Source organism: Sesamum indicum, linkage group LG10, assembly GCF_026168435.1.
Source record: "Sesamum indicum cultivar Baizhima isolate 11 linkage group LG10, ASM2616843v1, whole genome shotgun sequence".
In the NCBI taxonomy this organism is placed as follows: domain Eukaryota; kingdom Viridiplantae; phylum Streptophyta; class Magnoliopsida; order Lamiales; family Pedaliaceae; genus Sesamum; species Sesamum indicum.
The window spans coordinates 17,375,578-17,517,867 of record NC_142666.1 but is presented as its reverse complement, the minus strand read 5'-3'; the positions used below and the strand labels follow the sequence as shown (position 1 = coordinate 17,517,867).

Below are 142,290 nucleotides of genomic sequence, written 5' to 3'. Positions count from 1 at the left end.
AGTTGAGAATTTTTAAAAGTTATACGATTATTTTCAGAATATGGTAACAATAACACTGAAATTGTACAGAGTCTATGCTACAAGAAACAATGTCATCAGCAACCACACAGACTCTTTGTAAAATAGTGGAATTCGTTGCTAATTTATGTTAAAAATAAATTTAGCAAGAAAAATATTTTATATTTTATATTTTAATTAGCTCGTACTGATTTTAGCATAAAATTTTTTTGTTGCTTATTTTGTTAGGAATTTTGTTAATGAATTTTTTGTTAGTAAAATTTTGGTGAGAACTCTTTAATTTTTTTGCTAAGGCTAGCTACGAAATTTTACAACATTAATTTTTTTTTTAATATTTTATAGCAAGGAAATATGTTGTTTTTAATATTAATTTTGAAATTACAAAAAGTTAAAATATTCTTATCCGTGACCAAATCCGTTACTAATTACTAATAAATTTATTCTCTTTTCTAATTTTTCTAGTTATTGGCATAAGTTTGTTCTAATTTGAAATACTACCTCATTGTTTGAAAAATTATAAATATTCTACTAAAATTAATGATTATCTGACAAATACCCCCTGCACTAGGCTATTAAGAGGGGGAATTTGTTAGAGGATAGTTAATTTCAGATTAATATTTGTAATTTTACCAATAATGAGAGATATTCGTATTTATAACAAATTTTAGCGAGACACATTATAATTTATTCTATATATGTATCATGATCATGTATATATATTAATATTATACCAGAATAATACGATTAATCAAGCATTCACAAGCCACACACTTTATACAAATAATCAATTATTAATTGCAACAACACATTCATTCGGCATTGCATGCTGAACCCTTGATAGCTATATTTGGCTTTCTAATGAAAACTTGGTCAGCCCTTCCTAGCTTTCCATGCCATGCCACCACCTTCTACTCCATCATAAGCGGGTGGAGCACCACCACCACCACTGCCACCGGCGCTGCCGCTGCCTCCAAAACCAAATCCCCCACTACTTCCACCACCTATTCCTCCCCATCCAAACTGCCCCCCTGTACCACCCCCAGGGTAACCACTTCCACCACCGCCACCCCCACCTCCACCTCCTCCACCACCACCGCCCCCACCTCCACCTCCTCCTCCCTGGCCACCTCCACCACCGCCTCCTCCTCCCCCACCAGGACCCGTGATCGGAGCAGGTGTCGGTGGAGGGCTCCCGTCCCGACCAAAGGAAGCGCCCATCATCATCATCACCACAAAAAGAACCAAGCAAACAAAAGGAATTAGACGAGCCATGGCCTAATTAACACTTCTCGGATATGAATATTATATGGAGAGTTCTTCATCGCATGTGTATATATACATGCACCTTAGGAAGCCAACTTGAAGGGGTTAATTGAAGACTTTGTCCTCATTCTTTCTCTTTAATACCAAAAGCAAAATGTTGGGGGCATCTATCATGTGTCCAAAATTTTTAAGTAAATTTGATTGGATCGAATTAAATCAATTGTATAATGAGTGTGATATATTTAGTTATATTTATTATATCTTTTAAATGGTATATTAATTATACGATAAATATATTAAATTTACTATATAATTAGTTCAAATTTAATCAAACTCCATCGAAATTAAAATTTTGTATGATGTAATATGTACATTTGCTGTGCATAAATCCCACCACAAGTGTTTTTATACGATAAAACCATGTAATACTCCAGAATTTCAGGCACTATCAGCTTACATATAACCAGGTTTTGTGGTGTTTGGTGCCAGAATTCACATGGGATTTGTTGATCTTTTCAGTTATATATGGAGCCAAAGCGACTCCATCCTGAAGGTATCCTTCTTTTCCCTAATTAGTTCAAAAGGTTTAAATACACTTGGAGTGGAAAGTGGTGAGATAAGTGCTAGAAAATAAAAATGTATAAATGTGTAAAAATGAGAATGTTACTGCTCGATTTTTATGTCTAAGATTGAGAAAATTTTAACTTGGGATGGAATGTGAATAAATCGTGACAAATGAATTTAAATTAAAAAATATTCTAACATATGAGACCAAAAATACAATTTTTCATATGTAGAGAGACATTAAAATGAAAAATTTTCAACGAATGATTTTATGATAAAAAAAAATATATATTATTGCACCACATCATTTGAAATATATGTAACTATCCAACCTTTTTTATTATACTATTTACAGCTCGGAAGTTCACTTCCTATATATAGTTTATTAATAAGTAATTTGATTGTACTTTCAGTATGACACTAAACGATCTACTGGCTATTCTAAAACATAAGTGAACAATATTAAAGGAACATAATAAATGTAAGATTGAAAATATAATAGTGATATTAAAATTAAAAAAGATGCAAACATGGTAGGTTTCTATAAAATACTAAAATGTTCATCTTTGTGTTTGATATGATTAAAATAGCTGGCTCAATTCATGACCAACATACTAGAGCCCAACATAAATCAAGAAAACCCAACAAACCGAAAAGGGCCCCAAGAGCTCCCGTTCAGCTTTAGCCCAAGAAGGGCAAGGATCGTGCACAAAATTCGGCAACCCCAAAATGGCAGGAGGCTCAATGTCATCCTGGCCATCATCAGGACACCCTCTTAGCTAGCAACAAATTGTTCGGGTCAGGATGATGTAGTTACACATGTAAAGTATGACAAGGCCCTGCCTATGACCAACCTCCTCCAAGAAGTTGGGATATGGATGAATCTCCATCCTACCGATCTCTCCTAGTCTGGTAGGACTCTCTCAGTATTTTCTAACCACTATCGAATTCTAAGGAACCATATCTCAACAATCGCCTTCTCGACTCCCTAGGGTACAAGACTCCTCTCTTGCTGGCTCAATTCATGACCAACATACTAGAGCCCAACATAAATCAAGAAAACCCAACAAACCGAAAAGGGCCCCAAGAGCTCCCGTTCAGCTTTAGCCCAAGAAGGGCAAGGATCGTGCACAAAATTCGGCAACCCCAAAATGGCAGGAGGCTCAATGTCATCCTGGCCATCATCAGGACACCCTCTTAGCTAGCAACAAATTGTTCGGGTCAGGATGATGTAGTTACACATGTAAAGTATGACAAGGCCCTGCCTATGACCAACCTCCTCCAAGAAGTTGGGATATGGATGAATCTCCATCCTACCGATCTCTCCTAGTCTGGTAGGACTCTCTCAGTATTTTCTAACCACTATCGAATTCTAAGGAACCATATCTCAACAATCGCCTTCTCGACTCCCTAGGGTACAAGACTCCTCTCTTGCTGGCTCAATTCATGACCAACATACTAGAGCCCAACATAAATCAAGAAAACCCAACAAACCGAAAAGGGCCCCAAGAGCTCCCGTTCAGCTTTAGCCCAAGAAGGGCAAGGATCGTGCACAAAATTCGGCAACCCCAAAATGGCAGGAGGCTCAATGTCATCCTGGCCATCATCAGGACACCCTCTTAGCTAGCAACAAATTGTTCGGGTCAGGATGATGTAGTTACACATGTAAAGTATGACAAGGCCCTGCCTATGACCAACCTCCTCCAAGAAGTTGGGATATGGATGAATCTCCATCCTACCGATCTCTCCTAGTCTGGTAGGACTCTCTCAGTATTTTCTAACCACTATCGAATTCTAAGGAACCATATCTCAACAATCGCCTTCTCGACTCCCTAGGGTACAAGACTCCTCTCTTGCTGGGGGACTTCTACTATAAAATGCAACCCCCCCCCCCTAATTTTCTTCACACATAGCTTGTTATCTCTTTACTATTCTTTTTTTTTTTTAATTTTTTATTATTCTATAACTATATACTGATTTGACCACTGAATTGTTAATATTTGTTTTGTAGGTTCCCACTTTAGATTTGTGAAAAAATTTAGCCCAAGAAATTTTGAGTGAATGAACCTCATTACACGTACAAAAGCTGCACGTATTAGCGTTATTATAATAGTAATAGAGTATTTTGGAATAGATAACGCTTCAACTTAAAATTAATTATAAACTAAAATAAAAATTATATATTTTGACTTATCTAATAAAAATAGAATAATTGGTTTTTGTCCTTGTGATATGGTAGCGTCAATTTTGGATACCTCCCTAAATGCATTTCCATATGAAATGAACCTCGGACGTACAAGAATATCCAGAATTTTTACTCCTTAAAGATAAAACACATAATAATATATAATAGCAGTCCTCCAAATTGAAATAACATAGCAAATATTAAATTCTAGCTACCTAAAACCCTTGAATCAACAATAACATAAACATACCCCTAAGACATCTGATAATTAATTTAAGGTATAGTGTGGCCGGGCGCTCCACCCCCAACACGGCCACTAGCACCTATACCACCAAGCCCGCCGCAGCCGCCTCCACCACCAGCACCACCTCCGCCACCAAGACCACCAGAGCCTCCTCCGCCACCAAGACCACCAGAGCCGCCTCCGCCACCAAGACCACCTAGTCCACCTAGTCCACCTAGTCCACCAAGCCCTCCAAGCCCACCAGTGCCGCCTCCCCCACCTAGTCCACCTAGTCCTCCAAGCCCACTGGCGCCGCCAATGCCACCAAGGACCGGAATCACCCCGGCAAAGCCACCAACGCCTCCCCAGCCACCTACACCGCCATAGGAGATGAAGTTTTTCTGATCATCGACGCCGCCGTTAGCGGCCGGCGCATTTGCTGTTCTGACCACATTGTTCTCAACAGGGGCTAATGCATTAGCGGTAGTACCCGGTTTGGTTTGGTCATTAGGAATGTTTCTAGCAGCACTGGCAATATTTCCTAGTACTGAAAATGCAACTATCAAGAAAATTACGTACAATTTCGCCATATCTCTCTCTTGTTTTTCCTCCCTCTCTCTCACACACACAAAACACACTAAAAACCACGCACAGAATTGAAGGCAGCTAGCTATAGTATATATATGTGTTTTTGAATGAGGGGATGAGGGCTGAGAAGGAGAGGTATTTATGGGCAAAAACTTTGAGGGAGAGGTTCCATTAAGGGTGGAGGACAGTTGTGAAGATTACACTAGTAAAATTAATATTAATGGCATTAAATATTCGCAATCTCGAGAGTAGCAATTTCAATTTTCATGGCGAGTAACAGAGTTAGGTGAATTAAAGATGAAATCGTGATGAATGTGCATTAATGTTTATGAAGATTGATGGACAGGGCAAGGCTGCCATGCAATCCATGCAACCTGTGTGGCAAACACTTGTTGCGATTGCAGAAAGGGACGGACGTATGATAATGTCTTGTAATCTTTGTTCTTTGACTTGGTGTGAAGGGTGGCAGCTTCTGGAGTTAGATTTTTGACATCTTGCTGGGGAAAATGCAGATTTGTTGGTGATATATACCCAATATTGCAAGAATTCATTCCAGGGTATTTGTTAATTTTGAAAAGATATTTATAATTTTTTAGATAATAAGGAGTATATGAAATATGATAGCTTCTGCAGGGGAAATATTTTACATCTTGCTCGCAAAATTGTGGATTTGTTCGAAATTTGAATTGGATTTTCTCTTCGAAATCAAGCTGTCTGAAATTTGATATGAGATGTTCATCTTAATTAGGGGAAATTGTAGCCCAAAAACAGTTCGGCAAAACTTAAATCAATTATATAGTTATTGTAATATACTTGTGATATAATTGGTGTATAGTTTAGGAAAAAGTGACCAATTATATGACACTTGCTCTGTGAATTGGTTTAGTTCGTCCAAATCTGATTCAAATAAATTTTTTTCTTAATTAGTCTAATAGCTAAAAGTTAGGAAAAATAGTATCTTTTGACCCATATTTCAGAGTTTTGTATGTTTTTTTTCCTATTGATTATGAATTTTTATTAATGGTCCCATAAATTACAAAAAGTTTCAGTTTTAGTCGTGTGATTAGATATAATTCATTAATATTTTGATGAAAAAAGAGATGTGTTACTTATCACGCAGCCTTAACTATTCGACCACTTTTGGCAATGTGTTTAGAATTTTTAGTCCCATTAATTACGTGATTCTCATCAATGATTTCGTATCCGTAAGTTAAAAAGAATTCCACTTTTAGTCATTTCATAAGATTCCATTAGTATTTAGGCGAGAAAAAGTATGTGCTTATGAACACGTTGCTATTAACTCTTTGATCAATTTTAGTCAAGTGCTTACGCTAGAGAAAAAAAATTACCATTGCCTACACTTTTATTGAAAATGAACTAAAAGTCGTGGTGAATAATAATTATTAACCATGATTAAATAAAATCGATGTAAAAATTTAGCTTATCCACCATGAATAATATTTTTAGCCATGGTTATGAGCCATGCAATATATTTTTGCCACACTCGCAAAAACCACGGCCAACAGTCATTGCATGACTGTGGTCATGAATGATGATTTACTACGGCTATTTATTTTTAATTATAATAATTAGTTTTGGCCAAATATTATATTTCTTCTAGTATTATCACTGTTAGTCCCATTAGTTACTCGATTCCCATCAATGATCCGTAAGTTACAAAATATCTCACTTTTAGTCCTCTGTCAGATTCTATTAGTGTTCTATATAATTAATAGCCTCATGCTCGGCACTTGTCTTTCTATCAAAATACTAATAAAAAGACTAAAAGTGATAACTTTTATAACTTGTGGAACCACTAATAATAATTCCGAGCTCAATGGGATTAAAAAAAAATGTGTTGACCCCAAGATATATATACAGGATGAAAAATGCAATTTTCTCGTGGAAGTTACATAAACAAGACGAGATTGTCTGTACAAATTTCATTTGTATATGGATATTTGTCTCAATCTATGTGAAATAATTTAATTAGAAGAACAAAAATGCAATGAAATCTCTCAAAGTCAATTGTGAACCATTAGATGGTATGACAATGGAAATGATGATGGGTGGATAGGAATCCAAATATTAATGAAGTGATGGTGTTTTAACCGTGAGATATAAATGAGAATGAGAGATATGCATTGGATGCACCGCCTTCACCGTCACTATACCACCGATGGAGTGATCCCAGACGCATGTCAATTCTCATGTCAACAGTATTATTGCACGACACATAACTTCCGCCGGAAATAACTCTCTCATTTATTAATTTCACCCAAAAACAAATATTTGCACAATTGGATTTTTTTAATCTCAAATTCTATTTTATTTTTTATTTCTTTTGATGAATACAAATTACGTATATAAAAATAATAATATTTATTTTATTTTATGTAACATTATATAGTAAATAAAATAGGACACACAATGGAATTTAAAATAAAAAATTCAAAAAAAAAAAAACTACTATACAAAATTTTAATATATTAATTTTATTATCAAATATTTTTTCAAATTTATTACTTTTCTCTTCCAAATAATCTCTGTCATTTTTTAACTACTAATATACTATCATGTTTATCCTCTACTTTCACTCATATTCATCACTTGTGGTACACATCATACTCGATTTGTGTAAAGAATATTTAAAAATTATAAAGTTTAAAGGGTATTTTAATAAATTTATTAAAAAAAAAAACATTGATGAGATAAAGGGTAAATCTGAATATTCAAAAGTTGGTATAACAACTGAGTTCTTTCAAATAATACCACAGATGTTGATTTTTATTTTTAAAACCTTTGTTGGGTTAATCAAATTGTTGGGTTAAAATCTACACTCAAATAAAAAAAATAAAAATATAAAAAGTTGTAGCTGTAAATTAGAGGTGATTGAGATGAGATGATTAGTTGATTAGAAGATGTGTATGATTGGGACTTAACCTCCAACATAATCATAACCCCTACCACATATCTAAATATTACATCTTGCCTCATCATTTCTATACAATCATTCATTCCCTGTTAATTACCTTCATTTTTATTTTTATAATATGCTATATATTAAATTATTATATATATTTAAATTTAAAAATTAATTTTATATATTTAATTTGAATCAACGAAAACTTTGAAATATACATTCGTATAGGACTCAAACTCACAACCTTTTAAACGTGAGGTTTGATATTAAATACGTGGATGAATCCCCTAATCAAGGGTTTTTCTTTCTTTCTTTCTTTTTTTTTTTTTAAATAGATTGTAATCAAAGGTTTGATTATTAAAATGTGACAGCTGATCTGTTTTTATGTTTTTACATATATATATATATAAACATATATATTGGTAAAATCATTGAGAGTGGGCCCCTAAAATGTGTGGGGAAAATGGGCCCAACATCACATGCAATTGTATGTGGTTTAACAATTTCTGCTCGTGAGTTTATATTTAATTTCATTTCGTTATTTATTTCGAAAAGAAAAAACAAATATTTTCTCGAAATGTTTGGGAAAATGTTCCTTGGGAATATTTTGATCTTACTTAAATATATGAATTTTAAAGTTTAATTGGATTAGAGGGTGTTTGGATAAACTTAATTTAAAATATTTGATAAGTTTATATATCTTATCAGATACTTTTAAAATTTATAAGACTTTTAATCTTACTTAAAAAAAATAAATTTTTTAAAGTGTTTGAATAAAATAAATTTATAATAAAATATTAACAACAACAATTTTATAATATAATGCGATCGTAATAGAAGAAGTTTGTTAAGATCGAAAAATTAAGTTAATAATTTCATATATATATATATATATTTAATTTAAAGGAGCTTATGAACAACTTATTTCTTGATGTTACAAACTATTTTTTGTAAAAAGAATTACCAAATAGTACTTTTTAATATCTTATAAAATTTAATTTTGGAACTACTAATTATTTATTTATCATTTACATCTCAGGAAAATAAATAGATATTAAAGCACATTTGATTGGATAGGATAGAAATCAATCATGTTATTACTATGCTCGTATGATATCGTGTTTGAAAAATAAAAAACTAATATGAGATCGAAAATAAATTAGGCTACGTAATTAGAATTAACATATCAAAGTCCAAATTAATCTACGATTTTCGAAATAGTTTATTGTAAAATGTAGAGAGAGATAGATTGGAGACTCAATTGTCTTCCAACCACTTCCAATTGAGGGGGAACTGACGTCATCTTCCCGACCCAACTTTTAATTTTACGATAAATTATAAAGGAGTATCTTGATTTCTGTTATAATTATATATATTCCTTTACTATTTGAAAAATTATAAATATTTCCTAAAGTTACGGTTGTTTAACAAACACCCCTATAATGGATCATCGCTAAAGAGTTATTTGTAGTTTTATAAAGAATGAATGAGAAAGTAATTTTAATTATGACAATTTTAACGGAGTTCAGTGTAATTTGTCCTTGAAGTTATATTGAAAATAAAAAAACAAAATCTAATTAGTTTAGATCATAAAAAAAAAAAAAAAAAAGAGAGAATTCAATGGAAAGATTGGAATGTGAAATCTTGGTTTATAGGATAGGGTTTAAATTAAAGTGATCCCTTTAGGGTGATGCTTTTCCAGGCAGAGTTGATGCCCTTCCTTCATCAGCTGAGCAGAGTGAAAGAAGAAAAGACAGACAGCAGAGCATCAGCATCCTATGTGAATCATTATTATGTAATTAGATGGAAAAAAGGGTTGAGAAGAGCACATTGAAAAGCTCCAACAACATAGCTGGTAAAGTGTGATTTGTAAAGACAGCCATGATTAAGGTAGGTTAATAAATATATGCACAATTACTAGCTAACATGCTGTAATAATCAATAATTCAAACACCAACATCAAGATTGCTTTCATTGACAAATTAAGGCAAACCCAAAAAGAGTAAACAATCAAAAGGCAAAATGAACCTTTGCTAATATGCATCATCATCATCATCCACTACAAAGGTCTGGTTGTTTTTTTTCTTTTTTCCATAACTCAAAGTTTTGACATTCACACTATATAGCTTGTATCACTCAAGAAAGCTAAAAGAGAAAGAAATTACAATATTGTTTAGTTCCTATGGAGACCGGAAGGAAGGAAGCCGACACAATTTCTGTAGACTGAGGGGAGACTGAGGAGAGGAGATCATATAAAGATGAGCACTGACAAAAGAAGAAAAATGGTTTGGACAACGCTTCTGCACCTGCCTCTGGGATAGTATTGTTTTTTGTTTCTGATTGAAGCAGACCGAGGTTGAGCAACAATGGGATGGTGTGGGGATGGATGGATGGTGAAGAGTGGATTAAGGTACTGGACATGTGTAAAAAATGTACACTTGCCAATGTGAATGGATGATGGACAAACAATCGTGGATATAATAAGGTAGTGCTTGGAAGGAGTGAATTGGAATCTAACAGGAAAAAAGGTGAATGGATGAAAAAGGGGGAAAGCTAAAGAAGATGAAGAAGAAAAGACGCTTTTTTTTTTTGTTTAGTGAGGGTAAGACTGTTAGCATTGGTGGCCGCGGCGGCAAGCAAGAACACCGGCACCAGAAGTGATAGATGCAACCATGGAGGAAGACTTAGCACCTAAGCTTGAAGCTCTGGCATAGCTGGCTGATGCTCCGGCTCCAGATGGAGTGAAGTAGGCACCGTTGAGCATTAGGTCGCCCTCGGACCTCCAGTTCCAACCCTTCCATTGACCTTCAGCCGTGTCGACCCTCTTTGTAACCTGTTCGGCTCAAATCCAACTAGTTAGATTACTTTGAAACACTGTCTTACCTATGCAGAATTTATTCACTGGGCGTACCTCTTTTGCGAAAGGATTGGTAGGTGCAAGATATCTGTTGCCTTGGCTGTTGATGGTGGGGCTTGCGCTTCCGCCTATAGCGTACATCTCCCAATGAGTGTAATCGTTGTTCACAACATGGAAGTATCCGTGTCTACATCTGCAATCATCATAAGACGTGTCTTTTGTATCAGGTAACATGTCAAAATTCAAGAAACAAGAAACTATATAACAAGAACATCAGACGAAACAACAGATTTACCTTGGCATTCTCTGAATAAGGCCCTCGCCAAAATGATTGTAAGCAATGGTCACCTGCATTTGCTTGTCTCTGACATAGGAATCACTATGACCCAACAACATAACCTATTCCATTTATAACATAATAATAAGATCAGTATTATTCACAGAGTTCCATTTTATGCAAACAGTAAGAACAGCCATTTCAAGGTAGACTGACTCACCTCATTGTGGTGGGTGAAGTAGTTATTAGAAATGGTAATGGCAGTGGATCCCATGACAGCATCCACAAGACCATCAGCACAGTTAGAGAGTGAATTATGATCAACCCAAATGTGGCTCGACCCAAAGATAGAAATGGCATCCCCATCAGCCATAGTCCTCCAACCATAGTGTGTAGGCGAGCTCCTCACCATGGCATTTCCAGTAGGTTTGCAGTCATGGATGTGGAGGCCGTGAATAATAATATTGGTAACGAATTGAATCGTAATGCACGCTCCATTCGCAATGTGCACGTTCACTCCACGGGCATCTATTGTCTTAAAGCTGTTCATGATGAGTTCCTGCTTCAATGTTATAACCATGTCGCGTTTGAACACAATCCAGAGAGGCCGGTCCTGGATGACAGCATGACGAAGAGTGCCAGGCTTGGGGTTAACAGGGTCATCATCACCAGAATCAGTGACGACATAGAATCGGCCATCACGACCACCAATTGCATTGCGCCCGAAACCAATACCACAGTCAGCAAGTCGTTTCCGGTTCTTGTGCCAGTTGGCGTCACAACGCCAGCAGTCATCAATAGGGTTGCCCGTCCCACACGAGAAAAATCCCAGTTTACGCCTCTCGGTGCTATTTCTAGTGGCCCTATAAGTTCACAAGTTATGTCAGCAATAGAATTACCATAATCATATACTGAACTATAACGGCTCTCTTTAATTTCTTTTCAGCAGGGCTGTTCATCTGATCTAGGAGTAATTAATTTTACTGACAGTGACTAAAAAACGTGAAGAAAAAGAAATATCATTCTGTGTCGGTAGCTATTCACTGATCCTCTTTTGTCATTTACAAAGACAAAATCCCTGTTTACATGGATCTGAAAATGCAATGTCAGCTATGACAGGCAACTTGGATCTTTCCTGTTTAACTGAACAAACTATTGATTGTTTTTATTATTAATATGTCAAGAGAGGAAACATTTGCACCTTTGTCCTTGTTTAGACACACATGGGTGATGCTGGCACGTGAAAAAGATAGGATAGCTATTCCATTTCTTGTGCTCACATTTCTAGCTACTTTTCTTGCATACACATGCACACATGACTAGAATGAAATGATAACTTTACAGAGTGGGATAGCATAGCTAACGTGATAAAGAACAGAGATTCAGATTATGCTTAAAAATGTCCAGAAAGTTATGAACTTGTAAAGTAATCTGAAGCAAGAAGCATCACTGAAACGACTAAAATTTCCAGCCACTGCACGTAAAGGATTAAGTAAGAGAACTAAATGAACTTAAACAAATATAAAATGATTTGAATGAACTAAAACGATTTGGTTGTGATCATAAACAGAGAAAGTATTATATGGCACCAAACACGGATCTAACAAAAGTAGAAAGAAAAAAACACGTCACCAAGAACAAGATTTGAACTTACTAATTCTACAAACTGAGTGCAAGAAAAAGGATTAGAAGAAAATCCCATCAATAAATTGTTAAAATGAAAAGGAGAAACATCAGGAAAAAAAATTTCAAAAAAGTAGTAACATATGCCATGTGGGTAGGGTAGGTATGGCTAAGACATAATGGCATTCAATCCAAAGGACCACAATTCTAACAGCAACCGCTACTAAACCTCATTGCATCAGTTAATGCTCATCAAACCATAAAAGCCACAATGCAACTGAACGCACAAAAAGGCAGTTTTCAACAATTCTTGATAGAGAATAAAAGCAGAAAAAAGGTAAAAAGTATGAAAGATCACCCACATTTCAACCATTCTTGCAACCTCTTCTGGGTCATCCACGGCGTGTTCATTCAAACCCTCCTCATCAATTCCTCCCAACCTGAACCCATCAAACATTTATTAGCCACCCACTGTTTGTCGCCTTTATGCAAAAACTTTCACATGATTTTCAAGAATTTATTTTGACTAGCAAATTTTTACCAGTTGGGCCAGACCAAAACCAATTTACCTCGTTCTGCAGTGAATCCATTTGAGGTAAAAATTAAAAGAAAAGGTTGTGGCAATAAAATGGAAGAAAACGTTGAGGTAATTGTCACATGGGGTGTCAGCAACCACCGACAATTCAGGCCATTATATTTAAATATGTTAGGGTGGAAAAAAGGTGGGGTGTTGAGACCAAGCGCAGAACACCATGCCGAAAATACATACACCACACACACTACTGGTACTACAGAGTGGTGTACACTGCTCAAGGTAGTGGAACAGTGCCTATGTATACGTATATTATACATACACAAATCCCCCCCCTACCGTTAAAACCGTCAAAAAGTGCTTTTTTTTTTAGAGAGAGAGAGGAGAGAGAGAATCAACTAATAACTGCTTTTTGAGTAAGGTGCATACGGTGCAGAGTGAAATTACCAGTATACCAAAAGCTGGGTGGTGGAGTGAAGTGGATTTGGTTAGGGGTAATATAGGGAAGACGGAAAAGAGGATGAATTTGTTAGAGAGACAGAGGAATCCGAGGAGAATTGTGTATTAACGGAATAAACGTTTGAGATCTATTCTCTAGTACGGGATCTTAACGGCTGGGATTGGGTGGAAACAGTGGGTTGGAGGAGGAGATCCAACGGGTGGAATTTGATGGGTACCAAAAGAGGGAAAGTTGACGGCTGAGATTAGGTAACACCGAGTTGACTCAGTAGAGAAAAGGAAAACTCAGTTGAAGTGCGGAGCTACTTACTTTGCCGCCATTGTTGAGTTTGGTGAGCTCTGCAACCGCTCTTTCTCCACCTCCTCACTGAACAAAAAACATGTAAGAATTTCACAAATCATGCAGAGAATGTGAGTAATAAGCTGCCAAAAACCTTCGGACCACAGAAAACAACCAAAATCAACTCGAAGCATAAGAAATCCACAAAAAACAAAGAAGAAGAACGCACAGATACACCCACATTGTTAAAACACGTCTCAAAAATTAGAATTCCAAAAAAAAATCTAAGAGAAAACCTGCAAAATAAGTAGTTTTTGCTTAATTTCAAAGAGATCAAATGCTTAGTCTTGAAAATGCTACAAGAAATAGCATTTCCGGAGTAATCAAAGACAGAAGAAAAGCAGAAAGAAACCTCAATTTTGGGGTTTCGTCTTTGTGAAGTCTAGCCATAGCTCCGACGAACAGCACAAACAGGAGAACCGAAAACAGAGAGACCACACATTTCTTCGAACCCGCCCCCATTGCCATTACGACGGCGCTTCCACTCTCCTCCTCTCCCTCCAAACAAAAATGTGTATCAGAAGAACCCCAAAATGCAAAGAGAGAAAACGAATAGTGCTACAGAGAGAAACAAACGATGGAAATGAGGAGGAGACAGAGGAGAGAGGGAAAGAGAAGAAGAAGAAAAGAGCACTACGCCCAACGTAACGGCCTCTGCTCATTATATAGACTGCCACGACCAGAAAACGTCAAGATTAACGTCCGTTAGCTAACTGCCAAGGCTCACCTGCTTAATTACCGCTAATTACAATTAAATTACGAGATTTTTGCTGCCCTTTTGACCGTGGTCAGTGATTTCTGAAATTTTAACTGACGGAGTTAATTTAATATTAGTAGCTACTTAACTAACTACTGCTAACTGCTTTTCTGCAACACTGCTGTGTTTTTATCCACTGTGTCTTCCGCTGTGTCACGTGCAACCGACGCTCACTCACGTGCCTAGCTGCCCCCCCCCCCTTTAGCTTTTGCTTTAGAATTGTATTTATTTTCCCATATAATTTAACCAGAATTACTAATATTTATGTATTTTTAAAAAATAAAATCTAGAATTCATATCGATGTAATTTGTAAATTTAATTATTAAATACTTGAATTTTCAAACAATTACTCTGCGAAACACCACAGACTGGAGGAGTTTAAGATGGATGATTATCAGTTGATTACTGAAAAAAAGTATTTTTATTTTATAAATTTTACTTTTGAACTACATAAATTAATTGATTTAGGTCAAAATCTATATATAATCTTCTTACCACATTCTGCAACTTATTAGTAACATTAAATTATTTTTTTTCAAACACTCTACATTTAATTTTTTTTATTTTAATATTTATTTACAAACACTACCAACTCTTATTATTTTCGAACTTACAATAATTTGTAAGTTATTCTAAAAATAAAAATAAAAGCTATTTTAAACACTTCTAATATCTGATACTCGACTTATTTATGAATTTGAGTTATATGAATTATAATTCGACGGAAAATAATTCATTTCTTCTTATATAAATTACCAACGAAGATGTTAACAATTTGAATTTATGTCAGGTCAGTATAATATAAATTTGAATATTGACACAGTATGTTGGGATGTTTAACAAATGTAAATTGTCTCCAAAAATGAAAAAGTTTAATGACATTATACAAAGAATCAGGCTTTCCATACACCAAACACACCCTAATAAATTGGGGTTGAATGTTGAATCTCCATTTTTCACTGTTTTACAACCCAACAACCTTTTCTGAGTAGAAGTTTCTTTACTGTGCTCCGTACTCTCACTGTATTTTACCCACAGCCAATAGCGTCGGTCCACGTGGACAAAAGGTGGAGTCCTCCGTCCGTTAGGTGGGGCCCCGTACCGTAAACGCCGTACGAACATTCCGAACAGGGGGAACTGAATTTACGGGGATTTGCTGATTCCGCGGAATTAGACTTACTCCGACCCAAAAGTCTTTTTTTCTCTTATTTTTCCATTGTGGAATAATTAATTAGATAATTATTTACACCAACTGATTTATAATTTATTTATATAAATTATTTTTTTTAAATAATTATATATATCTATAAAAAATATTTATATTATTTACATAATTGCTCTTATTTTTCAAAAAGTAATACATAAACACTTTAAAAGCGTCAATTAATTACACAAACAATTCTTACTTTTGGTTGTTAAGAGAGTTTTCGCAATTACACAGAAAGTATGGATGATTTATGTAAACAAATCATAAGTCAGGAGATGTAAAGATAATTGTTAGTAATTAATTGTAGGCCAGGAATGTCTAATTGATTGGTAAGGTCAAAGTCTCATAATAAAATTTGATAAACTCGATACTTTTAGTCCATAAATTCTATAGAGCGGACTATTAAATGCGATCAATTTTTTTTAATTTTGGAACCATTTCGAATTTTTCGTAAAATAGATGATTAGATAATGTGTTTAGTTTTCTTAATTTTAGGATCATTTCGAAAATTGCAAAGTAGAAGACTAAATGCGTTATTATCTGATTCTGTAGGACTGAAAGTATAATTTTACTTAATTTCTTATTTATTCATCTTGATTGAATATATTCATTGTTTTGAATTTCTAATGTATCAAAATAATTTTTAAATTTAAAGATATTGACTCACACAATGAATATTAAGAAAATAATAATTAATTTTAGGTGGTGTTTGGGTGGCAAATTTGTAAGTTTGCGTTGCGCCGGGAGTCTCGGCGCAGCTTATTGAAATATAGGTTGGGACCAGAGCGGATTTGTTTGGATACAGAATAAAGGAGAAACTGGAGTTGGACTGGCTTTTAATGTTCCGGCATTTGTAGGGCGTGTTTGGAGTGCGGTTTAAGATATTGTTTTCCTTTTTGCAATAATTTGGGATTCGTGTGTAGGTGTGTTATTTTTTCTTTATTTGTTTTTTTCTGGCATTGTTCGGATGATGGGTTATTAAATAGTCAATTAAAGAAAGAGATTTGTGTAGGGTAGTGACCAAATATTTAAATAGTAATATTTCAAGAATATATTTAAATGGTTATTGAAAAGAGGCTCACTACCTATATATATAGGATTTTAATGTTGAGACGGTGTTTTTTTGAGTAGTTAAGGTCTCGCAACCAGAATTCGTAAATATCAATATATGTCTATTTTTATAATAATTTATTATATTTTTTTATTTCGTTTGAATATATTTACTGATTTGAATTAATAATGTATTGAATCAGCTTTTAAAATAAGTGAAGTGATAAAATTGAAATTTCAATACAAATTTTACGAAAGTGAATACTTATATACTTTCATAATAATTTTTTATTTTTTTTCATTAAATTTAGTTTTGAAAAATGTAAGCTTATATATTTTATAAGATGCTTTTTTTTTTCCCTAGAAGAAATTATAAGCTACTAACATCTAATTTTTTAAGTTATTATAAGCATAGTTTTTTGTTTTTTCTAAATTACTGGATATTTTGTAACGTTTTATAAGCTCTCAAATATATTATAAAATATTTTAAAAACAACTTATAAATCTACCCAAACACCCTCTTAACTCATGCTGCTTAATCTTAATAATTTGGTGTTTTCACACTCGATGCATGAAATAATCTTTTACGAACCATCATTATGAAATTCAAATAATATTATTTTTGTATTAAACTTTTTAAGAAAGTATAATATTTTGATGTTTTAGCAAAAATGTAAAAAAATCACTTATTAAAAAAAATTAAAAATATTAAGAAAAAAACATTAAGATGGTTAATAATATCTCTAATAAAAGTACTTAGATTTTACGGCTGAAAATATTGTAATAAAAAAGAGTAATAATGTCTGCAAATTGATACTTTTTTCCATATTTTACATGCGGATCCATGATTCAATTATGCTTAGCTTTTAATCCAAATTTTGCAAAGAATTTAATTATTAGGAGTGATTATCCAGAGACATTTGTTTGAAAATCAAATACACCAACATTCATGTTTTAATTTAGTTAATTGAGATTTCGTCAACAAATTTAAGGTTATGAGACATGCGGGCGTTTGTCTTGTTACGAGAGTTTATCATAATTTATTTTATAGTTCTTATTACATTGATTTATCGATCAAAATTGATGAATTACTCAGTTCCACAATTTAGTCTTATAATTACCATTTCTATTAAAAAAAATTAAAATACATACGATGGGTCTTATTAATATTATAAGATAATTAATTTATTGAAAAAACGAATATGTGAACAAGATTTATATCATAATATAATCAAAAAATAATTTTTTCATTTAAAAAACGAGAACATAATAAGTTACTATATAAGGATATTATGGAAAATTAATTAAAATCAAGAATCAAATAATAATTCAGCACGCCGAGAACCATTAGCAACAAAAACTACTATATTAAAAGTAGCATACACATATTTTTCTGGTGAAATTTGAACTCAAAATTTTCGATATCTTATTTGTTTGTTTATTGCATTAGCAAAAACTATTAATAATAACCATGAAAAAATAGCCAAATTCATGTTGTACGATAATTAAACACCAATCTAACTAAAAGCTCTGTTCGGACCTCAATCTCGTCACTTGAATTACAAGTAGAACACGACAAGATTCTTCGACAACGAAAAAACAAAATGTATTTCTATATTTAAAATTTTTGATTTACAACAACAAAAAAAAAAGAAAGATAAATACAAAGCATTGATGAGGATGGACCATCAAAATATCTTTTCAATTAATTTATTATGTAAAATATAGAAAATAAAAAATAAATTACGATGAGCTCCCCTGATATTTGATACAATTATAAATTCCTTTTTCCCTCTCTAATATTTGATAAAATTATAATTCACAGTCCATGAGAGTATTTTTAGTCAGTTTACCACAAAAAAAATAGATGAAAACCTAATAGAGACTAACAGATATGACTAATTATTAAAGGATCGTTAAAATGAGGAGAATATTAATAATTTTTTAAATAATAAAGGGTAATTATAATTATAAAAAAATAAAAAAAAATCGTTGTAACTTATTTATAAATAAATAATTGAAATTTGTGCCTTTTTTGTGACAAGCAGTGCACTTTTAGGGGAGCAGTATTATGTTTTCCATGCAACAACCCAAGTGCTTCTCATCATAACTACATTTCACGCCCCTAACAATAAACAGTGATTTCCAAGTTTTACCCCAACTCTTCCCCCCCCCCCCCCCCCCACCCCAACCAAATGATACATAATTTAGTCACTAGTAGAAACATTAGGAATCAATGGATTGTACCAATTAATGATGGATTAGTTACCATTAATGATTCCTACCAATTTTACTTTCTTTTAAATTATTACCGGCTAACAACTCTTTTTCAGCGTTAATTACATGTTTCTGATGTTGATTTGGGTATCACATCGACTGCACATGAGGAGCTTGTGCGATTTATAAGATTCAATACCTCTTTTTTTAACAAGACCAGTTTCAGAATAAAAGTGTAAGGTCTTATACAAAGTTAGAGATTTCAATCGCGCTGCATCTAAATATATGTGTGTGAAAGTTTAGTATTTGAGTTTAACAATTTCGGGCTTTTCTTAATTACCATAAAAATTGTTATATTTACTAGAAACGAAGTGGAACACACGAAAACCATTTAATAATCATCAACGACGCCCAACCATAATTTTGATTATGATTTCATGTTAGTTAATTAGTGAACACCAAGTGGTTAGTAACAAGATCTCGTTTTAGGTAGTAAGTTAATTAATCATGATTTACTGTACTAATTACAATGAAGGAAAAATGACCCTTTTGCCCTTGACCTCAACTTTTCCAATTAGATTTTTTTTTTTTGAGAAAATCATAATTTTAGTCCTAGAATTATGGGATACAACGCATTTATTCATGCATATTTAGTAATTCTAAATTTAGTTCTATAATTTATATCTATCACACATTTTGTCTTAATTTTGACAGATCTGATTCGGATCAGGGCATCACACGTACTAATCCTGAGTTGACAAATTTGATATTGAATTGTCAAATTTGATCCTCCGTAAAATTATACGAAGGACAATAATTGTCAACCCAGGACCAAATGTGTGAGAGGTGTATAGATTGTAGGACTGAATTTATAATTACTAAAATTATTTGATCGAATACGACATAATTCTTATAGTTACAAGAGTAAAAGAATATATATATATATATTAAAAGAAAAGGGGATATATAGTAGGGCCGGAAATTAATTTAATGAAAGGGAGAGGGGTTAATTATTAATAAACCTTGACCTAGAAGCAATGGGACATGTTGGGGGATTGAAAGGGGTGCACTTTATTTCAACTTCCACTCAATTAACATCTTTTTACATAATGAAAAGTGAAAGGTAGATTGTGTAGGCCACGTTTGTTTTACCTGAAATTTGGCGGGTCTACCACTCCTACTTAACCCATCAACCCCACCTTTTTGCTATACTCAGGTTCAAGTTTTGGATTTGGGTTTGGGTTTTGCCCATATTCATCTTGATCGGACCTCAAATTTTGCTATAGAGTGCTGCCCTTTAACCCTTTTTTTCAAAAAAGAAATAAAAACATAAGTTGATTTCCATTTCATTTCATTTCCCTCCAAATTTTAAATGCATTAATGATGTGATTTTCAATTTGCGCGCTTAATCAACCATACATCACATATATATATATATATATATTTGAGTAATTAAGTATAATGAATTATTATCAACAACAATAACAACACCTACAAGTTTAAAGTGGAAATATACCAAAAGTTGGTAGGTTTCGACCCACGAATTTAAAGTCAAGGGACTTCAACTTCGCTAGTTGAACTAGGTGAAATTGTGGCTCATCAAGTCCTGATTCACATATCGAAATTGAGGATCTATAATTTACAAGAATATGATTATGTACCAACTTTTTTTGGTTAAGTCCATAATTATAACTCGGGAAAAGTATTATTTTAGTCCGCTAAGTATGCCTAATTTTAATTTTAGTTTGATAACTATGTCCATCTTTGTTTAGGTCCAGTAACTTACGAAATTGCTTACTTTTAGTCCTCTGACAGATTTTTGGACAATTTTACCCCTATAAGTATGACTACCTTCCAAAAGTTACATAGGGGTAAAATTGTCCGAAAATCTACCAGAGGACTAAAAGTAAGTAATTTCGTAAATTACTGAATCTAAACAAAAATGGACATAGTTATCAAATTAAAATTAAAATTAAGCATACTTAGCGGACTAAAATAATATTTTTCCCTTATAACTCTTCAAGAAGTGTTTTCTCATCTTCCCTCCCTCATTTTTTGAGAGGGTATTTTTACTCCACGTGGACTTTTTTTATGGTAACGACAGCAAGATTACTACTTAGTTCACCGTCCCGCACCCTTTATATGGTTATAATTTTCCTGGTAGGGGCAAATCGGTAACTAAAGGGGAAGAGGGTAAAAAACTCACTTCCATAAGAGCGAATATTTTAAAATAAATGAACAATACTCATTTTGATAAATTATTTATTAATAAAAAATATTCTTATTCTTATTTGATAATATTTTATTAAATAAGATTTTTAAATTTTTGATATATTAAATTATATTAATTAATATAATATTAATTTATTTATTTTTTTATATAAAGTGAATAAAAGGGTAATTCAATAAATTATAAGAGTTAGTCTTTTCTTCTCAATCTATTTTTCTCGTTCTAAACAAGGAAAAGTATTTGAGATTTACTCCCTTTTCAATTGTACAAATAATTTAAAGAAAAACTATTGTTCTTTTTCTCTCCCTCCCCCTCCCACTTCTGTTTTCTTTTCATTTGAACCAAAATAACCCTTAGTCAAATTGTGAACATTCACATGACAATATGAACACAGAAAAGACGGTTGCAAGATACAAAATTTATATGGTTTGAATCTCATGAATAATTTCGAGGTTGTAGGTTCCTGTCCTATTGAATGTATGGGCATTTGTCCACTTTATGTGAATATTTGTCTCACTTTATGCGAGTTATTTTAATTTGTTTGTCCTTAGTTATTTGTTGAGTCAATATAATTTGTTTGTTGGTCTTAAATTCTGACTCCAAATATAAAATTGGGTCAGGCATCATACAATAAGTATATTGCACTTATCATATAATTAGTTTGAATTAAATTATGCAACAAGAGAAAATTCTTGCCCAGTTCAGATTTGATCAAACCAAACTAATCACAAAATAAGTGTATCACATTTATTATGTAATTAATCAATTTTTTTAAATTATACATCAATCATACAATAAGTATATTACAATTATCATATAATTAGTCCAAATTAAATTAAGTCGTATCCTAACAAGAATTTGTGAAGCAACAAATTAGACGTAGCTTCACGAGCAGACGCCCCCCTTTGACGAATTGACAGTCTATTTGTGTTGGAATGAGGAACGTTACTTATATTCGTGGAGCCGTTAGCAAAGCGACAATTTTTATTTATTTATTTTTGTTATTATATATATATGTATATATAGCCATGTGGAGTGAGGCTGATTTCACGTAATGCCCTCCAAACGGAACAGTGAAAGGTCCTACTCAACAGGGAACAATTAATATATTAAAATGAATATTAAGAAAAATGGAGAAAAAAGACAAATTGATGAGTGGAAATCAACCAGAATTACATTTGGGCACGTGAGTTTGTGTTCATATTTTACTTTTTTTTATGGGTAAAAATTCATTTTTAGTCCTCGATTTTTTTAATTTTTAATTTTAAAATAATTTTTATTCTTTTCAGCGCACTATAAAATTAATCCTGACAGATGAGTGATTTTTTCATATTATCTTTCTAAGATGTTTTCTTTTTGTAAAGAAAATCGTTTTTAGTCCATCACTTTTATTTTCTATAGCAATTTGATGGGTCGTGCATAAATTTAGAAAAAAAACAAAAAAGAAAGTTGGTAAGGATAATATGGGAAGTCGTCCAATGGGGACACTAATTGGAAATGAGTTGAAAAGACATGAACTATTTTAAAATTAAAATTAAATATTAGGGGCTAAAATGAATTTTACCCTTTTATTTCATTTTTTGTTTGGCTTTAGTTATAAAAACATTAGAGGAGGAGGGTGTAATAATCTCTTATATTAATTACCGCAGGAGATGTAATAAAATGTGAAATAGAAAAATCCAATGTGATTTCTATATAAAAAGAATAATAATAAAAATGGGAATTGGTAATTTCATTTGGGGAAAGCCTTTTATTTTTTTTTTTTAGATAAACACCCGAAGGTGGGAGAGGCTTTTCGAGGTCCCCATCCCATCTTCATTGAAAATAAATTGCAGTCAGTATTACAGTATAAACTCAACAAAACAAAGAAGTAGGAGTATTACTCCTTTACATAATGATAAGACATCAACCATTTTGTTTCTTCCATTTTTTCTTGATTCGGTCTGTCTTTATCCTTGGACCGCATGATGTACTCATCTGTTTCATCACTCGAAATTTCAACTCTGTATTCTTGACCAAGTACTCCGGTACATTTGGGGAAAGCTTTGTTTTGCCAGACATCACCAAATGCATTTATTTTAAGGAAGAAAATATTTTCTAGTAGCAAACTCCTTAGCAATTTCTTGGTTGCTTCAGTGATGAGAAACCTATAAGCAGTAGTGTATCTTCTAGAGAAAGCTTATAGTTACAACTACCACTTAAATTTCCAAATTCCATGCTCATAATTCAACTATGAAGCAAAATATACTGGTAAATAAGACCTAATTCAATCGGTGAAATTGAGATTATATGAATTTGATATGAATTTGTGTTTCGCTAATATATGAATATTGATAATTAATGCGTATTGATTGTTCATAATTGATATTTATGATATAATTATAATTAATTTACTAAAAAAAACTATACAGTATTGACTTAGGTAACATTCTAATGAGTTTCGACAAATGAATATTTGTAAAGGATAATTACACTTTTTTTTCCTGAGATTTGATATAATTATACGTAGATTTTTTATGGTTTTGGAAATTACATCTAGCATTTTTAATGTTTGCTTTCATCTAACAAATAAGTCCCATAGTTAGTTAAAATTAACTAAATTTGTTGATATTAACAAAAAAAAAGAAAAATGAATGAAAATTTATATTACCCTTAATTGACTTATTACTGACTTACTGCAAGTCAAACAAATTTTTTTGGACTAAACTAATCTTATAACTGTAAAGATATATCTACTCGCATGCATTAACGCGTGAAGACGTATGAGGATAATTTGATCATAAATTTTTTTTATTTAACCTACTATAAGTCAGTAATAAGTCAATCGGGGGTAAATGTAGATTTTTCTTTCGATTTTTTTGTTAATATCAACAAATTCGGTGAACTTCAATTAATGGAGGGACTTATTTGTTAGACGAAAGCTCATCTCAAAGATGCTAAATATAATTTCTCAAACTATAAAAGTATACGTGTAATTATACCAAACTGCATAAAAGGAGAGTGTAATTATCCCTATTGATAATGATAGATTTTCTTGAGTGCAATAGTCATGAATTTGACTCAATTTGATTTTTAATTATATATAAAAAAAATGTAACACTAAGTCCTTTATTCATTATATTATATATTAATAAAAATTATAAACACGCATATTTAAAATAAAAAATGTGGGTAATATATTCTACTACTTCTACAACAAGTTCTTGTCATTTATTTTCTTTGAACATATAGGGTAATCTAAAAATATCGATTTAATAAATAAGTCATTAGAATTTAAAAATAATGAATAATATAATGAATCGAATATTATCAAGAAAAAAAAAAGACTTAATTTTTCTTTCGAAAATTTGAATTAATTTCCTAAAATTTGATTCTTGCAAAAACTTTTACGTGGAAATTGTATAACAATTCAAACGTCACGTTTTGACTGTGCGAACGTGTCGAGAGTAATTTCAATCATACGTATTAATGTTAATTTATGTTAAAAAAAATCATATATGTATGTATATATTATATAATAACATTAAAGAGTGAGCAACAACTTATATTTAATTTAAGAACCCACTTTTTGGATGCCCTTTTGTCATAGTTAGCTTTCCTAACCAACCACCATAAAGAAAAAGCTCTGCCCAAAAGCACCTTTGTCACATCATCCATCTAATTGGCTTATAAATACACATTATTATTCATTCATTAATTAATTAAATGTTATCTTAAAATCTAAAATAAAATAATATAAACCATCCCATGTCATCCCACCATGCATTTTATGGTTTTTGCTAGTTACAATTCTAATATGTATTTTTTATCTTTTTTTTTAATAATATGCACTTAATTTATAAAAATAATATTTATTTTACACGTACATCGAGTGTATTTTATTGCTAGTATTTATTAAAAGTCATTGGATGATCGTATGCATGACTTACTCTTACAACCTAGATTTGATTCTTCTGATGATGTATGATGGCATGACACATACACAGCAGAATCCACTTCATTACTTCATCCAAACTAGACCTTGCATGTGTGCACCATGTGCTCATGCCCATCAGCCATCACATCATTTACTTTCATTTCACTCCTTTTTTCTTTTTTTTTTTTTTTGTTTTTTTTGGTTGATAATCTCAAGATTTTGATGAATTTGACATTTAATTTTTGTCTTCTGTTTTATTAATAAAGTATTAAGAGAAAAAAGAAAAATGTTTGGGGATATAAAAAGGAAATTGGGGAAAAAAACAAGAATATTAAATGAATGTTCGATTGAAAATTCGTAAAAATACAAGAATATAAAAAAATAAATAAATCTTGGGAGAGAAATTCAACATACCATATTAATGACTACGACCAACGAATAAATAACGTATTTCTATTTTAGGCAATTCATAAATTGTGGGAAGCAATAATCAGCACAACCCTATTAATAATCGGGACCGATGAATAAATTTCAATTTTTCTATCATAGACAACAAAGCCCTAAATATATAGTACATATATACATATATATATATATATGTCCCACTCAAATACATTATTGTGTGGGAGTAGTTGTTTTCTCACCAATTCATTCTTTGAGTCAATTATAAATGTTTGAAAATAACAAGTATGTATCAAAGTTTTGTCCATGACAAGTATATATGAGTGGGCCATAATGTTACCTGTACATAATAATTTTACCAAATTTATGGCAAAAAAATTGAGGGATATTAAGTGTTATGTTGTTGACACACGAGGGAGCATTTATAAATATGAGAAAGTAAATGCTCCCATTTCATAACAAAAGTTCAAAAAATTTACATGCTATTGGTGGAAAACTTTAATTTTCTTGCCTAACCCTATTGAAAAATTTATTTTTCTCTTATAAATGTGAAAAGATTTCGAGTATAAATTTCGTAAGATGCTTAATGTTTTTATTCAAGATCGCAACCCTTTGATCATGATGTGTATAAACGCGTAATAGTAATAACTAGAGTCGGTCAAAATTATCCTACAAGTCAGGGATCTGTGCATTTTTTATGCGGATGGGGTGTACTTAATCTAGTCGACTAGATCATTTGTAAGTTGGGTCGTGGATTGGATGGCACGTGTCATGATCCCCTGTAATCCAGCTTGGCTGTATGAATAGTCGAAAAATTATAAATACTCGAGCCTACTATTCAGCATAGTACGCTATTATGTTATAATCCGACCAATCTTTTAATTATTCCACAACCTTAAAATTTATTAATTAACCTAAGCATTAGAGTGTTTGCGTTGGAGACAATCTCGCGACTTTGACCTTGTAATTTCGAGTCATATGTAGAGCAATCAAGAACATGGTCGGGGCCAGGAACAATCAAAGGACCCCCGAACATATTGACTCCAACTATGGGATTAATTTCGAAAATATTTGAAATTCAAATTTATAATTTCTTAAATTTTCTTTCGAAAATTCTTAAAATAAAACCCAAATTTTTTATTTTATATTTTCTAAAACCTTATGGCTAATGAAATGGGAACTATAAAATGAGGATAGATGGATTATGTGTACTTTCATAGTTCAATTATCTAATACATTTAATTAAATAATTGTTGACTAACATTTTATTGAACTGATCACATACCTAGTTGTTTTTATTTTTTCTTTAAAGAAAAAAATAAGAATATTTGTAGCTGAGGACAATATTTTAATTAAATGAGAATAATTAGTGTGTGTACTATGTGCACTTGTCACCTCATAAAAGAGATTCTTCCTGTTTTAAATATTAATTAGATAATTAGGAAGGACTGCAATTTCATGTGCAACATTTGTGTGCCTCTCTGTACACACTTTGTTCCATGGATGATCTTCATATCATTTCTAACTTTGATTTATTTTCTGAAAAAAAAAAAACAAAAGAGAGAGAACTAATAAGCTATTTATGTACTATAAAATATTTAAAAAAAAAAATCTGATCGTGCTGGATAATAAATTGAGTTGAATCGAGCAGCATTTTATTAAATTTTATACTTAATAGATTTTTCTGCTCAAAACTTAATATAAATTCACGTCAAATGTGTTATCAGGTAGAAGAGGAAATAATCGAGTATTGTCTTCGACACGCTGACGCGTGCCAAATGTTTTATTTTTAGGTATCAATAAGAGACTATTGAAATGTGAAGATGTATTTATGGTGAACTTACGCTGGAAAATTGAGCATCACATTGGAAAAATTGGGCAGCCTATTCTGCAGAAGGCGCGGCTGAGGCCTTGCCACAAGAATAGCACATGGGCCGGCCGGCCGCCGCTCAAGAGGAGACCCCAATCAATATTGTTTGACTTCCACCTTCATTCTCTCACTTCTCCATTGTCTCTTCTCTTTGTTTCTTTCTCCCTTTATTTGAATTATTAATAATTGTTATAAAAAGGGTATAACAATTAATTTAATAAAGATTTAATATCGTTAGAGTTTATCTAACGGAAGGAGAAACTATGCAATATTTTGGAAAATACAGGGAGGTTTTTGCCTGTTCTTTTAGTATATGGGATTTTTAGCTAAATTTTGAAAATACGAGGAATTATATACAATTTACCCATTCTTTAGGGAAAATTAAAGTTATTTTCTTTAAAATTTGATATAATTATGGATATCTTATCATTATTTATAAAATTATAAACATTCTTTTTAAATAAAAAATAATTATTTCTAAACGATGAAGTGGATATCGCTATTTTACTATTATTGAAATCTTTTAGGAAATTAAAAAGTATTTGAAAAAATATAAAAAAAAATTGAAGGTGGGTAAAATAGATAATCAATAAGGAATATTAATCCATAAATATATTTTAGGAAATTATAAAAAAATATATAACTTTAATTTATAATTTAAAATGACATTTTAATCCGTTCATCACAAAAATTAAGTGAAAATCTAGCGAAAGCTAATGAAATATGCTCGTTGCTAGACGAACATTAAAATTAAGAGAAATTTATAATTTCTCAAACAATATTTATTATTATGCCAAATTCACGAGAGATGACTGTAGTTTACTTTTTTTTTTTACTATGTAGAAACTTTATGTTATTAGATCACAAATTTCATCTAAAAATTTTAATTATTAGAAACATAATAATTTAATATTTAATATTTCAATCTTGCATTCTATATTCTCTTCTTCTTAAGTCTAGCACATTAATTTTCTTTTTTGTTATAAATGGATGATAACGAGATTTGCATATGGAATAATTTATTTGCTGATTTTGGTACTATGTTAAATAATTATTTTATTTAAAAGTATAAATTATTAAAGAATATAATTATTATTTAGTATGAAATCTGATTGACATAATCTTTATCCTTTCGGAAAAAATATTCGTTGAAGGTAAGAATTGGTTTATTCTTTCATGAACTGATGAATTAATATTATTTATTTTCTTTCTTTTAAAAACTAAAAAAGATGAGAATAAAAATTATTTTTCTTGCGGAGTGATTGACGGTCTTGTCCTCACACGTTATCAAATTGCGGGCCCCACCATATTCCATCAAATCGAAGGGAAAATGAGGGTCTATAGAAAGACCAATGTGGTCACAAACATTCAATTACCCCTAGAGGCTATACTAATTTATAACTAAAATATTTTTTAAAAGTAAATCACAACAAGCTTTTTAAAATTTGGCATAATTATAAATATTATTTTATCATTTAATAATTATAAATATTCTCAAATATTTAATAAAATTATGTAATATTTGGATGAGGATTTTGAATTATCAATTTTGCTCCTGTTGTATTATTTTTTTAACAAAAAAAAATAATTATAAAGAAATTGGACGAGGTGGATAGAAAGTTAAAAATTTATAAAAAATTCACTTAGTCCATAAAAAAAATTTAGCAAATTATTTAAATATATGTAAAATTATAATTCGAAGTCCATAATGGTATTTTAGTCAGCTCACTATAAAAAATTAAAAAAATATTAAATACTTTTTTAATAACAAAAGAATATTAATAATTGTATCAACAAAACAACTTGTTGTAATTTACGTTTTTATTTAAAAAAAAAAAAAAACAAACGTTCTTCACCAATTGGACCAATAATCATGGGCAAATGTAAAATGTTAAAAGTGTAATGGAGGAAATCACTTTAATTAAACTATAGCATTTTCTTTGTGTAGGGAATTGATTACTGTTATATTATTAAATAATTAATATACTGACTATTAATATCAAATGTCTATAACTAACTATCATTTTAATAGTTGACGAGGCGTAACTCAATTGGCGAAGTTGAAGCTACTAAAGTCGTAGGTTCCAACCCTATCAACGTGTTATGAGTTTCTACTTTAATCGTATATACAGTTCTACTTTAATTGTAGGTATTGTTGATAGTTGTTAGATATCTCTATTTGATATTGATGGTTGTAATCGATTTATTCAAAATAAAGAATAATAGTTAATCATTTTTATTTAAAAAAAATAAAAAAATAACTGTTATTTAAATAGATCATCAACTGCTAATCTAGACGTCTGATCTTGAGTGATGGATCCAGATCCTGGTGGATGAGATAATGGCCCTACAATGATCTTTATTGTCCGATGCCCCATTTGATTTTACTCATATAAATAACAAGATTTTATATATTTAAATAATACTTCGTTTTAGAGAGATTTTGTCATGTGAGTGTCACCACTGCGCCATGATTTCTTGTTAGGTAGGATTAGGAGTCACAGCCCATTAATCACTACTCTTTGAATAATAAAAAAAAATAAAAAAAATGGTAATAGTAAATATATATATATATATATGCAATATTATAAAATAAATTATTCTGTATATTATAATTATCTACGATATTTAAGAATCATGGTAAATAATATTATCAAATAAAGTCAATACGAAAATGAAAATTTTGATCATAGTTAATCAGCAATATAGTTTTCATTGTGGTCATGAAAATATTTGCAATAATTTTCGACTATGGCTAGTATATTAGTTTCATTGGCAGATACAATGGATAATTATTATTCTACAATTATAATGAATTAATATTTTTTATGAATTTTTTTAAATTGTGAGAATTAAAATTATTAGTTGGTTGACTTTTTATTGTTGTCTATAATAAGTTGTTAATATGATAATAAAAGAGTTGAAAACATTTCCATGATTTTACAGCTGCAATTGCATCTAAATCATTAATTTCAAGAAACTCATAAAAAATATAATTAAATTATTCCTATAAGAGATAAGTCAACTTAAAATTTATAGTTATAATTATTGTTTGGGGGTCAAATCCATTGAAATCATTGAAGATGATTTGTATTATCAATAGTGATGCTCTTCAAATTCAGGGGACAATATGATCTATAATCATAAAATTACTACTCATCACTTCTTGTTCTCATATTTATTTATTTTATAAGTTATTCATATGCCTAGAAAAAATGTGAGTTTTTGTAATAATTAATTGTGTTGGTTAAAAATTAAAAACTATAACGAATACTAATTAATCAATGCAACAAGATGATCGTTTTTACAAGTCGTACGTAAAAATTGCTGATTAACTGTGGTTCAAATTTAAGTTTTCATATCGATTTTATTTGATCATGATAGATAGTATTGATTTGTTGTAATTTTAAGCTATAATAAATTAATTTTATTTATTATGGCCAAGTAAAATCAGTGCAAAAACTTAGATTTTGATCAGAGTTAACCATTTTTTTTTCTTGATTTTGACTATAATCATATATATATATGGTTAATTAAATTAAACTCTATAATTGCTTTAATTCCATATGGGTTAGGCTAAGTACGTGTATTTATTTATTTTTCTCCATTATTAACCTAGTAATTGATTGTGTGCCGAACCAGTCTTCTACTAAAAAAAATAGCATTATCAAAATAGACAACTAATAATTAATAATTAATCCTCATGCAGCTAGTAATCAACTTATGGAATTTCATATTTATTCTGTATAGGGTTTAGCTCCCTCAATATTTATTTATGTACACTCAATATATGTGTATCATTGTCAATGAGACATAATTTAGTTAGTAAAACTGAGGCTCCATGACATTAGGCGTCAGGGGTTCGAACCCCACTTTATGTGTGGGATTTTATTTCTACTGAATAGTAGGTGGTGTTTCTATTATAATAATATGTATTGGTTTGATTTAGAGTATTTGATATTATTGATCATAGTTAGACTGTTGTAATAGTTTGTTAGATATTGATATCAGATATGAATGAATGTAATTAATTGATTTTAATCAATAATAATAATAAGTACACTCTATGAGTGCACGTACACTATGCTAAATTTGTATCTCACATATTCATTCAGTTTTCACGTTAATCATGGTCAACGGCCACTTAGCTGTATGATGGACCTTCTGCCCTTGATCACATACGACACCTACGAAACAAAGACCAAACCACTAAGGAGTCACCTAAAGACACTCTATTAATGTTTAAGCCTCGTCGTCTAATAGTAAAATGATAATAAATACTTAAAAATAAAATTAACAACTTATCAGATAAATAGTGAGTTCGGAGTATTTATAATAGCATTCACCTATTCTACGGCTCTTTCAAACATAGTCACATGCCAAGCAATTCGATCAGGTCAGGCAAATCAAATGTGACTGACGCATTGAAAAGTCAGTCAAATTCTAATATACTATTATTCAAAATGTTTATTTACCCTTTTACTATTTTTCCTATATCATCCCTAAAAATACAAATATAAATACGCTTTGGTGGAGGTACGGAATTAATAATATAGAATTAAATGCATGTAATATAATAATAATAATAATAAATAAGGAACTTATAAATGAGAGCAAAAGTCTAATCTCCCTAATCAAAGTGGTGGATTCAACCCTTATCCGCATCAATCTTGGGAATGAGGCGTTTGTGATTAAGGTGAAGAAACCCCCCACCCCTCCCACATGTGCCTACCCACAAACTTCGCTGTTATGCTATACCCTATCAATTACACTCTGCCAACTTTGTTAATTACATTCTGATCCTTGTTAAACTACAAAATTACATTTTTCCTAAAAAAGTTCTTTATCAATTTATAGGATTTTGATGAAAAATATTGATATTAGCAAATAAAAATTATATAAGTTTTCAATCTTACTCCTCATTGAACGTTTCTATATAATGATTTTATATTTATAAGGGAAAAAATATAATGTCGTTAACCTCACTCCATGTATATATACATTACTTTGTTCCCTTTATAAGTACAAAATTACATATTGGAGTGTTAAATGAGGAGAAAGATAAAAAATCTATGTAACTATATCTGCTTACCTCAGCATTTTTTGTTCAAATCCTAACGGAAAGGAGTCATGTGTAAACAGAAAACATTATAAGTCTAATTTTAAAATTCTTTTAGAGAAAAATATAATTCAAACCAACGCCTACTATTTTAGTAGAAACAACATCCTAAGCATAAAGTGGGGTTCAAATCTATGATCTTTAACATCATTGGGCCTCAACTTCACCAACTAAGCTACGTGGCATTGCCAATTAACTCTTATTATAATTATGGTTATTTTGCAATGCATTCCCCACCAAACCCCAACCCTTTTCTTTTTTTCTTGAATTCTACCTTTACCTAATTATATTTAATATATAAATATAATATTTTAGGGGTAGGTTGAGAGAGCAAGATGAGTAACAGCTTGCCGTGATCTGCGCCACGACACGACATTCACTCACCAAATGTAATTCTCATCATCATTACATTGCATGTTAGGATTGCATCAATAAATTAAGTCTAACTCATCTAAACCCTGAGTCCACGTATTTGGTGACCATCAGAAATATTACGTTATCGAGAGAGAGAGAGAGAGAGAGAGATATTACATTATATTTTTACTTTGACTTTAAGATTAATTAAATCCATTTTTTGTCCCGTAATATAAATCATTTGATATTTCTATACTTTAACTTTTTAGGATAAAATTTTGATCCTGATGTATATTTTTTTTAATTATTTCAATCATTTTTTTCGTCAGAGTTCATCCTTCTTGACGGTAAAGGTGAGCTCAGCAAGAAGAAGATTAGTTCAAACCTTAAAAATGAGTGAAAACTCCTATTTTTTTTCTTAAAGTAGCTCATAATAAATTCCTTATATTTTTATTTTTGGATGAAGCAGTCTTTTTCGATGTTTTATAAACGAGCAAACTTTGTTTTGGTACCCGACTTTTGTCATTAATATTATTTTGGTACATGAGTAATTACAAATGACTCAATTAGTACTCGAGTTTCTTCACTAATATCATTTTATTAATGAGTGATCATAAATGACTTGATTAGTGTCCAAGTTTTAACATTAATATTATGTTGGTACCTAATCCATATTTTTTATTTATATTTTCTATTATCTTTTTATATGATGATAATTTTACCCTTAGATACTAAACGATAAATAGAAAAGATAAATTAAAAAACATGAATTGGGTACCAAAATGGTATTAATGGTCATTATATAAACGATAAATAGAAAAAAACTTTAAACTTAGAATCAACATATACAACTTTTGGCTTTTGGCTTTTGGCTTTTGGGTTCTTGACAGCTTTAATTCTTGAATTAGTTCATAATTTCAAACAAAGAAACCACTTTTCAAGACTTTTGGGATGAATTGTGGTGGTCTAATAAATAATATATTGCACTCAATACAGCCAAAAAGCAACCACTAATAAATGTTTGAGTACTAATCTCTCCTCAAAACTACATCATACATTTTTTTACATGGTGGGAACCAATCAATAGGATTAAATGTATTTTTGGTTTCGTAATTTAGATTATTTGGTGTTTTTATTTTTTATTTTTTCAGAATAGTATTTTAATTCCGCATCTTTTTAGTTTTTATGATTCCATTTATTTCTTCCCCTGGAATTCACTCTTATTGTAGGAAAAATGCATCTGCATCTTACGTGACCTTTTACGATTGGGATTGTTGTTCATATTAGCTCAATTTTTCCAGCATAATTGTCCTTTAATTTAATAGGATATATAGCATATTTTGGTACTGCATCTTAATTTTTTCGATTATAGTCTTTTTTCTCTGGAGTTTGCTCGTCTAGTCAATGGAGATGAAGTTCGGGGGAAAAAAAGATTGAAATCGTAAAAATTTTAAAAAATAAAGGCCTAAAAAAACAAAAATATCAAATAATTTAAATTACAAAACAAAAAATACATTTAGTCCAGACTAATAATACTACTTTATGTTGTCCAAGAATTACGTACGTGCGGATTGTGACAGTTACAACTTACAACAGCTTGAGATTATGACATTTTTGTAAAGTTATAAGGAGTCGGGTCCTATATTTCTTTTTGACAAATTTTCAGTTCACGTCTCAAGTGTTATATATATATATATATATATTTGATTTTCCTTTTTTGGTAATGATGTGAACACACGGAAAAAGACTTGATTTGTTATATCCTCTTAATTATAAGCTCAATATTCTTGCTTAATATTACCATCTGTCTGGATTGTGATTTTTGCTTAGAGAAAAGGATATGGAAGAACTATTACTTTTCTTTTATCTTAATTAATTATCATAGTTTTTTTATGGTAATTTTTCATTCTTTTTACAGGACTAAAATTATAATTTAATTGAATATTGTATAATTCCCATGCAATTTTTTTGCCAAATTGGCAGAAAATAACTAAAATTGCCAAAAACTATAGAGTTACATAACTAAATCGCAAAAATCAGGACTAAAATTGCAATCCGTACATGCACTTAGCCTAATAAATAAGCTTCAACCGAAATGTGAAAACCCTAAATCTATACACGGACGACCTAATTAATAGTTTGGACTCGAAATTTCGTACGAAAAGTATTTAATTTGTACGAACCTAAACCCATACATTAAGAAAAAACAAAAACAGTTCAATGACATGTTACATGTTGCAAAACATATGTGTTGAGAAATAGAGATCATAAACATTAATCCTTCAATATTCTTGTCTTTTCATAGCATAACTCCGATGACATGTATGTTACATGGTACAAAACAAACTACTTTGGCCATCTATACTGTAAAACCAATTGACCATTAAGGAGCAAGAACAGCCCATCCTCCTTAACATGCCACAAACACGCTTTGTCTACACACCTATTCCGGTCCCTGTCCCAGTCCAACACATCGAATCGTCCATGTAAGTTTCCCAACGTCATGTCGCACGACGCCACGGTCCTTTGCTTAACAAGCACCGGACAGAGGAACGCTTGCTTGCCGGCGGGGCTCAGCGTTTTCGTTCCAATGTCCTTACCGTTCGTCTGGCAATGCGTCGTTAACATCTGGTTTTTCGAGTCGTTGGCGATGACAATCATCCAGTCGAACAAGGTGACGGAAAGAGCAAGAGGGATGAATGCATTTAGCAGGAACAGAATTTGCAGCAAGTTTTTGGAAGGCAAAAGATGAGTCATGTTTGTAGTATTGTTAGGGTTTTGAATTTTAATGGATATGATCAGTCAATAATATTTAACCCTTTTTATAATGGCAAATGTGTGGATTTTTATTAATATTCCACAAATGGGATTTTTGTGATCTTATTAAATAGTTGGTATGACTAATTACAAATTGTGGAAATACATACTTATATTTTTTCTTTTATTTATTTTTTGGATTATTTATATTTAATTTATGGGGTCAAATGCAATTTACCGTATGTGGTATGTAAAATGAGCAAAAAACTCCTGTGAAAAAAATTAGCAAATTTCCCCTTTGTGTTTTGTAAAATGACACAAATTACCTCCTATCAATAATTTAGATACGGGTATAATTTACTTTATTTTTCAGAACAAGGGGTAATTTGTTGTTTTTTTCTTGCAGAATTTTTTTTACTTATTTTTCATATTAAAGGGGATAAATTGTATTTTTTTTCATAATTTATGAAATGGGAAGTTTGACCAGTTGAAATCAAGCTCAATCCAATAAATTAAAGTCAAAATATTTTCACTAGGCGAATTACAAATTTTGGAACTAGAAAAAAAATACCATTTGCTACAGTTTTAATGGCTATGGACTAAAAACTATGATAAATAATTTTTATTGACCATAGTTAAATAAAATCGACGCAAAAACATAGATTTTCTATCAAGAAAAAAGTTATTTACCATGGCTAAGAGTTATGGTAAAAATATTTATCATGACTATAAATAGTTTAGCCACCCTCGTAGATCCACGGCCAACAATTGTTGTTGTAATCAATGATTATTTACTATGGCTATTTATTTAATTATTGCAATTAGCCATAGTCAAATGTTACATATTTTGTAGTATGAAAAAATATTTCAATTTTTATTTTGAACTATTTTTAATAGTATTTTGGTGAATTTGAAAGTCATTCAATATGCAGTCATTTGAAATTATTTCTCAAAATCGTAGATCAAATCCAAATATACATGTTCATCCAAACAGAGCCTACAAAAGAATTTAATTTAGTTAAAATTGAAGTTTTATTCAATGAATTTGTTAGACTTATTGAAACAGAATTGCAGAGCTGGCCCACTGGGCTTGAGTCTTGTGGACTCAAGTTTTTTCCCAGTACACATAAATCCAATAAATACGTTTTCTTTTTTTTTTTTTAATCCAAACCACCTTTTTTTCTTAAAAAGAAAATCGATAATATATAATTATTACAAAAATCATTACGTAATAAATTAATATTTTTAAATAAATCGATAAATGCCATGTAAACTAAGAAATTCAACATTTAATCATAATTAAAAATAAATAACCACAGTAAATAGTCATTGATCGAGCTAATGCAACAGTTGTTAGCCGTGATTTTTGTGAATGCGACTAAATTATTTAACATGGCTAAGAGCCATGACAAAAATACTTGCTATGCCAAACAACCATGACAAAAATAATTTTTATGATGGATAATTTATTTTTGCATCGACTTTGTTTAACCGTGACTAGTAATAATCATTTACTACGGTGTAGTCCATAATTAATAAAATTGTAGCCAATAGTAAATTTTTTTTAATGACATCTATACTATTGTAAAAGAAAATCATTTTGTCGTACTAACTTTTGAATATCCAGATTTACCCTTTAATTTATTTCTTCTATTCAAATTTTTTTTGTTAAAATAGTAATTTCAATATTTTTTTAATAACTAAATAATTTTTTTTTTCTATCAACCCACTACTTTATATTTTTTCTCACAAACTTTCATATTTTTAAAAAAAATATAATTATAATTTATTTTTTCTATCTCAACTTACTCATATTTTTTAATCTGCCACAATTTTAGTAATTTCTCTTCGTCTCATTCAACGATTTTTTTAAGACTTTGGATTTAATTATGTTGGTTTAATTAATGATTAATCGCAGTCAACACAGCCAAAAAGCAACCACTAATAAATGTTATCTCTCCTTAAAACTGCATCGTACACTTTTATACATCTTTTCTACTTTTTCATTTTTTGGATGTCTCAACCTTACCACTCCAACAAAAGTTTATTAGCTTTTCTACCTCTAGGATCGAAAAAATAATTAAATTATTCGATACTCGATTGAGATCGATCGATAAAAATTCGTTTGAACTTGATTTGTTAAATTTAACAAATAAAATCTGAACAAAAATTTTATTCGGTAAACTTTTGAGCTCGGCTCGATTCGATTAGTGCAAAAATAGTAAAATATATTTAAAAATATCAAATTGTTCGAGCTTAACTCAAGTGTGATCGAATTAAACTCGTTTGAGCTCGATTAGAATAATAATCAAATTAAATTCAAACGTAATTTTTGAAGCTCGATAATAGTTCAAATAAATTTAAAAAATAATGTGTTGGATTGGGTTAGAATCTTTTATAACCTTATCTACCTCTTTTCTTTACTTCCTTTTTCGCAAACAAATCTATTAATTTGGCAGCTTACATGGTGGAAACCAACTAAGATTGTTCTTACTTTTGTATTGTCCGAGAATTACGTGGGGATTGACAGTCACAACAGCTCAATCATAACTTGGGATTTTGACATTTTTGTAAAGTTATAACAACTTAGGTCTTATATTTCTTTAATTTTGACAAATTTTCAGTTCTACATCTCTATTTAGGTTATCATGCGTGTATGTATTTGGTTTTCCTTTTCTGGTAATGATGTGAGCACAAGGAAAAGTCTTGAGTAATAATATCCTATGTGAAATTACACTTTTAGTTTCATTAGTTGAAATTCAATAATTTTTAGTTTTCTGTTTTATGAAAATTTTAAAATAATCTTATTTTTTTTTAGAAAAAAATTCAACCAATTTAATTAGCTTGATTTTCAAAATTAAAAAAACTCAACACGTTTAGTCTCATAAATCCCATAAATAAGAAGATTAAATATTTCAATTTTTTTTAATTTTAGAATTATTTTAAAAATCACATAAGCCAGACAGCTAGGGAACAAACTAGTTCGGCCATGGATATTGTAACACCAACTGACAATTAATAACCAAGAACAGCCCATTCTCGTCAACATGCCAGAGACAGGCACCGTCCACACACCTGCGCTGGTCTCTGTCCCAGTCCAACACATCGAAACGTCCATGTAAGTTTCCCAACGTCATTTCGCACGACGCGACGGTCCTTTCCTTGACAAGCACTGGACATACAAATGCTTGCTTGGTAGAGGGGTTTAACGCTTTGATTCCAATGTCGTCACCATTGGTCTCACAATGTGTCGTTAACGTCTGATCTTTGGAGTCGTTGACGATGAGAATGGTCCAATCAAACAAGGTGATGGAAAAAGCAAGAGGGATTAATGCATTTAGCAGCAAGACAAGTCGCAGCATGTTTTTGGAAGGGAAGAGATGAGTCATGTTTTATTGTAGTATTAGGGTATTTTATTTTTCAAGAATATTATTTGGCCCTTTTTATAATGCCAAAAGCGTATGAAGAAGTTTCCATTTTCGATTCTATGGGAATTATTTAATTTCCTTTTTCAATTTTTTGAGTTTTTTAGGAAACTTTTATTTCTTTTAGCAAAACGTTTACAAATATAGGCATAAATATTTTATTTATATCTCCAAATATATAATTATATAAAAATAAATTATTTTGATTGGTATAAATAATAGAAAATTAATGTAGATATGGTTGTATTAAAAAGAGAAGGTAATATTTCAAAATTCTACTTTTATGACATTTATCTGTGATTCTTTAATTACACAACTTTTTTGTTTTCTGTAAAATACTTTTAATATTTATTCATCCCCAAATATGTGTTAGAAACAAATTCAATTAAAAGAAAAAAACCCTAAAGATGATTTTGGGCCTGCCCTTTACTTTGAGTCCTTTCCAAAGTCCATATTCTCTTTTCACTTCATAGCACACCACACCACAAATATAGATAAATAAGTAATTATTTCTTAAATTATAAATCACTATATTTTAAAAATTATAATAAATTAATATTATCAATAAAATAAATATAAAAATGTAAGTTTTATCATAATTAATCAACATTCGTTATCTATAATATATATTAATCTCACTTACAAAAGCAATAATTAAACATAATTAATTAATATTTGATATAATATTTTACCTTTAATCATAGTGAAAAGCTATATTTTTTTAATCACATCAAACAACATTTTACATGGTACAAACAAACTATTGTCGCCAAGGATCTTGAAATCATCAATGGACCATTAATAATAAAAATAGTCTATTTTAATTAGGAATAATTACTTTACACCCCTTATTTATTGGCTTTTTATACCAATTATTCTTATCTTTTGAAAAATTACAGAAATACCCCCAATAGTCTTTAAAATCAAAAAAATATCTTGTTGACTAGATCAACCTTTAAAATAATTTTTCAAAAATAGAAATACGTTTAGGGTGTTTCTGTAACGATTAAAAGGTAGAAAGAGTGTCAAAGAAATTTTTGTGAAAATGAGTAATATAACCCCATATATTTTTTATTATTTATATTATCTTTTAATTTAAATATAAATAATAAATGTGTTTATTAACTATTTTCTTATTGAATCTCTATATAAAATTGTACATTTTAATAATTAAAATATTAAATTATTCAATTAATATATAAATAAAATTTGTTAATAGATTATAAATTTAATTTAAAAAGTTATCACTCTTGTATAAATTATTTAAAATTATTAGAATTAAAATATTAGCTATCCTCTATTTTTATTTATAACTATGTTTTACTAAAATAAAAATTAAAAATAATTTATGTATTTTATGTAAACTAATTAGAATTAATAAAATAAGTTAATTAATTTATTAATAAAACGGGGATTAGAATGGGCATGGCAGTGTAGCTCGGAAGGAAGGGATAATTTTTCTAAAGTAAATAATTTAATAATTTAATAATTTAAAATATCTTTAATAAATAAATTATTTATTTATTAAATATTACATGATTTATATAACATACATAAATTATTTTTAATTCTAATTTTAGTAAAATTTAGTTATAAATAAAAATAGAGGATAAATAATCTTTTAATTTTAATAATTTTATTAAGAGACAATTTATATATTAATTGAATAATTTAATATTTTAACTATGAAAAGGTGCAATTTTACATAGATTTAATAAAAAAAAGTTAATATAATAATTTATATTTAAATTAAAAATTGGTATGAATAGTAAGAAAAATATATAGGGTCATATTACTCATCTTTTAAAAAATTATTTTGACACCCTTTCTACATTTCGATAATTACAAGAACACCTCTAAGATTTGTCCTTGAAAAATTATTTTGAAAATTGACCCAGCCACAATGGGTATTTATGATTTTAAATGCTATCAGGGATGATTTTTATAATTTTTTAAAAAATAAAAATAATTTATATAAAAAGACGATAGATGAAAAATTGTAAACGTAATTCTCCTTTTAGTTAACATGTCTATGTCCCAGCTGTGAAAGACGTCGAAACCTCCGCGCGATTTCCCCAACGTCATGTGCCGATTGTCCTTTCCCGAACAAGCACATCACATAGATACGCTTGCTTGTCGGAACCTCTTACCGTTCTTCTTCCAATGTCAGCACCATTCGTCTCGCAGTGGGTAGTTAGCGTTTCATCTTTTTAGCCGTATTGCAAGAAATATATATATATATATATATTTTTTTTTTTCATACGTTGATTTTTTTTATTTATTTAATCTTATTTATTATAATTTTATCCCATTATATATCATAAATATTAATTCTCATGTGTATTTTCATTCAATAACTAAAGAAAAATAGATGAAAAATACTAATAGCTCAGTTAATTATTGGACGAAAAATGTACGTGAGAATTAAAATTATTTTTTCTAATTTATGTAATGCAATGTGAAAAACACAACAGATAGGACTAATAATTTGATTCGATCAGTAATTTTAATATTTTTTAATAATCTTATGTTTTTTCTTAACTGCCCACTACACATTTATTACAACTACAATAATAATTATAATTTTAATATTCTACATAAGTGATTATCGTACTCAGGAAATAAAAAATGAAGAAATGAATTGGTACATAGTAGGCAAATTACAATTTTATGCAGCATATAATTTGAAATTATTTTACTTTAATTTTTAGTGTTATTGTGATAATTTTATTTAACATGCAGTGGTCTGAAATATATTGTAGCTAAAAATCATGATAAATAATTATTATTAATCATAATTAAATAAAAAATACAAAAAAAAAAACTAGATTTTGTTCAATATAAAAATTATTTGCTACAACTAAGAGTAATGGTAAAAATATTTGTTATGATTTTTAGTCATGGCAAATATTTTAATTACTCTTACAAAAATCACAGTTAATAATTGTTGCGTAACTATGATTTAATGATTATTTATTACTATTGCTTATTATTAACTATGATAATTAATCATAGTTCAATTTGAGTATGAATTTGCAAGAACACAAAGCCCAAAAGGAACACTCACGTGGGTGTGGACATCTCAGTGGCTTGTTGGGCTATTCAATTGGTAAAAAATAAATCAATTTTAAATAAATAATGGTGATTGCAATTAATTTAAATAGTAAAGTTTAGGCCTGATTGTAATAATAATCTAGTGGTAACTACAATCATATTATAAATTTTAATTAATAATAATATAATATATTATTAATATTAAATATTTATGACTAACCAACAACTATCAATAGGTCTAAAATAATGGACAAATAATTATTATTAAAATAGATCAACAATACTGTACCAAAAAAAAATAATCATGGTTCTGATGGAATCCGTGCTCATAACATCATGTTTATTGAATTTTAACTTTACTAATTAAATTAAAGAGGGGTTTGCAAAAACTCAATTAAGTGCTTTATAAATTATAATTTAAATTAAGCTAAATGGATGTGTTCGGAAATATGACTTCTTTTCTTAAAATTAAGTTAGAATAACATAAAAAATTATAAGTTTGTGAGAAAGTGTTTATTGCAATTTAAAACATTCTTGTAAATAAATTATCATGTCTATGGATAATAGAATCAGTGGACTATTCATGATTTCATAATCGAATCGATTTCATATCAGTTTCAAATTAAATCAGAGGAATGTTATGGTAAAATTTCATTGAAAAGATGTGGTAGAAAGTAGCGTGTGACTTGATGGACACTGTCCGTTGTGAATTTTTACATCCACTATTTTCAATTTATTTAGGCATGAAGGTGCTCTCGGCTCGATATTCTTTATTTTGTTACACTTGAACGCTTCGTTCTTTGTTAGGTTGTTTTCAATGTATCTTGTTCAATATGTTGTTGCTTAAGAAATTGGACTAATTGCTCCCCTGACCCAGAGTGGATTGTAGGGGAAGAGCAGAGCCTCATCTTGCAGTAGGAAAGTGTTGGTTCTTGGGATGGGTTCAAAGTTGAAGGGAGGAGGGAGTAAATGTCAACGTTCTTTCTTTTCTTTTTTAATAAACACTTACACAAAACTTTTTTCTACTTATCATTATTATTTTTAAACAATTCCAAATTTTATGTTTTAATTACTTACCTTTTTTTTTTTTTAAAACATAATTTTTGCAAACACCCTCTAAGCCTCATTAGTTATATATAAAGTAGGGTAAATTAGAACGAGTTCTCTTGAAATTTGATAATATTATTAATACCTCATTGTTGTTTGAAAAATTACCAATATCCCCTGATATTTGATGAAATTATGTAATTAATACCTCAATTTTGTCGTTACTGTACTTTTTAAATATATGTATATATAAATTATTAAAAAGATCGAGTAAGGTAATTGGAATATTTTTTAAAAAATATCAAAAATTATCTACTTAATTCATAATAAAATTTCAAAAAAATTTAACATTATAATTTATAGTTTTTTAATGATATTTTGGTTGATTTATCATAAAAAAATCTAAGGAACATTAATAACTTTAATTAGTTATTAGATGATGATTAAAATTAAAAATATTAATATTTTTAAAATAATAAAAAAATATTTATAATTATATTAAATTTCAGGTCTCCATTTTATTTTATTTCTTTTTGGGTGAAGACCTCGGAAAAGAAAGAAAAGATCTTAGTACATTGCCGAAGTAGTCATCCTAGTAGTAGCAAATCAGAAGTTGTCCGAAAGAGCCAGATAAAACTTGTTGTCGCTCTCACACCTCCGTCAGCATTTATCTCAGCACCGATACTCTTCACACCTTACTTTACCAATCCCATTTCATCTGTCGCTCGAAAGGGACAAACCAAAAAAACCCCAAGAACAATACACCAACTATTCGATGAAAATCCCAGAACAAACCATGCAGTACAAGAACCTTGGAAGATCTGGTCTCAAGGTCTCCCAGCTCTCCTATGGTGCCTGGGTCACTTTCGGCAACCAGCTCGATGTCAAGGAGGCGAAATCTATCCTCCAGTGCTGCCGTGACCACGGTGTGAACTTCTTCGACAATGCCGAGGTCTACGCCAACGGCCGTGCTGAGGAGATCATGGGCCAGGCTATCAAGGAGCTGGGGTGGAAGCGATCTGACATTGTTGTATCCACCAAGATCTTCTGGGGTGGGCCTGGCCCGAACGACAAGGGTCTGTCAAGAAAGCACATAATAGAAGGGACTAAGAATTCTTTGAAGAGGCTGGACATGGATTATGTTGATGTGATTTATTGCCATCGGCCCGATATCGGGACGCCGATCGAGGAGACTGTGAGGGCTATGAACCATGTCATTGATAAGGGATGGGCTTATTATTGGGGGACTAGTGAGTGGTCTGCTCAGCAGATTACTGAGGCTTGGGGTGTGGCTGAGAGGCTGGATCTCGTGGGGCCCATTGTTGAGCAGCCTGAGTATAATCTGTTCTCCAGGCATAAGGTAAAGTATAAATAAATATTGACAGTGGATTGATGGCATTAATTTTGCTGTTTAGTGTTTGTTTATGATTTTTTTCTGGGCTTGCTTTTTTAGATCAATTGAGTGAGATGTTTGAGTTTTGCTCTTCTAGTTTAAGTGTTTCCCTTATGTGAGGATTTTGTTATGGACATTTCGCGATTAGCAGTTTCAGGAATATTTTTTGTGGGTTTGTTGGTAGGGGTTGTTTGAGGAGCTTTGATCTTTCAAATACTGCTTCTTGAAATGTTTTTGAGTTTTTCATTGAAATTTACTGTTACACCGAAGATCTGCTGTAGTTATATGCGTGCTGTGACTTCGGAAGAATTTTGTTGATGTAGATGGAGATGGGGATGGCGGGGTTAAAGGGAAAGGCTGAACATCCTACTTTTTCTTTTTAGCTTTTCATTTAAGTTTTTGAAGATATGTTCTGATGGCATGGAGTTTCCAGTTTTGCTATAATTTTATCTTTTGCTTTGTGTTCTTGGTCAACCTAATTGGTTAAAGATCTGCAAACTTTGGACATTTTCTATTTGCTTAATATCCCCTGTAATATGTCAAAAGTTGCAGATTTGAAATGCTTGCATTTATTGCTATTGTCTCCTATGATATGTAAAATTTATCTGCATTGAGCTATTGCAGGTTGAGTCTGAGTATCTTCCTTTGTACACTAACTATGGTATCGGCCTCACCACATGGAGTCCACTTGCATCTGGAGTTCTGACCGGAAAGTATAACTCGGGAAATATTCCATCTGATAGTAGGTTTGCCTTGGAAAATTATAAGGTAAGGATAGAAATGGAGGTTAAAGTTTTTCATGATACTACTGATTGTTGTAAGATTTTGCAGTTTCCACTTCCATGAATGCCATGTTGATATGCTTGTTGCCCCGATCAAGCATAAGATAATCGCTAATGTATGAAAGTGTCACATGAGAGTTGACATTTATGTTTGAGAGGTGAACCGTGGAGATGTTAGACAGTCGTGGCTTGTTTTATGTTGGAATTGCCATTCTGCTTGTCCACTGACCTTAAATTTTTGCGAAGCATAATTAAGTTGATGTTGTTGGACAGACAATCGTATGAAAGAGTTGTGGTTGATCAGAACTTGAGACTTTTCTACATTTGGAACAACTTTCATTAGTAAACGATGTTGTTCATTAATCTTTCCCGTTGTTATAAGAAAAGTCAGTAATCGTTCTTCTCAAAACTGATACTCCGCCAATTCCATTTTTGATGGGTGTAGTTTGACTCCTCCAGGCGTATTTGATTATAATTAAAATAAGTTATTTTTCTTGTATCGGGGGAAAAGTAGTGGTCAAAAGTATGTTCTCAAACTGTTGCTTTAATGATAGTCTGTAAAATGGCTAATTTATTCTAAAACATGTAACACAATTTTACAAGAGGAGCTTAGGGACATCATGGTACTTGAGTTACATTTCCTCTTTACCCTTTGACACATTATTTGATTTCATATTTCAAGAGAAATTTTTCTACCAGATGTGTACTCAGTATCGAGTTATACAATAATCTATATTATGCTTACCAGTACTTAACATTGTCTTTTGCAAGTGCGTTACTGCCATGTTAAATTCTGCCTTTTCCTTTTTCCTCAGTTTTCGTCTCAACCTTATCTGTGGATCACTTTATGCAGAATCTTGCAAGTAGATCCTTGGTAGATGATGTGCTGAAGAAAGTGAATGGATTGAAACCAATTGCAGATGAGCTGGGGGTGCCTTTGTCTCAGCTTGCAATTGCTTGGTGTGCATCAAATCCTAATGTTTCATCTGTTATCACCGGTGCCACCAAAGAGGCCCAGGTCAGCATAATGCTTCCTTGCCTTCCTTGTGTTGTTCTGTCAGTTTTGCTTAATTTCCGTTATCCCTGCATTTCCGTAAAATTGCAATTTACATTTGAATGCCGGTGAGTCGATGCCGTTTCTCGAAGTTTGCGAGTCTCGAGGGCTGAAAAGTGCCTTTTTTTGTCATAGTGCAGTTCCCATACCTGCACTTAAGCTTACAGAAGTCGAATATTCTGGTTTTCCTCTTAACGGTTCTTTTATGGCCTTCTTTGTGTCAAGTCCTTTGTGCTTGCCAGCAACTTTATTCTGGCTCTGTCTGTTTGCTCTGAATTGGTACTTTACAATTGAGAAGGACCAATCCTTTGTTAAGCTTCAGTCATTTTTCTTGCCACTTGCCAATATCATAAACCTTTGGATTACTTTCCTATAGTATAATGAGTAACATAATAAGAGTCTGAGCTCTCATTAAGTTGTCAGCGACCAGTAGATACTTGTTTTCTATCCTACTGATACTGAGATGTATTAGTTGGATAATGTGAAGATCAACATTCAGTGCAATAATAGATTACACTGATGTGATGATTAACATTGATATTGAGCCAGATTTGATATTGGGATTGTAATAACAAGACTAAGCGATTAAGTTAAGCATATATATATAAGCTTTAAACTATAAGACTTGGTTTTGTTGTATTTTTGCCACACAAATAACGCTATATGTTGCATATCATAATTAGTGGAGAAAGAAGGAAACAGATAAAGATACTTCTCTACCTTGTCGAATATGAGGAAACATGGCACAACGTGTTCTTCCCTCTTGTTTAACAGTTCAAGTCAAACTTTTTATTGGCTATTTTGATATTTATTTTTCTCAAACTCTCCCCCCCCCCCCCCTCCCCCCTTCATGTTTAGGGGTTGGGTGTGCGATTAGATTATAAATATTTAACACCTATTACTGATACGTTTTTGCTATACAAAAGAGAATGGATATTGCTATACAAAGGGAATGGATATTTTTACTCAGTAAATAGTACTCAATGCATACATACATACACTTGCTGTGTGGATCTGTTATGGTTGCATATAATTCCTTGTTTTCCTCTTTGTATGATCGTACTTACCATGGCGTGTGCAAACATCTTTTTAGTTGTAGGGTCCAGGAAAGAATGGGAAGGGGATTTCACTTTTTCTCAGGCCAGGGATAGGCAGTATTCATGCCTCATTGGTCCTAGTTACACATCTATAAGCGCCATGGATATAAGGCAATGCTGTCTTTTGTGTTTTTAGGACTGTTATTCAGTGCAAGAGACTTAATTTACGACCCTGCATCTACTTATATGTTGTAGTGGAGTTACCTGCATTGATCAGATATCATTACTAGTTTTTGTATTTTGACCAACCTGCCCACAGAGTTCCATGGCCGCTCGTTTCATCTGTTCTTCTTAGAACAATTGCTTCAACGTAATCCTTACTTTTTCATTGATGCAGATTCAAGAGAACATGAAGGCCATCAATGTTATTCCTTTGCTAACACCTGCAGTGATGGAGAAGATCGAGGCTGTTGTTCAAAGCAAACCTAAGCGCCCAGATTCATATCGGTAGACACAATGATTCTCATCTATCTTTTATAGGTGTCTCTCCATGGTTGGCGGCTTCTGAGTCCTGTCTTTCCCGTGTGCAAAAACTACATATTTCGCCTGTCATTTCATCGATAGAACTGGTGTTTGCTATTTGGAGTTCTTTTATGAGCATGATCGTCGAGTTCTCTCATAGCCATTGCGTATTTTCTGTGACTGGCGATGTATTTTTAAACGGATTTGTTACTTAAAACATTTTTAAATGACATTGCGATTATATTGTCTGTCTTTCCAATATGCTTATTTTTTCAATTCTGGGATCACTTCTTGCTACAGATTGCAGTTGGCTGAGAATATTAAGGTAGTTTATGCTTGTGCAAAAATAAATAAATTAATCAATGGGAAGGAACTATATAGGCTTTGTCTTTATTTATTAATATTTTCTTATATATATAGACACCTTGTTTTTATAACCCAACGTTAATCAATTTTAATTGTATGGACTTATTAAAAAAAAAAGAAAAAAATTGAGTTTGAATGTAATGTATGATGTGGTCATAAATCGAATCTTATTGGAAAAAAAAAATTAGCAATATATTCCAAATTTTTAAGGAAGATGGCAACTTAATTAAGGTCTTCAAATCATTTTTCACAAACATCTTATGTTATTAATAAGAATTCGATCTTTGCTCTTAGTTTTGCTACTGATATCACAAACTTACTATACATTAAAATCGAGAAATAGATCAAATTATTTGATACTCGTTTTATAATTATAAAAATCTATTAGAGCTCAAGTCGAAATATATATATATATATATATATAACTTTTTTTTTTCTTTCAACAAAATTCGAAGTTCCAATCTAGCTGAATTCAATTAATAAAAATTTAGTAAATAAAACACTACAAAGAGATCACAATGTATTTAAGCTTTGGTTCAAAACCAATTCCGTCAAAGGGATAAAGGCATTTTTGGTTTACTCTATTTTGAAGTTCGAAAAAAATAAAAAAATTAAATGCATTGGATTATAATTTTAAAAACACTACAAATAAGAGGAAAATAGCAATTTTTACCACATTAAATGAATTTCCATTAAATTTAATAGAAAAGTTAACGAAAGGACCAAAAGTGTCAAAAAAAGTTAAAAGTTTGAGGACCAAAATTGTAATTTTAAATTATTTGAGAACCAAAATCGCATTAGTGACTATACTTGAGAACGAAAAATACATCTATCCCCATCAATAATAAAATCAAATTCAGATATATATAAAATTTGATAAACATTGAAATAAATTTGGACAGAAATACATTTGACTAGATTCAATTTATTTATGTATTTGAAAGAAAAAGGGCGTACAATTGTGACAACACTATGAGGAGCTAAACCCCATGAACAAGTTTTATAGGTTAAAAAGAAGAGCGTGGATGGCGCGCTTTTGTCTGACGATTCTATATCTATACATATTGTTATTGCATATATTGAAATGCTTTTGCCTGTCTTCCTTTGATGGTCCGAAACCCATGCAACGCCCCCTTTCTCTCCATCAATCTCTGCCTCACAACACAAAACCCATCATTCCAACAATTTCCAGTTTCTTTCTTTTGCAGCCCCACCCTGATTTTATCCAAAATTGCTCTGGAAAAGGGGCCAAGAATCCTGATTATTTTTTTTTTGTTTTTCTCCGCGGACAGGTATGGGTTGTGTTCAATCTCTTTTCCTGGAATTTTCTTCAGTTCTTGATCCGGGTTTTGGGATTTTGTCGTTGCGCGTGAATGAAATTTGACATGGAGAAAAAAGAAAAAGAAGAAGAAGAAATGTACAGAGTTTTAACCATTATATTATTAGATGCCCGCATGAATACATTTGGCGAGGATTCTTTGGTATTTGTTGTGCATTGTTTCATTTTATTGCTTTATCAGACAGTTTCTCATATGACTTTTTGATTTTCTTTTTATTTTTGTTTTCTTTAAACAGTTGATTAAGATAGTCTTTACTGCTTTTGGACGATCGGTATTATGTGCTAATGGAGATTTAGGATGTGACTTGAGTAATCATTGATGAGGGAAGGTTAGAAGTTGGTGTTTATGTTTGCGAACACATTGAAGAAGTTGTAACATTACGGTGAATGAAGAAAGTAATCTGATTTCATGTGCTGCATAAGAGCAAGAAGAAAAACTTTTTTATTTGTACAACGCCGCCTAGCTGTTTTGGATGCATTACTACTTAGTTACAATTTGGCGACAGAGGACCGAGGAGCCAAACGTTTTAGTGTTTGGGACAGTGAGTGGTTAAAAGGACTTAGATTAAGGGAGCTCTTGTCGACAGATGCATAACTTTGCTGGATATTTAAGGAACAAGTTTGAAGGACGGAGAATGCTCATGCCAAGTGAAATTCATCTTTGGTTGAGAATATGAAGAGTGAGCTCTATGGTTGCGCAGGCCAACAATGTGATGGTGATTCGACCCATATCAATCCGGATGATCAGAACTTCGATAAATCTCTGCATAATATCTCAGTACAGACAGGTGAAGAATTTTCGCCTGAGTTCTTGAGGGATCGTGTTATGTCTAGGAGAACGCATTTGGTGAAAGATGTTGATCCAATCCCTACAAAGTTGCCAGCTTATGATGTTGTCCAGAATCACCATCTTGTGCATGAGGATTTGACAGGTTTTCTTGGGATAAGGAGAAGAGATCCTGAGATGTGCTCGGAGTTCTCGGATTTTTCTCCTAGCAAAGGATATTTGGATGGACAAAGTAGATATTACAGGGAATTCCAGGTCAGTGCACGGCATCAGAGAAGGTTCTCTGACGACCTTGATAGGGGTAGTCCATATGGGCCACCAATTTATTCATTAGATTCCCCGAATACCTATCAGCCTTGTGGTATAGGATCAGGATTTCCAGATAGTTCATTCTATCCGAAAATGAAATTCCTTTGCAGTTTCGGGGGAAAGATATTACCAAGACCGAGCGACGGGAAACTTAGATATGTTGGTGGAGAGACGAGGATTATATCCATTAGAAAAAACTTAACGTATTTTGAGCTTGTGAAGAAGACCACTGCAATCTGGAATCATCCTCATACAATCAGGTACCAGCTTCCAGGTGAAGACCTTGATGCACTTATTTCTGTGTCTTCTAATGAGGATCTTCATCATATGATAGAAGAGTACCATGATCTTGAGAGAAGTTCTCAGAGACTTAGATTATTTCTCGTTTCTTCTGGTGATCCTGAGGGCTCATGTCCTATGGAAGCGAGGACCATACAGCAAACTCATGCTGATTATCAGTATGTTGTTGCAGTTAACGGCATGGTTGACCCGAGCCCTCAGAGGAGCTCTAGCAGGGAGAGTCTGGGAAGCCACGGGGGAAGTAACTTGGATGGCAGTTCAACCCCTCAACGGGACTCTCCTACCTCGTGTCATCAGTTAGAGAAGCGGAATGGAGGCAGTTCTGTAAGTCACAAAGTGGTACTTCCGAGTCCCACTGCTCAAGCGATTAATGTTCCTCAACTCCCTTCAAAGTCCTATATTCCATCTCTAGTCCATGTTAAAGATCTGAAAATTTCCTGTATGAAAGGATATGAAGATGTTACATGTCAAGATGGCTATGGATATGCTAGTCCATATGTTGTGGACTCCCCAGCTTATGAAAGTCCGTATTGTGTTGACGCCACAAGCTATTACAGAAATCATCCCATTGATACCTTGCTGTGGATAGATAGTCCAAATAAGAACAATCAAATTATAGACTCGCATGCAACTCCTATGTTGCGCTCTCACTCCCGTAAGCCCAGTGCAGATTTTGAGTCTCCTGCACGATATGGTCCCGGTGATTTTATTGAGAGCAGAGGCTTGCCAAATGCTGTGCCCCAACATTCTGAAAATTTACTCTTTCCTCTGTCCAATGTTCAAGTTGAATCTCACAAGAAAGCAAGTGGATCACAACAACAATATGAAGAGAAAGCGGTTGTCCCTTCAAAAGAAAGGACAGACAAATCTCCTATGATTTTTTCCACGTCCAGTTCTTCTCAAGAAAAACAGATAGAACATGAGGAATATAAAGTATATAGGAATAAGGATCAGCACTTTGAAGAGACTCTATATCTTAAAAAAGAGTGGATCAAGACAAAAGAAACCTCTACTAAGCAAGATGTGAAAAACCAAGCTGTTAAAAATGATTGTGCGTCAAATGCAGATCTTCCGGAGTGCAAACAGAATTTGGCAAAAATAATATGTCAACCAGATCTAAACCACGGTTTTCATACTGGACCATCAAAGCCACAGCTCAATGGAGACAAGAGTTCTGTTTTGTCATCTAATTGTTTGGATACAGCAGAAGCTTGGAAAGATTACCAAATAAGTCCGAGTGAGCCTGAATTCCTCATCAACAGCCAAAAAGCAGCGAATGATCAGAAGCATCACAATCCTCATGTGATTGACTCTAACAAAGTTCTCCATGGATGTCACAGGCTTCAATCCATAGCATCTGAGGTAAACAACATTTGATGAAAACTCACTAGTCCAGTTAAATTTCCAGATGATGAATTTAGTCTAGGTTGAGAGATTATGGGAAAGTTTGCAAAAAACTTAAATTAAGTGCTTTTCATATTATAGCTTAAATTAACCTAAATGAGGGTGTATGGAAATACTACTTTTGCTTATGCTTCTCGTAAATTAAGCTAAAAACTGTAAGCCGGTGTGAAGGTGCATATTGTAGCTTAAGGCATTTTTACAAATAAGTTGAACTTCTGTGTGATTTTTTACCCTGACTATTTTTGTATGTATCGAAGGGTTAAATGCAATTTACCCCCCTGTGTTATGTGAAACGAGCAAATACCCCCTGTGAAAAAATAATTAGCAAAGTACCCTCATATGTTTTGAAAAATGAAGCAAAATACCCCCCTTATCAATGGTTTAGATAGGGGGGGTAATTTGCTTCTTTTTCCAAAACACAAGGGGTAATTTGCTATTTAATTTTTTACAGGGTTTTTTTTTTGGCTTATTTCTCATATCACAGGGGGTAAATTGCATTTTTCCCATATATCGAAAATACTCCATTCCATTAATCGCTAAAATCTATCAGATAATTTCACAAATAGATGGCAATGCACCAACTATTTTACCAAACACTTCCACATGAACTTTTTTCTATTTATAACTATCACTTTCAAACACACCCAACTTTTACATTTTAATTACTTATCCACCTTTTCTAAAATTAAGCACTTCTGCACAAGTATAAGTTTTGGCAAACACCCCCTATATCTGATTACTATGAGCTTATGGCATTGTGCACCAGGAGAAACCTGGAATGAATTCTTGCAAGAAGTTGAATCCTAGTAAGAGCACCTTGGTCCAATCTCAATCCTCTTATAAGTGTCAGAAAACTGGTTTACTAGAAGTACCTGTTGTAGTTGAAGGCGTGACTGATTGCATGCCACATGAAGCTGCATCCTGCTCAACTACTATCCCATGCGTACAAGATGAACAGAGTGACGGGATTGAATCCCATAGAGAGGAAGAAGCTGAGAGTGGTATCCCTGAATCTGACTTTGAAGTATGACATTCTTATGCTTCTTTATTCGTTTTCTTGGATAATTTTGTTTGGTGGAAACTGATTGACTTGTGTCCAAAAAAGGATCTTAAAGTTGATGAAGATAAGGACGAGTCAATAAGTGAAGCTGCAATAATTGAAATGGAAGCAGGGATATATGGTTTGCAGGTCTCTACTAATTTAGACTTTTATCATTACTGCTAAGTTCTTTCCTGAATTGGCAAGTATTAATTGTGATTCATGCTTCTTACTTTACTTTTTACATTATGATCTTGTAATTTCTTTAAGATTCTGTTAGATTATGAACATTCTTTAACTGCTAACAGATTTTGTTTAAACTTCGTGTCACCTGGAATGAATCAAATACTTCTCGTTCTTTTCTTAAACTTCATGCAATTTTTTGTTCTAAACGTCAAAATTTGATTTTCTTTCTCCCCTAAAATTTGTACACGTCTTTCCTAATATTTGTTTTAGTTGTCAGCATCTTCAGTTCTGTCTGGCGTATATGTGTGTACAAATTTGCTACCAGACTGGTTTATATTTATTAATGAAGTCTTGTCATGAATGTTTTCGATGTAACTTGATGAAAAGATAATAGAGTAAGTACACAAATATATAGTGTTAATTTTCCCTCCAAGATCTCTGAGAATGTGGCTGAATTTTGGAACCATGATTCTACAAAACATGTTTGATAATTATTTGACAAGTATCTGAAAGATGACTAGGAAAATTAGTAGTTACTTATGATTGGGTACTCTTATCACATTGGTAGATCATTAGAAATGCTGATCTGGAAGACCTGCAAGAGTTAGGATCTGGAACATTTGGAACTGTATACCATGGGAAATGGAGGGGAACAGATGTTGCCATCAAGAGAATAAAAAAGAGTTGTTTTGCCGGGAGATCTTCCGAACAAGACAGACTGGTTTGTCCTGGCTCAAACACGAAAATCTATTATGTTTTCCTTCATATTCAGTGTGATGTTTAAAATCACTACCTCATCTACATACCAAAATCTTCACTAGGAAAGATCAGTGAATTAAACATATATAGTTCTATATCATTGCAGACGAAAGACTTCTGGAGGGAGGCTCAGATTCTTTCTAAACTTCACCATCCAAATGTTGTAGCATTCTACGGTGTTGTTCCTGATGGACCAGGTGGCACATTGGCCACTGTGACTGAATTCATGGCCAATGGGTCACTAAGGCATGTCCTCTTGAGGAAAGATCGGTACGATGTTTTGTTTCTCGTTCCGTTTGCTCGAACTCTTGGAAGATTGATCCATGATCTTGAACTTCTACTGCAGAGCACTTGATCGGCGTAAAAAGGTTATGCTTGCACTGGATGCTGCATTTGGCATGGAATACCTGCATTTGAAAAATATTGTTCATTTTGATTTAAAATGTGACAACTTGCTAGTCAACTTGGGAGACCCGCAACGCCCTGTATGCAAGGTAATTCCCCCACGATTTTACTATTCTTTGGCCGGTCCACTAAAATATTTAGTAAGATGAAGGAGACTTTAACAATTAATTGTGGCTGGTTTCTCAGGTTGGTGATTTTGGACTGTCGAGAATTAAGCAGAATACGCTTGTCTCAGGTGGTGTTCGGGGAACGCTTCCATGGATGGCTCCTGAGCTACTGAATGGAAGCAGTAGTCGTGTTTCTGAGAAAGTGAGTTTACTATTACTCCCTCCTTCCCAAAATTTAACACTATTATTTCTTTTTCAAATTGCCGCAAAAAAATATTTCATTTGCTAAAAGAAATTCTTTTCTAAAAATTGCCATCTAGCTTGAACTACTTATGTGGCACTACCATCTTTGAACAACTACTTATTTTTTACGACAATCATATGAACATATAATATCAAACATTAATTAATGATCCCGTAAAGATTTATATTCCGTAAAATTAGATATTTCGATCTTGTGATATAGGGATCTCATATTCTATTCATGACTTTAAAGAATGGTGGACCAAGGGAACAAATATCTTCATATCTGCAAACTGGATATTACAGTAATATCCATAACTTTTAGCATGCTTTATTCTAGCAGGTCGATGTTTTCTCGTTTGGCATAGCAATGTGGGAGATTATTGCCGGAGATGAACCATATGCAAACATGCACTGTGGAGCCATCATAGGTAAGTTTTGGGAGAAATTTGTGACATATCTAAACTAACATGAATACACCTTGACACCAACTCTGAGTCTCTGGTTTACCATGAAGGTGGAATTGTAAATAACACTCTCAGGCCACCAATCCCTGAACGGTGTGATTCCGAGTGGAGGAAGATGATGGAAGAGTGCTGGTCGCACGACCCAGATGCCAGGCCAACATTTACGGAGATTACAAACCGGCTGCAGGTTATGTCGAAGGCTCTCCAACCAAAGAGATTCAACAGAGTTAAAAGATGAGATCCATTTCCAGCCTAAGTAAAGGACTTATGTAAATTTGATTGAAAAGCTGAAAAAACATAGTAGGAATCATACAAGTCTCAAGCCTCTCTGTGTAAGTTTGGCTTTCTCACTTGTTGTAAAGTAATTTTTCTTTTTCTTATTTTGTGTATAAAGATTCTTTCTCCAGATTTCTGGTGGCATTTATGTAGGTTTTTTTTCCTGCGTATGGACAGGAAAAAATATAATATCATATCAGAAACAGACCAAACAGAGAGCTATAACGGCTTAATTCCCTCACTTGTTTATAGTTTCAAATTTTACACGTAGATTATAAAAATTTTATTCGCCTCCCTCATCTGTAAGTTTAAATTTTACACGTAGATTATAAAAGAATTACTCTTTTGAAAAATTTCAAGGTTGTGTGTGGATTGATAGTTTTAAATTGGGGTATTAAAAAAAAATCGTGGGGCCATTCTACTGATCGGTCCAATCCAAACCACAAAGTGTTTAGCGGTTAAGGGTGGATTGAGTTGGTCTTGGTCGAGTTTAGTTTTATATTTACATAGATTGAAAAGATCACATTCGATTGCTATGATGATGATGATGATGATGATAATAATAATAATACCAATGAAAATAATAATAATAATAAGAACGAGAATAAGAAGAAGAAGATACTAGAATCCTTCATATGTTTATACAAAAATTTTGATAATACGTAAATTAATATTCAAGACAATAATGACAATTATAATATTTTTTAATTGATATTGTATAATATATATGTGGATAAATATGTAAATAAGAGCAACTAGTTCATTATTTTTTTGCTTATTGACAATCTTCTATATATATATATATATTATGTCGTTAATATATGCAAGAATTTAAAATAGATGGTATCATGATTTTGTTACAATTTGTTTTCATAATCTTCTTATTTTATTTCAAATAATATTTATTTAATATTAACATATTATTATGATCATTTTCTTTTATTATTTAATTCAAAATAAGAACTTTTTTCACAATCTTATTCATAAAAAATGGGCAAAATTTTTATATTGATTTGTGTTATTATAAAATAAACGTATTACCATGTACAAGTATTTATTTTTTACACATTGAAATTGGTATATCATATTCTTATGTTTTTTATAATTAGCACTAGAAAATGCATTTATTATGAAAATAATGTAACAAAAGCATAAGTTGTCACAACATATTAGTATGATTATGCATGTAATTGACTTTATACTAAAGACTACAAAATCTATCCCAACTCAATTAGACAGCAAAGTGTGGTTTGATGATTGATGGATTCAGTTCTGATTGAGCTTTCTAAAAATCGCAAATATTGGATTGGGCGAAAAAAAATCTTAGTTAAACCCCAACCCGCACCGCATAACTCCTAATTTGGGAGCTGGACATTCAAACCCATAATGATAAAGTTAATTCGTATTAGGTAAAATGACATTTTTAGTCTTGTAACTATAGAAGTGTTTCACTTTTTAGTCATTTTTCTTTTGAAAAAGCACATTTAATCCATTAAATATATTAATGTTAACAAATTTGGTCCCTAACTACCTTGTAATTAAATATAGACAATATATTTAGTTCTGTAATTTTTTAGGGTGCCACATGAAGGCATAAGTTACTGACCACTGAATGGTTTCGTTGAAAAAATAACGCGTTATTCAACACGTGGTCGAGGGAGGTGAGATATGAATAAATCGCCCAAAAAATAATTTTTCGTTTTGAACTATTGGGGTGTTGCACTTTTAATCTTTTTTTTTTTATTAAAAAAAAGAACACGTTTAATCTTTTAAGTTTAATAACTTTGACGTATGTTGTCTTGTAATTACCTAATGAACAAATTTGATCCTATACTTTAGTTATGTAAACACATCTAAGAGGGTGTTTGGCCAAGTTTTTTAAAAATATTCTGTAATTTCCTACATCTTATAAGATGTTTTAGCAGCTTGTAAGATATTGGATCTTATTTTCAAAATAAGTTTCTAAAATGTTCGGATAAATAAGATGTTAAAGTTTATAATACATGTAAACATCTTATAAAATATTAGGGTATTTGGCATATAAAGTCTTTTATTGGTAAAATGACTAAAATGGACATGGTATCATTGTAATCAAATAAGTTGTTATTTCATGACATATTTTATTTTAAAAAATTTTAAAATGCTTTTATAAATTGGCACATATTAGTTTAATTCAAAATAAAAATTTAATAGATTGTCCTTTTAAAATAACAAAAAGAAAATGATGAATTATTACATAAATTTTTGAATAAAAATAATATATATATATATATTCATGCTAATTGAACATTAATATAGATAGTATAATTGATATTTTCATTGTCAATGTAATAATTATTTCTAGTCGTATAATTTATAATGTCTTGAATTTATATTTTTCAATAAATAAATATAATATCAATATCAGTCTTATTTTTATTTAATTATAATAATATATTATTAAATAATGAAGTTTTTTCTCTTTTTGGAATGTTAGACAAATTAAATAGCCAAAAAAATTTAAATCCTAAAGAGAGTGTGCGTGTGTGAGAGAGAGATATATAGTGTGTGTGCTTGTATGAATGGGGATATTTTTGTCTCATGACATATTAATTTTATATAACTTATAAGATTTTATAAAAAAAAGTTAACTTTTTTTTAAAGAATTTATGCTATTCAAAACATCTTATTTTGATATCTTAAGCTCTTTAAAGGAATTCGCCAAACAAATATTTAAAACTTGTAAGCATTCAAACATATGATAAGATGTTTTGAAAAACTTATAAGCTTAGCCGAACACCCTCTCAGACATGCATTAATTCATAATCCCTAGTTTCCCATATTCCCTTCTTTCTCTCAAGTCCTAATTTTTCTACCAAATCCATTGAAAAAGCTAACTCATCAAACGAGACTTTAATGCATTCCTAACCGGCCACTAACACATCGATAGGCTTATCGTCCTACCTTCCCCGGTAGGACCCCAAATATTACCAAGTGCAATATAAATATTGTAAAATTAATTGGCTTATGGACTATTACAGGTGTTACCGTTCTTTCAAATGGGTATTCTAATTTTAGTTCTTATAATATGTGAATACCTTTTATTACTTTTGTTACGATATTAAGATTCGAGTCGAGTCGAGTCAGATATACCAATTAAAATGGATAGATTAGGGCTTCACCTTGAACCCAATTTATTTTGGTTGGGTAGGTTTTGATATGCACTCCATTTTGAGTCTTTAATAATTAATAATGTTGTATTCAACGTAATAATGTTTCTTAAATTGTATCGATTAATGAAGAAAAATAATGAGTTTCATAAATTATATCTGTTGTGTCAGAATACGGGGAAGTGTAATAAAATTTGAATCGATTAAGAAAAATTTCAAATTCTATACAAAGGATGGGTTCTGAATCCAACCAAACCTACTCCAGATTTACTCTGTTACCAATGCGCATATTATGTAATTGTTTACTCATTTTACATTATATATCAATTATATAAAATATAATACATTCATCACATATTTAATTTTATTTTTATCGAATTCGATTTGAATGAGAATTTCCAAGACTCTAAAATATTGCATAGGTTATGTTGGGTAGGCCTAAATCCCAATAAAGTTTTCTACAAAACCAAATTTTCAGGGTTTATGGTAGAGATTCAATTGATGAACTTTCTTTCATTATGCTTCAAATTATGAATGCATTTAAGTGTATCTTTTTGAGTGGGAGGCATTTAAAGTTTGAGTTCCCTATTTTTTCTAAAATTCAACAACATTTACTATTGATACCATTATTTGGTTCTAAATAAAATTTGAAATATAACCCTATAGTTGATTATTATCACTTTATCTCATTTTTTGTGGATTTAGAACTAACACAAAACTTACCAATGATGTTTTATTTTAGTGGTTAAGGTTGATAGATATATGTCCCATGAACTAACTAGTTTGCAGTCATGTGTTCGAGTATCATTGGATGTGTGGGTGTATGTCTTATTTTACGTGAATTTTGTTGTAATTTATTTCATAATTTTTAATTATATTTATCTATTGATCGAACTGATGCATCGCTCAATTATTTAATTTGTTGAAATATTGATGTTATTATTAATTATATAATTATCGCTTTAAAAAACTAATATGAAAATCTTCAATAATGTTGAGTTCAAAAGATAAAATTGAGATACCAAAAACATGAGATTTTTCCATGTGATAATTAGGGTTAAATGCAATTTATCCCTATAATATATAAAATGAGCAAAAAAAAAAAATTACTTGTGAAGAAATAATTAGCAACTTATCTTCAAATGTCTTGAAAAATGAAACAAATTGTCCCTATCAATGATTCAAATATGAGAATAATTGGCTTTATTTTTCAAAATATAAGAAATAATTTATTATTTTTTTTATAAGAGACTTTTTGCTCATTTCTCGTATCATAAACGTAATTACATGTTTTTAGATAATTAAATTGGTTAAAGAATACAAAAAGGGTTGAAATTGATGTTATAATGGAGTGGCTAAATTGGCGAAACAAGGGGTTAGGGTATATTGGTCCATGACATCGCTGATGGCTGTCGGCTGTCCTTATCTCCACGTAGTTGTTCATTCTTCCACGCAAGACTTGGCACCAACAGGCGTACACGTAATTCAATGTATGGTTATGGAGTGACTTTTTATCATTTTCTCTTTTTATTTTGAAAATATGAATAGTATTTGGATTTGTTTTTTTAAGTGTTTTTTTTTTTATGTTTTGAAGATAAAATGAGAAAAATAGAGATAAATAAATATGTGTTGAGATAAATGGTATGTCCAGATTTGTGTTTTGAGATAATTTAAAATATTTTAAAATAAGTGGTATATGTTTGATGTTAGAATTTGAAAGATAAAAATCACCGTTCATAGTCAAATCATATATCTTTTATATATTTTTATATATGAATATTTATATATATAAATACTGTATGTTTAATTTGTATTTTTTGAAGACAAAAAGCACTGTTTATTGTGAAATCATGTCTCTTTTATATATTATGTATATGTGTGTATATAAATATTATATATAAACAAAATTAAAAAATAAAAAACATATAAATAAGATGTAAAAAACACAGAAACAAACATTGAGTGTGTTTTATTTTATCTCTGAAAATACCAAAACATGAAACCAAACATAGTGATGGATTTTTCACTTACAAAACTCAACACATTTATGTTATAAAATATCTTAATTATTTAAATAAAACAAATATCTTAATTATTTTGACTGGTAAACGAAGTTGAGATTATGGGTGTTAATTTCAACCCAAAATTTGATAAGCCGAAATGGTGTATAAAATATTGAACCTATCCATTCGATTTTGTATTGAATTATCTGAAAATTAATTTGTTAACTATGAATTATTTGTTAATTAATATTATAATCAATTAAGTATTTATTAACTATGAAGTTATTATTTTCTGTTACAAATATATATATTAAGATTTTAATATTTATGTATTATATTTATATATTTTTTTTGAAGTTTGATATTCAATTCGACCAACAGATACAAAAAAAAAAAATCAAAGAATTTGAGAATGGATAAGATAAAGCATTAATATGGCTTATTACTCTATAATAATATTTTATAAAATTATAATTCTTATTTCAAAAAGGTATGATTGTCAGTTCATTATAAAAATTAGATGAAAATCAAAATAAAAGATAATAGAATGGCAAACAAGCTTTAAAATTAGGGGTGTTTGTAATTTCTAAAACAGTGATAATGTATTTGTAATAATTTCAATTATCAAGAATGTGTATTATGTTAATCTCTGCGAGATGACAATAAGTTACCCAAAAAATATTTGTTTCATTATACATCAAAAGATTAATTACATTTTTTCATATGAACTATGATCGTTTTTACACTTTGGTACTTAACTTTTTTTTTATTGTCAACTTACCATCTCAAAAATGTTGTACTTTGCAATTTATATTTTTTTTAACTAAGTTTTTTTATTAAAAAAACATCACATACAGTGTACATGTGATATTAAGGGTTATGTAATATGGTATTTTTCACATATGCACAACATGCGATGTTTTTTCTAGTAGAAAAATTAATAAAAGAAGGATCGTATATGACAAAATACAAATTTTATAAAATTGAGATTGTAAGTTGACAAAAAAAAATTGATGACAAGGTGTAAAAATGACTATAATTCGAATAACAAACTGTAATTTACTCTGCATCAAAATCATCCAATCTTGTCCTGAATAAACTACAATTTTAACTAAACAAAATAATTAAAAATTTGTTGGGGTTGTGGCAATTTTAATTCTGTAAAATTATAAATGTTCTAAAAACGCTCTGTGAATTTTTTCTTTTTTCAAGAAAGACCCTCCTAAAAAAAAAAAGAAAGAAAGAAAAAAAATACCTCCACGAGGGACCTTTTACACTTTTATTTTCTCTCACGAGGGTTTTCTTTTGACAATTTTAAATTACAAAACCTTTCATACATATTAGAGAATAAATAAAAATAATTATAACAAATAAAACAAAAAACGTAATTAAGAATAAATAAGGACAGATGTGGTACATATAATTAAATATAAATAAGAATAATTATAACAAAAATACAAAACTTTATTTACTTATTTATTTATTCAGAGTATCCTTTAGAGATATTCTTTCTCATTGTTCCATGAGAGGCACGCACTTTAAGATATATATATATATATATAAATATAAATATCACAATATTAAAAAAAGAAATACTAATCGTAGCAGTTTTACAGTTTTGTCCAATAAAATAAGTTTTGCTAAAAAGAAAAAAAAAAGTTTTGACGTTTTCAAATCACTTAAATTCTTCTCTGCAATTGATGTTGGACGTTTATTTGTCCAAAGATTAAAAGTAAAAACTAATATTTTATTGAATCTTATGGACTCAGTTAATATACTCATTGATTGGTAGTATAGTTATAATTGAGTGGTAGTATTCAATTTTAATTGATTTTTTACTGACGATTGTTGACAATGACGGGAAAATAAATTATATTTAATTTTATTTAAAATAATAAATAAAAATATTAGATAAAGTACTATACATGATGACTTTGTGAATGATGTTGATACTCAAAATTAACATAGTATTAAATGAGTCTAGCAAAGGTTAGGTTGAACTGCCCACAAACACGGCTTTATAGACCGAATTAGAAGTTGTTTGGCTAAATTTATTTAAATTTTTTTATAAATTAATACGTTATATTTTTAGAGCTTATAAGATATCAGATTTTATTTTAAGAATAAATTTATAAAATATTTTAATAAAATTAGATTATGAAACTTATAAGATGTTAGTAATAATAATTTTGTAATTTATTTAAATGAATTTTTTAAGATTTTTAAAACAAGTTAATAACTCATTAGTCCTTACTTTCTTCTAAGTAGCGACGCTCCTGATATCTTATTTTTAGAATTAGCTGTTTTCAGAAAAAAAAATAATAAAATATTTTATAGCATCTTATAAGATATTTTAAAAACTTTACAAATTCACCTAAACACCCCGGTAATTATGCAACTCATACCTTAGTAGGTAAAAATGAGGACCTGAAATATATTTGAGGTCATGAGTTCAAGTTTAATTGAAAATGTGAGTATTCGATCAATTATAAATTTTATTAAAAAAATTAATTGAAACTCATACCTTAGTAGGTAAAAATGAGGACCTGAAATCTGTTTGAGGTCATGAGTTCAAGTTTAATTGGAAATGTGAGTATTCGATTAATTATAAATTTTATTAAAAAAATTAATTAAATAATAAGAGGGCTGAATACAATTTACCCCATGTGATATGTGAAATGAATAAATAAACCCCTATAAAAAAATCAGCAAAATTATCCCCCTTATATTTTGAAAAGTAAAATAGATTATCCTATATCAATAATTTAAATAAAAAATAATTTACCTTATTTTCTAAAATATAGAAAATAATTTATTATTTTATTTTTTACGAGACAATTGTTTTCACTTCTCTTATAACACGGGTAATTTGTATTCAATAATAATAATAATAATAACAACGTCACGGGATAAAGATAGAGATATTATTATTTTTATGTACATTTGGCAATTGCATGTTCTTGAAGATAAAGAAACAGTTTCACATTTCCCAATGTGTGCCGTAGTGTATATATAGAGAGGCCACACCGAACCGATTCATTTTTACATTGTAGAGAGAGAGAGAAAGACAGAGATGGAGAAAGCAGTTGAGAGGCAGAGGGTTTTGCTTCAGCACCTACGTCCATCCTTCACTTCGTCTTCTCTGGAAGATATTGATTCTTCAATTTCTGTGAGTTTCTTCATTTTTTCTGAATATGTCGTCTGTCGATTGTTTACGGTTTGATTTCATGTTTTGTTGGAGATGTTATTTAATTGAGAAGCTGGATTTCGTTTTAAGGTTTTGAAAATCTCAGGTTTATGATATGTGCGGGGGATTAGCTGTTGGTGAGATTGGATATTTGTGGTGATTTATTGGATGAGTTTTGATCTTGTGATGACTTGTTTAGTGTTTGTTGTGGAGTAATTGAAGTGTTAAAATTCGAAAAGGAGATTTTCTGTTCGTGTTCGAATTCGAGTGGGTGTTTTTAGATCATTAGCTGTGGTTTGTTAGAGAATCATTCATATATAGTAATAGTAGGACGATTTAAATATTCAGTAAAGGTTAAGAACTTTTGAGATTTTATAGATAAGAGATGTGTTAACTTTAGGCACTTGATCATGCGGTTGGTTAGAAAGCAGAGTTTTCAGCTGTACGTGGTTGGTGATTAAATTAATCCAGTTCTCTTATAGTCGTCAGATGTCAATTTGGTTCTTCAATGGTAGAAAGTACAGCAATTACGTAAATTTGTGCCTCTGGTCTGCTTGGAAACCTTAATTTATCTGATAAGGTTGATTTTAAATCTTTTTTGAAATGAAATCTATTCTGTATCTAAGATTGTTGCTCCCACTTTGCGAAAACATGGGTTTATTGTGGAAGTCACTATAAGAGATGGTATTTCTTGTTACCTCTTAGACCTCACTTTCTTAAGGTTTTGGAATGCTATCTGTATCGTGTGTTTTGTGTTCTGAGGTTTTGCATGCCAGTTCCACGTGTGCCGAGTGAAAGATGTATGACGCAGCAAGTAGCATATACAGATGTACCGGTTAAGTTTTTGTTTTCTTTGATCTAATTCTTTGTTATTTCTCTCAGGCATCTATTTGTTCAGCTGGGGACAGTTCAGCATATCACAGGTCCACTGTCTTTGGTGATGATGTGGTTATAGTGGCGTAAGTAATCTAGCCTTTAATAACGTATTCTGACTTTGGGATAAGGTGTCCAGGTGAAAATTTATTGTTTCTCAATGGATGTGCCATAAACTAAAGATTTTATGTTTCTGACTTGGTGTAGTGCCTACCGAACTCCTCTGTGCAAGTCGAAAAGGGGTGGCTTCAAAGATACATATCCTGATGATTTACTTGCTCCTGTTCTGAGGGTTTATTTTTGCCTCTGTATCTTTGTTATCCTTTGTTCTATTGAACTTAAAAGTCCCAAATAGTTTATTTGTGTTGATGCTGTCTGTCACAGGCATTGATCGAAAAAACAAATGTCAATCCAAGTGAAGTTGGGGATATTGTTGTAGGCACGGTGTTGGCACCGGGCTCCCAGAGAGCAAGTGAATGCAGGATGGCTGCTTTTTATGCTGGTTTCCCTGGTATACATTTGTAGTCTGCGTCCACCTACACCTTTTCATTGGCTGTATTCTATGGCTCTGTTCATTATATCAGCCACAGTGTAATTTGTGATAACTATGGTTTTTATGGGACTGTTTTAATTGCAGAAACTGTACCTGTTAGAACAGTGAATAGGCAATGTTCATCTGGCCTTCAAGCTGTAGCTGATGTAGCTGCAGCTATCAAAGCTGGATTCTATGATATTGGTATGTATGTTTCGTTTTGTTTGCTTTTAAAGAAATAAAAGTAAAACTGTTCTTATTGAACTTTGTTGTTTAGCTGACTTCTGCTGCTCCTTTAATTAGGGATTGGTGCTGGGTTAGAATCAATGACTGTTAATCCTATGGCCTGGGAAGGATCAGTGAATCCAAAGGTAAACCTATCATTATGTTTGGTTTCATGTTTTGGCATTTTCCGAAATAAGATAAAATACACCCAATGTTTGTTTTTGTGTTTTTTATACCTTATCTGCGTATTTTTTTGTTTTTCGACTTTCTATACATAATATATATACACTTATATATATATAATATAAAAGAGACATGATTTGATAATGAACAATGCTTTTTGCCTAAAAAAAATACAACATTAGGCACAATATTTATATATAAAAATATATATAAAATAGATATGATTTGATAATGAACAGTGATTTTTGTCACCTAAATCCCAATATCAAACCTACACCACTTATTTTAAAATATTTTAAGTTACTTCAAAACACAAATCCAAACATACAATCTATCTCCAATGCACACTTATTTATCTTTATTTTTTTCTCTCTATCTCCAAAACATCAAAACAAAACACTCAAAACACAAATAGAAACACTATGTATGTTCACTTATGCATTTCTTGTTTTAAGTTTTCTTAGTAAACGTTCCAACTGGTAGCTTGTGATCAATGTCCAGGTGAAAACAATGGCCCAAGCACAAGATTGTCTTCTTCCAATGGGTATTACTTCAGAAAATGTTGCACATCGATTTGGCGTGACAAGGCAGGAGCAAGATCAGGCTGCAGTAAGTTGAATATATTTGTTTATCGGGTGTGAACTCAAGCTGACTAAGTAATTGATGTCACTGAAACTTTCTTGTCAGGTTGAGTCACATAAGAAGGCTGCTGCTGCAACTGCTTCAGGGAAGTTTAAGGATGAGATAATACCTGTGAAAACTAAGGTATTAAAGATATGCTGAGAATTTTGATATATTGTTCAATGTTCCTATGATACTATTGTCCTTCCACCGATGTTGATAAATATTTTCTTGAAAAAGATTGTGGACCCAAAATCTGGAGATGAGAAAGAAGTAACAATATCTGTTGATGATGGTATAAGGCCAAACACCTCAGTGGCAGAATTGGGCAAGCTGAAACCTGTTTTCAAGAAGGATGGCTCAACCACTGCTGGTAATTAGTAATGCTTCCTGCAACTCCTACTTTTGGAAGCACGAATTCCCGAATGCTAATGTTCATGTCCTATACTGCAGGGAACTCTAGTCAAGTAAGTGATGGTGCTGGAGCTGTGCTTCTCATGAAGAGAAGTGTGGCAATGCAGAAAGGACTTCCCATCCTTGGAGTTTTCAGGTTTGTGATTTTGCAAACTGTAATATGACAAGAATAGTGTGAAAGAAACCATGCTTAGTTAAAAGCTTTGAGAAATCTGGACCAGACATTCTTCAGATCCTAATTTTTCTTGAATAATAATTTTGGTTATGGTTTGTGAGTCTTCTACCTCTTATGCATTCACACTTTCTACATGCTAGTGGGGCTATCATTTGTGTAGTAAATACCTGGAGATCATGAACTAATTTTTTTTTTTGGTTTAAATGAATTTCATGTTCTTGTGAGTTCTAGACTTCTTCCTTTTCTTCTCTCTCTCTCTCTCTCTCTCTCTCCCTCCTTTATTTCCATGTGACTTTGTTGGTTAAGTTTATTGTTTCTAGTGTCCTTCGTAGTAAACGGGCTGATTTTGATCTGGGAATGAACAAGCTCAAATAGTTCGACCCTTTTGATCCCTCCATTTTCGTTGATCTCAGGTTTTCAACATAATTAATATATAAATTTCTCTGCTGAGTAACTTATTGCATCTCTTCATGAACTAAACTCTAAGCTGAGCTCATAGATGCATAAGGTCTCCCATATAGTTTTTTCACTTACAAGTGATACTACACAGAGCTTTGTTTAACATAAATAGAAAGGTAGTGTATTGCCACAGTATGAGTAATCTCCTTTGTGCTGCTCCTGCAGGAGCTTTGCTGCTGTTGGTGTAGATCCTGCCATCATGGGTGTTGGTCCAGCAGTTGCGATTCCTGCGGCAGTCAAATCTGCTGGTCTTGAACTTGGGGACATAGATCTTTTTGAGATAAATGAGGTATTCTTTGCAAACCTAAAGTCAGTCATGCTCATGGTGCTGCAAACATTTTGATTCTGGATGATATTGCTGAGCAGGCGTTTGCATCACAATTTGTATACTGTCGTAAGAAGCTTGAACTTGACGCCGAGAAGATTAATGTGAATGGCGGTGCAATGGCTATTGGCCATCCTCTGGGTGCAACAGGTACATCTTATGCTTACGCAATCCTAAATATCAATCCCAAGTATCAACATTTGTTATGAGTGTTAATATACCGATGTTCCTTCCTTACTTGAAAATCAAATGTGTCTATTTGTCATCTTTAATTTTGGGATAATTGCACACCCCTCCCTAAAGTTTGGTTTAATTACATGTAGACTCTCTATAGTTTTGAAAATTACATTTAGCATCCATAAAATTTGCTTTCATCTAATAAATAAGTCCCTTTGTTAGACAAAATTCACTAAATTTTACTGATATTAACAAAAAAGTTTGAATGAAAATTGATATTTACCTTCGATTGAGCTATTACTGATTTATTGTAGGTCAAACAATTTTTTTCCAACTAAATTACACTTGTATCATTGAAAATATACCTCCTCACATGCATTCACGCGTGAAGACGTATTAGGGTAATTTGGTTATAAAGAGATTTATTTGACATGCAAAAAATCAGTAATAAGTCAATTAAGAATAAATATAAATTTTTGTCAATTTCTTTTTGCTAATATCAGCAAATTCAAGCTCAGGGGTACTAGATATAATTTCCCAAACCATAGGGGGTTACACGAAACCTTAGGGGAGGGGAGTGTAATTGTCCTTATATTTACACGCTAGAACCCTTGCGGCATTGAAGTGTTTAGCATGGCTAGCACTACAATGACAGCCATGTAATTAGTGGAGGGATTCTTTAACTCGACCTTTATTTTGAGTTATTAATTGAGATACCCCACTTAATCATCTTTAATTTTTTGTTTGTTTTGTTTTGAATCGGCCAGGTATTAGTAGCTACAGCTCGCTCTATACCACTTAAATCCCATCACGTCAAGTAAAGGAGACCTAAGTAATATCTATTTGTCTAAAGTAGTGACACAATTTTAAGTTTAACCACCACATCACTTGTTGAATGATGATTATTTTAGCTTCTGTTGTACGGTATAAAGATGATGGTACAGCATATAGTAATCATAGCATAAATGCTTAATTGGCTTTGTACACAGGAGCTCGTTGTGTTGCTACCCTGTTGCATGAAATGAAGCGTCGGGGCAAAGATTGTCGCTTCGGGGTCGTGTCAATGTGCATAGGTCTCTCTTGGTTCCTCTCTCTTTCTTTCTTTCTGTATGCACCCCAGCATTTTAAGTCAAGATTTCTCAATTTATTGCTCTGTGGATCTCAATTGCAGGCACCGGAATGGGGGCTGCTGGCGTTTTCGAAAGGGGCGACTCGTGTGATGAGCTATGCAATGTACGTAAGGTCGAAACACAAAACTTCCTTTCCAAGGATGCTCAATAATCTCGGCCATTATCCACGAGTTGCAATAATAATGTTATAATTTTAGTCGAGGATGGCATGTAATATCTTCAGACTGAATCTCAGGGCTATCGATTTGTCGCATCAAAAACCCTAGCTTTTATATTCTCACCTTTTTAATCAGGGTTTCTACAGGGTATAGATGATGATGTTTGTTAAACAAATATTTCTGCTCTTGCTGAAAAATATAGTACGCTTTTGCATTGCACCATGTTCTTGGATCGATTGATTACGGACAGCATACTGTTTCTCAGGATGCTTTAGGCTTTAGCTAAACTGCTGTTGTCATATCTTTGTTGAATGGTGTTAATTTATTAATATATTTTCAGATTTACTCATGAATTATTTTAGTTAATCTTTCAGTGAAGTTTATTGTAAAATCATGCTATTTGTATTATATAATTATTTGATATCAACTAAATTATTATATAATTTTATTTTTCTAATATTAATTTTGAGGGTTACTCTATATGAGTATGCAACATGATTGTCGACTGAATTATTGGTATAGAAGAAAAGAAATGATGCTTCTAATCTCTTATTTCTTTATTCTTTTTTTTATTTGGGGGGGGGGGGGGGGAGGGTGGGAATTTTTGCAAATTAAGTACCATATTCATTTGTTTGATTTCGGAAAAAAGTCACAATATCATGTATGTAGTAGACCACTACATTTATTATACTTGATTTCATGGTCGGAAGCAATCCTACAAATTTATACTATTATAATTTTTTTTTATCGTTTCAATTTTTGAATATTTAAATATATTTTTTGATTTATTTTTTTCCTTTTAAAAACAAATTTGGTCCAAATAGTACTTTCAAAATTTTTAATGATCTCACAATTTTAATAAAAAATTTCTCTCACTCATTATTCTTTTCTCTTTGTAAACTTCTCCATGTTTGTTTCTTTAGTAAATTTTTATATTTTTAATAAATTTATAATTAGAATATTTGTTTTCTCTACCACTTTACTCTTTATTTCGATTTTGTTTTTTCTTATCATAAATTCTCATCTCACATCACAATTTTTTTTTATATACTAGCTGAGACTGCATGCAACAACAATTAGCTTACAAAATGAAACATCATTTCTGCCATAAGCCATTGTCTAGATATGCAATTTTCAAAAAATAATGACAATTTGAATACGGTAAGACGTTGGTCTTAAGATTAGACGCAAAACTACAAGCTTAAAGGAGAAATAACATGAATATTGTAAATTTCAATATGAATATGAGTATGAATATGAATATCAATATTGTAACTTTAAAGGGGAGACTTGTAATCATTGGACCTCCTCTCGTATCAGAGTTCCTCCCCTTTTATGAGTGGTCTTTTTTCTCTTTTTTAGGGTTTGGTGGAGCCCATGCTCCTTCAAGGCGGTTGGACGACGTTATCATCAGTTTTGCTGTTGTTAGCTGAAGATTTTAGTGTGCTTTCCCCTCTACTTGTTTCTATTTTTTTATTAAATTGTCCTTTTTGTCAGCTTTTCCTGCTTTATGTCTTGTCTTTCCCCTTTTGTTTTTTAGCAATCCTTATTGTTCTCTTTCTTATTATAGTAGCTGCTGCTGTTTACAACTTGCTAAATTCTGCCTAAGCTATTTTGGTCCTTACGTAGGGTTCCTTTTAGGTTTTCTGTGCTCTTTGTTGCCACGGTTGGGGGTGCTCTCAACCTGCTCTGTTTATTTTCTGATGGAGGTGGAATTGACTCGTTTGGGGTGTTCTTTGGTTTTAACGGGTGTAGTTATGCTGGGGAATTTGGCATTCTGACCCAAAAGGTGTTGGTTTCCACACTGGTGGCTGCGTTTTGTCACATAAACCATACTATGTTGAGGCCTTGAAAACTATTCTCTAATCATCTTTGAATCCAACTAAAGGTGTGGAGATTACTTTCATTGATAATGGTCACTTTCTGCTGAAGTTCTTTCATCCCCTTGATCGGGACTGGGTGCTCGAGAGTGGTCCCTAGATTTTCGAGAAGAACCTTATGTGTTGGCTAAGGTGTTGGAAGATGAGAACTCGGTTGATGTGGACCTTAGTTGGTGTAATTTCACGTTCAAATTCGAGGTTTGTCGCTAGGAAAGATAATCTCTGATATTGCTAGCTTCATTCGTGAGAAAATTGGTCACCTGAAGTACTGTGATCATCCTAAGGACTCAGTTTTAGGGGTTCTTTCATGCGTCTTGGCGTTGCTATTGATGTCACGAAGCCTCTATCAAGGGCTTTAAAGATCCAAATCATTTTGGGAGACGAACATACAGTGACATTCACCTATGAACGACTTCCTAATTTTTGCTACTTTTGTGGGAAAAATGGACATATCTCGAAGTGGCGTGAATCACATTTTCAGGCCGTTTTTTGTTAACCTTAGCAACAATGGATTGTATGGTCCTTGGCTCCGAGCCGTAACTCGTGCTGATTCTAGAACTCGGTTCGTGCAGAATAGGAATTTCCAAACTCAGTTACAGTTGTTTCGCCCCAGGTTCAGCTCTCGCCAGAATTCTGTATCAGCCTCTTCCTCTGAGTCTAAGAGGGGTAGTGCCACATTTTGGGAGTTCTTCAATTTTGATACTCAAACAGAAGTGCAACCAATGATTAATGGTGGTCTGTCTCCCCATGTTCCCATTCCTCCAGCTGAAATCCCATCACATACCCAGGTAACCTCTCCCACATCTCTTCCTCATACTTCAATTCCCTCTGATTGCTCCTGTACAAACCCCCCAGTTCCCAACTACATATCTCTGCCCCAATCACATATCCCCTATGGTCCGCTGTCTCAACTCCTTTCACGCGCCCTCTTATCTCTCTGCTCATTTTAGATATCCCCCTGACCATGTAACCTTGCCTTTACCCAACAACGTGCCTCTTCCTTTCTCAACCATCTCTCTCGTTGACAGCCAATCCCAATCTCAAAAATGAAAATACACCTAGAAAGCTCGCCCCACTACTGTACCAACTCCTACCCTCACTCTAAGCCTTCTCTCCAAGAGGAAATTAGTAGATGAGGATACTCTTATCTCCAAAAAACTGAGCAGGACTGATGAACCTCTTGTTGACATTTCCAACTTAATGGTGGAGGTTGTTTCGCAGCCCCACCGAGCGTCACGGGTCTTCTAGTGCAGAACTATCAAGGACTGGGGAACCCTTGGACAGTTAAATGACTTTGGGATCTTATCCGAGTTAATAACTCCTACTTGGTCTTTTTGGCAGAGACTAAGTTTTCCTCTAAGCAGATTGAAATGTTAAAAAAAAGGTTGAATCTGTTTGGGTGTTGTGTTGAGCCGAGGGGAAGAAGTGGTGGTTTGGCACTGTTATGGCAGAAATCAGTAGAGCTGCAGCTTCAATCTTTTTCGAGTTACCATATTGATGCATCTATTCGACTGGAGGAGGCGGGTGACTGGTGGCGCTTTATCAGGGTTTATGGTGAGGTTGTTTCGAGTAGACGAGCTGACTTTTGGAAGCTCCTCTGTCGGCTACATCATCAGTCGGTACGACCTTAGTTATGTGCAGGGGATTTCAATAAAATCCTTGACTATTATGAAAAAGAAGGTGGTCTTATGCAAGCAGAGTGGCAAATATGGAATTCTCGTAATTGTTTAACTGAATGTGGTCTTCATGACTTGGGCTTTTGGGTCCTACAACAGGAGTCACATATAGTTCGTGAGAGGTTTGATCGTGCTTGCTCCAGTGCCAAGTGGTCCATAGCTTTCCCTGAGGCGCGCGTCAATCACATTGAGTCCCCATATTCTGATCATATCCCGCTGTTAGTGGAGCTTCGGCCATCGGCGTAATGGGACTTATTGGGCTGTTTGAAATGCTTTTGATTTGAGGCGGTTTGGCTTCAAAAATAGGCCTTTGAAGATAGTGTTACTAGAGCATGGTCGTTTGGAGCCGAGTCCAAACTGGGGAAAAAGATTGCCACGGTTAGTGCACAATTATATGTTAGAATAGGTGACTAGAAAGCTAATTAAATTGACTATATTGTAACCTATTTAAGCAATTTCTTTTCATTTTGTAATATTGAATTAAATGAATGAGAGTAAGCATTCATTTTGCCTTACTTTGTTGTTCTTACTCATGTAATTTTCATACATTGCAACAAAGCCCATAGATTACTAATCAACCAATAAAGTTGGGTTGCGCATTTGATAACAACTACGAAACCAACTTTCGATGGTTGGATCTGAAATGTTTCAAGTCAAGAGCCTTGAGAATGGGTATCGAGGATTCTATTGAGACTTGCACTAAATATTGAGTCCATAAGATGGGTGTCATGTTTCATAGGCGATAAGCATACGACGTTTATGCAATTTCAGTGGTGGTTGACAAAGGTTGTCAAGCCGATTAAACTAACTCGCGGAGCATCGTCATATGAGAATCCCTGAGGCTTGATCGGTATGAGTTGAACTCCTCGGCTCCAATAGTATGGGATTTAGTTGACTTAAGAATCCACAGAGTCTCATACATGGGACGACTGTATCTAGAGCATGGTAAGAGATGACCATGTTCTGATATGATTATCAAAAGCCTTGTTCCAGATCAGTCAGAGCGTGTATGAAGATTGGTGAGTTCTAAGAGATGATAGCTATCTCCTATGCGTTCTGATGTGTGTTGTGCTTCTGGGAGTCTGTGGTCGCAACAGGTGATCAAATAGGAAATTATTTTTGTATGTTGATCAAGTGGAGAAACATAATCAGAATAACATAGATTTCTAGTCTAGGATGAGTACCGGTGGCCAATTTCATGCCCTAGACTAAATTCGGGAGATGGTCGATGGAAGGATTTTACCCGTATGACACTCGGTAGCCTTAAGGTTCACGCCATTTTTACCTGTTCTCTAGTGTCATGAACCGTTGCAAGACGACCACCTACGGTGACGGGTGCTTTCGGATTAAGTGTTAATCGCGAGCAATTAATTAAATATGATTTAATTAATCTAGCGCAAAAATATTTTCTAATTAATTGTATATTGACACAAGCCCAAGTTTAGTTGAGGGTGAACCTACAAAGTCACACAAAACACCACTAAAGGAAGTAGTAAAATTAATTATGAATTAATTCTAGAAGGAATGAATTAATTTAAAGTGTTTTAATTATTTGAAAGATTAAATAATATGATCATTTAAATGAAAAAACCCATGTGATGGGAAACCCAAGATTTCATTGATGAGATTAATTAAATTTGGGTTAGGTTTAATTTATTTGCTAAGATCAAGTTTCATTGAACCGGATGAATTAATTAATAGGATCAATTAAGTAGAGTTTTGACTTTGTATTTTAATAAGATCAAATAAATAGGGTTAGGCTCAATTAATTGATCAATTAATTAATTAGGCTATGGGCTAAAATTTATTTGATAAGATCAAATAAATTCCATTTGTTCTTTTAAGAATTAATTGGACTTATTCTACGGAGGCCCAAGCCGATGGGTTTAATTTATTTTTTGAATTAAACCCAATAGGATATATGTAGTCCTAGCTTGAATATATATATATACATATATATATATATATGTGTGTGTGTGTGTGTGTGTGTGTGTATGAGGTTATAAGGATGAAGTTATTACTTGAGTACTTATGGTACTAGTAGGTAGTGTACTATGGGGGAAAAACATTGTACTTATTTTTTACTTCACATGCAATGTATATATGTATATATACAACAAGTACATGAGATGTCTCTTGTGTGTTTATAGTGTATAAGCTTGTGTAGATGTTATTTGTATATGATACAAAAGACAACACTACTATTCCTCTCACACTAATCATCCTTACCTCTCATTCTCCCTCTCTTTTCTCGCTATTCTTGTTCTTCTTGAACTAGTTTCAAGTTAGAACAACTTTCTCTTGAGTTTAATAACCTAAAGTTAATAGTATAATCAAATCTCTTATACTATATACACTTTACCTTTAGCAAGGTTTTGTATAGACCACCTTGTGGTGTATTGCGTGTTCGACGTAGAGGAGATCTCGTTGGTTTTTGTGTGAGCACAAGGTTAGAGGAGAAAAACTTGAAGAATGTCTTCAAATTGGAAAGGTAACTTTCGTAATTATATTTCCGTCACTCTTTATCACAATAGCCACTTATTTTATTTCAAGCTTGTTTTACGCAATATCTGGAATTAAGGGACTAGTTCCCTTTCGATTTAGAATTTAAATATGCTTATTTTCATACTTCCATTGCATTATTGTCAAGTCACGAGCTATACTATCTAGTTCGGGGCGCCCTTTGGTAGGAAAGCGAGGGACAGAATCAAGGTGTTGGAAAGACTATTAGTAGATAGGAAAAACGGCGTTGTGATGAATGATTCCAAGACCTGCGATTTGAGGGACAAAGGCAGAACTAACCAAGGTTGGTCTGACATTGATACTCCAGCTCTGTCTATGGACTATTTGAATTAGGAATATGAAACTTGCACGTAAGGATTTCCTTCTCCCTCTTGAAGTCGTTGGCTTTGCTCAAAGCTATCTCCTTGGCTTCATGTCGCAAAATCCAAAGGGCGTGTCTGCTGCAGTGAAGCATCAAACTTCATGGCATCATCCTCCCATTAATAGCATAAAAATCAACTTTGACGGAGGACTACTCGATGGAGGACGGGCAGTAGGTTTGGGAGTTATTGCTCGATGCTGCTGGTTTGTGCTTGGCTTGGTTATCTCTTCGATTGAACAGGGGTGGATCGACGGAGTTGGCTGAGGATTTGGCGGCAAGGGAGGCCATCCGCCTTGCTCGTAGATACTGGTGGTTGCGCGTCATTCTTGAAGGAGACTGCAGCACACTCTTGCACAAGCTTTCTTCTCCTGAACTAGACTTTTCTGTAACTCAGATGTTAGGTTCTTTTCTTCGCTTTTAGACTCTGTTTCTTTTCCTTTTGTTAAACGGTGTGGCAACTGACTTCTTAGCTAGGTGTGCTTCGAACAAGGAGGGGGACGCTTCCTGTCTTCCTCCGGGACTGGAGTGTGTAATCCTTGGTGATTTAGCCTATTAACCTGAGTACATATTCATCTAAAAAAAAGGGAGACTTGTAGTAATTTTAAGATGGGGCAAGAATTTATAACAAATCAAGAATTATTATAATTTGTTGTTTGTAGTAAATTAATATATTAATTAAATCGATATATTGCTCAAAGGAAAAAAATTTGTAATTGAACGCTTTTAGTGTACATACAATTTTTACTTTTTTAATTTTGAAGTGGTGTACTTAATTTTCACATCTATTTTCCGGGTTTGCCGTTGACTGTTTTTGGATTTTTTAATAGCAGAAATTTGAAAAAAAAACGTAAAAAGTAGTCATCCCAATGAAAGTCGTCGTAGTGAATAAAAAATTATAACTACAATTCTCACCAAAAGTTAGGGTATGTTGACACTGGGAGCAGCAGAATACTCACAAACACCGGAAGACAGAAGTACAAAGGTCCCCTTCATCCCAGCCAAGTCAATAGTTGTCATATATAATCAAGAAACGTCAAGAATCAACACGCATGGAACCTTAATCGCTAGCAGAAGATTTCCACACTAACCAAAAAATATACATCTTCTGCAATATGTAAGTTCAGCAACCGTTCCCATTGCATTTCAGAAAAGCTACAGTGCAGTAAAATAAGATCCAAAACCAAAACTTACGTCTCTGCATACTATTGCCTGGACGCTCACAAGAAGTCAGCAGGTGAGAAGACTATATCAGGTAGTTGATGACTTGCAAACTGGGCAAGATGGTTTCCGCCTTAACCACAGATCAATGCACTGCGGCAAGTGAAGAGGACGTCATGCGTTAGTGATTCCAACATATACTTCATGGAAGTAAAAGTGTCCTCACACGAGCACACAAGGTGTGTACATAAACACATTGGTGAAGCAAGTGCACAAGGATATGTATGCACACATAGGAATTACCTACATACTCCCGCCTGTCCCATAACTTGATATTTCACCAGAATAAGAGTTTTGGGTGAAGATTGAAAAAGTAAAGTTTAGTTAATTAGATCAAGAGGATAATACTTTTTTTTTTTTTTTTTTTGGGGGGGGGGGGGTTCATTTCGAGAAAAATGGTGCCTTATTTTGGGGAAATTCAAAAAAGAAAATGGAAGGGGGAGTATATTTGTATAAATTATTCATATATATATATATATATATACACTTGCATGCGCACAGTGGAATTAGGAGAATGATGGGTGCAAAAAGATGCTAAAAATCATACATCTTTGTGAAATTTGTGTAAACAAGGGAGATGGCGAATAATGTCTCCAATAGTTGGAGTTTCAAGACAAATTGCGCAGGCTTCTTCAAAATTATCAGTCTGCAGAAAAAGATCCAGAAAATCAACATTAGCCATGATGTTCTTGGAGATGCTTAAACGCAGCTGACCTCATCATGGGTGATTACATCATTTGGAGGTAAACATTAAGATGATTACCTGAACTGTCGATTGTGGAAGGCCATTAATATGATGAACAGATGCACCACCATGCTGATTGTTATTTTCATCAAGAGACAATAACATTTCGTAATCATTCCTAAGCAAAAATCGGGAAGAGAAGTTAAAATCTTGCTGAGCTTCTCTTCAAATAGTAACGAAAAATTTCATACTTTGGTAGATATAATGAAATAAACCATCTCATGATTCTCATCTTCGAACATTTGAATAAATATCCATCATATTCAGAAACAAACTACTAGTTACGTATGTCAACAATTTTTTCTATTTTCGAGGAAGCTAGGGGCTTGAAACTTACACGGATTTAGGTGGAAAAGGGCAGAACATAAAAAATCAGAAAATGGGATTGGCTTTAATCTTATAGTCCCTTACAACATAACAAAAATTAGTTCCACGGACAAAATTGTTCTAGATAAGGAAGAGGAATGAACATTCTTAGCTTGAGAGCAGACTTGAATGATTATCAGGCCACAAAGGAAAGGCAATGCAAGTCTGTTCTTTTTGTAGTTATCAATGGAATGCCGTTTAAAGTATTTCACTAAAACGCAAATATGATCACATGCTTATTCACTACTCAGATTGGTGAAAAGATATTTCTTACTCATTAAAATTACGCCGAGTTTGAAGGATGCGACTGCTCACTCCCAAGTCACTTAAGGTCTCCAGTGCTCCCAGTAAATGTCTCTGAAAAGAGTAAAATCACATTCAGCAACTACTACATTTTATGCTGGATCTAGAGCATACAACAGAGAATATTAAAAACAAAAACAAAAATAATAAGTAACCTATCATTCTGCATGTAAAAGTTGGTTGAATATTATTCATTCGTTCAACTAGAAGTTGCATACTTTATGTGGCTGTCCACAACAAGCAGCTTCAAAATATATAGTTCACCGCAGATAATGCATTAATCAGCATTGTTTGGTGCATCAAAGGAAAATCCCAAAGCAACTAGCTATTGCAGGTCAATCCTAATATATAAGCTACAGCCAATAATTTCTTCCATATAGATAATCCAGCCTTAAACTTTGTATGCAAAAGAAAATCTCCCTCAAAGACTTTGTTCAGATAGCCCATCTATACTCGCAAATTTCTTACATATTTCTGGAATAATTTTAGGGTTAATTACACTTAGAATACCTCTGAAAATACAAAATTACACTTTTCCTCCAAAAATTCACTGCGCCCTCCCCCTCTTTCATTAGAGTTTGGACGAAAAAATACTAATGTTAGCAAAATAATTATATCAATTTTCAATTTTATCCCTCATTTATTATTTCCATTTAATAAATGTAATGATGTTAACCTCACTCTATATATATATTACATTTATCCTCTTATAAGTACAAAAATATACATGAAAATGCTAAATGAGAGGCAACATTGAAAATTTATGTGAGTTTTCTTGCTAACTTCAATATTTTTTGTCCAAATCTTAACGAAAGGGAGTAAACTGTAAACATAAAATTTTCCAAAGGGGTGTAAGTGTGGTTTTGGGGGTAAGTGTAATTTTCTCATGTTCAGAGGAGCTGTAAGTGTACTTAACCCTAATTTTTAATTGCCATGCAGTTTTTTCTCAAAATTGTAGTTTCAGTTTCACAGTAAGTAGGTTGCATCCCATTGGAAGAGAACAAATAAATTTATCACACCAACTTAGTCAGCGCTGAAAAATAGCATGAGATGTTTTGATAAAAAAGGTTACATAAACACAAGGAAAGAAAGGAAAAGGCAGAATAATAAACGATATTCGCTGGTTTTGAACCTATTACATACCAAACAACGGCGAGTAAAACCTAAGTTACTTCCCTGAGTTATTGAATCCCAACTCCTCTCCAAGTGTTGATTAAATGTCAAAGACATCCTCATGTTTACGCATGGAATGAATAATATTCAAATACAAATTTATCATCATATTAAATGAAAATCTCTCATCCTTTAAGCGCTGAAATAAAACTTCAATAAATTAATTTGTTTTCCAAAGGTTACATTTCTTCATTCTTATACAATAAGATACATCTTGACTAGGAAAATATAATATAATGGAATAACATTATTAAAGAGAAAATTACATATTTTGCATTATAAATATTTATGTTGTGAGAATAATCTTTAGAAAAAACACTATTAATTTGTGTAACAGATAAATACCAACAGAATCAAGTTATTCTTATCCATATTATTTCAGTTTGATTCACCATAAATGAAGAAAGCCTCCACAAAGCAATGTAATATTACATGGTGTCTTATTCACGAGTGCTTGCACATAAAGCAAAAAAAAAAAAAGGAAGAAAGAAAGAAATTCACCCAATGGAGAAAAAATGATTAGTACGATAAGTGCTGTTAAAATAAAGTGAATTAGTATATTTTACCAATTATATCCACAAGTTATTTCTCAATATTGCTTTAATTTACAAGGTCATTCAGGTTTGTCCAAAACATGGAGAGGGAGCTGAAGGCTTATCAATAACTTAGGGGGTAAATGAGATTCTTGCTAAGGTAATATCCTAAAACAAACATATCAAACTACAGACATATTTTTAATTTCATATCGAACAACTTATACGCTCCTAACCTTACTTTTGAACTTATAAGATACTACATCTTATTAAAAATAACTTCCAGATGTGTTTTGAGAAATAAACTCATGGAGCTTATAGGACACACATAATAATGACTTTGTAATTTATATAGTCAAAAAATTCCAAGAGTTCGCTAAAATGTTAAAATGGTAGAGTTCATTTTATAAGGAGATTAAAAGATCTGATCCTAAAATTTTTGGTCAAACATTAGTCGTTATACCTTAATCATACACCTCCAAAACATCAATTCAACAAAGTCTCGCCAAAATCAAATATAAAACAAATTATAGAATAAAAGCACAATTACCATGTCAGCATCCATGTTGGCGGGAAACAAGGAATTCCCTCCTCTAGTTGGCAATAGACTACGGGGTTGTCCAGGAAAACGACCCCTCAGCCTTGTCATTCTTCTTGATGTAGAAGCTCGAGCCTGAGACCTTCGACGAGGACGGTTTGAAGGAGGCCGAGATTGTCTTTGTCTCCGTGAGTTAGATCTCAATGAACCTCTCTGCAAAGAGCATGCATAAGCACAATTTAGAAAGCAAATCACTTAAATTTCAATATTTTGGGAATGGTTCAGAAATTTCGAGTAGGAAAACAACTAATCAAGCTTTGTGCATGTTTATGCGAGTAACTTTACCATGAACTGCACAAGATCTGAAATACGGAAACAACCTTCTGATAAGACCTATAAGGACTCCCAATATCCTTTACCCAATGCAGAAGATTAAAAAATATAATACAGACTTCGGCAAGCATGTCATTAGAGAATCTCACCTCATCAATCAATTATTTTCATCTCATATTTACAAAACAACACAATCATCTTTGTACTTCTTTTTTTCACAAGACTTTCTATGCTACAAAAATCTCACAGAGGTTAAAGGCTGCTGGGAGAGGGAGAGGATACTCATTCATATATACAGAAATAGATTGACGGATAGATAGAACCAAGCAATCTGATTCCATGCTGCCGGATTTGTTTGCGTTTTTATGCTATCATACACAAATTAATCCTCTGAAGACCGGAGAAACAAAACCAATCAGAAAGAAGACAAGCCTCTCATTCTTTTCCATAAATGAAAAGAACCACCACTTATGGCAGAACCTAAAATGGATTACCTATAAAGGAGATATCCAACCGACAAATGCAAAGAGATCCAGAATTCAAACAAAATTAACAACAATCAAACAACATGCATTACTTTGTCTCCAGATGAGTTCAGGCCAAATAAAGACAATTCAAGTCGAGATAAAGAGTCAACTTAAAATTCAGAATTTTCCACCACAATTGCTTGCAAGGGAAAGATAACAATGTACCATTAAGTTCGCCCCAACAGATACATTAAACAACTTTATTCTTGTTTAGCAATCAAATTAAAAGAGACTCAAGAAACCAGGATCCAGATACCAATATATTCTTCATCTTCTTTATTTACCTTCAACACATTAGAAAAGCACATGCTTATAGTTGCAGAGAAGAGATTTGAGTATGCGCATGTGTACAGACAGAAATAGCTAATACATTATCCCATAGAAGCAGAACCAAAAAAGTATAGTTTTTGGAACCAAAAGAGACATCTATCCTTCACATGACCATAACAATTTAGAAATCGTAATCTATTCATCTAACAATAAAAGAAAGTTTAGAAATATCAATTGTATCCTCCCAAAAAAAAAAAAATGATTGCAAAATATTACAGTTACATGCAATGAAATGGAAGCCAAACCATTAGATAATTTGCTGTAATAATCATATAAGGATACCCATCAAGAGTACATAAAAGGATAATTTTGAAATGCTTGTAGTAACAAAGTATTGATATGAATCACACACACACACAAAAACAAAAAATACTATATCCAGTATACGGTAACTTGCCCTAGAAAATGCATAATCAGAATCATCCTGGTGCTCCAAGGCCAGCGCGATCTGCGTATCAACCTGTTGTCAAGTTGGAAAGCATGACTATATAGACAAAATTAAGTGCCTAATTATTCATGAAAAATAATTTCAATGTTTAGACATATAAAACAGAATAATGTACCTGTCCAACTCCAAGAATAGGCACTTCATTGTAAAACTGCTCTTGAAGTTCACGAGCCAGAACTTCATCCGCTTCAACCTGTCTCAATCTAGCATCTTCATCATGGGAATTACGTCCTAATTCAGGAGAAAATTCACCAACCTCGATAATTGTCTGTGAATTCTCCATACTACTAGAAGTTGATCTTGAATTTGATGGTCCTGCCGATGAACTAAGAAAGACAACTTCTGGATCACCAGAGACTGAAGTGGAACACCTTGAGGTGGATCCTTGCTTCTGTTTTGTGGTGAATGTGGTCACAACAGAACAATGCCCATCCAATTGTCCTGGCTGAGCCCTAGGCTTGGATGTTGATTGTCTTAATGGTTGAACATAAACATTCTTATCCTTAGGGTAGTTATCAGTAGTTTCCATGCCACCTTTTTCTCTTCTTGCCCTCATGTTCTCATGGTGTTCACTGGCATGTCTTGGGACATCTACTTCCCTAACAAGTTTTTCCACAACAAATGATGATAAGTTCATTTTCTTAGTCGCATTGCGTTTGCTTCTCCAGTCACCTGTTTCTTCAATGCTTTTACCTGCACTCCTGGTGCAATAACTGGTTTCCACAACCTTCTCATTGGAACTTCTAAAGCTCCTGCAAGAACATAAATTTTTCTTAATTATCTTTGTTAGAATGAAATAATGTAGTCAAATAAACTTGAAGAAGGCCACTTTCAGAAAACAAAAAGTCAATTGTATTTGTAAATTAAGAAAATGTAATTAATGACAATTGAAACTGCATTTCAGGTTTACGAAGTAAGTTTTTCATGTCAATCAACTACATTGCTACAGTTGTAAAGATAGATGACGACAATTCTTTTGATGCAGATTGAGCTCATAGGACAGGATTCTCCTTATTACATGCATAGTTGGATGCAAAAAAGAAAATAAAACTTTTGTGTGAACTAAATGATATACAAAACATATACCTGCTATGTAAATCTTTGTTTCCTGGATCAGTCTCCTTTGGTGGGGGCTGAGTTACCACTCCTTTCCCCTTTACTGTGTGAGAATTGTTATCTTCAGCAATGAATTCCCTGATGTCAATTGAAACAGGCGTTGGAATAGATGTCATAGAACCATTGTTGTTATGCCTCATATCTACAGAACCATTAGTGGTTTCCCTAACCTGTTTTGCCTTGGCTATATTATTTGGAGATATACATCCATTTCGTACCAATCTCTTCTGTCTATTTACTCTAGGTGTTGCAGTGGGATCAAAAGATGGAAAACCATTATTGCCAGGTCTGTTTTGTGTATTGCCATTACGCGCAATCCTATCTCCATAACCAACATTTAAATCAAATCTACTCATAGCATTTTTTGCTTGGCTGGCAATGCCAAAACCAGTTGGATTATTTGCCAGACCATGAGAAGAAGAAGGCCCATTCGCTAATTTAGATCTCGTTCTAAACTCAGCTGGATAATTTCCAGTCACTTCACCAGGGGAAGCATTTCCAGATACAGGCCTTCGCAGATTACTTACTTTCCGATCCATGAAATTGTCAGAAGATGATCTAGAACTACAGGGTTTTTCAATCTTTAGGTGTTGATGATAAGTAGTGTCATGGCTTTTGGAGCTAGGACTCTTCTCAGTCATCCCTTTTCGAAATAGAGCAGCATTCTTAGAGGAGAGAGATTTTTCCACGTCAACAGCCGCATAACTAATGGGGTTCAGAGAATTGCTGGAACTGCTGCGATATTTTGGAGGATGCTGGGGTGGCCTTCTGCTTCCACTGCCGACTACAAATGTATCATGGTATTCCTCTTCTACACCATTCCTAACACCAATCATCCGCGTACCTAATCCATCAGGAGTGACAGGAATGTCCATCACACGATCAATGTCCATCTGATCCATAATCTGTAGGTTAAAACAAAGCAAGATTGAATGAATGTGATAGTTACCAGTTAATAAGAAACGGTATTAAACTGAGAAGTATAACTTTCCGCCATAATCTCAACAATTTCGCCTCAAGGAGAAGAGGCAAGCAAGCACAATTTATCAGGAATTTCTCATTAAAAAGGGCCTTAATGCCACTAACAAGAATTGGTGATAAATGTTTAATGCAATAGCGCTACATATAACCCTGGTTATTTGCTACAGTAGTGGCATAGACGGTGGTTGAATCATGAGCATAATTCAGAAACAAATTTCTTTTTCGAAGATGAGCAAGATACAACATAAGCACAAATATGCAACCAACAACATAAATAAGCCAACAAGAATGACATGATTAACGGCAGACTCGCTTAGAATCCTGTGCTTTGACCACCAAATCTGAAAAAGTCGTAATATAAAAATTCTAATAACTTATGCTGTAGAAGACTCAAAAGTATGAAAAGAAGGCAGAAAGACTATTATTTAGACAATAAAAAAAAAAGAGAGAGAATAGAAAGAAACCAACCAAGTCAAACCCTTTAAAGGGATTCCAACAATGAAAAATGATAAAGTTATAAACTATTACTGTGTAGCAGATTCAAGATTCTAAATTACCAGCATAAACCATTCAAACATTCCAAAACAACTGAAAAACATGACATATCAAATTCAACGTTCTTATTTCCATTCCCCAGAAATATGAATGAGTAAGAAGAATCTGGGAAATAAAACAAAAAAAGAAAAAAGGACAATTTCACACCTATCTGACCTGGGAAACAACAATACCAATTAAATAGATCGATTGAAACACTGCATTCACAATTTCGAATATTATAATTACCATTATTTAGGAAAAGATGATCAAACCTAAACGGTAGCAGAGGGGGGCAAAAAACACGAGATATCACATACTCTCACTCAATTCTAAAATTACAACTCATCCTTAAAAGATAACAAATGAAGAAGATATATATGAGGAAAAGCTCAAAACTTTCCGGAAGACTTTACAAGAAATGAACAACAATTGGCCGAAAAGACGATAAAAAATTGTAAGTCGTACCTTTCAGATCCCTTAAAATCTCAACAACAAGAGCATGATGAAATCAAAGTAAAACTGTGAGCGTTTGATAATTACATCATACCAAAGCCATTTTTTCACCTATCAAATCAATTTTTCATTTCCTTTTTTGTTTCTGGATGGTTAAAATTGTATATTTTCAATGCATGGAAAGATTGATTGCAAAAAATGGTGGGTTAATCACAATTTTCGTCCCCTAACTATAGGTTATTTTCTTTTTTAATTCTGTACGTTTCTAGAGTTTTAATTTGGTCCCGTAAAACTGAAAAATTCTTAATTTCAGTCCAAATTTGGTCAGAAAAATGCGTGGGTTGCCGAAAAAAGTCACATGCAATACATGTGACTTTTTAAATTGGGGGCTCGATCGTGATTGGCTGGAGAAGTTGATGTGGCGCCCAAATGGAAATTAAAAAAAAAAAAAAACTGACCGAAATCCACGTCAGCTGCCGACATGGATTTAAAGGGAAAAGAAGCACAGACAGACAGGAAATCCAAGTCGCGAAATCGCCCGCTAGTCGCCGCCACCTTCTCTCTTCAATTCCACCGCCGTTTTTCTAGCCACCACATATACCATTCGATTTCCCATAGCAAGGAGAACAAAACCCGTCAACTAATGCAAATTAACCTCAAGTATATATGTTGAAGCTATTTTACCTTGTCCCTGCGGTCTACCTTTAAGGTTGCATGACTTTAATGATTCATTTGGTTTAAATGACAATTTTTCTTTAAGTTTTTTGATATGATTCGTAAGGGGATAACTTTTACTTGTTTGGTATAAGAAAAATAAATTGAAAAGAAAATACCATTTTTTGTAATAGTGAATAACCATTCTCTTCATAATTAAAAAAAATAAATTAAAATTATACTAATATGATTTTAGTATATCAAAAATTTAAAAATCTTATTAATAAAAATAATTATCAACAAGAACAAGAATATTCTTTGTTGACTTCGATATAATAGTTTTTTTGTGATTTTGTTATCTTTTATCTAGCAATTATGTATGGTATTATTAGTGGGAAGGAAAAAAGAACTGTAGGAAAATTATATATATGAGCAAGAGAGTAAATAAAAATAAAATATGTATGTTTTATCATTTTGATCTTATACGTTTACTTTTCCACCCAATTTTGACGGAAATAAAATTAAATTTTGGAAAGGTTTTATATACATTAATTTTTACTTCCCCTCTATCTCTTCCTCCTAACCAAATACCAAACTATCTCTTATATATTTCTTTTTACTTCCACTTTTCGACCCAACCAGACATCCTCTAAGAAAGTATTGATGTATAATTAATATATGGTAAAATTATATTTTTGTCCTCTAACTATATATCTTTAGTATTTTTGGTCCTATATCTTATTGTATTTACATATTCAATTTTTCTTTTTTATGAACTTAGTCCTAAATATCCCACATTTGGTCATTTTTTTTGTCAAATTTAAATTTATATTGACAATTTTGGATATTTTTCACACCGGAGCAGATATAATTTTTTGTCACGTAACTACAGATCGTTAGTAGTAAAATTATCAACACATGACTAAATCTGTCAAAAAATAACTAAATATGAGATATTCAGACCACATTTGTAAAAAAAAAACGGACTAAATGTATAAATTGAGTAAATTACAGATGAAAAATATAATTTTTCCTCAATATATATGACTCTAACTTTCACATTAAAAACTTATTCAAGTCAAATTTTATTGATTCTTCCTTAATGTTATAATTTTTAAAAATTCATTTATATTAAAAAATTATAATTAATATTTCACAAATAAATCTTGAATCATGATTAATACACACATACCAGGTACCCTCATAACCTACGTACTCTCTACGGTTAAGAATTCAAGGGCAAATGATAACTTTTTATTTTTATACAGTCTTTATATATTCATTTTTTATCCGTAATTAATATTCACCTGTCATGATTTTAATTCCTAATTTTTATAATTATTTACAAAATAAGTGATAAAACTACGGAAGTTTAAAACACAACAGTGAAATGCATGAAAAAAGTGAAAAATTTACAGGGCAATGGATATGAAGAATACTGGCAGGGCTGACCGTGTTAAAGAACAAGTCGTATTATCCATGAACACGGTTCTGTTGCACAATGCTCCAACCTGTGTATAGAGAAAAACTCTAAGAAAGAGTAAAAGAGAAAGTCAGATGGGAAATTTTCCCATTTTCTGAATTTTTCTGAAAAGTCGTAAATAGGAGGGGGGACATTTCATACTTGAGAGTTGACTCCACGCCTTATAAAATTTTAAAATTAATCCCATATTGCAAAAAAGACCCCATACATTGTTAAAAAAACAGTTTTTTTTTTAATAATTTTGGAATTTTTTTAAATAATTTTTAACAAAATATGAAGTTAATTTTAATATTTCATAAGATGTGAGGTCAAATATAAAATAACCATAAATTATGGGATTAATTTTACCCGCACGAGGAATACGTCATTCAATTGGAAAAATGGTTCCTTGCAGACATTATCGGATTTCTTGATCACGTGAAATTCCTTATGCTTTTTATATGAAGTAAATATATAAATATTTAAGCATATTTACATGTGTGATTTTAAAAAAATTATAATTTTAGTACCATAAATTTAAAATCTCTTGCAATTTTCCATGGCAAAAAAAAAAAGTTTTTGGTAGTGATCAATTAACTATTTATATCTAACTTTTTCAAGAGATTTTTGTCAAAAGTCAACCCAGAACAGCTCCGATTTGTCTCCAAATACTACCTTTATACCCACCCTATTGCCATCCCTAGTTATTACGATCAACTTAACATTTAATGTGTTATCACGTTATACCCGATTATACCTATATAACTACCCCTCCTACGTACATCCAACTTGTTTGACACAGTACAAGGTCCAGTAGTATACACAGTAGCAACCCACGTTCTTTCGACAGAAGATGGCGAGAACTGTTGAGGAGATCCGCAGGGCTCAACGTGCGGAGGGGCCAGCCACCGTCTTGGCCATCGGGACTGCCAATCCTCCGATTTGCATCGAGCAATCCTCTTTTCCTGATTACTATTTTCGAATCACTAATAGCGAACACAAAACTCAGCTCAAACAAAAATTTAAGCGCATATGTAAGATGTTATCATTTGCTTATTTCTCTTTCTAGTTATTGTTTTAATTTAATCTTTTGCTATATATTCCTGGAATTAAATTTTGAAAATTATTGACAGTTGTTAGATATGTACGATAATCTTTCAAAATGAATACCTCTTTTTGTAAGAACTATCTCTCGAGATGTCGTACACCCGATACGTGCGTATAGTTTGAAATTTTAGCTATTTATATGAAAGAGAAAAATAAAATAAATGGCTGATCAGATTGATATTTAATTTCTGAAACAAATTTTTACAGATATAATTATTTCATTTAAGAATAATTATTAAAAATGTTTGAGGGTTTTTTACTTAATTTATGTACAATTTGTCAACTAAACGTAGTTACTCCACCCCTAACTCAGGCTTGGTCAATAGCATAGAAATGGATAATGTTTTTAAGATATAGTATATATACATTTGGACTTTGCACTGATGAAGAAACGTCACATGGTGGTTGGTAGTATCATATATATGGGACTTTCCTTACAACATATCAGACATGAAATGTGTTGAATAATTGGATGGATCAATAATGAAATGTGTAAATTTGTAGTGTGATATGAATTTCAATTAGGTTTAGATAATATTTTTTATTATGTAATTTTGATGTTTTGGTATTTTTATTTTTTATTTTTTTAGGGTTGTAAAATAGTTCTGTAAATTTTTGACACTTTGGTGTTTTTATCTTTTATATTTTTAGGATTGTAAAATAGTCCTATAATTTGTTGAGATTTTGATCTTTTTGGTGCTCAATTTTGCAAAAAATTACCGGAATAAATCATGTGATACGTTATTTTATTTTATTTTTTAGTTTTTCAGCCATGTTGGCAAAAATGAACCAATTAAAACAAAAGTCTCAATTTCAAGTAACCATATGAGGCACATATATATGGTTTATTTCGGAGATTTTTACAGAATTCGACAGCGAAAGGACAAACACTGCAAAATGTCAAAAAATTCTGTTGGACTCTACCAATTTTAGAAAGATAAAAAAATAAAAATGGCAGAGTGATAAAATTATTGGACCAAAAATATGTTTAGACCCTTTAATTTGGAGAAACTAAGATAGAAACCTAGACATCCGTTGTGATTAAGATCTTTGTAATTAAGCATGCATGTATATTAAAGTAAGATCTCTTAAGTTTGTTTTGTTTAATTATTCAGTCTCTAATGATCATTTTAATATTGATGTCCTGCTTCTTTAAATTGTCCTGACTTTATAAAGTTTTCGTTGTTTTTAACATAAACAGGCGAGAAATCGAAGATCAAGAAACGTTACACACACTTATCTGAAGAAATGCTAAAAGAGAATCCAAACATATGTGCTTTCATGGCGCCGTCACTGGACGCCAGGCAAGACATCATTGTGACTGAGGTGCCCAAACTTGGCAAAGAAGCTGCGAAGAAGGCGATTGCTGAATGGGGGCAACCAAAATCAAAGATCACCCACCTAATATTCTGCACTACTAGCGGTATTGACATGCCCGGCGCTGACTACCAACTCACAAAGCTCCTCGGCCTCCGCCCCTCCGTCAAGCGTTTCATGATTTACATGCAGGGTTGCTTTGCAGGTGGCGCCGTCCTCCGCATGGCCAAAGATTTGGCGGAGAACAATGCGGGTGCTAGGGTTCTAGTTATTTGCTCTGAAACTACAACCATGGGTTTTCGTGGCCCAAGTGAAGGTCACTTGGATAATCTTGTGGGGAATGTGTTGTTTAGTGATGGCGCGGCCGCAGTTATCGTGGGTTCTGACCCGATTGTGGGGGTAGAGCGGCCGCTTTTCCAACTTGTCTCCGCAGCTCAAACTATTGTGCCCGACAGTGGTGGTGATCTTTCTGGAGTTGTACGTGAAGCCGGGCTGATTGTCAACCTTTCACCAGATGTTCCCTGCAAGATATCTGAAAATGCTGAGAAGAGTCTGGAGGAAGCGTTTGAACCTTTGGGTATTTCTGATTGGAACTCAATATTCTGGATTGCACACCCCGGTGGACCAGCAATTCTGGATCAAATTGAGGCCAAGTTAGGCTTAAAGCCCGAAAAACTCTGGTCAAGTAGGCATGTGTTAAGTGAGTATGGGAACATGGCGAGCGCGTCCGTGTTCTTTGCACTTGATGAAATGCGGAAGATCTCGGCCAAGCAAGGGTTGAAGTCCACCGGGGAAGGGTTGGATTGGGGAGTGTTGCTTGCGTTTGGGGCGGGCATCACCATTGAGACCCTAGTGCTGCACAGTGTACCAATCAATTGAGGGTTCCTCATGTTAATGTGGGATGAGACAAAATTTTTGATCGAATCAAATCTTTTTTGAATTGTACATCAATTACACGACAAGTATATTACACTTGTCATATGATTGGTTCAGGTCTTGCCGATGTGAGTTCGGGCTAAAGTTTCTCATGGGATGAGTTACTATTGATGTTATGTTGTGTTGTGTTTGGAGCTTAGTTTGTTTTCGGTTGTTGTCAGTTTAGTCCTATAACTTACTTGAATAGCAACTTAGTCCTATGCATTTTGATTTTTTTTTAAGGCAAAATAAGCTTTAATTTTTAAAAGTTAATTGGCTGGAAAGTGACATCATTTTCGGCCAAAAATAATCCATCCAATTTTGTCCTGAAATAGCAATGTAAGGTAATGGACTATTTTATAACCCGAGTTATTTATCAAAATAATATTTAAAAATATTTGCAATTGTACCCCAAAATAGGGTATTTTGTTTATTGTGTCGTTCAACTTGCGTTTTTTTTTGGTCTTTTTCGTCTTTTTAATTTTTGTTAATTTGAATTCATTAAATAATTAAGAATATAATGCAATAATTAATTAGTAGTCATTGTTTTTAATATAATAATATTTTGAATCTTTACTTTAATATTTTATGATTAAAAAATATTAATAAAAAAATATATTAATGTTTAACTAATTTTTAACAATTAATAATATTGAAAATTACATACAAATAAAAAAAATATATTATAAAATAATATAAAATTAAAATTAATTGTATATTTAAATAATGTTCGCTAGCTAGCCCCACGAGTGTGTCGTTGTCGTTGTCGTCGAGGTATCTTTTTTTCTTGAGTCACTGATTCTATTGTTTCGTTTTGCTCTTGATTATTATATTAAATTTATTATTAAATTAAAATTACTTTATTTTTACAAAAATACATTCTAATAATAATTATTTTTAAAAAATATTGCTTGGTATTGTTACTTCAGGAATAAACATACAATATTACTTTTGTTAATTTTTCATAGATAATATTAATTAAAATATTAAAGTTATTATTAAATTTAAAAATTAATTTTTATTAAAATACATTCTAATAATATTATTTTTAGAAAAATATTGCTTGGAATCGTGACTTCAAGTAAAGGTCGGACAATTGTTTTCAGTTTTTGCACAAAGTATTAATTAACATGCAATATTAATTTTGTTAACTTTTTGCACATATTATTAATAAAAATATTAAATTTATTATTACATCTAAATTAATTCTTTTGATACAAATACAATCTAACAATAATTATTTTTAAAACAATTTCCTTGGTATCGTTACTTTAAATAACTTTTTTCTCCCAAGACAAATGACGACGAATTGCAATATTAGTACACAGAATCGTGACAAAATTTAATAAATGTTACATACAATTGTCTGTGTGGCTGTCTAGGAGGACATCGATTCTCGAGAGCACCAGAGAAAAGGACGAAGTGCAATATTAATACACAGAACCTCGATAAAATTTAATAAATGTTACAAGCATGCAAATTGTCCGCGTGGTTGCCTAACAGGACATCGATTCTCGAGAGCACCAAAGAAAAGGACGAAGTGCAATATTAATACACAGAACTGCGACAAAATTTAAAAATATTACATGCATACAAAATTGGCTGCATGGTTGCCTAGGAGGACAGCGATTCTCGAGAGTACCAAAGAAAAGGACGAAGTGTAATATAAATGCACAGAACCGCGTAAAAATTTAATAAATATTACATGCATGCAAGATTGTCTCTGTGGTTGCCTAAGACGACATCGGTTCTCGAAAGCACCAGAAAAAAGAACGAAGTGCAATATTAATACTCAGAACCGCGATAAAATTTAATAAATGTTACACGCATGCAAACTTGTCGGTGTGGTTGCCTAGGAGGATATCTCCTCGAAAGCACCACAGAAAAGGACGAAGTTACACGCATGCAAAATTGTCTGCGTGGTTGCTTAGGAAGACGTCGATTCTCGAAAGCACTAGAACTGCACAGGATAAAGCGCAATATTAATACACAGAACTGCAATAAAATTTTAATAAATGTTACATGCATGCAAAATTGCCTAGATTTGTAAAAAATTTAAATGCACTCCATTTTTGTAACTTTATATTTTTCTTATATTATTAAAATAATTTTTTCAGAATAATTCCGATCAGCCAGTTGATACCTTCTGGCTCGGAAAAATTATTTAAATAATATAAAAGAAAAATAAAATTACAAAAAAGGGATATTTTAAAAATTATTATAGAAATAGGCAGAACAATTACTTTAATTGCGATTCTGCAATTGTTTTTAAGATTTGTTTTTGGGTCAACAGCTTTGCAGGGAGCTGACCCTGCAACCGCAGATTAGTACCGCGGTTCTGCAAATTTTTTTTTTTAAAAAAAAGAAAATTCACGAACAGCACCAGCAGCCTGCTGTCCCTGCTTCGGACGGATATGGTATTACAAATACGGATCTAATCCAAAATTTAAAAAAAAAAAAACATTTAATATACTAATAAATTTAATATTTTTATTAATATTACGTACAACCAAATGACAAAATAATATTGTTTTTATTAATATCGTCTACACAAACTTGACAACAATCGTATTATATTTAGTTAAATTAATGATACTAAGCATTTTTTTAAATAATTATTATTAGAATGTATTTTTATCTAAAAAATATTTTAATTTAATAATAAAATCTTAATATTTTTATTAATACTGTATAAAAAAAATTAACAAAAGTAATATCGCGTCTTTATCAATATCGTGTACAAAAACTGACAACAATCATATCACATGACTTAATTGAAGTAACAATATCAAGTAAAAAATTATTATCATTAGAATGTACTTTTATAGGAAAAAAAATAATTTTAATTTAATAATTACATTAATAATGCTTACAAAAAAAAAGTTTAAATTGTTAGAGAATTATTTAATAATATGGGTAAAATAAAATGTATTTTGAATTTTATATGCTCTTTAAAAAAAGTTAATTTTCTTAACTTTTTTTTTATAAGATCTTATAAGCTATATAAAATTAATACGTTATAAGATAAAAATATCCACATTCATATATTTATACACACTCTCTCTCTCTCTCTCTCTCACACACACTCTTTCTGTCTCTCCCTCTCTCTCTAGGATTTAAAAACATTTTTTTACTATTTATTTTTTTGATATTCTAAAAAAAGAAAATACTTCATTATTTAATAATAAGTTATTATAGTTAAATAAAAATAATATTGATAATGATATTATATTTACTGTAAAATATAAATCCAAAATATTATAAATTATACGACTGGAAATAATCATTGCACCAATAAAGAAAATATCAATTATATATCTATATTAATATTCGACTATATGAATGTATATATATTATTTTTACTCAAAAATTTAGGTAATAATCATGATTTTTTTTTGTTATTGTAAAAAAGTTATCTATTAAATTTTTATTTAAAATTAAACTAATGTTCCGTTTTAATCATTTGACCAATAAAAGACCGTATTACGTCAAATACTATAATATCTTATAAGATGTTCTCATATTTTATAGACTTTAATCTTAACATTTATTATATCCAAATATTTTAGTATTTTATTTTGTAAATAAGATCTAACATCGATCTTATAAGCTCCTAAAATATGTTATAAGATATAATAATTTATAAAATATTTTAAAATACCTTAACCAAACACCCTCTTAGTTTGCTCAGGCAGCAGCCATCTTTTTTGAGAATAGGAGCTTCTCCAACCACTATAGATATAAGCCTTCTGAAGAAGAAGGTATAGGAAGGGGGCCACTTTGGGACGAAAGGAGAAAGAGGAGAGGAAAAATGAACATTGTTCGTATATCTACCACTATTCTGGATTTTATCATCTACCTTAGAAAAAATATAAAATATAATTTTTCGCATCGATTAATTATTATAGCAAAAAAAAAAAAGACACCCGTGATAAATACAAATCAAGAACGGCCACACAACAACTATTAGTCGTTGTTTCTGTAAGTGTGGCCAAAATATTACTCATAGCTAAAATCATATCAAATATTTCAGCTATGGCTAAAGATCATGACGAATATTGATTAATCGTGATAAAAATTTAAATTTTTACTTTGATTTTGTTTAACCGTGGATTAATATTATTGATTCATCATGATTTTTTTAAACTGTGGTGGTTTATAATATAATGAAAATTCAATTTTTTTTAGTGTCTAGTTATAAGGATCAGTCTGACCCATTTCACATCATTTTTATATCTTGTTTATAATCCCTAATTTTTTGTTGTAGTATCAAATATATTCATAAATTCATGAAATAAAATAGCAAATAATACCTTGCGTGCATTATGATAGTTTCTTCTTGTTCATATTTTACCTATTTGTTTATATAAGATAATTTTTGGCATAATTCGCACCCACTCGGCAAGGAGGGAAATAAAATAATTTATATATATAAGTCACAAACCTAACATAATGAAAAGGAATTAATTTCATCGAGACTTTTCAAATTTAGAATTTGAAAAATAAGAAAAGATTAAGATATGTTGGGGTTTTTCAAATAATACAAAATTTTCATATATTAAGCAATGTTGTTTATCATAAATATTTGTGATAATTATACTCCCCATTCTAAAACTTTGGTGTAATTACATGTAGATCTCATGTGGTTTGAAAAATTACAAGTTTGCTTCCATCTAACAAATAAGTCCCCCTGTTAGTCAAAATGTATCGAATTTGCTAATATTAACAAAAATTAACCATCGATTGACTTATTACTGATTTATTACATGTCAAATAAATCTTTTTACAACCAAATTACCATCATACATCTTCACATGTTAATGCATGTGATCAGGTATATATTCACCGTTGTGAAGGTAGTTTAGCAAAAAAAAAATTATTTGACCTGCAATAAGTTAATATCAGTCAATCGAGGGTAAATATCAACTTTCATTTAGTTATATATATATATATTTATTAGTATTAGCAAATTCAGTAAATTTTGACTAACCAATGGACCTACTCATTAGACAAAAATAAACTTCAGGGGTACTATTTTTCAAATCATACGGGTTCTACGTGTAATTACACCAAACTTTATAAGAGGGGAGTGTAATCCCTTAACAAAAAAAAAAAAAAAATCAAATTGAAAGTCATATTTACCCCCAATTGACTAATTATTGATTTTTTGTAGGTTAAATAAATCTTTCATGACAAAATTACCTTAATATACCATGACATGTTCCTGCATGTGATGAGGTACATTTCACTGTTATAAGAATAGTTTAATCACAAAAGATTGTTTGATCTATAATAAATCAATAATAAGTCAATCATATCTAGACTTTTTTTTAAAATTAATATCAATAAACTTAGTAAATTTTGATTGACAAGAGACTTATTTGTGTGACAAAAGCAAACCTTAGAGTAACTAGATGTAATTTTCCAAATCGCAGGAGGTTTATATGTAATTACACCAAACTACAGGGGATGAGAGTGTAATTATCCCTTTTGTTAATATTATAAAATTCTATGAATTTTGACTAACTACGGATTAATTTATTTATTAGACGAAATAATTTTTATAAATACATATTACATATAATTTTTCAAATTATATAATATTTATATATAAATACGCCAATAGTAGAGGGGGTGTTTGATACCACCCTAATAGTAGAGGGGGCAAAGTGAATTTAACCCTTTCACTTTGTCAATGTAAAGGTACATAGTGGGACATTAATGTAGTTAAGGATTGAGCTGTTAATCAATAAATGCTACCTGTAGAAGCTATTAATTAAGCTGTCTTAAGGTTGTATATATGACTTGAAGAAACGGATGTATACAGTAAAATTTTTATAAATTAATCTTTTATAAATTAATAAATTTTTTAAAATAATAAAATCTTCCGATTCCGACTTGGACCTTTGTAGAAAATCATCAGATTCGATAAGATAATAAGATAATAATTTTTCGGAAAATTTCTTTATAAATATTAGGTCCTATTAAAACTCTAAATTAATAATTCATGAATATTACAATTATAAATATTATGGTAATTTGCTAAAATATGAAGTATGTAATGATTTACGCATTTGATCATTCATGGATGATTTTGCGATGCCTTTTAGATGAGAAGTCATGGTCGGGTGTTATGAATTATTTTATTTTCATATTGAGATTTATATATTATATATTTCATTCATCATGCATGCATACATTTAATTGGCTATAATAGTTATTTAAGTGCAACGAATTAATGTAAACATGTATATTTAAGTAATTCCAATGAATTGAACATGCGTCTATGAATATAATAGTTAATTGTATACAATGAATTGATATTATACATGAATATATTTAATTAGTTACAAAGAATTGATTGATGCATGAATACAATCAATGAAACATATATGAATTCATTATTTTCAATACATATGTACTAAATTTGCTGAATTTAAAAAGTCTATTTTTTAATTGATAAAATATTAATTTATCGATAAATTAATATCTCTCTAAATTAATAAAATTTTATGGTCCCAATGTTATTAATTTATAGAGGTTTTACTATAATTGTATATATATGACCTTAACATTCACATTAAAATTTAACCAAATCAAAGTTTAATGTTTCTTCCTTAATGTTATAATTTTTAGAAAAAAATAATGATTAATATTTTTACAAATAAATCTCCCCCGGTAAATATTCTACTATATATATATATGTGTGTGGATATAGATATATAAGCACACCTTTAATTTATTTCTGCTGTTAAAACTTGAACTGCATTTTTCTTTATTTATTGTGGTTTATTATCTGTTATTTTGGTCCTGTCTTAACGTGTCTTCCCCTTTTACCAAGATTCTAGTACAGATCCCCCACCCTGCTAATAAGTAATATCATGTTAGATGTAGATTTAACATATTTTTCTCTCTAAAATAAATTGTACAATACAAACAATATATTTAATTAATTTTAATAAATAATTTCATTTTAGTTGAAAATACTTTAATATAGTTTTCGAGTTAAAATAAATTGTATAATACATATATTCAACTAATTTTTTTTTCAATAACTAATCTCATTTTAGATATTGGTAATTTAAGGTAATTTGCGATCTAAAATGAATTGTATAATACAAACAATAGATTCAACTTGTTTTATTTTTTCCGATAAATAATATCATTTTAGATGTAGGTAATTTTGACATAATCTTTATCTAGATTGAATTATATAATGCAAATAATACCTTCATTTATTTTCTTTAATTTTTTCAAAAGGTAGTATCATTTTAAATTTAGGTACGTACTTCAACATAATTATTTTTTAAATCTAAAATAAATTATACAATACAAAAAATACATTCAATTAATTTTCTTTTATTTTTTGCATTTTTATATGTAGTTGGATATATCAGAAATTGTTTGAGAATTTACATTAGTATCATAATTTTCTAATGACTTATAATATTATATAGATATATAAATATAAAAGTTTGTTAAAAAGATCTAGCGGGGCAGGGGGATAAAACTAGAGACCCGCCCCAAATTTGGTGGGGTTCCGGACCCGCCAATAGGTGTATCAAATTTGCCTCAATCGGATGGGGCTGCGGCTGCCCCGACTCCATTGGCATCTCTAGATTCTAGTCCGATGAGGTGTTAATTCTAAAAAGTACAACACATTCTCTGTATATGCATAAGTTTTTAAAAACTATTTAAAATAAATTATTTATATAAATTTTCGTATTTAATATTTTTAGAATAAAAAAGTACCAAAATATATATGTATAAGATAATAAGTTAATATAAATATTTTAATTAATAAAAAACTATTGTTAATAAATGATATTGGAAAAAGATACATGAGAAAAAAAAAAGGATAACTACCAAAAGAGAGTTATGGTCTTTATGGAAGACCATGACAAATGAGAAAGATAAAATAATTAATTAATTTAAAATTTTTAAAAATAAATAATAGACCATAATTAAGAAGACAATAAAAGAGTGCTCTCCTTTAATAATAAATATAGACAAAAAATTCTTACACAAATTAGGTACGATCGAACCAAGTCAATCAAAATAGCAAGTGTGATATAGTCGTAATGTAATTATTTATTTTTCTTGAACTATATACTAATTACAATAAGAGTGTATTGGTGTTGCTATGTCATTAATTTAAATTTGATTAAATCCGATTTGAATTAGAATTTCTCCATATATATTTTGCCCCTGCCTATATTACAACCATCTAGCATTAATAGCCTAATTAATAGTAAAAAATTACAATAACACCCACTAGGAAATAGTTACAATACATGAACTACCCTCTACAATTGAGAATTATATTAACACCCCTGCCATTTTGATAACAACCAAAAAGCAAAAAAACAAAATTGTTCAAATTAAAATCCTGTAATTATCAATAGTAGAGGGGTGGTTTTAGGATATCAACATCAGGTGTGGGAAAGCCACAAAGGGTGCATGGTGTTAAACATATTTTAGGATAGTTTATGGACAGCTTGCATATTTTGACTAATCTATGAGGAGTGCCTGTGTAATTATCCATATATTTTATATGCCTTGTGTTATATCTTGTGGTCCATGACCTCTTGATGATAGGCGCAAAACCCATCAACCCAACTTCTTCATTGGATGGCTCGACCCACTTTCAGTCATTGCCCATTGGTTTGCTTGCCACACTTTGAACCCGACCAGAACCCGAAAACCTAATACTTAATCTCAAATACTAACCCTATCCCCCATTTTCCCTCTTGTGCCGCTTCCGTAGTTCCTTCTCCTTCTCTCTGATTCTTCGCCACCTTGTTCCGATGATATCAAAAACCTGCCACCGCCTATTGGTTCTCACTGTATCTTCCATCTTTCTTCTCTATAAAGCCATCCATGGCTTTTGAGTTTGGTTCAACCAACTGACATATCTCTCTCTCCTTGCGTGGACCTCTGTTCTTTCTAAACCTTTTATGAGAAATAAACCTAAGTGGTTTCTTGTATGGGTCTGGGTAACCAAGGTCTAAGTGATTGATTATTGAATTTTTTAGCAACCGTGAGAGTTGTCTGCCTTAAGTGGCCGAGGACTTGCTCTCTGAATTTTTTGGCTCCCTGAGCCGTGATTGTGATTTATTCTTATGATTAGTTGTGTAGATCTTTTATTCGTTTATATCCAGTAAATTTGGGTTGTAATATTATAAAAGGGTTTGTGTAACCCTTGATCTGTTGTATAGTTGATAGGAAAATTTATTTCGATTCTTTGGGCTCATTTCTATAGGATAAAATCCCAATAGTGGTATCAGTGCCATAATATTTTGATTTTTTTCTCGGTGGTGGTAGCCTCTAAACCCCTCATTTTACTTTTGGCAAAATATTTTAAACTGTTATTTTTTGTGCTTTGAATAATTTGTTGCTATTTTTTCTGTCGATATATTGTCGAAAATATTTTGTTGATACTGTCATATTTCTACTGAGAATTATTTTTGTTGATATTTTTGCTTTGTGGAAAATATTCTGATATCATTTTGCTTAGTGCAAAATATGTCGTTAATTCTACTCGGTGAAATATTTCTGCTGTGTTCGAATAGTTCTTTAGAAATTAATATTTCTATTGCTTGGAGAAATTCTTTTTGTCGATTAATATTGCCATATTTCTGCTGTGAAAATTTTCTGTCATAAAACAGTGTTGTTTTATAGTCATTATATTCTACTGTTTAATATGTTTTACTGTTAAACCGAGGCTTAATTCCCCGGTAATCCCTAACCTGGCCGGGCCCTTGAGGTTGTCGAGTTCTAGTCGAGATGTGGCCTGAGAATCCTTGGTTATTCACTGTGAAATTGTAATTTGTGATTTGTTGATTTTTTCTATCAATTGTTGATTTTATGTTGATATAATATTTCTGCTATATATCACTTGTCTCTGTTAAATGGCCGGTTATAATTTGCAACCATTTGATGGTAAAATTGAATTTTTAATGTGGCTACTAAAAATGAAAGACATTTTAATACAATGAAAGATTTTTAAAGCATTCGATGATAGATATTATGAAAATGTTTATGAAGAAAAGAACATTAAGAATGATGAGTATGCCTATTCCTCAGTAATTTTAAATCTTTCAGATATTGTTTTGAGAAAAGTTGGAAAAACAAGTTTCAGCAAAAGATTTGTGGAAAAAGTTAGAAGAATTGTATAGAGAAACATCATTACCAAGTAAATTGATTTTGCTCGAAAAGTTTTTTAGTTATAAATTGAATTCGTCTAAAAATATTGATGAAAATTTAGATGATTTTACAAAATTGATTCAAGATATAAAATTGACTGGTGATAAGAATATAGATGATTATTTTGCCATTGTTTTGTTGAATGTCATTCTTGATGATTATGGTGATGTTAAAGCTGCCATTAAATACGGTAGGGATATTATTAGTCTTGATACTGTTGTTAATGGTTTAAAGAGTAAAGAAATTGACCTAAAGACTAATAAACCGAATAAGGAACAAAATGAGATAAATTTTGTTAGAGGAAGAACAAGATATAAAAATTCTAAACATAAAAGACAGAATAAAGAAAGGAATAGAAGCCATAGCAGTTCTAAATCTAGTGATAATGAGGAAAGAACAAGGGATGAAAAACATAAAGTTAGGAGATGCTATAATTGTGGTAAAAATGATCATTTTATAAAAGATTGTAAAAAGTCAAAAGTGTATGATAAGAATAAGGAAGAAGCAAATGTAACCTTTGAGGAAAATTATGAAAAAGTATTTACGGTTTATTGCTTTTGCATCAAACCTATAATTTTATTTCTTTGTGTATACTGTGTGCAAGTTTACACTTAGTGCATAATAAAGTGCTCCTTAGTATCTTTGTGATTTGTGCCTAGGTAGCTGGATGAGCCTTCGTGATTAGATAAGCCTAGGTGGTTGTTGGACTTTGCCTCGGTGGCTATGAGTTATAACATTGTTATTATTTGGAAAAAGGAATGCTTAGTGACAATTGCTGTGTGCTATGTTTTATGTGCTACTTAGTGTTTGCAATATTATCCTTTGAATATTGTTGCTAACATCTCTTTTTGCAGGCAAAAACAACAATGATGAAATGCCAAAATTCGGACTTGGGCCTGGCTCTTTTCGTAGGTCCTGGTCCAAGGGGAGATTGTTATATCTTGTGACCCATGATCTCTTGATGGTAGGCCTAAAGCCCATCAGCCCAACTCTTTCACTAGATGGCTCGGCCCACTTTCAGTCACAGCACACTGGTTTGCTTGGTCCACTCTGAGCCCAACCTGATTACCCGACCCTGACCCGAAAACCTAACATTATGTTTGGATTTGTGTTTTAGTTGTTTTGTTTTGTGTTTTGAAAATAGAGAGAGAAAAATAGAGATAAGTGAGTGTGTGTTGAAAATAGATTATATGTTTGGATTTGTGTCTTGAAAAAAATTAAAATATTTTAAAATAAGTGGTGTAGGTTTGATATTGGGATTTGGAAGCCAAAAATTACTGTTCATAGTCAAATCATATATTTTTATATATAAATATGTATATATATAAGTATTTTATGTTTAATGTTGTACTTTTGGGAGACAAAAATTACTGTTTATTGTCAAATTATGTCTGTTTTATATTATGTATATATAAATATGTACATATATATTATATATAGAAAGTTGAAAAATAGAAAAACACGCAGATAAGGTGTAAAAATACAAAAACAAATATTGAGTGTATTTTATCTTGTTTCGAGAAATGCAAAAACACAAAACCAAACAAAGCCTAATACTTAATCTCAAACCCTAACCCTATTCCCCAATTTCCCTCTTACGCCGCTTCTGACGTTCCTTCTCCTCTCTTTGGTTTTTCGACACCTTATTCCGATAACATCGAAAACCTGCCACCGCCTCTTGGTTCTCACTGCCTCTTTCATCTCTCTTCTCCATAAATCCATCCATGGATTTTGAGGTCGGTTTAACCGACTGACATACCTCTCTCTACTCACTTTGACCTCTATTCTTTTTTAACCTTTTTTGAGAAATAAACCTAAGTGGTTTCTTGTATGGGTCTTGGTGACTGAGGTTCTAAGTGACTAATTATTGGATTTTTCAAGCAATCGTGAGAGTTGCCGGCCTTAAGTGGTTGAAGACTTGCTCTCTAGATTTTTTGACTCCCTGAGCCGTGATTGTGATTTATTCTTATGATTAGTTGTCTGGATCTTTTATTCGTTTATATTCTGTAAATTTGGGTTGTAATATTGTAAAGGGGTTTGTGTAACCCTTTATAATTGTTGATAGAAAATTTTATTTTGATTTTTTGGGCTCATCATTGTGGGACAAAATCCCAACACCTTGTTCTCATATCATAAAGGAAAATTCAATTTTAGTCTATAAGTATAGGGGGTGATATTTTTGATAATACACGAATATATTTTTACAATTTTGTCTTGTAATTTTTAAAATTCATGAATTGAGGACAACTCCAATTTCACCAGAGAATCACATGTGTTGTGCACATGACGCGTTATCTTGGATATTTCTGAACAATTTATTTATTTCTGGCAAAAATTGTGCTCAAATTGCCATTTTGTTTACTTGCAGGACCAAATTGCCATCGCATATTGCTATTTTTAGAATTTTTGAGATAAATTATCAATTAGGAATCCAAATAAATTGGCTGATAATTGAATCTGAAATTAAAGTTCATATATATCAAAATTGAGCTTTATAAAATTTTAAGATGAATAAATCCTGATTGTTGTATGAAATTTCGAAAATTATGTAACCAAATAAAATTAGACTCATACAGGACTAAAACTGCCAACCTCAATCTTACATGATCAAAATTACAATTTTTCCCATACCATATTAACTGCATTTTCTAAGGATTTTAATCTGCCTCGTTTTTCTAGTAAATTACGTCCTAAGGTTTGTTCTAACTATAAATACATCAAATTTAGACCGAGAATTGCAATTGCCTCCCGTAAAGTTTGTAATATAATACACTACTAACTCAATCAGAAAAGTATTAAAAATATTTAAAACAACCAGAAAGAACACGAAATAAAATTTGGAGAAATAACCAAAATCCCCAAAATAGATAATATTTCGGAAATCATTTATTTCTTTTCTCCGGCTCTCTCACGTTGTCGGCATATGTAGCGGTTTTTCATCCTCTTCTTCCCTGGCAATTTTCATTTAAAAAAATAGTGTGCCACCGGCGAAGTGACCATGGCCGCCTTAACTCAAGTTTGATCGAAAGGATATTTTAGTTCAAAAAAATAATTCAATTACAACAAAAAACCTTTAACGAGCTTCGTATATCACATGCAAAATTTTGTCAAAACCCTATAAATTAAAATTACATGTATGAGGTCCCATGATCTTAAAAATCATGAGTTCGAACCCTGCCTTATATGCGGAATATTGTATCCACTGAATAAAGGTGTATTGTTTATACTGAATAGTAGATGTTGATTAGATATCGTTTATTTAATATTATTAATCAGAATATGATTGTTATATAATTAATATTTGATAGAAATAATAATTAATTTATTTTAATTTATAATAATTCGTCACTCTTACTTTAAAAAAAACATTTAAACCTCACAACAAGTTGATGTAAATTAACCCCCCTCCCCCCTCTTTTTTTTCTTTGCTCTACTTTGCTCATCTTTTCCGTACGGAAGTTAGATACAAGTTTGCTGATCACGTTATGTTAGCTACCTCACGTATAATTGTATAAATACTCCCCTCCTACACCTCATCCTGTGATATATACTATATACGAAGTCAATTGTGACGATCACCATCAGCTATAATAGCCAGCCTACGTACATTCTTTAGACAGAAGATGTCGAGAACTGTTGAGGAGATCCGCAGGGCTCAACGAGCGGAAGGGCCGGCCACCGTCTTGGCCATCGGGACTGCCAATCCTCCAAATTGCGTCGAGCAATCCACTTTTCCTGACTACTATTTTCGCATCACTAACAGCGAACACAATCCTCAGCTCAAACAAAAATTTGAGCGCATATGTAAGATGTTATTATTTGCTAATTTCATGCCACCCCATTATTTCTGTGCTGCTTTTAATCTTTTTCTGTGAAGATTATTGATAATTATTTGGAGATTATCCTTCCTATATTAAGGACTAGTTGCATGTCCAAGTTGTATTATGTGTTATAGTTTTTTACTCCATATTAGTTATTTAATTTAAAAATTGATTTGAAAGATTAAAATGAAATAAAGCTTAAATATTCATTAGGGCATCATGAATTAAATAATATATATACAGGACCAAATTAATTAAGTGATACAAGCTTTTTCCACTAGATGCATGAGAATGGTAGGATCTAATCAATTATTACAACCATTAATTTATACAGTTATTACTTGATATCAAATCCAAAGTTATAAATATTTTTTAAATAAGTAATTATTAAATATAAATTAGATGGTTAAAATGGTCATTTGACACATAAATAAATTGAAAAATTAACCTACATTCCGTTGCAATTTCGATTTTATCCTTGTGTAAATTTTGCACTCTATCTAATTAATTGTGTAGGTAAGAAATCCATGATCGAGAGACGTTACATGTACTTGACAGAAGAAATCTTGAAAGAGAATTCAGAGATCTGCAGCTTTATGGGGCCGTCGCTCAACGCCAGGCAGGACATCGTCGTGACTGAGGTGCCCAAACTCGGCATGGAAGCTGCACAAAAGGCAATCACTGAATGGGGGCAGCCAAAATCCAAGATCACCCACCTCGTATTCTGCACCACCAGTGGTGTTGATATGCCCGGCGCTGACTACCAACTGACCAAGCTCCTCGGCCTCTCCTCATCTGTGAAGCGCTACATGATGTACGAGCAAGGTTGCTTTGCAGGTGGCACTGTTCTTCGCGTGGCCAAAGATTTGGCGGAGAACAACGCAGGTGCCAGGGTTCTAGTCGTTTGCGCTGAAATTACGGCCATAACTTTCCGTGGCCCGAGTGGAAGTCACTTGGATAATCTCGTGGGGCATGCGTTGTTCGGAGATGGTGCCGGCGCCGTTATTTTGGGTTCTGACCCGAAGGTGGGGGTAGAGCGGCCACTTTTCCAGCTTCTCTCAGCGTCACAGACTATTCTGCCCGACAGCACTGGTGCTCTTGTTGGGCATTTACGCGAAGCTGGACTGTTTGTCAACCTTTCGCCAGATATTCCATACCATATATCCGAAAATATTGAAAATAGTTTGATTGAAGCGTTTGAGCCTCTGGGTATTTCTGATTGGAACTCTATTTTCTGGGTTGCACATCCCGGTGGACGTGCGATTTTGGACCAGATAGAGATAAAGTTAGCCCTAAAGCCTGAAAAACTCCGGTCGAGTCGGCATGTGTTGAGTGAGTATGGGAACATGTCGAGTGCATGCGTGCTCTTTGTACTTGATGAGATGAGGAAGACTTCAATCAAGCAGGGGCTAAGCTCCACCGGGGAAGGGTTGGAGTGGGGCGTGCTGTTCGGATTTGGGCCAGGCATCACCGTCGAGACCGTGGTGCTGCATAGCATGCCAATCAATTAAGGGTTTCTCAAATCAAAGTGGCATGAATTGCTGTTGATATTATGCTATGTTTGGAGCTTTTCTTGTTCGTCTTGATCATGCTTTGTTATTGAAAAAATCACATATAGGATTGTTGAACAACTGTACGTACCATGTCATTGCAATACGTACAAACACAAATAAAAGATGTATATGTATTTATATATATATATATATATATATATATGAAACATGTACATTTGATGCATGTGTGTGTATGATTTATTCTTTTTTATGTTTATTTAATTATATGAAGAGAAGAAAATAAAATAAATAATTGATCAAATTGATATTTCTTAAATACTTTTTTTTTTAATTTTAAATGTACATTAATAGAATATTATCGCTAAAAAATTTGAAGGAAAATCATATTGTCTAGGAATAAATATGATCGAGGGTATTTTAGTTTCAAAACTAAAGTTGGTTATTTTGACCCTTTATATCACTACAAAAAATACATTTTATTGAAACGATCAACTTTTAATTTGTAACAGATTTTATTAATTCGGAACGACTTTTGGAACGAAAGCCCGTCTATTCTTATAACAGGTGTTACAAAAAAATTGTAACTGATCTTGACGAAGCGATTTCTAATGGTACCGGATTTTGAACCAGCCAATTTTACCATTACGTACAATAATTGACCGAACATAGAAATTGATATTGGAACTCCCTTTAGAACGATCATTATTAGACCTATTTTTGGAACAATCATTAATATAATACATATTATTATAAATGTATATGCCAATGAGAAAGGTCACTTGAACTCTATTTATAACTATCGTGCATTTTTTAATGACGACGTTTCTATGTCATTTTGTAATCCCTAATTTAACACATACTATAATGGCTTTTGTGACTCCTCTTATGAACTTTTGTGACTCCTCTTATGGAGTGTTTTTGAAATTACTTTCAGGTTGTGTACTAATGAAGTGTATTTCCAAAATCATTACAAAAATCGTAACAAATGAAGTACAATTTTTTATATAATTTATTTATATCTAAATTATTATAATATTTATTTTAATTCATAATATTTCGTTGAATTTGTTAAATATGAAATATTATATAAATTATCTTGCAAGAAAGTAGTAATAATATAATTAATAAAATTAAAATACAAATCTTAAAAAAAATAAAAAAAGATCCTAATCTAGATCGAGCTCCATGTTGGCAGCGTCCCTACTGTCTTCTGCCTCGTTGTCGCAGTCTCACTAATAAGTAAGCTGGCAAAATATTCTTTTAGTTTCATAAAATAAAGATAGAATTTTTTTTGGCACTATGTGCAAGGTTGGCAGGTGACGCTTTGAGTCCCATAAAACTCAAATTCACGTCTTTTTAGTCGAAAAAAATATAATTTTGGGATTATTTACTCCCAAAATTACAATACATTTTTAGTTCTAAACAACACCCTTTTAGTCCTGAAACCACAATCCCCACGATTTTTAGGGTCTAAAATGATTGATTATGAGTTTTATGGAACTAAAAGTAACACTTATCATAGTTGTGGTACCAAAACAAATCCTGCTCTTATTTTATGAGACTAAAAAAATATTTTGCCAAAGTAAGCTGCAAATTCACATTAAAAGAAAAATTTAAGTAATTGATAAAAGTTAATTTTCACATTTGAAAACGTAATTAAAAATTTAGACAAATTTTAGTTACAGAATTATATATTATCTTCAAGAAATTCAGAAATATAAATTTTCAAAATTATAGAAATTAAAAAAAAATTGTCAATTTTTTAAATAGTTATTTTCAGAAATTTAAAATTTATTATTTTAAAAAAAATTCAAAGGTTATACATATTTTCCTAAATATTCTAAAATTACACAAATTACACATTCATAAATTAACACTGATTACATAAAATTACAAAAATTACGCATTTTAAAAAATTACATAAAATTAAATATCAACTTTTTTTTTCTAATATTCATAAGATTACAGAAAAATTAAAAGAAATTTCAGAATATACATAAATATATATTTTCAAAAATTGTAAAAAAAATTCAGAAAAATAAATTTAATAAATTTCAGAAATTACACATTTTTTCTTAAATTAACACAAATTACATAAAAATAACACAAATTACACATATTTAAAAAATTAACACAAATTACATAAAATTACACACTACGAAAAAAAAGGCGAAATTTGGCACGGTCAAGAAAACCGTTCCAAATCCTATTATATTTTGTAACGGTCTTTGAAACACATAAGGAACGAATATTAAAACATGACGTTAATTATGTTCAACATTTGTTTTGGGTTTTAAATTTGAAATGGTCAAACCATTCCAAAATGAGTTTCAAAAAATCAGTTACTAAATTCTTTCCAATCCCGTTCGAAAATAGTAATGGTAAATGGTTGGAATTTTATTTGGAACACTATATTAGAATTAGGAGCGGTCCTTACCCAATGTGTTGCAATGGATGTCCCAAAAATGACAATTCGAAAATGCATTCCAAAATGAGGTACAATTTGAAACTATTTTGGTACACTTCTAATCAAATATGCGGAAAACCTTTCCAAATTATGAGTTTTATTTAAGAATCTGTATGTTTCTAACAATGTTCCAACACCCGGTGCAAATTGGGACGATTTTTTTGAATTAATTTTTTTGTGTTATTGTGACCGTTCCAAATGAAATACAACGTCTATATTTCAATGGTCAGATTGACCATTTCTAAGACCGTGTCAAGTGTCGTCCCAGAGTCTAAAGTAACGGCTAGATATATGTTCCTATACCCGTTTCAAAGACCGTTCTAAATTTTTCTATATAAATATGTTCCTCTCTTGCCATTTAATTTCACCATATTCTTCCATTGTTCTTATTTCTTTCTATTTCCTCAACTTCTCTTGAATTTTTTTAATTTCTCACTATCCTACTAATACTTTTGTACTTTTGTTTGTGAATTCTGTCGCGAACTTTTCTTGATATTTAGAGTTATTTTGATCATGAACAACTTTAACTATTTATTTATCAATTGATTATATTTGTTGTAATTTTTATAATTAAATTTAATGTTACAATAATATATATATATATGTGTATGTGTTTGTGTGTATAGGACTAATCATCATGTTTAGACAATTGAAAAGATGGATGTATGAGAAGAACCTTTCGAATAGAGTGGGTCCTCCGGAGTTTGAAGATGGTATTGCTACATTTATAGAATGGTCAAGTCTCAACATACATATATGGATGGTTAGAAAATTAAGTGTCTTTATCGGAAGTGCAAAATTGAAGTTTTCAAAACCACAAACGAGGTAAATTTCAACCTATTTGTGAAAGGTTTATGCCGAAATATTATAATTTTACTTCTCATCGTGAGGAGAGGGTGCAAGAGTATTTTAAGGCCGTCACAACGGCCCCATCTTGGGAGGAGCAAACCCCCATTTCTCATGTTATGCAGGGTAGAGTACGTCGTGAGGTGATGCGGAGCAGATGGATTGGGCGCAAAGGATAGTTTTTTATGCCGCCAACTGACTGTCTAGTCTTCTAATTATAACCAAAGCAGTCATCTGAAGTTTTCTGATGGCTACCCATCTAATTTGGCCCGTTGTGTCGACATGAAGGAGATGAGACTTCACAGCATGAAGAGTCATGATTGTCAGGTATTCATGCAGAAGTTGATCTCGATTGACTTCCGTGAAATGCTTCCTCAGCAGGTGTGGAGTGCATTGATCTAGGTCAACCTTCTATTCCAGATACTATATACGGCGACGCTCGATGTGAACAAGGTACAAGAATTGGAGGCTAGTCTTGCAACCATCTTGTGCAACTTCGAAAAAATATTTTCGCCAACTTTCTTCAACTTAATGGAGCATCTAATTGTTCATCTGCCATATGAAGCGTGCGTGGGAGGGCTTGTGCAATACAAGTGGATGTATCCATTTGAGAGGTAATTATTACACGAATTATTCTAGTTTTTTGAAACAGTTCTAGTGTCATTATGTTTTTAATAAATATTCGGTTATTAGATTATTTCGAGGCTTGAAATGAAGGTGAAAAATAAAGCACACGTCTAGGCGTCAATTGTAGAGGTTCACCTTGTAGAAGAAATCAGTGTCTTTACTTCTCACTACTTTGAGCCTCAGATTTCTTGCAAATGGAACAGGCCATGCAGAAATCACGACCTCTTTATGAACGACACTCGTATCCAATGGTCTGTTTTCAACTATCCTGGTCGAGGTAATGGTGCATCAAAGAAGAGATATCTTAGTGGATCATAACGCCACATAATTGAGACATTTATATGGACCAACTATAAAGTAGTCACGCCATAGTATGAGTAAGTGTAAATTTTATCGTTGTAGTGTATTCACATTCTTATTTTGGACTTGTAACCTATGTATTGATATGTATGTGAACAGATCCTTTTTTAATGAACTTTACATGCACCATTATACGGAGGACCCTATTATTGATAAGCTAGTAGCTGCTCAATTCAAAGATTAGTTCAAACGTCGTCTAAGTTGTGTGTTTTTAATTGTGTCAACTATAATTTGTCAATATATGATTTCTTTAATATTATCAATACAGGTTAAATTCGAATTGACTTATAGAGACAACGAGCTTTTGAAGTTGCACTATTGGGGTTCTATAGCTAAGATCACAACATTCCCATGCTACTTTGTAAATGGCTACAATTTTCACACTGAGATATACAGCGTAGGCAAGTCAACTATGAACGATAGGATGTGTGTCAAAAGCTCATCATGTACCAACAGGGACTGCGACTTCTATGAGATTCTCGAAGAGATAATTCAGTTGAATTACCCATTTATTACAAACATGCAAATCGTTCTGTTTAAATGCTTGGATCAATCCCGTGAGAGGTACGAAGGTACAACCTCGTCATCACCTCACTGATGTAAATTTCAAGAAAGTTTATCAAAAGAACGAACCATTCATCCTAACAAAACAAGCAGTACAAGTCTACTACACAGAGTACTTTAACATGAAGAGAGACAAAGTGGAACGGATTGTTGTATGCAAAACAAGAGCCAGAAAAGTGATCGATAACTTGCGGTGGACCAAAGTTGTGTTATAAGAGGATGAGGCAGTACCTACCCCACAAATTGCAATGGGTAACCATAGTTATGACCTGTATGACCCAAATGGTATTTAATTAGTCGTTGATCTTTCTGTTGCTAATCAATAAAGAGCAGGTACATCCTGATCGGTGGACTGCGAATCTGATGACGACACTAACGAAGATAGCTTTGACGAGGAATAAGAGATTGAAGAAGACAGTAATTATGATTGATATTAATTAGCGTTTCTATATCAAGTCTTTGTATACGTATTTATAAAAATAGTAAAAATATAATTTTCAAATTTATAGAAGTATAATTTTTAAATTAATTTATTTGTTTAAATAAAACACAATATTTTTCTATTTAGGAACGATAAAAAATCCTAAAATTGTTGTTAAGTGTGACTGATATTTAAAACAAAATACAATATTTTGGAACACTGTCATTTTACGATCATTTAACTTATAATTTATTTTTACATCTGATACCCACCATAAAATAAAAGCTATGGCAAACACCTTTTTAATAAAATGGCAAAAGGTTTCCTAGAACATTTTACTTGTGTCAATACTTAATGCTATGTAACGTGCCAAGTAAGTTGCCGGCATAGCATATGGACACTGCGCTACGATGTGGCAGAATGTCTGTCTTCCACCCCAACTACCATTCTCTTGTGGTAGCAAGCCTTTTTGCCAAGCCCAAACATGCCCTTACTAATATTTAGTATAGATGGGTTTGCATTAATTAATTATTTGAGCTTCATTAATAAATTAACTTATTAATGTGCTTACGTATTTTAATAGAATTAAAGTATATATATGGACTTTTGTTTAATTAAATTAAATAAAAGACAAATGGATCTTGATTGAAATTGATTTAATTTATTTTTACTGGAGGGACTTTCTGCCTAGATAAATTACAGCTAAAATATCAAAGACGAAATATAAAATTGTTGGCTGAAAGATTACTTTTGTAAACAAAAAAAAGAAGCTTCCCAGGCCCTTTCTCTATCAACCAATACTTTTATCAGAATGCTGATTCAAATAAAAAGACTTGTACCTCTAGTTTCTTAACAGGCTGTCCGGCGATAGATATTGTTCCTAAATGGGTTCTAACATACACAGAGGCCCAGATCCAGCTCAATAACAGGATCCTGGGAATGGTCGACACATGGCGAAATTCCCAGGCAGATAACACACGCCGTCGTACATTGGGGTAAAGTATACAAACACTTCAATTATGAAGAGTTCAGGTATCTAACCACCATATTTATTGTCTTTTAAATTTGTGTTAATTGAACAGTTGTGTGTCTTGTGCAGATCTTTAGTACATTCAACTGCTTGTAGGATGACCATACAACCTATGCATCTCAAATATTATGTGTTGTCAGAATTGCATTGAAATGGAGGCCCCTCAATTTAGGAATTTTCTTTTTCAGTGTTTTGAATAATTTACCAAATTCAACTAAACTTTTTCGATAATTTATCCAATTGAACAGAAAATTGTGTTTCGATATTTAGCATATACTAAATATTCGATCCGACGCGATAATACCACGCCCAAGCTCGACTGCGATGGTGGAAAGAAATTACTATTCTTTTGCCTGACATCGTTAATTTGGAAGTAGGTAGGACCAATCACCTATCCCATCATTATTATTAGGTGGTAATAATTTTTTTGGTCCCGTCCATCTTCCTGATCGAACTCACTTGTTAAAATGGAGAAAATTATAATTTTAATTCTATAAATATGAGTATTAGCAATTTTATAGTTTTATATAATTTTCTTTTGAGAAATTTTATTCTGTAATTTTAAGAATTTTACATATTAAGAACAAAAACGACCAAAAAAATAGCACCCAATTAAGTTTATAATGTCACATGCACTCTTTCAGTCATTTCATCAAATTCAGACCATTTTTATTTTCATTATATGAAAATTTTTCAACTTTAAAGTAATTATCAAAGTAGATTTATATAGGGTTAAAACTATCACCCTCCAAATAAAATACAAAACCAATATTGCAATTTTTCCATTAAAAAAAAATGAGTATTTTGTATCTACCTTTTAATTTGGCAGGATATGAATTTTTTGGCATACTCTGATTACTGGCATTAATATAAGTTCAGTAAAGAAAAAGGTGGTCAAAATTATAAAATCTTCAATAAAAATTTCATAATTTCATACTATATATATATATATGATTATATTAACATATCGATAAATAAGCAATACATCATTTTAATCAATACATCAATATGAATAAGATTATATAAATTATAATAACTCACATAAAGTGAGATAAATTCCCACACTTTTAGCGAGACTCAAACTAATGACCTTAAAGTCATTCACGAGACCTTAACCTTAACCAGTAGGCTAAAACATGTACCATTGGTTGAGAATGCAACTCTTATCCCGCAACGTTTGCTTGATTTTTTTAATGTGTCTTTTAAAAAAATATGACTTTAATTATGATTAATTATAAAAATGAAAAGTAAAAGATTATGGTAAATACTAACTACCACGGCTACACAATAGCTTTTGGCCATTGGTTCTATGTAGTGAGGCGTTTTTGCATAGCTAAAAATGGGTGGCAATGTTGATTAACCATGATAAAAAAAAAATTTAAATTTTTATATTAATTTATTTAATCTTGGTATATAATATTGATTTATTACAATTTTTAAGTAATAGTCATATAATTAGGAAATAATACTCCACCGTCTTATAGTGCTAATTTTATAGATAATTATCTGAGGACTGGCTACTCTATAAAAAACCTCGTGGAAATGACTACTTGTGGTAATAAAGATTTTCTATTACAAATTAATATTTTATTTCATATTATATATTAAAATAACTTGTATTTAAGAGATTAAAAAACCTGTATACACAAAATATACAATATCAATTTGTATTAAAAAAATCGGCCTAAATATATTTTTGGTCTTATAATTTTGACACTTTAGTATTTTTATCCTTAATCTTTTTACGGTAAGTAAAATAATTCTGTAGCTTTTCTATACTTAGCAATTTTGGACCTTTCGATGCCAGATTTTGCAAAAGTTACTGGAATAAATAATCTCTCTCGTAATTTTGGTATTTCTATATATTCTTTATCTTTTTAGGAATTACAAAAGGATTATGTAATCTTTTGATATTTCTTAATTATTGTTGTCGGATTTACAAAAGTTGTTGGAATCATGTGCCACGTTAATTTTTTTTAAAAAAATATATTTTTCATCCATGTTGGAAAAAAGTAAAGTGTTAGGTGAGGAAGAGAGACGAGAAGTAGAGGAAAACAAACTTAAGATTAATTTCTATGGAATTTCTTCGTCCCGTCTCTTGCAAAATCCCAACTACACATAGGTATTTATAGATGCACAAACTTAGATTTTCAAACTAGCCTAATTAATAATTATCTCATAAATTTGTGTCAATATTAAGTTTGGTCTAATAAATTTTTCAAAACATATTAATTATGGATATGGACCAACCTATTGAAAAAATGTCAAATTACATTTAACATAAACCAATCAGAACATAAACACAAATTTTAAATGATCTATGTGAGTCGCACATAATTTATTTCGGTGACTTTTGCAAATCTTGACACCAAAAGAATCAAAATGACAAAATGTCAAAAAATAATAGAATATTTTCGTAATTCCAAAAGGATATAAGATAAAAATGACAAAGTGTCAAAATTATAGGATAAAAAAATATATTTTAAGCCTAAAAAATCTGAACTGTTATAATATATGTGAAGGCATATAACTAATTCTTTAGCCTTTGCCAAACATTATCCTCATTTTTGGGCATAACTCCAAATGTTCACCCACCTTTCACTACAAATTTTAGGTCACACAAATTGCTAGTACCCAAAATTTTCAACTGACTTTGCTGATTGGTGGTATCTACCATCTATTTATTACCATATCTTGGGACCCATCTACGCAAACTTACACTTCTTCTTCTTACCTTTCCTTGAAACCTTAAAATTGTCTTGTGATTGCCCTTAAACATCATATGCATGCATCTTAACCAAACATATATATATATATGCACTCATGTAGTTTATGGTTTTGGTGTCTTTCACATTACAATATGCAGTTTATGTAACTTTTTCTCAACATTTTTTATGGCGAATAAATCGAGAGTTTGCAATCCAAACGCACTTCACACCAAGCTACAAGTTAGAATTCTTTTTCCAATATTTTCAACTTCATTTTAATGCAAAGGATGTAATCTACTTTGTGCTTTTCCTTTTCCTTATTTTTTAAGTCATGTTTTCTATGTTACAATCAAAATATGGATGTGCATGACAGTATTTTGTATTATCCTTTCGTCTTTTTGGTGGGTTTTTTCTCTTTTTTTTATTTTTTTCTATTGCCCTATTTCGTTACAAGAAAATTAATATAATTTTTTGTTATAATTAATTACTATAGTCAAAAGTATAAATTATAATAGGTATTAATTAACTACGATTGCACAATAGTTATTAGCAGTTGTTTTTGCAAGAGACGTCGATACATTAAGTATAACGAAAAATCATGGTAAATATTTTGATTAATCATATAAAAAAAATATTAAGTATTTGCATTGGTTTTGTTTTATCTTGATAGATAGTATTAATTTACTGTGATTTCTTAAACCGTAGTCATTTAATGTAGAAAAATTCAATTTTTTTGGGAATCCTTCGCCTGTATTAGATTAGAATTACAAGCACCTAACTTTTTTCCTTAACACAAAATTCAAATTATAGTGTAAAAACCTCAATCGCTACATCTCTTACAATCTTGGAACCTAATTTTAAGTGAAAAATTAGGTACGAAAATTCCAATTCATGTGGATGGTTTACTCCACGTAGCAATTTGTCCCCCATCCCCAAAAGTTGTTGAGGCTACTTAACAAGGCTGTTCCTCCACCACGTGATTCAGCTACCAAACAGATAAACCCTCATATAAAGACCCCCCCGGCAACCCTAGATTTCGGACAAGCACAACAAATATTTGTTACTACCACCACTAATAGTCACCACCTCTGCCTCTTCCACCTCCGCAACCTACACTTTTCCGGCTGAAAATGGTGACCGTTGAGGAGATTCGTAGGGCTCAACGGGCTGAAGGGCCGGCCACCGTCTTGGCAATTGGGACCGCGACTCCAACCAACTGCGTGGATCAGAGCACGTACCCTGATTACTATTTCCGCATCACTGATAGCGAACACAAGACTGAGCTCAAAGAGAAATTTAAGCGCATGTGTAAGATGTTATTACCATTTGCAGAATTCCTCTTCTTCCCATTTATGACAACCCTTTTTTCTGCTGACAGTATAGTACGATGAATTTACATATAGAAATGTGTGCTTAACACACATGAATGTGCAATATTCATTAGGGTTTCACTTAGTTCAAGAATGCATGCTTGAAAAAGATAAGTCAAAAGAGTTCTAACAAATTAAAGAAGCTCTGCAGTTGTGGTGGCTGAGAAATTAGTAGGGCTTTTGCATGGAAGAATCATGGTCCCATGATTAAGTTGCCACCGGGTTTTCGTTCACACAATTTTTTGTTACCCAAAACAGGTTTGGTTGAACTAAATCAATCAATATACTTGTTACGTCATTTGTCACTTTTTCTGAAATGTACATCAATTGTATAAAAAAGATATTGTATTTGTTATATAATTATATCAGATTGGATCAAAGTCGATTTGAATTAGAACTTTTTTTCTTTAGACATGCAATGTGTATATACTTTTCCATATTTTATTTTTAATTAGAAAAGAAGAATCGTGGATGCTTAGATTACTTCTTTATAGTTCTATGATTTTTACTAAAAATTTTAGACTATTTTCTGTAAAATACGCAGGCGAGAAGTCCATGATCAAGAAACGTTACATGTACTTGACAGAAGAAATCCTGAAAGAGAATCCAAACATATGCGCATACATGGCGCCGTCGCTGGACGCCCGTCAAGACATCGTGGTGGTGGAGGTGCCCAAGCTCGGCAAAGAAGCTGCCCAAAAGGCGATCAAGGAATGGGGGCAGCCAAAATCCAAGATCACCCACCTCGTGTTTTGCACCACCAGCGGTGTGGACATGCCCGGCGCCGACTACCAGCTGACCAAGCTCCTCGGCCTCCGCCCCTCCGTCAAGCGCTTCATGATGTACCAACAGGGCTGCTTTGCCGGCGGCACCGTGCTCCGTATGGCCAAAGACCTGGCGGAGAACAACGCAGGTGCCAGGGTTTTGGTTGTTTGCTCGGAGATCACGGCCGTGACGTTCCGTGGCCCGAGTGACAGTCACTTGGATAGTCTTGTTGGGCAGGCGTTGTTCGGCGACGGTGCAGCCGCGGTCATCGTGGGTTCGGACCCGGTGGTGGGGGTGGAGCGGCCACTTTTCCAGATTGTCTCGGCGGCGCAAACACTTCTGCCTGACAGCCATGGTGCCATTGATGGGCATTTGCGTGAGGTTGGACTGACTTTCCACCTCTTGAAAGATGTTCCGGGCCTGATATCTAAGAACATAGAGAAGAGTTTGAAGGAAGCGTTTGAGCCTTTGGGTATTTCTGATTGGAACTCTATTTTCTGGATCGCGCATCCAGGCGGGCCCGCGATTCTTGATCAGGTCGAGGAAAAGCTAGCCCTCAAGCCCGAAAAACTCCGATCAACCAGACACGTGCTGAGCGAGTATGGGAACATGTCGAGCGCATGCGTACTCTTTATACTGGACGAGATGAGGAAGTCCTCGGCCAAGGAGGGAATGAACTCCACCGGGGAAGGCCTAGATTGGGGAGTGCTATTTGGGTTCGGGCCGGGCCTCACCGTTGAGACCGTGGTGCTACACAGTGTGCCAATCAATTGAGGGTTATGTGGCAGTTGTTACCATTAATGTCGTGCATGTTCTATCTCTAGGTCCGATCTTGTTGTCAATTGAGATGCATTGCCTTTCAAAATTTACATTTATGGTTGTTGAATTAATGTGGCATGTTGTTGTAATAACATATATGGTGTGTCAAGATGAAGAATTCGTGTATTATAAGGATGTTTCCCGGTTTTGTCTTGTTTTTTTTTTTGTTGGTGCAAATTGAAGAACATATACACTGAAGGTATCTTTTAATTAATGAAAGCATTATTTGGTCTAGCTTCTAGGTCATTATGAATTAAGGGCTACAAATCGGCTGAAGCTGTAGTCATGATTTCAATTGATGCAGCTATATATACATATAACTCAACAGTTCATATAAGCATAAATTATATTTTGAATTTGGTTTAATTGTATTCACTATTCCATATATAATGAATGGCAAAACAAACACTTTATATAAAGAGGTAGCAAATAGTATCCCAAAATTAGTGTTTTATTTTGACAATTATAGGATTCCGGCCAACGATTTTTTAAAAGTGGCAGGAATTTGCTGATATGCACAAATTTACCCTATTTATTATTTAAGTGCCTATACTTGTGTAATTCAGTTAAATTAATGCAAGAATGTTTACTTAATTTAATTAGGTTAAACACAGTTGCAATAAGTGTTATGGGATTTATAAATAATATAGTTTGGGTCTGATTTTAATATAAATTAATTTTATATTTTATATTAATGTACTTTACATGTACAGATAACATGTATTATAAAATTAATGTAATTTATATATTTATACATATATTTAATATATGCAGGTGAAGTGCAATACAAAATTATATGTGCAACGTGGATGGTACAAATTAGACAAAATCGCAAATTTAGTCCTAGATTATAAACACATTTATAAAATAGTTATGAGTTTTTAAAAATAACTTAACTTTTTGTTAAATTAAATTAAAATACCCAAAAAAAGAAAAAGAAGAAGCCCAATATTTTTGAGTTTATAGTCAAATTAAATGAAAATTTATGTATAAATACATCAAATATAAAAAAAGCATTTTAATTATTCCAATATTATATGTTATTGTGACTAAAAAAATGATATTTGAGTCGTACGTTTGTCGTTGTCAATGTTTAGGCCTTAGGGCATGCAGAGCTTTTGAGTTGAGTTGGATAAGAAGTACTGCCTAACGAACAGTTCCGCCTGTGAACATCAGCAACGTGGCCAAACGGACATCGCTCAACCCAACAACCATACACCGATTCATTTATATATAACCAAACAGGCCCCTTCGCTTTCGGCCCACCTATTCATTATATACAACCAAACAGCCCCTTGTCCCATCAAGAAACTTCCATCATGACCTTCAACTATACCACAATTTAATGAAGTCAGATACTGTCCGTCGTATTTTGTTTTAGTGATCCAAATACTGTGTAAACTTAATTATATATTCTGGAACAATTAGAAGGAAGAAAAGAATTGTATTAATTAAAAGGTAATAGCTGACGCACGCTCCGTGTGCTTTTAATTCAAAAGTTTTTATTATATTCATTTAATTAAATAAGTAAGAGGAAAGTCAATTGAATAATTTATCAAAGTTAAGTATTTCAATAAGATAACTACTCATAATTTATGACACTATACTTTTTTAATTCTATAAAATAAGGCTAGAATTTATTTTGATACCATAATTATGGTAAGTGTCGTTTTTACTCCCATAAAATTAATAATTACATATTTTTTGTTACAAAAAGTCACGTATGTTGTGGTTTTGACACTCATTATTTGAAACTAAAAAGACGTAATTTTAAGACTAAAAAAAAATCCCAAAATCATATTTTTTGGAACTAAAAGGACATAATTTTAAGTTTTACGATACTAGAAGCGTCACTTTCATATTTATGGTACCAAAAAGAATTCTGGCCTTGTTTCATTTGACTAAAAAAATATTCTGTTCCATAATTTATGGTTTAGTTATACAAATCACCCCGTCTTTTACGTAATTACATAAATGCCTCTGGTGGCAAAAAGCAAGGGTAGTTTATTTAAGTGATAATTATATTTACACCCCCTCATCTATTGTCATTTTACGCAAACCATCCTTACCTTTTTAAAAATTACAGAAACCATCCCTAACAACGTTTAAAACCCCAAAATATCTCTGTTGACTCGGTTAAACTTTAATTTAATTTTTGAATGACAGAAATGGCCTAAGGTATCTTGTAATTACCAAAAGGAAAAGGATGTGTCAAAGTACTGTTTATAAGGATGATAATATGTTCACGTATATTTTTTTATTATTTACACTTATTTTTAATTTAAATTAAAATTATTTTATTAACTTTTCTTAATTAAATCTTTATATAAAAATACATCTTTTAATAATTAAAATATTCAATTATAAGTTTAAATTAAAAAAATTATAGCACTTCTATAAGTTTTGAAAATTATTAAGATTACAAAATTGTTTATTAGCTATTTTTTATTTATAATCAAAATTTTATTAAAATTAATAAATTATAATTTAAATAATTTATGCACTTTATAAATTATATTAAAATTAGTAAAATAAATAGTTTATTTATTACAAAAATATTTTAAATTATTAAATTATTTTTTTAAAAAATTATTCATTCGTTCCAATCCTATCGTCCCTCAACTCCAGTCTATGCCGTCATACTAATCATCCCCATAAATATTACTTTAACACCTTCTCTATTTTTTCGTAATTACAAAACACCCTTGACAGTATTTCTATCATTGAAAAATTAAATTAAAGTTTGACCAAGTCAACAGGGACATTTTGAGGTTTTAAATGCTATCAGGGGTGGTTTCTGTAATTTTAAAAAGATAGAAATGATTTGTGTAAAAGAATAATAGATTAGGGGTATAAATATAATTATTCTTATGGAAAAAAATTGTTAAGAGAATAACCCACGTTACACAATTAAAAAAAAAAGAAAAAACATACATTTGGTCATAAATGTGAAAAATGGAGCTGAATTTTTCTCAAGCTACTAAAATTTTGGTGGATTTGGGGATAAAGGGTGAGAGACCAACTCTCTACATGAGGATGGTTTCCCATTTTCTCCATTTGGTTACTTGCAAAAAAAGAAGTATTTCTAGAAAGACAGCCACGAAATTGGGTTAGAATCTTTGTGTCTAAGCTCCCAATTCACTAAGAAACAAAATCACAATCTGCACCTTATCTCCCATTCTATGCAATTAGGCCCCATTTTTATTACATTTTCTTTCTGGTTTAGTCCTACCACACACATCTTTTTATGCAATTAGGCCCCATTTTATCACTTTGAATGTCCTCTCTAATTGGTTTGTACTCGATTTCCTGGCACACAAGCTCTTCTTTTTCTTGTTTGTGATCTTCTATGAAAGCACGTTACATGTATACAAATAAATATTTTTACATGGGCACTTGTCTACAGATGTGCGTCTCCTCATCAAACGTTATTTATTTACATTTTTCTCTTTTTCCTAATATTCTCTTAATGGTCCAAGCATTGAGGAATTCTATTTATGGTAAAGATATTGAAAATCTAGGATCACAAGTAAAAATGTAAAATTTGTTATTTTATATGAGTAAATTGAAGGACCACAATGATCAAATTAAATAAGAAATAATTACAGTTACACCCCCACATATTGTTATTTTATATAAATCACCCTTAATTATTTATAAAAACCACCCCTGTCATCCTTTAAGACCCCAAAATACCCCTGTTGACTCGGTCAAGCTTTAATTTAATTTTTCAATGATAGAAATGCCCTTAGGGGTGTCAAAGTAATATTTATGAGAATAAATAATATATTTCGTAATATTATTTATTATTTATATTAATTTTTAATTTAAATTAAAATTATTTTATTAACTTTTATTGATTAAATCTCTATATAAAATTACACCTTTTAATAATTAAAATATTAAATTAATTAATTTATAAATTTAAAATTAAAAAATTATCACACTTTTATAAGTATTTAAAATTATTTATCCTCTATTTTTGTTTATAATTTAATTTTTTAAGATTAATAAATTATAACTTAAAATAATTTATGCAGTTTATACAAGTTATACTAGAATTAGTAAAATAAATAATTTATTTATTAAAAATATTTAAATTATTAAATTATTTTTTTAAAATTATTAAAAAATAAATAGATGTTTTGTAAACAAAATTGAGTTACTTTACAGTCTCTCACACTTAATAAACAATATAGATACATGTAATCAAGCGTAGTTTAGGACCACAACGCAATAAATATTTGGGACTTGGCCTAGTTCTACATTCAGTCTTCTGAAACGGTGTTGCTATTTACATAGAGAGACTTTTCTAAATATTCTGTCAAAACTTATGCATCAATCTGACAGTAACGACAAATTCAAATCCTAAGGAGGAAATTAATGTATTTATTTGACATTAGTACTAAAATTCGAGTACCAAAATAAATTTTCCACTACGGAACCACAAATTCAAACATCTAACGTTCAAGGTTTGAATGAGTGATAACAGTGAACAAGAAAGAATGGGTGAAGAAAGAATCAGTCTTCCCAGTATTCTGCTACAAATGCTAAAACTAGTGTAGGTAAACCCCTGCTACAGAATTAGAACTCAAACTTTCAGGGTCAGAATGAGTGCTAAGAGGTATATCTTAGGTGACTCGCAGAACTCCGAGGCCCTGGAGTCCAAAATGATCGACACCCATTCATTTTTTATGAAACTTATAGAAGAGAAGAAGGCATGGAGTGTGGTCACTCTGAGACTCCGCGGACTATACGTTGTTTGTGAAACTAAACTTACCAGAGATCAACTCACTAGTCCTACTCTATTGCGCGAGTGCCTGCCTACAGTACTCGAACACCTAGAGAAGAATTACTGATACTAACAAAAACCTGTGCACCCACAATATGGTATTAGATGATGAATGTATTCAACTTGGAAAGGAGACTGAACTGTTCGTGGTAATAACCAACAATGATAAACTGTGAAGGCCCTTAAAACCATCAGCAATTGAAGCTGGATCTTGAATTAGAAGATAAAGAGGGATGAAAATTGGATTTGGACGGGTCAAGGGGACCAAACATCATAAAAGAAAAAGTGGCTTCCATTAAAACTTCATGTTATAGAATTCATCATTCACAAAAAGAACTAGCATGGTTCTGAAAATTAACTGTTACAAGTCATGAGAAAAGCGGAAATCTCTGCTCACCAGAGGCATACGAAATTATTTGCCTTTTCAATGGTGCAATATAATGAGCCCCTTGGAATGCAGCAGCACGCAGTACATTGAGTGGTCTGAAATCAACGGAATATGCCTTTTGAAAGCCATCCAGAATTGCCATCATTGTCAAGTTTGCAGGTCTCCTGTCTGATTCATATCCTCTTAGCAATGACACCTGAGTAACCATGGAACGGTCATGATTTAGATAAATGCTCATGTCCTACAAATTGTCACATCTTAAGAGCTGGAATAACAAAGGAAGATTACGGAATGCTTATACTGACATGTACCCTCAGGTTTGGGTATTACGGATTAAATGAAAAAAAGAAAAAAAAAAAGAGGGAAAGGCCTGCGTATTGAAAAATTATGTTGCCACTCTTGCTCATATTTTACATTACATATTCCACATAAAAAACCGGATGCTGTGGGTGAATTTATGATGTAAAGTTGGACTGCATTGGGCATCTTAATTGTTTAAAACCAGATGGTGTTTTTGTAACATGCTCAAACCTTAAGCGATATCTATGTCATTATGCCAAGGAATGTTAGCATACCTCCCCAATATCAGATCCAACTGCAATGCCTTCAGCAATAACCTTTGCAAGAGAGAATGCATCTCCAAATCCCATATTAACTCCTTGACCAGCCAAAGGATGAACAGTGTGTGCAGCATCACCGATAAGAACAACACGTTTTAATGCATAGCTAGTAGCATGATTCAGAGACAATGGAAACACCATTCTTTCGGAGGCTACTTTAGTCACTCTGGGAGGAACTTCAAAACACTCATTGGTGGATACTGTTGTATCTCCAGTGAGCCAAGAGAATGCAGCTCTGCCACCAAACAGTTGAGAATTTGGATGTGGGCCATAGCCATTGTCAAGAGCACGATCTATTTCTCTCACAAAATCAACTTCTGACATGGATTTGCGGTTCAATGACTCTTCAGGGGTCATTGTCCAGACGATATTGCTGAAATTGTCCCCAATTGGCAGAAGTGCAATAGGGCCATTAGGGAGAAAACGTTGCCAAGCACAATGGTTTTCCTCCATATGCTCTACAGTACATATAATTGCATTCTGAGAATATTTCCATCCAGTTGAATTTATTCCCGCTAACTCCTTAACTCGTGATTTGGACCCATCAGCTCCAACCTTCAGTGAGCACCATATAGCAGGAGAGCTTAATTCAACATCTTTTAAGCATTAAGAGTAGATTGATGGTTTTTTCTTACAGATATAAGGAGAAATTTGAATAGTTAAGTTCTACATGAAACTTACCACTAATTTGGCATACAAGCTATTCCCATCACTCAGTTCCAATTTAGCTAAAGATCCATGAGGACTTGATGCGGATCTTGAATGTATGGTCATTGAGCTTAATCTGGAAGGATATATTTTCTGCTGGAAAGATGTGTTCTGTAACAAGTATAATGTCACTCAAAAATAGCGAGGATACACAATAAAATCTTCAAATTAAAGTACAAACAATTAATGAACCTTGCGAATATTATGAGTAATTGGCAAGAGTTGCTGAAAATTAACAAAAAACTTTCATCAACAAACACTATTCCAGGCCTCAAGAAAGCATCTTACTCTATAATAAGGAAGATGATCTCTCCTTGGGGTTACTATAGTGACAGACTATACCTCCCTTTTCTGAAATTATCAAAGCCTCCGCTCCAAGTTCTCTTCATTGTGAAGAAAAGGTTCAAAACAAAAGTTCCAAACTACCCTCAATTAAATAAACCAATAAACAAATAAAACTTAAACAATTATGAGGACCTTCCATAGGAATGTTTACCTTCCACCCCTTTCAAGTTTACAATATTTTCATGCCTATTCTCCTTAGTCTGCAGAAATATAAATGTGTATCCGTTTTCAGTCTGGTTATGCTAATATTTTATTGTTATCTTTTCAAAAATGCGTATCGGAATGTCATCTGAAACTACAGGATTGGGCTTTAATAGTTGGTCTCCTGTGTGAAGATGTAACAATGTTTTGCTAGTTTGACATCTGACGTGTGGCAAATAAGCTACCTTATTTAAATTATTTACCAGAAATATAAGCACTGCATTCTTCATTTTTGTTTTCTTTTTTACCTTTTCATTTCTTCTCTTCATTCTTTCAAATATTATTCCTTGCTGTTACCAACAGAGGCATACCATGCATGACATTGTAATTATTAGCTTTCTTCTATATGTAAAAAACAAACATTTTCCAACATTTAAGTACCTGTAAGCATGATAATAAAGATCTATGAAGCACTTTATTCTCCACAACGCACCTAAATGAAAACCACAAACAAGATTATGTGATCATTACAGGTTTCATCACGGAAGGAGACAGCTGCAGAATAGTGCTTACCCTAGTATTTCTTTGTTAATGTCTCTGGCATTGTACCTTGTATATCCAAAACCAGTGTAATCCCAAACCTAGAAGAAGACATTCATCAAATTCAGATGTAAACTGTTCCAACAATCCTTAGCAACATTTTTCTAATTTTAAGTAGATGACAAATTACTGACCATATGATATTATAATAGAGCAAGTCAAACACATTAGGATTGTCAATGCAAAAATTAAATGAAAGAAGCACTAGAAAGCAAGATAAAGATGACATGTAAGATGGAGGGAGAAAGTATTTGCAAGCAAGGAAGTGAGAGCAAACTTAGGACATCAGAATATTCCAGTATTCCTTCTTTATCTATCAATATATGAACAATGAGAAAATAGGCCAATTTTTTAAGTGATACAGAAGTAAAACAAATCCAGCTGATGCACATAAATCCTGCCTCTATTTAACCTACTGAAAGAAGAAATCAAAATCTTAAAATTACATTTTACAGGCATAACAGTTTCCTTTTACCTGCTCCAAGTTACATATATTTACTCACAACAAGTTAGAGCATGTTTCAGAGAACAAATCTTGGAGAGAGATGCTGGTCTAGAAGAAAAATTCCCTAGACCAATCTTATCGCCAAAGGACCTTAAGAAACAAGAAAATTCATTTTCAAATCTCAATATCATTTTCCTCCCTACAAGAGCATGGATATCACTTTAGTCTGTGATTCTGGTGACCTGAATAGTGCTGAACATTTCATCTTACGATTATTTCTAACTGCACAAAAATGGGTCTTGGTGTGTGATTTTTCTTCCCTTTAAGGAGGGGGGGGGGGAGGAGGTGTTATGCCAAACCAATCATAACACAAATTACAAAATATTACCTGCATCTTATCAAAGTAGGCATGCCGATGCTGTTCAACATACCTCCAGGCACCTACATCTGAAAGGAATAGCTAGGATACTTGTACCAGTTCACACAAAAGAAGCTTATTTTATTCATTTGAACAAGTAATGCAGCTCCAAGTAAGCCGATTGATATAGAAATGCTATAGCTAAAAGAAATATAAGCATGCATATATTCAGGATGTAATGCAGGAAGAACACCATACTTATCTTCTTCCAGTTGAAAGCTAAGGTAGTCAAAAGAACATCAATGATATCGGGATGTGGCACACAATTGGAAAGGAATTAAAAGATTCAGACCTCATTGTAAGGCAGCTTTGATCAAGTACCTGTAAAGGGAGTATGCCTTTCACAAGACACAGACTGGACTATGGATAAGACTGAGAAACAAACAATTAAACTGGGGTCGTGAGTGGGGATGAGATGAGTGGTTTAAGTCTGATAATCATTGTGAGAGTAAAAATCAGAGTGATTTAGAATTGGAGGATGACCCATTGAAGGGTTCATTAAATAGAGATGCATGTCTGTTGCCTAGTGAAACTGGTAGCAAGGTCAAGTTAGAAAAGAGTATGATCTTTGTAGATATCAATGCATTTAGAAAAACCCTGAAAGACTTTGTGATTCAAGAGGGTTTCAAAATAATGAGGATGAGAAATGAAAAAACAAGAGTGACAGCTCCTTGTAGTGTGAAGGACTTCCCTTGGAGAATCCATGCTGCTCCACAGGTAGATGGTGTCACATTTTAGGTTAAGACATGTGCCTAATCACACATGCGTTAGGTCAGATCCTACTAGAGATGCAAGTGCTGATTAGATAGCTACAAAGATTGACAGTGTGTTGAGGGAAACCCAGGGATGAAGACTAGAGGTGTTAGAAATGAACTTCAAAAATTTGGTGTCAAGCCTCGGTACAGCAAATCCATAGGGCTAAGAAGAAGGCCTTGGAGTCAATAGAGGTAGCTACATTATGTCATTTGGGAAGAAGCCTTATTATTCTAATGTTGTGTTGGGAAAAAACGAGGGGAGTGTGGTAACCTTTCAGTGTGATGTAGATGAGCCACAGGTCATCCCTTCTGCACCTGTTTTTAAAAGATTTTTCTTGGGGTTGTCTGCATTGAGAGATGGAATACTCCATTCCTAGGCTTTGATGGATGCCATTTGAAAGAGCCATTTGGGGGTTTGTTACTAGCTGCCATTGTGTTAGATTGGAATAACAGGTTATTCTCTGTTGCCTTTGCTGTTGTTGAGTCAGAATGCAAGGAATCTTGGAGCTTTTTCTTTGAGAATTTGTCAAGTATGGTGGGAGGATTCTCAGTTGACAAGCCATGGGCATTTATGTCTGACACCAGAAGGTAATGTTGCATTCCCATCTTTTTGCTGTTTGTTCTGCATGTACTGGAAGATGGACTGAAATGTAATGCATGTAATTCCTAGGGATGTATTTGTTATGTTGTATATAAAGATGGATTGAAATGTAATGCATGTAATTCCTAGGGATGTATTTGTTATGTTATATATAAAAATGGACTGAAATGTGATGCATGTCCTTTTTATTACTGTTGCTGAAATGTAATATGAGAATATATTTCATTGTTTAGGGATTGGTGGAGAAAACGAGACTGTACTTCATGTTATTAACAGGAGGTGTTGGCATGCATTTGATCATAGATTAAAAAAATGATCATGTCACCAACAATCTCTCTTAATCCTTTAACCATTGGGTGGGGGAACTTAGAAGTAAACCAATTCTAACATTGGTGGATGGATTGAGGGCCAAACTAATGTGTAGATTGCAGAAAAGAGAAGAGAAGGGCAGCAAATGATCTGGTATTCTTGTACCTAATTCAGTTAAGGAATTGAACAATATTAAAGAGGAGTCCAGGACATGTCCGCATGAGTTTGAAGTTCAAGACCAAAATATTAACTACATCATAAACTTGAGGGAAAAAATATGTAATTGCCAAGTTTGGGATATATATATAGGATTCCTTGTAGGCATGCAACCTTAAGGATAAATCACAGAAGGGAGGATGTAGAAAGTTATTGTGACAATAGGTTTTCCTTGGATAAATATATGAAATCCTACAAGTACTCTATACATCCAGTACTAGATCAGACCTTCTGGCCTTTGGGAGTGGAGGTTACCCATACTACTCTTCTGTCTCCAGTTATTAAGAGAATGCCAGGTAGGCCAAAAATAAGAAAAGCAGAAGGAACCTGGTGAGGCACCCAATGCATTTAAAAGATCAAGCATAGTGAGGTGTAAGGCTTGCAATCAATTAGGGCATAACACAAGAACATGCCCAAGCATTCAATTCAGGTCAATGCATTTTGTGTTTTACAATGCACCAGTTTCTTCAGCTTTAATATTGACTGTATTTTCTTGCTATTTTAGGTTCAGAACACTGGAAGTGACTGAGACCTTCATGTTCCATTATCACAGCCAACAACAAAGTGGAGGAAATTGAAGTGTCAAACAGAAGCTCTAGTTGGTAGGAAAGGAAATTTGCAGTGCCTTTAGCAACTGTTAACACAAAAACGACTAATGCCACAGTGTCCCAGCCACCAGTACAAGTTTCATCCTCCCAACCTTCCAAAGCAAAGGAAATGCCTTCAATGCATGCTACAAGTTCATCCTTACAACCACAACCATCCTCATATCTTGGAGTAACATATCTACCACCAAGTTTCCCCACAAAGGGAGACAAGGTGCAAGAATAAGAATGATGACAAAGAATCCAATGAAGCATGCACACAACATTGACTCTTATATAACCTTTTAAACAAATGATGTATTTTGGACAGTTTACGAAAAGCTTTAGTGATGCTTTTGAAACTAACGATGTTTGAACCTAGATTGACATTTTGAAATATTTCGTGTTTGGGATGATTTTAATAGAATAATGTATTCCTTTTGTTAAGTCAGCTTTGAATTAATTTTGTTGTGATGTTCAGCTGTGAAATATTGTTGATGAATTAATTATGTTATGATGTTCACTAAACTATAGAATTTTGTACATTTACAATCACCAGTTCTTTCATTTTTAGTAAAAAGAACATTACAATTTCATTCAACAGTCAATATCAAAATAACAATTTAGTCTATCTAATAATTACAATACTTACATAAGGTCATTTTGGTCATTTCACCCATAAAAATGGATGGAAATGAGTTATTTGTTATACAATTACAAACCTTAAGGGGATATTTGTAATTTTTAGAAAAGCTAGGGGTATCCATAATTATGTAAAACCTCATGGGAGGTCATTGTAATTTACCCTACTTTAATAGATATTATGATTTAAATTGTACAATTATAATATAGAAATATACACCAGTCGAAACAGATACTTATATATAGTAAGTACTAGGAATTGTAATAATATTTTAGGAGAAATAAGTTTGAAAGGGATATGCTTGGTTTGTTTCTGGAAACAACAAAACCAACTTAAAAATGGAACAGAAGATAGAGAAAGCATTGAAGAAAAAACTTATGATGAATCAAGCTACACTTTTTACATGCTGGAAGGGTAAAGTTGGACTAGAAAATTACTTAGACAAATTAGCAAGGCTTCAGTGAGGAAAAACAATGTTGGAATACAAGTTGACATGCTTTTATATTGTGGAAAATACAAGAGTAACTTTGCATTATTGGAGTTACCCTTTCATCCACCATAAGAATGGAACATTTAAAAAGTTTATTCAGGAATTTTTTATGCCTCTGGTCCCATCAGTAGAAACTAAAAAAACATGAAATGCTAACATCAAGAGAATTTGTGACTTCTCACAGTCAGTTGGCCTCTAGATATCCAACAGGCTTGAACTAAAAGTCATCACCCCTATTTGCCAAAGGAGCTTAGGAAAAGGAAAACCAAATAGAGGAATCCCAACATCTCCCTCCCTGCAATACTCGACAATCCCCACCAAACACCTTTTTCCCCCACTCATCGGCTTTTCTTATGTGCATGTGGGTTTTCTTTCTGTTGCTTGCTGTAGGTGAGGAAAGGCCAATATTGTCCTAGGCTAACTAGTATTTATTCAAGTGGACTGGGACTTAAAGTAACCAACATTAGGGTTGAAGCAGGATCTCAAGTTAAGGCTTTAATTATCATATAGGGGTTTAATCCACCCAGTGCATCTGTAAGTTCTTGATGTCTTATGAGTAGGTATCAAATATGGAAACTATCAATCACTTCTTATATTAAAAGTATATTTTGACTTTCTAGACATAGCATATTATTCGGGTAAGTATTTCTGAATGATATTAGATAAGTTATTATAGGCTTTTAACTCCTTAAAGAATCAAATGTTAACTGATACTTGAGACCAAATAAAAAATTGATTATGTAAGTAATACCTTTAAAAAGATCTATTGTAGCTGGCGTGACAGTACTAACTCTTGGATCTGGGGGATCCTCTTTCTGGATGCAATCACCATTCAGTAATGCTGGATTGCTATCAATGATGGCAACATTTAGTTGGTTTGTCAAGGGCATGCGTGCTGCAAGCATATAAAGATGATGTATTATTCAAATTGGCATGAACAAACGGATTGGTCTTTATTGTAAAAACTAAGAATGAACAAATTTTCAGTAAAATCCCACTTCTGTGTCCTCAAGGCCCTCACACTCAGAAGATAAATAAGAGTCAATGTTGGGCGGAAAAGAAAAAATTTAGGCAACTAGTAGAAGGGTTATATCATTGAAGGACAGGTCACTTGAAAGTTCAAACTCTTCACAAACAAGCTAAATATACAAACATAGAAGAGCTGAAGGTCTTGGAGCTCCTTACCAAATGCATGCAGATATTTATAGATTTATAGCCTCACGCAAATGTAAGCCAGTCTTAGATCAGAGGTAATAGCTGAAGAAAGAAAGGGTGGTTTAAGAGGCACACAAGAAGCGTAGCCATACGCAGAGAAAAGTTCATAATCCTAGTTCTGCGGCTCACTGAAGACATTCATTATTAATTAAGTCAAAATACAGAGATACTTTCAAATAATTCATACTTATGTGGTTCATAAAGACCATATAAGAATCTCAGAACATGATGAGATTAAGATATTGAGAAACTATAATAAAATATATTTGAAAGGCAATAAGAAAATAACAATTACCCAAAGAGCACGCCAGAGCCATGCCAACCATGCCACCTCCAACAATAGCAACATCATGTATCGGAATATTACTGTGGTGTCCATGCTTGTCTGCGACCTCCTAGGGATAATATAACAATTCAGGCAAATTTTCATGCACAGAACACTTCCAAAATTGTAAGATACACATTACTCGGAGAAAATCAGTTTTCTGTTAACATTATATAAGACCAATAACCTGAAACTAATTACAGAGATGGGCTTTGATTATGATTTTTCTTCATCATATATCTTCTGAATTTTAGACCCTAACTTTTAGCTAGATCAAATAAGATATATTCTTCTGCATATGGAATTCACTAACCTTTTCTCTTTCATTACGTATCTTCTCAAGTTTAGTATTTCTATCGTCGGTCAGACGACTCAAATCCAATCCATTTGAGGAACGTATAGTACCTTATCCAGAAAAACAATCACCATAGAATCTTACCAAACAACAGGAAATAGGTATTCCATGATAATATTTTCTTTTTTAAGGCCACTTCCACATATGCATGTTTCTACTTCACAGACAATAGATAACTCTTAAGAGATTTAGAAGAGTTAAATACAATACCAACACCACCTCCTGGAAAACAGCAAAATACCTATGCCTCCCATCTTCATTGCTTAATTACAAAAATCTCACAGCTAAATATGCTCCGTCCTGATTGAATCCATGAGTGACCATTTTCCCGTTGACTAAAAAATTCAAAGATAATTACAATTTATTCAAGGAACATTATATGTTCTGTCAATGGTCATATATATGGAGCTTATGCGCTTATAACTTTTCTGTAGCTAAAGTTTGCCTTTGTAATAAGAGCAATTAAATTTTGGTTGACTCATAACTTCTAGAATAACTTGGATATAAAAATCATTTTTCACCTACCCCCCAATTGTGTAGAAGGTGTTGGATCTTGGAGTTGCTCTTTAAATAGACTGTCAATCTTACTTCCACTGAGACAGTGTCCCCCCCCCCCCACTTCGTCACCACATTTTCTTTCTCTCTTCCTCTTCTATGTTGTCAATTCTCATCCTCTTGCCTATGTTGCCTCCCTATCTTTTTAACATTGCGTCCTCCCTCTGCTCCTCACCATCTCACCCTTCCTCCCTGTTTTATTGTCTTCCTTCATTTGTAGTTTAGTTTTTCCTACTCCCCTACCTCAGTTAAGCTGAAACAACAAAAAGTAATTAAAAAGAAATAGACAAGAAAAGAAAAGTGGACGAACTTACTTAACTTTTGTCTTATATAAAACTGTGTCTTATTTCTTGAGACACCTCTCTTTTACATTCATCCTACACTTGAATAAGTCATTTTCTTTAACAATCAAGAACGGGTGCTGGTATATAATCTATACAAGGGAGGAGAGCCAACTGGAGCCACACAACGCTAATCTTTTTGGTTGACTTTTCATCAAATGGCTACATCTCTGGGATTGTGTTAACATTTTACCCTCTTTGCAAATCTAGTTATTACAAATTCATCCTTTCTAAGATTCAAAATTTACAAAGGACACCTTGGTAAACAGAATAGGAGGCATCAAGAGCAAAATAGAAAGTTCACTAAAACTTCTTGCCGACGTCATCATTTCGTCCAAAATCTTAACTAAAGTGCAGGTTTGCTAAACAGGGTAAATTCATGGGGAGGGTATGGTGATTATGAAAGAATAGAAGGAGTTGTAAGTAACTATTTCATAGGGGAGGTAACTATGATCAGCAATGAAATCAAGAAATTTGCATCCCAGAGCACCTAGGGAGAAAAGTAAATCATATGAAAGGATAAGGTGTGTGGTTACCATGCAAATGAAACAAAATTATCATATCAGCATGACGACGAGATGAGGTAGCAAATGTACAAGAGGAAATAAAAAATGAGGAAGCCCCAAGTAGATCTCTACAGTTGTCCAATAGCTCAGGAAAATGGAAATAGTACATACAGAATAAAGTTATTATTACTAACTTGAGCACTATCTGCTCCAGGTAACTTGACACCTGCATCACTGCATAATGTCCTCCGGGCCAATCTGAAGGCATGGAAATTGAGTGCCACTTGTCTTGCAGTTATCCTAGCGGCAAACACAAAGAAAAAAGAGTAAGGGCTCCAACACAAACTTATTAAAATTAGTTCTTTGATGGACTAAACATACTATATAAAAGAACCAATAAAAGTAAGCTCAGTAATTACATGGAAAGTAATATGTGAAACAACGTGATCAGCTCACAAGAAAACAAACAGACATAAAGATTATGAGATATTTCTACAAACATTTGTCCTCTTAACAGACAAGCATAAATCTTAAATGTCCAAATACATAACCTCAAAATAGTTTCACCTCTGAAAAAATCAGAAACAAAAAAAAAAAAAAAAAAGTCATATGTATGTTCAAACTCAAAAGGAGACAATATTATTCCATCTTACAACAAACAGATTTCTATATATCCTACTTTAAGCACTCACATTCACATACACATACATTTACTTAGATTGATATACAAACAAACCACGCCATGAAGAAGCATTATTTAGACATTCAACCCCAAAGGTCGTAATTCCACTGACCTTAAAATCCCAACTGAAAACTCCATTTTTCTTTGCAACAACATATGCTAATCGGAGTTTGTCACCCAAAATTCATTGTATGTTTTTCAGTAGGAGTATGGTTAGTTTTTCTTAAATTCTTCTGCAAAAATTGAAGAGAGAAGTCTTGACATCTACTTTGGAGTTCTTTTAGAAATCAATGAATTGCATAAGAACTTCATTTTCTACAAATTAAATCATTCATGGGCTAACTACAACCTATTTCTTTCCCAGACATATGACTGGTGCCCCAAGAGCCCCTAAGCCATTGAACCCGACCACCACCCTTCTCTTTCTCTGATTCAGCATATAAATAAAAAGGTCGGAAAAGGAAATGTAGAATAAAAAATTCTATGAAATCCAGATAACACAAGACAACAAAATGCATGTGGGCAATTAAGAAAAACGGGGGAGGGAAAGGCAACAAGACTGACATGCACGATTGGGCCTGAGAAAGGAGTGGTGTGTGAGCAGAGAGAGGACAGAAATCCAAGGAAGGAATTATGTTTGCTAAAGACGAGGAAGGCACCAGAAGACAAAGCCCACCAATCAAGCAAAGGGCAAACCTCTGTGTTAAGACTGAAAAGTAAAGTCTTGACAAAAACCAGCATCCCACCATTCACGATTTCATAATGCTGCACATATTTTTTACAATTATTTGCAAGTTCAAATGCTCTCTGGAAATTTTTCTAATACTATTCAATTCTTCCCATATGAAATTAGCAGCATAAAAATGAAACTAAACACATATATAAGCATAATACAACTTCAGGCCATAAAAATAATATGATATTCTACGAAAATCCCAATTTCTACATATGTTAAAGATTCAGAATTCCATACTAATTGAAAATGAATATCTAAAAATTCTGAACAATTTACACAACGCATAAAAAATGATACAGAATTATACTAGTAGAAATACTCAACAAAAATCGTAACTTTTTCAAGAAAACATGCACATGCCGTCAGTACTTGTACTCCAAACAGCCCCCTTTTTGACAACTCATAATAAACTGTAGGAAAATCGCCTTACCTTAATTCAAGTAGCTGGGGAAAACTTAGCATGGCTTTCAAATTGAAATAGCTCACCACAAATCGAACCACCGGAAGCTGGTCAGCCAGTGCTGTTACAATAACCTCGAAATCAGGGTTTTGGAAGAGAAATTGGAAAGAAAGGAAAATCTTGTGAAGTATTTTCTGGAAGTAACTCTTTTGGTTGCAATTTCTCGTTAAAAATTTGATACCGATGTAATCTTTGGTTTGCAATTCCTCGTCCCAATCCGAGATTGCTTCTGATTTTGTATGATTTCTTCAATTTATTTGTATAGAGAGAGTGAACAATATAGAGCAATTAAGGATCGTTTCAGTGTGTATGTATGATTGGGTATACATGCATGTACATGTCTATATAAAGAAAAAGGTAAATTGCACGACGCCGAAAATTTTTCATAATTATAAATATTTTTTTTAAAATTGTAAATATTTTAAGAACTATTCTTGTGACAGATAATTGTAAGAGAGTATTTATTAGGATATAAGCCCGTATATTTTAATTAACTGAACTGATCGAATCGAATTTTCGATTAACCAAAAATTCGGTTCGAAATTTTTAAAAACCGAAAACCGAACCGTAATGGTTCTGTTCAGTTAAAAATCGATAAAATTCTTTTTTTTAAATAATATACATATATATATTATATTTGAACACTACTTTCAAAGTTCAACCTCAATACTTGCAAATTTGACAGTGCAAAATTACTTTAATACAAACTTAACACACAATCAATGAATCAAACAAAAAAAAAAAAAAAAATTCTATTAGGCATTTCATCAAACACCTTCAACGTAAAAATTATAAGTCAAATTTTTTTGAATTTTTTTTCTTTATAAGAGAGCAAAGTACCTACTTGATGGAGAAGATTGGTGGAGAGAGCTCTGCCGCTGGCTGAAGAGTGGAGGAGGTCGCGCGTTGGCGTTACCTGCGTTCTTCCGTCTTAGTTCTTTCTTTTCTTTATCTGAGAGTCTGACTATCTATATATATTTTATACTAACATATATTAGTAATATAGTATTAAACAAATATAATATATATATGTATATAATTACAATACTTTGGTTCAGTCCGGTTCGTCCGGTTTAACCGTTTTATGCACACCCCTATTAGAATATATATAATTTTATAGAGATATTTATAATTTTTTAAATAATATGAAAATATTTGTAATTAGACAAATTTTAAAGAAGTCCCTTGTAATTTACCCAAAGAAAAAAATATTATTTTAGACTTTTAACTTTGTCTAAATTTATTCTTGGTCCTCTGTCTTATACAGTTATCATATATTTATCAATTTTAAGAGATATAATCCGAGTTAGAGTCTTTTTGCCAATTTTTGGCTCGAAAATTTCCAATTTGATCATAAATAGATAATGTATCGTGCACGTAACCAATATTCCGGCCAGCTTATCTACGTATTTTGCCGATAATTTTCAACTAGGCTGAATTTGAAGAGAAAATAGATATAGTTTTGATATGGCACGCATTTGTTGTCGATGAAGTTTGAATTCAAATCAATTAAAATTATACCTGCTTATTTTGCCATGTGAACTAAAAAAATATATATAGATTTTCATGTCAAATCATGTGTAACAATATGTATATCTGAAAGTATTTTAATATAACACAACCATTTACAGTGTTTTATTGTTACTTCAAATATAATATATTAATATAAATATTTATCTTAATAATAGAATATCAACACAAAACATATAACTATATAATTATAAATTTTAAGTGAGTGGACCGCGAGCTGCTACGTAGTTCGACTTTTTACTAACATATCATCCACATTAATATTCGTGTTTTTACAGGTTTAGTAGCACCTTCCGGCTTACAAGAGAGCTTCAATAAGGTTCAAATCCCTTTTGTAGCATATCTCTGAAAGTTTGTCCAGTTAGCATAATGTGACTGTGCCACATTATCAATTTTGATCCATATCAAAAAAAAAAATCTAATTTAAACATGGTATTTGGCAAGAATGTGGCTTAGATATTTCTACCTAAATCAAACATCCCACACTTTTTTTTAAGATAGATGTAAGAAAATCTATAACATTTCCATAACTCATAAGGGATTTCCTTACATCTTGGTGTGATATAGTTAAGAATTAATGTAGTTTATTGAGAGAATTGTTTCCCATAAATACTTAAAATCTAGAATTTATGTCCATCTACTTCTTATTACTATTCTTACAATCACTAACTTCATTTAATTGAAATAAATAAAGAGTTGTGGTTAGATGAATAATGTCAAATTCTGAAGAAAAACTCTTCAAACAATGCTCCATGTTTGCCGCTCTATTTATGCATCAAAACTCGAAAGAAAGTTTGAAGACTCAAGTAAATGAGTAAAAGGCATTTTTTATTATTGTCCAATTTTTGAAGTATGGTTCTTACATCCATCTTGAACGGGCCTTTTCATGTATTACCTTTCCCTATAAACTGATCGTTCTTAGTTCAAATTTTTTAAACGTGAAAATCCTAAATCTACTTTTGACCAACAATGAATCTGACATTAAGTTCTTTCGGATATCTAAAACATGCAACATATCAATCTTGATGGAGATCATCCACAATACCATCTTACCTATGTCAATATTGGATCGAGAAGAGTTTTTCGAGAATAGCTTCATTTTATTGTTTGGGATGTAAATGGATAAACATCTTTTTGTTGAAACAGATACGACAAATGGCTATAGTACATATCCATCATTCTATTACGTCACTTACCAAATTGGCTCAAATTGAATCACAACAATGAGATCGAGATCAAATCCCACATATATCCTCTTGTTCTTTAAGTAGTTCTTTAAACCCTTTTGTGGAAAAGTATTTCTTGATGCCATCTCTTTTATATTAGCACACGAGACTTTTTCAACTCCTTTCTTTAGGTACGTAGCAATATATAGGGTTACCGGCACTTGGAGTGAATGTCATTTCAACTATGTACTTGTAATCTTGTAACGGGTATGGGGTAGTTGTATAATTAAATCAAATTTCAAAAATATTTGATGTCATTTACCCTTAAGATTTCATCGTAGCATTGGTTTCGAGAAATCAAATCCGTCTCCTCTTTGATGTGGATAATTTTAATATGAGAAATCACATTTTTGGTCCCATATGTTAGGGCATTTTTCATCCATTTATTACGATTTTCTGACATTACATCCCATAAGTTGAAATTTTCTCAATTTTAGTCCTCACACGCATTTCTCATCCAATAATTAACAAAAAACATACGAAAATGCAACCAGCCCCATCAATTATTGGATGTAAAATACACGTGGGGACTAAAATTGAGAAAAAATTCAATTTATAGAATATACTACTCCAACTTTTCTACCCAACATTCGAAACAACAGATCCACAAATACGAGCATGTGTGAGTGTGTGCGTGCATTACTCAATCATCATATATATATATATATATGCTTACAATTATGGCATTGAATTTTGGAGTTGGAAGCCAATGTGCGCAGAAAATAGGCAACATATATATTTTGATCACTAACAATCCGCTTGTCAATTTTAAGCTATACTCATTATGCCAATATTAGTGTGTGAAGATTAGGGACAACATTATGGTGCACACTATTATGAGTACAAAACAACACTTTATATCAGAAATTGCACACGCGCATGGTACTTTTTTTAAGCTTTCAACTTTCACTTTGTAAAAGCAAAATCATGCACAAAGCTTATTTTTTTTCAAAATCAAAAAAGAAAATCATCAAATATGCAAAATCAACTAATTTAATTAATCCTCTTCTCTTTGACCTACCAAAATAAGGAAAAATCACAAGCCAATAGGAATAAAGATTGCAAACTGTGTCTTGTATATATAGGGTGCGGTAGTTTTAGTCCAGTAAAAAGTTGATTTGGTAATTTAATTCATCAATTTATCAATTTTTGGTGGTTTCGAATTTTTTTCATCGGAATTTTCAAAGTCTCCATTCACATGACGGGCACGTGGGAAAATCCTACAAAAAATTCTTGATTCACGAACAAAATTGTTGAATCAATTTTTCACGGGACTAAAATTGCCAAACCCTGTACATACAAGATGGACATTACAATTAAAAAGACCTCATTTTTCGTCCTGTATATATGGAGATGTACCGTTCTGATTCTGTAAAAAGTTGAATTTTGCAATTCAGTCCACCAATTTATTATTATTATTTTAATTGAGAATTTTTCAGTCGAAATTTCAAAATCCCCAATCGTATATCTTCATAAGTGTACGTGGAAGAGTCCAACAAGTTTTTAAATTCCCAACAAAAAGAAGTCATCGATCCAAAAAACTGATAACTTAGTGAACTGCATTACTAAATTAAATTCGCATAGGATCAAAATCACCAAACATCCATTTACACAAGATGAAAATTGCAATTAACACCCCCCCCCCAAAAAAAAAAAAAAGCAAAATCTCTATATGCATCAATGAATAGTATATAGGTCTTTAATTATTATAACTTTTTATCTATTTAGTTATTTATTTTATTTTTACCAATTTCACCTTGATAATGAGTGCAAAGGCATAAGGAAAAGAAAACAATCAATAGTGGGTTAGAGGCATGAGTATTTGATCTATGATTCTATGTTATAAGTGAACTTAAAGACATCTATCTTTTCCACTTCACTATAGCCCTACCAAAAATTCCATACCTTAAAAGATAAAAAAAAAAAAAAAAAAACAATTGTTCAAATTTGATTCTAGACTGCAGTGAGTTCATTTGATTAATTATATGATAATAGTACAATTATAATTAAAAACTGGGATTCCTGAAAATTATAAGTAGTGGATTATTTAATTTATTCAAATTATTATGACAATATATAGCACAACATACTCATTATTGTTCCTTTAAAAAATCAAGATAATGAATAAAATATGTTAAATTAATTTGCTAATACCAATATTTTAAATATTATGAGTTAAAATAATATTGAATATGCTTTCCAAATTTTACCATAAGTAATTAGAAATGTTAAATTTCTATGGAAATATTATATAAATTGAAAAGGGTGGATTTATGTAATTATTTTTATCAAAAATATTGTTCTGCCTTCGGCATAACTAACAATTGTAGTTATTTTTAAGACGATTTTATTTATTTTTTTTATTTTGAAAGAGGATCAAAATTGATTTTTCAATTATTTCTTGGGACGCGAACCTGTGATTTATAGAAATAAAATAGCACCATTGAATCACATGATATAGTGGAAAAGAAAATTGTTTTTATACTTAAGCCATATCTCAACAAAAGTTTATGTAATTATCAAACCTCAATATGAATTTCAACTCAAATGAAAATTGAATGTTTATTGATTTTTACACCAATGTATTCCTTGTGTGACACTTAAGTGGCTACATATATTCCAATAGTTAAACCACAACAAACATCATTTGTAGTAAGTATAATTTCTCAAATTTTTGAGGGTCTAATTTATTATTAGGCCAAACCTCATTTTTAGATTGTTTTTTGGTGTTTAGTAGAGATAAAGAAAGAAAAATAAAAATAAATAAGCATGTGTCAGAAATGGAGTGTATGTTTGGTTGTTTTTGGAGATAACTTAAGATAGGATAAAATAAGTGTTATGTGTTTGATTTTGTATCTTGGGCGACAAAATTCACTATTTATTATCAAATCATATCTCTTATATATATATATAGATTTGTAATTGTATATATATATATATATATTCTTGGTATGTGGCTTGAATTATATGTATATTATTGTATATATATTTGGATGAATTATGTTTAGGAAATAAAATTCATTGTTCATGATCAAATCATGTCTCTTTTATATATATTTATAATTGTATACATATATTTTCAAATCCAATTTCAAAAAATTCAAACCTACAAAAACACAGCGTTAAAGATGAAAAAAATCCAACCTAACTTGCTGTATGTTTCCGCCATCTCGAAGGACCAAACATGAAACCAAACATAGTGGTAATTATCTTTTGTAATTATTGACACCTTTTAATACGTCAACCAATTATATGACGATATGATAAATGAAAAATCTATTTCCAACCAATGATATTTTAGTTTAGTAGTTATGATTGAGATTTTTAAATAAATGCGACTCTCACTATATGTGGGTATTTTTTTTATTTTATATGAATTTATTATAATTTATTCCATTATTCTTAGTTACATTAGGCTGCATTTGAATGAAATAATTTGAATTTCAATGGGGATGTAAGGCAAGATTTCAAATGACTTTGTATTAAATGAGTTTGAGATCCATTACAATGCCACAAAATACACTATAAAATAAAAGTTCAAGAATTTGAAATCTTGTGGCATGAATTTAGCCAAATAAATTTGATGAATCTGTTATTGTGAATTTAAAATTCTTAAATTCAAATTCATCAATCGAAACACAACATT

The 142,290-nt window shown here is 32.0% G+C and overlaps 11 protein-coding genes and 1 long non-coding RNA gene across 23 annotated transcripts; 7 read left to right on the top strand and 5 right to left on the bottom strand.

Moving 5' to 3' along the window:
- Positions 1 to 4,139: 4,139 nt before the first annotated feature.
- On the bottom strand, positions 4,140 to 5,019 carry LOC105171844 (uncharacterized). Its single transcript, XM_020697177.2, has one exon. The coding sequence runs from the start codon at positions 4,841 to 4,843 to the stop codon at positions 4,304 to 4,306; it is 540 nt and encodes a 179-aa protein (XP_020552836.2). The 5' UTR covers positions 4,844 to 5,019; the 3' UTR covers positions 4,140 to 4,303.
- Positions 5,020 to 9,709: 4,690 nt separating this feature from the next.
- On the bottom strand, positions 9,710 to 14,400 carry LOC105171845 (putative pectate lyase 8). Its single transcript, XM_011093088.3, has 7 exons — positions 14,205 to 14,400; positions 13,823 to 13,879; positions 12,884 to 12,961; positions 11,119 to 11,761; positions 10,917 to 11,020; positions 10,676 to 10,814; positions 9,710 to 10,597 (listed from the first exon to the last, which is right to left on the bottom strand). Exons 1-7 carry the CDS (start codon positions 14,318 to 14,320, stop codon positions 10,376 to 10,378), a joined length of 1,359 nt encoding a protein of 452 aa, XP_011091390.3. The 5' UTR covers positions 14,321 to 14,400; the 3' UTR covers positions 9,710 to 10,375.
- Positions 14,401 to 38,710: 24,310 nt separating this feature from the next.
- LOC105172042 (Plant self-incompatibility protein S1 family) lies at positions 38,711 to 39,121 on the bottom strand. Its single transcript, XM_011093381.2, has one exon. It carries the CDS (start codon positions 39,119 to 39,121, stop codon positions 38,711 to 38,713), a length of 411 nt encoding a protein of 136 aa, XP_011091683.2.
- Positions 39,122 to 43,836: 4,715 nt separating this feature from the next.
- KAB1 (potassium channel beta subunit 1) lies at positions 43,837 to 48,305 on the top strand. Its single transcript, XM_011093090.3, has 4 exons — positions 43,837 to 44,618; positions 45,276 to 45,419; positions 46,287 to 46,451; positions 47,922 to 48,305. The coding sequence occupies exons 1-4, from the start codon at positions 44,034 to 44,036 to the stop codon at positions 48,033 to 48,035; spliced, it is 1,008 nt and encodes a 335-aa protein (XP_011091392.1). The 5' UTR covers positions 43,837 to 44,033; the 3' UTR covers positions 48,036 to 48,305.
- Positions 48,306 to 49,476: 1,171 nt separating this feature from the next.
- On the top strand, positions 49,477 to 56,256 carry LOC105171847 (PB1 domain-containing protein tyrosine kinase). 3 transcript variants are annotated; one of them, XM_011093091.3, is made up of 10 exons: positions 49,477 to 49,704; positions 49,988 to 52,509; positions 53,318 to 53,575; positions 53,657 to 53,740; positions 54,345 to 54,497; positions 54,642 to 54,805; positions 54,882 to 55,029; positions 55,127 to 55,249; positions 55,631 to 55,721; positions 55,808 to 56,256. In XM_011093091.3, the coding sequence occupies exons 2-10, from the start codon at positions 50,425 to 50,427 to the stop codon at positions 55,993 to 55,995; spliced, it is 3,294 nt and encodes a 1,097-aa protein (XP_011091393.2). In that variant the 5' UTR covers positions 49,477 to 49,704; positions 49,988 to 50,424; the 3' UTR covers positions 55,996 to 56,256. The 3 variants fall into 3 exon arrangements, with proteins under 3 accessions (XP_011091393.2, XP_088742225.1, XP_011091394.2); XM_011093092.3 differs by having other exon boundaries at positions 49,478 to 49,704; positions 55,634 to 55,721; positions 55,808 to 56,255; XM_088886099.1 differs by lacking the exon at positions 53,657 to 53,740.
- A 7,939-nt stretch (positions 56,257 to 64,195) lies between these two features.
- LOC105171848 (3-ketoacyl-CoA thiolase 2, peroxisomal) lies at positions 64,196 to 69,997 on the top strand. The gene is made up of 14 exons (XM_011093093.3): positions 64,196 to 64,354; positions 65,255 to 65,331; positions 65,453 to 65,537; positions 65,630 to 65,756; positions 65,883 to 65,981; positions 66,081 to 66,148; positions 66,687 to 66,794; positions 66,873 to 66,950; positions 67,047 to 67,179; positions 67,260 to 67,356; positions 68,020 to 68,143; positions 68,221 to 68,329; positions 69,346 to 69,429; positions 69,528 to 69,997. Exons 1-14 carry the CDS (start codon positions 64,259 to 64,261, stop codon positions 69,635 to 69,637), a joined length of 1,395 nt encoding a protein of 464 aa, XP_011091395.2. The 5' UTR covers positions 64,196 to 64,258; the 3' UTR covers positions 69,638 to 69,997.
- Positions 69,998 to 75,673: 5,676 nt separating this feature from the next.
- On the top strand, positions 75,674 to 76,648 carry LOC105171849 (uncharacterized). The gene is made up of 2 exons (XR_016067946.1): positions 75,674 to 76,006; positions 76,057 to 76,648. It is a non-coding gene; the product is annotated as an uncharacterized LOC105171849 (long non-coding RNA).
- A 428-nt stretch (positions 76,649 to 77,076) lies between these two features.
- On the bottom strand, positions 77,077 to 85,846 carry LOC105171850 (uncharacterized). Of its 4 annotated transcripts, XM_020697090.2 has the most exons (9): positions 85,479 to 85,681; positions 83,685 to 84,619; positions 82,714 to 83,350; positions 82,548 to 82,610; positions 80,973 to 81,173; positions 78,688 to 78,770; positions 78,066 to 78,165; positions 77,850 to 77,948; positions 77,077 to 77,395 (listed from the first exon to the last, which is right to left on the bottom strand). In XM_020697090.2, the coding sequence occupies exons 1-9, from the start codon at positions 85,479 to 85,481 to the stop codon at positions 77,333 to 77,335; spliced, it is 2,184 nt and encodes a 727-aa protein (XP_020552749.2). In that variant the 5' UTR covers positions 85,482 to 85,681; the 3' UTR covers positions 77,077 to 77,332. The 4 variants fall into 4 exon arrangements, with proteins under 4 accessions (XP_020552749.2, XP_088742228.1, XP_088742227.1 ...); XM_088886102.1 differs by lacking the exons at positions 77,077 to 77,395; positions 77,850 to 77,948; positions 78,066 to 78,165; positions 78,688 to 78,770; positions 85,479 to 85,681 and adding an exon at positions 84,989 to 85,124 and having other exon boundaries at positions 81,163 to 82,610; XM_088886101.1 differs by lacking the exons at positions 77,077 to 77,395; positions 77,850 to 77,948; positions 78,066 to 78,165; positions 78,688 to 78,770 and having other exon boundaries at positions 81,164 to 82,610; positions 85,505 to 85,681.
- A 2,700-nt stretch (positions 85,847 to 88,546) lies between these two features.
- Positions 88,547 to 91,312, top strand: LOC105171852 (chalcone synthase). 2 transcript variants are annotated; one of them, XM_011093097.3, is made up of 2 exons: positions 88,547 to 88,835; positions 90,110 to 91,312. In XM_011093097.3, exons 1-2 carry the CDS (start codon positions 88,655 to 88,657, stop codon positions 91,102 to 91,104), a joined length of 1,176 nt encoding a protein of 391 aa, XP_011091399.2. In that variant the 5' UTR covers positions 88,547 to 88,654; the 3' UTR covers positions 91,105 to 91,312. The 2 variants fall into 2 exon arrangements, with proteins under 2 accessions (XP_011091399.2, XP_088742230.1); XM_088886104.1 differs by lacking the exon at positions 88,547 to 88,835 and adding an exon at positions 89,852 to 89,986 and having other exon boundaries at positions 90,110 to 91,311.
- Positions 91,313 to 104,913: 13,601 nt separating this feature from the next.
- On the top strand, positions 104,914 to 106,879 carry LOC105171853 (chalcone synthase J-like). The gene is made up of 2 exons (XM_011093098.3): positions 104,914 to 105,150; positions 105,684 to 106,879. The coding sequence occupies exons 1-2, from the start codon at positions 104,970 to 104,972 to the stop codon at positions 106,676 to 106,678; spliced, it is 1,176 nt and encodes a 391-aa protein (XP_011091400.2). The 5' UTR covers positions 104,914 to 104,969; the 3' UTR covers positions 106,679 to 106,879.
- Positions 106,880 to 116,771: 9,892 nt separating this feature from the next.
- LOC105171854 (chalcone synthase) lies at positions 116,772 to 118,793 on the top strand. The gene is made up of 2 exons (XM_011093100.3): positions 116,772 to 117,012; positions 117,619 to 118,793. Exons 1-2 carry the CDS (start codon positions 116,835 to 116,837, stop codon positions 118,611 to 118,613), a joined length of 1,173 nt encoding a protein of 390 aa, XP_011091402.1. The 5' UTR covers positions 116,772 to 116,834; the 3' UTR covers positions 118,614 to 118,793.
- A 4,931-nt stretch (positions 118,794 to 123,724) lies between these two features.
- LOC105171855 (FAD/NAD(P)-binding oxidoreductase family protein) lies at positions 123,725 to 136,865 on the bottom strand. 6 transcript variants are annotated; one of them, XM_020697275.2, is made up of 11 exons: positions 136,733 to 136,865; positions 135,859 to 135,949; positions 134,205 to 134,310; positions 132,224 to 132,323; positions 131,465 to 131,608; positions 127,086 to 127,144; positions 126,226 to 126,293; positions 126,094 to 126,145; positions 125,140 to 125,277; positions 124,414 to 125,013; positions 123,725 to 124,034 (listed from the first exon to the last, which is right to left on the bottom strand). In XM_020697275.2, the coding sequence occupies exons 2-11, from the start codon at positions 135,888 to 135,890 to the stop codon at positions 123,819 to 123,821; spliced, it is 1,515 nt and encodes a 504-aa protein (XP_020552934.2). In that variant the 5' UTR covers positions 135,891 to 135,949; positions 136,733 to 136,865; the 3' UTR covers positions 123,725 to 123,818. The 6 variants fall into 6 exon arrangements, with proteins under 6 accessions (XP_020552934.2, XP_088741956.1, XP_011091403.2 ...); XM_088885830.1 differs by having other exon boundaries at positions 136,729 to 136,843; XM_011093101.3 differs by lacking the exon at positions 136,733 to 136,865 and adding an exon at positions 136,070 to 136,228.
- Between the last annotated feature and the right edge of the window lie 5,425 nt (positions 136,866 to 142,290).

Coding starts and splice junctions, on each gene's coding strand:
- LOC105171844 (XM_020697177.2), bottom strand. CDS start 4,843: ATGGCGAAATTGTACGTAATTTTCTTGATAGTTGCATTTTCAGTACTA.
- LOC105171845 (XM_011093088.3), bottom strand. CDS start 14,320: ATGGCAATGGGGGCGGGTTCGAAGAAATGTGTGGTCTCTCTGTTTTCG. Junction 12,962..13,822: donor AACTCAACAATGGCGGCAAA/GTAAGTAGCTCC, acceptor TGATGGGTTCAG/GTTGGGAGGAATTGATGAGG. Junction 11,762..12,883: donor GTTGCAAGAATGGTTGAAAT/GTGGGTGATCTT, acceptor GTGAACTTATAG/GGCCACTAGAAATAGCACCG.
- LOC105172042 (XM_011093381.2), bottom strand. CDS start 39,121: ATGACTCATCTCTTCCCTTCCAAAAACATGCTGCGACTTGTCTTGCTG.
- KAB1 (XM_011093090.3), top strand. CDS start 44,034: ATGAAAATCCCAGAACAAACCATGCAGTACAAGAACCTTGGAAGATCT. Junction 45,420..46,286: donor TTGCCTTGGAAAATTATAAG/GTAAGGATAGAA, acceptor CACTTTATGCAG/AATCTTGCAAGTAGATCCTT. Junction 46,452..47,921: donor GTGCCACCAAAGAGGCCCAG/GTCAGCATAATG, acceptor TCATTGATGCAG/ATTCAAGAGAACATGAAGGC.
- LOC105171847 (XM_011093091.3), top strand. CDS start 50,425: ATGAAGAGTGAGCTCTATGGTTGCGCAGGCCAACAATGTGATGGTGAT. Junction 54,498..54,641: donor CTTCCGAACAAGACAGACTG/GTTTGTCCTGGC, acceptor ATATCATTGCAG/ACGAAAGACTTCTGGAGGGA. Junction 55,722..55,807: donor GCACTGTGGAGCCATCATAG/GTAAGTTTTGGG, acceptor TTTACCATGAAG/GTGGAATTGTAAATAACACT.
- LOC105171848 (XM_011093093.3), top strand. CDS start 64,259: ATGGAGAAAGCAGTTGAGAGGCAGAGGGTTTTGCTTCAGCACCTACGT. Junction 64,355..65,254: donor ATATTGATTCTTCAATTTCT/GTGAGTTTCTTC, acceptor TATTTCTCTCAG/GCATCTATTTGTTCAGCTGG. Junction 65,332..65,452: donor GATGATGTGGTTATAGTGGC/GTAAGTAATCTA, acceptor GACTTGGTGTAG/TGCCTACCGAACTCCTCTGT.
- LOC105171850 (XM_020697090.2), bottom strand. Junction 81,174..82,547: donor CTGATTATGCATTTTCTAGG/GCAAGTTACCGT, acceptor TGCTCTTTGCAG/AGAGGTTCATTGAGATCTAA. Junction 77,396..77,849: donor TACACAAATTTCACAAAGAT/GTATGATTTTTA, acceptor CACTTGCCGCAG/TGCATTGATCTGTGGTTAAG.
- LOC105171852 (XM_011093097.3), top strand. CDS start 88,655: ATGGCGAGAACTGTTGAGGAGATCCGCAGGGCTCAACGTGCGGAGGGG. Junction 88,836..90,109: donor ACAAAAATTTAAGCGCATAT/GTAAGATGTTAT, acceptor TAACATAAACAG/GCGAGAAATCGAAGATCAAG.
- LOC105171853 (XM_011093098.3), top strand. CDS start 104,970: ATGTCGAGAACTGTTGAGGAGATCCGCAGGGCTCAACGAGCGGAAGGG. Junction 105,151..105,683: donor ACAAAAATTTGAGCGCATAT/GTAAGATGTTAT, acceptor TTAATTGTGTAG/GTAAGAAATCCATGATCGAG.
- LOC105171854 (XM_011093100.3), top strand. CDS start 116,835: ATGGTGACCGTTGAGGAGATTCGTAGGGCTCAACGGGCTGAAGGGCCG. Junction 117,013..117,618: donor AGAGAAATTTAAGCGCATGT/GTAAGATGTTAT, acceptor TAAAATACGCAG/GCGAGAAGTCCATGATCAAG.
- LOC105171855 (XM_020697275.2), bottom strand. CDS start 135,890: ATGCTAAGTTTTCCCCAGCTACTTGAATTAAG. Junction 131,609..132,223: donor GGCTCTGGCGTGCTCTTTGG/GTAATTGTTATT, acceptor ATATGCTTGCAG/CACGCATGCCCTTGACAAAC. Junction 127,145..131,464: donor TACAATAGATCTTTTTAAAG/GTATTACTTACA, acceptor TATTCCTTTCAG/ATGTAGGTGCCTGGAGGTAT.